The 110,970-nt window shown below is 42.8% G+C and overlaps 3 protein-coding genes and 1 long non-coding RNA gene across 4 annotated transcripts; 3 read left to right on the forward strand and 1 right to left on the reverse strand.

The window, feature by feature from the left end:
- Positions 1–2,074: 2,074 nt before the first annotated feature.
- Positions 2,075–36,525, reverse strand: si:ch73-173h19.3 (uncharacterized protein LOC563864 homolog). Its single transcript, XM_048987388.1, has 9 exons — positions 36,313–36,525; positions 35,432–35,523; positions 33,607–33,652; positions 33,232–33,483; positions 13,772–13,891; positions 13,127–13,240; positions 12,208–12,331; positions 5,921–6,113; positions 2,075–3,892 (listed from the first exon to the last, which is right to left on the reverse strand). The coding sequence occupies exons 2-9, from the start codon at positions 35,510–35,512 to the stop codon at positions 3,734–3,736; spliced, it is 1,089 nt and encodes a 362-aa protein (XP_048843345.1). The 5' UTR covers positions 35,513–35,523; positions 36,313–36,525; the 3' UTR covers positions 2,075–3,733.
- Positions 10,315–10,840, forward strand: LOC125715625 (uncharacterized). The gene is made up of 3 exons (XR_007384133.1): positions 10,315–10,344; positions 10,483–10,528; positions 10,575–10,840. It is a non-coding gene; the product is annotated as an uncharacterized LOC125715625 (long non-coding RNA).
- Positions 36,526–67,033: 30,508 nt separating the features above from the next.
- LOC125716000 (zinc finger protein 431-like) lies at positions 67,034–107,050 on the forward strand. Its single transcript, XM_048988204.1, is given in 9 exon segments — positions 67,034–67,165; positions 69,850–69,915; positions 70,064–70,181; positions 70,256–70,438; positions 70,575–70,654; positions 96,729–96,872; positions 97,085–97,190; positions 104,822–106,400; positions 106,402–107,050. Coding segments are annotated over 8 exon segments (2,556 nt in total). The 5' UTR covers positions 67,034–67,165; positions 69,850–69,879; the 3' UTR covers positions 106,712–107,050.
- LOC125716007 (histone-lysine N-methyltransferase PRDM9-like) lies at positions 91,924–95,450 on the forward strand. Its single transcript, XM_048988213.1, has 4 exons — positions 91,924–92,064; positions 94,750–94,815; positions 94,964–95,081; positions 95,156–95,450. The coding sequence occupies exons 2-4, from the start codon at positions 94,780–94,782 to the stop codon at positions 95,404–95,406; spliced, it is 405 nt and encodes a 134-aa protein (XP_048844170.1). The 5' UTR covers positions 91,924–92,064; positions 94,750–94,779; the 3' UTR covers positions 95,407–95,450.
- Positions 107,051–110,970: the final 3,920 nt, after the last annotated feature.

The following is a 110,970-nucleotide window of genomic DNA, read 5'->3' on the forward strand; positions in this document are numbered from 1 at the left end:
TGAATATAGTTTAAATTCATGGGATCATTTTTAAAGAATGTGCTCATTATATCAATTTAAATACCGTTTATAATGGCTCCTCAGTGGCTCACTCTTCTCGGCTAGAAAAAAACTTTACTATGGTGTACAGCATTGGTACAATGAAGTAATCTGTTTGTGCATAGATGGTGTGCTACTTTGCAACATATTTGCCAATGGCAACATGTTACATCATAACTTTCCAGTGGTACATGCCAAGTACTCTGCAATTTATCATCCTCTTTCATTTTGGAAACATTCACCAAGATGTCTTGTTACTAAATAGCTTATAAAAACACATTCATCCCAAAACTCAAATATAATAATCTTCTTGTATAAGATTATTTGCTAGTTGCAGAATTGTCACTCTTTCTATAAAAATGAGGCTAGTACGAAATCTGGGTGAAGAAAGATCACAGATTGTGAAACCTAAAATAGACCGGTCAAAATATCTACACGACCATTAGTTTGATACTGCGTCTAAGAATAAAATGATCAAATACAAACTCCCTAACAAATATAAATGACTATGTGGCCTAGAAGTGGATGAATATGAAAGAATTAATATCATATCTGCCTGCACAGTCTGTTCCACAGTTTTACAGCTTTGCTGTCAAGTTATAAATAATCAGGAGTTCAGCTGGTGAGTGGCTCCCTGCTGCCATGGCGACGGCAGCACACAGCTCCACGTTTGCACCCTGGGAAGGACATCGCTGACCTTTGCTTTTTGGTTGCCCCTGTCCCTCTTCTCCCTTGTGCACTGTTGTCATGTTTGGATTACATTCACATGATACATTCCGTCGAAGACTCCAACTCTATATCATTTAATCCTTAATCTAAAGGTTTTCGCACGTGTATTTATCAAATCCCTCTATCTGTCCACCCATCTTCCATAATTGCTTATATATATTTATATATGTTTATATAATATTATATAAATAATGCTATCATAAATTTATACTTAATAATCCATTATAACACAATACTGTACTAACAAAGTATAACATGGAATCACGATGCTGCATTGTGTGATATAAGAGTTTAAACAATATTTGGAATGATTACTTATTTGTTAGGTATAACGTATAATGTTTTGAGAAAAGGTACCTCCCATGACATGTAGAATGTCCCTGGTAGGAACGTTTTACTTGAGTAATTTCAAATTCCTAAATGGATATATTTCTTTACATGTGTCCACTTGAGACCAAATCTAATTCTGGGGTAATTGGTCATACACAGGAAGTAGTGTAGGCCTATAATGTTCTTCTTATTTCCTGACATTGATTGTTTTGTTAACCTAGGAATCTGTATGGCTACAACCACTAATAAATTTCCCAGAAAAAAAATGGAGAACAAATTAATGTTAATGATTGTCTCGATGAGCAAGACCTATGGCCTTCATACTCATGTCTCAAGAACACTAATTGCCATGCCTTCAGATTTTTTCTTGAAACTAATTTAAAAGAATACCATCTTAAATACCCACAAACAATTTTCTGAACAGATGATGTAACCTATATTACTATCTGGAGAGCAGCTAAAATGAATTAAGTCCATTATGTCTGACCAGTGATAGTAGATTCTGTCACAGGCTCCTGTAAAGGTTTTTTGAAGCTGGTGAAATGTGGCTTTGTCCTGATACCCCCCCCCCCCCCCCCACGCCCATGGTTACTACCTCACAGGTTGCCTGCCTTTGTGTTCTCCGCATAAAAATAAGTAGCCCCTGTGTTTACTCGCTTGGCTCAGTGAAGGATTGGTTTGGCAGCTCGAGCAAATCCCAAGACCCACAGGCTGCAGAGTGACAATTAAGTACAGCCAGGTTTGCCCAAAGACGCCATGATTTCCCTGCCGTTTGATTATGTAAGACGTTTATGTTACTAATCGACTGCTAACAAGTGGACTGCTTGTTATGGAGAAAAAGGTCCTTCTGTCTCATTACGAAGTCGTCGAACTTCAACTTTCAACGATCCTCAACGTATCCAAAACTCATTAAAGGGCCCCGTCAGTAACTCTGAGAGTCAGGGTGAAGCTCAAGGCGAAGCAGGACGACAAAAGCTTCAGTTCCACCTTTATTTTCTTACAAACTTTTTTGTGCACAAAGTAACATTTTCTGGATAGTTTTAAATAGAAAAACAATAGGATGTCAGTGTATTTTCTTATAAAAGTTTACAGTTGGACAACTTTATTTCTTCTGTGCCAGGCTTTAATAATCCATATCTTATGTGCTGTTGCATCATTTAAAAAATTTAAAAACAGCGGTTTTATTGCAAATACAACAGAGGGGGCTAGAATATTTATCTTATATTTGTGAAGAATGAAAAAAATAAAGCTGTATATTAACTGCAGCTTCATAATGTGTTCATTATACAATCATGGAACATTCCATGCACCTTCATAATGCATTTATAAGCGGCATGTAAGTATACCTTAACATCCTAACATACTTTAACAGCTATTAATATACATTAAATAACATTATATGACTATAGATTGCAATATTTATTACCATACAATGTTATTAATGTTTGTTATTAATGTATTTTAAAGCTGTTAAGGTAAGTTAAGATGTTAAGGTATACCTACATGCTGCTTATGAATGTTCTATGAATGCTTAACGAATGCATTATCAAGGTGCAGTAAATGCAAAGTGTTACATTAAAAAAACAAGAAAAAAACACAAAAAATACTGGATAATTATTTGTAGACACCAGTTCAAAGCATCAAAAACCTGGTTATTTTTTTTTACAAATTACTTAAAAACAGCATGTTACTTTTGTGTTCAAACAGAAATACTCTCTGCCTTCTTATAGAACTGTATTCAGAAATACAAGTAGATGATTTAAAATTTCCATTCGGAAAAGTGGCATAGCGTTTCAGTTCCATTCCTGTCTCACCAAGTGACTTTATCCTGTCTCTAAACTGCAGGCCACAGAGCAAGGAACAGTTTTCCTGCCAGAAATGGCTGGTTGATGCTATACTGGCACAATTCATTTGCTGTGACGGCAAACTCTGAACCTCTGACCCTCTCATTACAGCATTACATTACAACTGTTGTTAAGCACTTAATCTCCTCTTCTCCTCAAAACACTCCTCTATAGGTCAGTTACTCCACTGCTGCCTTGACCAATAAACAAATAATAAAAAACAAACAGATGTACATATAAAGGTAATGTGAGACGAAGATCATTTCTTTAATCGTTAAAAAAATCTTCTTGGTTGCTGTACAGAGCCTCAGCTGAGAATCTCACTGAGTCACTTTTGTATTATTTTTTTTTTTTTAGTGGGCCTAATTAAAACGAGGCTGGCAGCCACTACTTCATTGCCTCTTCTAAGCTGAAATAGTACAGAGAAGGAGAAATAAGAGCTGCTGTCCTGTAATATTGACCTTAAATACAGCAGCACTTCTCGAAAAACAAAGCAAGCTGTTCATATTCGGTTGATAATGGACCTAAGCCATGACCGTGCTAAGTGGCTATGATGGTCTATATCAGTGTTTGCCAACCCAGTCCTCAGGGACCACTAGCTGGGCCATGTTTTTGCTCCCTCCCAGCTCCATGCCAGACAGTCTATATTTTTGCTACTGGGTGCTGGGGGGGGAGCAAAAACATGAACTGTCTGCAGATCCCCAGTAAACGGATTGGGAAACACTGGTCTATTTGATAGAGACACGTAGGTCAATGTGATCGAGCTATACTGCTGGATCTGGTAAACAGGGCTAGAAGGAGTAAGGGCTCACGATGATGGTGAGTCTCAGCAAAGAACTGGAGCGGTAGTTCATCACATTGTGGGTCACCATCTCCAAGTCCACAATGTGTTCCCGTGGACCCGTCAGGGGCTTGGTCAGCACCAGCATGGCGCTCACATTGTTCGTGCGCTGCAGAACGAACCAGGAGAACATTACAAGGCCAAAAAGTACAAAGATAATATTAATATAGTCAGCTATAGAAACAGCAACATTGTTGTACTTTATGTATGCGTGCATATTTACACATGCTGTACATATACATACAGTGTGGTGCAAAAGGCAATCAATGAAAATTATGATCAAATGATCTTCATGCTGGCATAAAACAATGATTTAATGTCTGTCAAACATTATTAGCGAAACCTCTCCTAAAGTCATCCTAGTATTTGCATTGACAACCCAATACACATGTGTAATTGTTGACTCAACCACTAGCACACCTTGTGAGGCTAATCAGTACTTCATCACGTTAATCAATTAGTAGAGATAATTAAGTGACTTGATGGTGAAATCTGACAAATATGTGCAATGGCAGGGGCCTGAGGAGAGGTTTGTGAACTGTGAACATTCATCTATCCATCCAATATCCATTTTCCAAACCCACTGTCCTACTCAGGGTCATGGGTTGATCCAGTGCCTATCCCGGAAGCTACGGGCACAAGGCAGGGAACAACCCAGGATGGGGCACACACTCTATTCATACCTACAGATCTCCTGGCAACTTCAATTCACCTCAGCATGCTTTTGGACTGTGGGGGGAAACCACAGAATCCAGTGGAAACCCCATAACGACATGGGGAGAACATGCAAACTCCACAACTTCCAGTGGGCCGACTGATCAATACTTTTGCACTGAATTGACGCCATAAGTATGGTGTAGCTGTGTGCTCAATGCCGAACCCTACATCATAGCCTGATGTGCCCCTCACCAGAAATGTAACTACACACCCCTGATTAGTCTCCTTTTATGGGAGCAAAGAAAGCTGTACATACATTCTAGTTGCACTTATATTGCTCATTGAAACTGAAGCGCCATTTATATCCAGAGGTGGGCAGTAAGAAGCTGTTTCGGTGCTCGGCCCTAATTGTCTTAAGGTGAAGTATGCAGTGAAAAATACTATTGGACAATATTGGACACCGAATGTCACAGGACACAAAAATAGAGCAATTAGCAAGCAGCAGTGCTGTGCTGTTGAACTTGTAAATGAACTTGCTACACTGCTAGTGCCATTTTAGTTACGAACTTCAACATGCGTAGGTCACAGCGTGGGCTCATTGCAGAAGAACAGGGTAGGCCTGAGGCAGCAGTACTAACCAACCAATAAGTTCTTATTATTTTATTGTATTACTGTTGTACATAGTGCAATGTTTTGTTCTAAGGAAATATGCACTAATTACTCAGATAAGAAGTTGTACTGGATCGTATAATGTGTATTTATAAATTATATATATATATAACATATATTACCAGTCAAAAGTTTTTGCACACAATGAGATTTTCTACATTTGCACATTACTCACTTAAAATGTACTAAAACACACTCTATTTGTTTTGCTAACTTTACAGTATGTTCACCATTTGAGTAACTTTATTAGCAAGAAAATGTCAAATCTTTCATTAATCAAAATAACCTCAAGCAGTTTTAACAGCGTAAGTAGAGTAAATTTGAGGCATTATTTCTATAAGGGACATTAATACTGCTTTGTTTCATAGGATGAAACATTTATAGTTAAAAGACTAATTTGACTGTGCCATCACCACACAACCAGTGAATAGGATGTCAGACATGCATTGTTACATACTCTTTCCATATTATAAAGGAATCGTGTTTTATTTGACTTTTATTTAATTTTTATTTATAGTTGGCCACCCAACTTTCTGATGCTTAATTAGAATAACAAATCTGCAGTTATGAAATAAATGGAAACATGGCAAAAACCTGTGGTGTGCAAAAACTTTTAACTATATATTTTGGTTATATACTGCATGTATTATATATATAACTATATATATAGTATAAATATATATATATATATATATATATATATATATATATATATATATATATATAAAAGACATATAATAGCAAATGGAAAGCTATGTTCTTCCAAAGATTTACAGAGTGCACATCTGACGGGGGATAGCTGGAGTCTCACCCTCATGAAGAACTCTCTGCCCTCGTTGCCCGACTTGATCCGGAAGGTGTTGATTGCATTGGTATAGAAGGTAGTAGCCTGAATTTGAAAAATGTCTGCTGGCACAGTTCGGTCGGACAGGACGCTCATGTATTTGTAGACAATGGAAGTTGGAAGCCCATGACAGAGCGTCGGTGACTGGCAGCTGCAGCGGCTGGGAGCAAAGAAACACAAAAACAGTCCAGCTCCTGTGCGAGAATGTGAGCTGGGAGAGCTGGGAGAGCTGGGAGAGCTGGGACAGCTGCCCTAGCTCATCTTATCCCCCAGACAGTAGTTTCACTATAAAGCAAAATACTTCATAATTTTTTTTCTCTGCACAAGCAACATTTAATACACTTTATTTTGTCATGTCTGGCAACGTTCATTTCGATAAACACATTATACATTTTTTGTGCTAATTTTAAAACAGATAATCAAGAATTAAAAACACTTTATAAACAAACCGGAGAAATAAAAAGCAAAAGTATTTTTGATTGTGTATATTAAGGATTAGAAACAATGTTTCAGTTTTCAGAATTTCTTTTAGTTTCTGTTTGTTTTAGTTAGTGATTAAAGCTGTTATTATTATGCTTCAACATATTGTCACTGTTCCTAACATATACGTGACAGTTACATTTAAATATTAATAAACAAAGTGTACATTAAACATTATTCTGGTTGTCTTAAAAGATATTTTGGCATTTCCTTCTATTTGGTTTTAAAGGTTTAGATATATGGATTTAGTTTAACAGCTGAGTTAACCCGAAATTATTAAACATGCCGTCATGGCGTCAATTTTTGCAGAGGCTGCAACGATGCAATCCAATTGATGCATGTTATGGTGGAAACCCAGGGAGTCACTGTTGGACACTTGCTGTGAGGCAAGCTTTCAAACTGAATAAGCTGAATAATGTTCATATGGGGGTCACCTGAGAGCTGAAAGGCATTGACCAGCCAGAAGGGCTACAGTTAAGGCAGTTGAGAAGATCAATGCTCATGCATAGAAGGAATTTAGAGATGCAATAGAGAGCAACATTCAGGTGGCCCCAAAGATGTTTTGCCAAAATAGGCCGTGACTGACGCTCCCTTACAATGCAGGTAATGTGCCTCATTCGTGACTCCTTTAGCAGCCGCTCGTTCGACACAAAGTCAAAGCAGCGGAACCCAAGGATTCTCTGAAGAAACAATCGAAGAGGAGTCCAGTCTCTGTTTCAGCTCACTGGATAGTGTCCATGTCTCACAGCCATGCAGCAAGACAGGGAGCACCAGGACTTTAAAGACTTGGACCTTTGTCCTCTTGCAAAGATATCGGGAGCCACACACCCATTCCAGTGACCTCATGACCCCCCATACCCTCCCCAATCTGTCTGTTGACGTCACAGGAAGAGTCACTAGAGACATGAATGTCACTGCCAAGGTAGGTAAATGTCTTGACAAGGTCGACATTCTCCCCGCAGACACATTACTGATAGCTGTGCCTAAGAAGTAATTAAAGACCAGGATCTTGGTCTTTATCCTGGACACACGCAACCCCAGATATTCAGACTCCTCGCTCAGTCTCTGGACAGCCCCGTTCAGAGCCTCCATTGACTCTGCTAAGATCACAGCATCATCAGCAAAGTCAAGATCAGTAAATCTTTCTTCACCAACAGACGCCACACAGCCGCTGGACCCCATTTCCCAGCCCAACACCAAGTCCATACAAGTATTAAACAGGGTTAGGGGCAAGAACACAACCCAGGAGAACCCCAGAATCAACTGGGAAGAATGCAGAGGTTCTCCCTCCACTCTGCACAGCACTCACAGTACAGGCCGGACGCAACTTCCAGTAACTTCAGGGAGATCCGGTGACGTCATATAGGTCACTATAGGGTTTGGTGATATAAATAATATATTGACTTTTCATCCTATTAAATTTAAATGACAAAAAAATGGGAAACTTCAATACACTGTTGATAAGGAACATTGCTTGATAGCACACATTACATCACAGAAGTTAATATAATGCAAACAATCATGCGGTAATCTTGGACAGCCTATACCCAACAAGCCCACAGCAAGGTTGGTTGAGTCAATGTCAGTCAGGTTCCCTGGAATGAGTGGCAAGCAGTCAGAGACATCCCAGCAATAAACCAATGTCAGTGTTTTCTAATGCTGTGCCTTGCAACAAAAAAACCTGATTTCTGTATGATTTATTTATTAAATTTAGATTTTCGTTTGCACTTCGATCAATTTGTCGTCTGTTTCAGGGAAATCGTAAGATAAGGCTCTATTTTTGTGTAAAACTGAAGTAAAGAAATAATGACTTTGATTATACCATGGTAATTATTAATATCGACTGAAAAATTGTTACAAAAGATTTTGCCATATCATCCAGCCCAACACGATGGTAGGTAGTTAATGCTAGTTAGTAGCCAGTTAGATACTGCTGACACAACTCAGACGGCTAGAGCCTACGACTGGATGAGTAAGCAGGGCTGGTGGTCCCTATTTTTTAAAAGGGGGACCAGCTTGTGCAACTGTAGGTGATGAGAGCTTCTTAGCCTCCTAGGAAAGCCTTTGCCAGGGGACTGGAAAGGAGAGTCCAACCGCAATAATTAAACAATGCAGGAAGAAAGGAGGAACAAAGATGCAGGAAAGTTCATGGAAATATGCAAACACACCTTACATGTGCTTTGTAGACCTGCAGAAAGCTTGTGACCATGTGCCCTAACACATATTGTAGGAGATACTGCAGCATGCTGTTCGGTCTCTGTGTGAATACAGTAAGAGTTGTGTCCACATTCTTGGCACAAAACTGAAGCCGTTAAGAGTGGGTGTTGGTCCCCACCAAGGGTGCGTCTCGTCTCCACGCCTGTTTGTGATTTTCATGGACAGGATATTGAGCCACAGCTGTCTAAGGGTGTCCGGTTTGAGGGACAAGAAGTGACATCTCTGCGATTTACAGATTATGTCATGCTTTCTGCCTCATCCAACCAGGACCTCCTGTACAGTATGTACTTCACTGATTCAATGCCAGGGTTAAGTGGGGGGGATCTGATTTAGTGCCACACGATTCTGGGGAAAATATGAATCAGTTGTTTTTTCACTCAGAATCAAGATCTCGATTTTCTGTTATGAATCTTGCACAATATATTTCTCTCCAAATTATTACTTTGTATTACATATTGTCAGACAGAATAAACAATGTATAGAGATCTCATGAGAGCATGTATACTTGTAATGTGCCATTTGCGTCACTTGTATGGCACTTTAGACAAAAGTGTATGCTAAATATTTTAAATGTACCTTCATTGGCCACTTTATTAGGTATATCAAGGCATAGGGTGGACCCCATTTTGCCTTTAAACACCCATAATTGTTCATGACAGATTCAACAAGGTGCTTGTAACATTTCTCTGAGATTTTGGTCCATGTTAACATGATAGCATCATGCCAGTTGCTGCCAATTTGATGACTGTACCTTCATGATGCAAATCTCCTGTTTCATCACATCCCATAAGTGCTCTATTAGATTGAGATCTGGTGACTGTGGAGACCATTTCAGTACAGTGTCACATTCAAGGAACCAGTCTGAGATAATATGAGCTTTGTGACATGGTGTGTTATCCTGCTGGAAGTAGCCTTTAGGAGCTGGGTACACTGTGGTCATAAAGGGATGGACTTGGTCAACAACAATGCCCAGGTGGGCTGTGACATTTAAGTAAAGCGCAGTTGGTACTAAGGCACCCAAAGTGTGCCAGAGCTAAACACGCAATAGCTGAAATAATGGAGATGATCGCATTGGACAATCAGCCATGTTCCACAGCTGAGTATGAGGGATTTTGTCAGTTCATGCACTACTTAGAAGACGTCTCAAAGTACCAGCTATAATGTTTATACGTAATTCATTATTAAATCTGCCCTTTGCGGACAGCTTACTCTACAAAGAGCAAGTTGAGGGAGGCGTAAATACTAAAAATGAATTATTATTAATATTAGTTTTTCACAGAATAAAAATATGAAAGAACATTATTCCCTTAATCTATACTGACAAGCTTGGCAAGTTTCACTACCGGTGATTTGTTTCAGTGAAATTTCACAAAAATATACAGGTCATCAGTAATGGTAGAGGTGAGGAGCATGCACTGATTACAGCGCCACCACAAGACAAACCACCTCAGGGATGAGAGCCTGAGTGCAGCCATGCGGCTTGTGATACCGCAGCACCACACTAGTCCGAAGGGTAGGTAGGATTGTGATTCAGCTTAGAATGAGATCGCATTGAGGTATGAATCAAGATTGCGAATCAGCCTAGAATGAGATCGCATGGAGGTATGAATCGAGATCGCGATTCAGCCTAGGATGAGATCGCATGGAGGTATGAATCGAGATTGCGATTCAGCCTAGGATGAGATCGCATGGAGGTATGAATCGAGATCGTGATTCAGCCTAGGATGAGATCACATGGAGGTATGAATCGAGATCGCGATTCAGCCTAGGATGAGATCACATGGAGGTATGAATCGAGATTGTGATTCAGCCTAGTATGAGATCGCATTGAGGTATGAATCGAGATCGCGATTCAGCCTAGGATGAGATCGCACGGAGGTATGAATCGAGATTGCGACTCAGCCTAGGATGAGATCGCATGGAGGTATGAATCGAGATTGCGATTCAGCCTAGAATGAGATCGCATGGAGGTATGAATAGAGATTGCGATTCAGCCTAGGATGAGATGTAGCAGCGCTTGGTTTGATGCAATGGATCTCCCTGCTAAGACAAACATGACAGAATCTATGTCCTGTAAGAATGAGATCGCACGGAGGTATGAATCGAGATTGCGACTCAGCCTAGGATGAGATCACATGGAGGTATGAATCGAGATTGCGACTCAGCCTAGGATGAGATCGCATTGAGGTATGAATCAAGATTGCGAATCAGCCTAGAATGAGATCGCATGGAGGTATGAATCGAGATCGCGATTCAGCCTAGGATGAGATCGCATGGAGGTATGAATCGAGATTGCGATTCAGCCTAGGATGAGATCGCATGGAGGTATGAATCGAGATCGTGATTCAGCCTAGGATGAGATCGCATGGAGGTATGAATCGAAATCGCGATTCAGCCTAGGATGAGATCACATGGAGGTATGAAACGAGATCGCGATTCAGCCTAGGATGAGATCACATGGAGGTATGAATCGAGATTGTGATTCAGCCTAGTATGAGATCGCATTGAGGTATGAATCGAGATCGCGATTCAGCCTAGGATGAGATCGCACGGAGGTATGAATCGAGATCGCGACTCAGCCTAGGATGAGATCGCATGGAGGTATGAATCAAAATTGCGATTCAGCCTAGGATGATATCACATGGAGGTATGAATCGAGATCGCGATTCACCCTAGAATCAGATCGCATGGAGGTATAAAGCGAGATCGCGATTCAGCCTAGGATGAGATGTAGGTATGATGAAAAGAATAAGATTGCAAGCACAAGCGGCAGAGATGAGGTTTCTCCACAGCATTCTTGAATTCAGGCACGTCCTCCAGGCTGCATTGGAGAGATCATATCACCCAGGTGGCTGGGACCTAGGGATGCTCCAGCATGAGCAGTGGCCTTGGAAAGGGAGGCCCAAGCTTCCCGGCCATGCATGTCAGCCCCAGATCCTCACCATAAAAATTACTTTTATGAATGTTTTTTCTACTTTTTTTGTGGTTATTTCAAACACACATGCCTTGTATTATTTCAGGGATTTTTTATATTAAAAATAAGTCAAGAATAATCTTTGATTCGTTTCTGTTTTTTATTTATTTATTTATTTAGTACTTACTTTCTACCCACCCCCTTACTGCACAGCATTATACATTATTTACTTTTAGTAACGTAAAACTATTTGCGTCATGCTCCATTAATTAGTCTTTTGCAGGCTTCTGCCATTATGTATAGTTTTTATGTCAGACATAGTTCTTTGTAAGTATAAAAATTTGAATTTTTGTGTTACTTTGGCTCAGGAGATGGAGATTTCAGGTTTTTCTGATGCGATGTATGCTAGATTCATATAGGGGAAATTGTGATGTTAAATATACCCCAAACTGAAACTATACTGGATTCTATATGCTGATCATCTTTATAACAAAGTTTCTTCAGAGGTTAATTACAAATGACTAATTTGTATTTGATATGCAGCTGATCATAAGTTCAGTGAAATAAATGGTCTCCTGTCCTAGGCGGGCTGGTGAAGTATGTACTCGGTTCAGTTCACTTTTTAGCAAACATACAGACTTACTTTTCTGCTGTCCTGACGTAGGGCTCATGACAGGGGTTTCTGGGGTAACAGCGGTATCCACTATTGTAATTCCAGCACCTCTGATCGTCTTCACACTCGTGTCCTGTTTCACACTCGTTGATGTCTGCCCATAAATATAAAACGAGCCTGGTTAAAAACCACCAGGAATTACAGAAACGCCGACTTAAGGCCAGATAAAGATGGGTTGTAAAACGTGTCACATTGCAATAAATGTTTGCCATTAGTTTCTTCAGTAGTATAACCACTATGGCCGTTTAGCATAAAATGCACTGCAAGGGAATGTAGAATTTTATCTACTTCATCACAGTCAGCTTTTCCAGAGCAGTAACCAATAAGCAGACAACACACAAGCTTGGTAAATTCCACAATCAACATTTCTTTCCATTACTTGCCTACCTTACCTAAAATGTAATAGCAATATTGACATTTCTCTTATGGTTCAGTACTCTGTGTACATGAGCTAAAAGTCAAGACTTGAATTTAAAACATCAGTTTGAAACCCAGCTGCACAGCGGAATGTCCTACATAATTTTCATAATACGAACAAACAGAATACAGCAACAGCTTCACAAATATCATCCCAGGCAAGACTGTACTCCACTGTAAGCACTCAGCCAGAGTACGCTGGATACAAATCCCTTCCCATCCCCTCTTTTAACTTGCTAGAAAGACAAGTAGATAAGCACACAAAGGTATGTTTTAATATACGATGAGGGTGCTTGACTGATTTGACCTTCTTTCCAAGAATCTACACCTCCAAGAAAGAACTTGCCCACATTCCTGGTTGTGCGTCTAACAGTGAAGTTAATACGCGCATCGTCTTTTTTTAAAGGCCGTGCTGGGCAGAGCAGCCCTGGAATGAGAACTTCGCAGCGTTTGAGAGCCAGTCGGCCAGCACCTTGACACATTCTTGATCCCCGGTATCCTTCTGGGCATGTGCAGACGTATGTCCCGGGCTGGTTCACACACTGATACTGGCATGTGTAACTGGATAAGCTGCACTCGTCAATATCTGGACAGAAATAAAACAATAACACACTTGTGAAAGTCAATAGGCTGCGAAAGTAAACTCTGCCATCAGATAACAATAGACAAATTGGAAATCTTCACATTCCACTTTTGCTAACAAAAGAGTCTTGGCCTGTGATTCTATAGTCATAGTTTTGGCATTATAGACTAGAGGTCGACCAATCAATAAGCCAGAAGAAAGGCCGATCTTTAAGCATTTCATGCCAGTTGCCATCGGCTGATTAATCAGACTGCACGGCCGATACAGTGATGGCTGTGACTGACGTCCAGCCACATGGGTCCTCGCTTCTCAGTCCTGTAGTGTGATTTATCAGCACCTACAGCAGGGAACCTGTGTGGCTTCATGCCTGAGGTTCAGCCACAGGGTCCCTCGCTTCTCAGTGCTGTAATGTGATTACACAGCCGAAGGAGTTCAGCTCACACTGCTTTGATGTGTCATGGCTAGCTATTCAGCATCACTTGGCTCGCATCCAGGAAGTGGCATCTGCGCAGTTCTGACAGGCCGGAAACGTACCGTGGCAGGAGACCATGTTGGAAGCCAGCTCGTATCCAGGTTCGCAGATGCACAGGAAGGATCCCATGGTGTTGTAGCACTGGTGCTGGCACGGATTGCTGACCTCACATTCGTTCACATCTGAAACGAACGGTGACTGCATTGTCATTCCATCAATGACATCACAATGGCATCACAACATAAAACACTCTAATTCAACCCCCTGTCCAAATGCAGGGTGGTAGGGAGTGTGGAACCCATCCTGGGAGACAGGGGCACAAAACACAAATTTGCGCACAGATTAGAGGGGTGGAGTTAGCTCCCCAGCTGAAGGGGTGGGAGGAGTCAGGGCCACCCACGGAACCACTGCGCACCACATTCCTTCACAATAATACTGAGAAAGTTACACAACAATAACATTTTTTTACTTGAGAGGGAAGAAGTAACTTAGTAATTCAATTACTGCTCAAGTAGAAATCATGAAAAATATATAGTACCGTATATAGTATAGTAACAGGAAAAACATGTACTGTTATGATTGATTAATGATGAACGAGCATGAGATCAATACGTAACTAACGCTGGTTAATCCATCCATCCATCCATCCATCAATTTTTTGTAACCGCTTGTCCTGTTCAGGGTTGCCGTGGATCAGGATTGATTAACAATGCGAGCAGCACGCACTGTTTAATGAAGCTTTCTGAGAACGGAATGACACCTGTGCAGTCACTGTAAATACTCCCGCTTTCACTGTCAACGCCACAATGACCGACTTCGTCCCCACAAGGCCTGGCAGTGAGCAAAACGTCTCAGCCAAGATAACAGGAAGGTGCGGATGTGAGCAGCCCCGCGTCGGCCTTGGAGGGAAGCGTGTTTGTTTACCAAAGAGGATTATATCCCGCAAGACGGCACCACTGCAGCCTAAGCAAAGGTAGCGGGCCCCTGGGGAGTGGCCCTCAGCTTCCAGGGCCGCCCCGCTACGCAGATGCGCAGCCTGCCTGCCAGGTGTACTGAATGGTAATTGGGTGGCGTGGAGAACAACCCAGAACCCTCCATCAGCACTCACACGGCAGCGAAGACAAACACAGTGGCAGGACCGTCGTGCAATGAATGTAACGTGATCACAAAACAAGACAGTACCCGAATTTTTACGCTTTATAATATGGGGAGTCCCTGAGCACTTTTTTACTTGTCAGTTCTTCAACATTTAGTGCACTTTAATTACATTTACCTAGAAACAAGAATTACAACTTTTTGCTATGTATAATATTTGAAAAATTACTTACTACATGTAAATATAAATAATATGTTTGCATGGAAACGATGTAAGCGATAAGTGGCTGCTGGTGATGGAGGACAACGTGGCGGATACTGCTCCTTTAGAGGCGACAGAATGTGCCGCTTTTGCTGGTGTTCGGGCTGAACTATGGAGCAGATTTTGTGCCACCTTGAAATGCAGACACGACATTGGCATGCGGGGGAATGTTGGGTATGTTTGGGTAGAGAATCTAAGCCGACGGGACAATCAGCTCAGTAAAACCCTGTGGGAATCTCATAAAGCACAGTTCAACATTTCTGTGTTCTCTGTGGATGTTTGTTGTTTCAGGGTGCGTTCAAGTCTATCGACAGGGAAAATTCACATACTGTATACACATACCATAAGTGGGTTCGTTAGTTTACTTTGTTTTGTTTTAAATATTAAAATATGCATGCATTTTCCCAGTGCAAACCCTGGTCAGACTTTTAAGGGGCCTGGAGCCTGTCCCATGCTGGGGTTCACCCTGGATGGGAGCTGGGTCTCATTCCTCGTTGTACCTCATAAATTATTTGTATAAATGATAGCAGCATGTGTATACAATCAATGGCCGACAGACTACAGCACGCTAATAACAGTGTTAATCGCCTATGTATCTGCTCCTACTCAGGCATCCTGTAGCAGACCCCAGAAGCCTTCCAGACCCTGCACATGCCTCCTCAGGAGAATATGAAGCTAAGAAAGGCTGCTCTTCACAGGCCAGGGGGACTCGGCAAATACGGACTGGAGAGTTTCCTGCGCTCTTTGATGAAGAAATGGTATCACCTGCTCAACACATATAGGGTTCAGTCACAGACAATTAGATAGGCAGGCAGACAGACAGAGACAAAAAATATTATGCTTAATTGATCTCCATGTTGGTATTATGCATATTATGTTAGTGTCGTCTTAGTCATTAACCTCTGAAAGTCAGCCTAATATTTGCAGTAATCATCTAATATGGCTTAGTGACAATTCTGAAACGGTGAAACAGTTTTTCATTTCCTGAGAGTTTGACCTTCTCATCTAATCCAGTTCTGTAGCCAGCCATCACTGGCGTTACAATCACTGAGTAATGCTATGGTCACATTAAGGGTACCTCTCCTATAAAGGCCCATATTATAGTGGGTGCCCCATTTCTACAAAATGGAACACACAGGCTCTTTATAACTTTTTTTCTTTTAAACATAGCATTTATAGCGGCAAGATTATTCTTGGCTTTACCAAAACTTTTTTTTTTTTTAAATATGAGTATTCAGACCCCTTAAGGAGTAATATTAGGTGCAAGCACCCCTGGAAGCAAGAAACTTTGTTTTAATAAGTCTCTACCAACTTTGCAAAGCATTATGGGGCGGCCATCAAACCTTTCCAGTCTGGTGCAGATTATATGGACAATTCCAGTGTGGACTTTTGATCGCAAATCATTTACTTCCAGCCCAGCTGATCTCCGTTATGACGATCCACAAGGATGTGCTACCCGGTTCCTTATCTGAGCAACTGCTTGGGGGAAAAACTACCGGCTGCGTGATTTGTTACAGAAAAACACTCACTGATCCTCACTTCCTAGGCTGGCAGTTCAGGAGGAAGCCTGGGTTGGGCTCATTAAGGCAGGACTTATAGACTATTTAAGTTCAGTCGGGGCTCTTGTGAGAACCAGCAAACCATGGGAAACAGACTAATAAACACATCTCCCTATGTTACACAAAAGAGAGAGAGAAAAAAAAACAATTTACAGCAAGCTTTCTGAATTTTGATGTTTCCTGTTCGTCAATGAGCAAATGTTTCTCCCCGTTAAAGTGTACGGCGCCCACACAGCACAGTGTTGGGATTGTGTCATTCTGGAGGGGTTCCTGTGTACACAAATACGCATTTTTATGTGGCTCTACGTCATTTCCAAATAATGCCTGACCGTGTCATTGGTTCAGAAGTAGAACGCCGGTCAAATGAACATGGTGGCAAGGAGAAACAGAAAATAACAAAACAGCATTATATGGAAAAAGTGATGATGACCTCAAAGGGAAAGGCAACAGCAAAAGTGACGACCTTCCTCATAAACTAAGCCCAACTCGGCTAAACCGCACCTGGCTAAGCCTGCAATAAAATGACCCAAATTTACCATTTGCCCTCCATCCAGAACCAGCCTCTGCCCAGAAAACGGCTTTTTAACGCATCCGATACGGGAAGCCTGGCAAAGCAGCTCTGCTTCACCCCTAAAGTCTTACTTCTGCCCTAAAATCGACCAGTTATCTGAAATGTAATGGGCCGCACCTACCAGGGCCGCCCTGCTATCCTGATTCGCTGCCTGCCTGCCAGGTGTACTGCATGGTAATCAAGTGAGATGAAGAACAATCCGGAATCCTTCATCAGCACTCGCATGGCAGTGAAAACAAAACCGTAGGCAGAACCGTTGTGCAATGGGATCATTCTCACAAGTATGTAATGCAATCACACACAAGACAGTACCTGAATTTTTAAACTTTATAATGCTCCAAATATTTCTGGCAAAAAAGATATGCTGTTTAATTCACATGTGATTAAAATGTCATTTTGCAATTTCAGGCCTGTTTCCCGCATGCAACATGCTTCATTGTGATTGGGGCTCTTCAGGGGCTTTACCCATCGGTACATCTCAGTACTCTGATTAACATTCACGAAACCCAAAGTGGGTGTGACCCAAAGCATATGTCTTACAAACACTGCAAAGCCTGTGTATCTTTTTTGGTGAGAAAGTCACATGTTCCATAGGTCATTTGCCGACAGCCGAGCTGGACATACTGGATCTCTGCTGTGAGAAGTGCAGAGAGAGATGTGAACATGTATTTAAGAGCTGCCCAGCCTCATGGTCCTGAAAGGCATGTAGAGTCAACAAAGCACCATCGATATTGTTAACTTTACCAGAGGTTAATGTGAAGGGTCAATCCTGGAGTCCAGGTAAATATTAAACAGAGAAATCCCAGCAACTGTAATACAGACACCAGAATACAGAGGATATTGTCTAAAGTTCCCGACAAAATAATTTAGGTGCTAGTATAGCCTCAGGCAGGATCATGTGGAATTCATGCTGCTTGGAGGGATCTGGATGTCTGGAAGATTCTGAGCAGCTCTGCAGGGTTTCAACATTTCCTCACATGTACTGCAGCCCTGCAAAATCACCATATCACATCTGAAAACTCCATGTAGAAAGCAAATATGTTTTGGAGATGGGTGGCAAGGTGGCACCATGCTTAGTGTGGTTGCCTCACACCTCTGGATCCAGGACTCCATTCCGCTACGCCTGTGAAATTTGCATGTTCTCCCTGTGCGATCATAGGGTTTCCTCTCAGTCCTGTGGTTTCCCTCTATAGTCCATAAAATACGTTGGTGAGTTATAGTTACTGCCCCTACAGTCATGTGAAAAGTAAAGTAGACCATCTTTCAATGCTAAGGTTTTACAAATCAAGACATAATAAAAAATCATCTGGTCCTTAGCGGGTCTTAAAATGAATTAAATACAACATGCAGCATGGCTTAGGTTTGCAATGTTGCATCTGAACAAACCGGAAGACTTCTGGAACAATGTCCTTTGGACTGACATGCAGGGTGGTGTAGGGGTGCTGACCTGGGCGCCTTGCAATCATTGAGTCGAACAAGAACTCCTCTGTATACCAAAGTATTGTACAGTCAGATGTGAGGCCATCTGCCCAACAGCTAAAGTTTGGCCAAAACTGAGTCATGCAACAGGACAATGATCCCAAGCACACCAGCAAATCTACAAGAGAATGGTTGAAAAAGAGAAGAACCAAGGTGCTACAATCACCCAGTCAAAGTCCAGACCTCAACCCGGCCGTGGCGGGACCTTAAGAGAGCTGTGCATATATGAATGTCTGCAAGCCTCAATGAACCGAAGCAACACTGTAAAGAAGAGTTTGTCAAAATTCTTCACACTGAAAAGTTAAGTTATTGCTGCTAAAGGTGGTTTGACAGGCTGTTGAATCAGAGGATGTACTTAGTTTGTCACACATAGCTTTTCCATTTTGGCTTCATTTTTGTACAAAAAAATGGTGGAAAAACCATTGGTGGAAAAAGTGTGTGTGTGTGTGTGTTTGTGTGTGTGTGCAAGCAGGTATACCTATCCTTATGGGGACACAATGTCCCCATAACGTGATAAATATCAATTTTTTTCCCCTTATTTTCCCGGTTTCTTGGTCCCCATAAGGGAAAACTCTATTTTATAAAAATCAGTGACTGCTATGAAAAAATTAAAAATGCAAAAACTCTTGTATTTTGCTTGGTTACTTATGGTTATGGTTAGGGCAGGGTGGGGGTTAAGGTTGTCATAGTTAGTGTTAGTATTTTTCCCATAGAAGTGAATGAGCGGGCCCCATAAGGATAGGTATACCCTACGTGTGTGTGTGTGTGTGTGTGTGTGTGTGTGTGTGTGTGTGTGTGTGTGTGTGTGTGTGCTTGCTCTGCAATGGGTTGGTGCCCCACCCTGGGTTGTTCCCTGTCTTGCACCCATAGGCTCTACACCCCCATGCCCCTGCATAGGACAAGTGGGCATAGAAAATTGAAGAATATTTTGGAGACAAACAAAACCCCCCATTTACAGGTGAGTTGCCCTCCTCCTCTAGCAGGGGAGGGTATTTGATTCACACATTTGCAAGGCCCCACCTTCACCAGGTGCATCTGCACCAGCTTTGCAAATGTTAGTTTTTACACAGGCATAGCTGAGACTATCATGCACTGACAGCTCTTTTCCTTAAGTAGTTATTCCTCAAGTGGCTTGAATTTAGTATGTCAACATGAGCCATTGAGATGTAATTCATTACAGAGATGGCTGTGTAATTCTCTGCTCTGAGTATTGCTTAAATTACTGGTTACAGCCTGACAGCAAAGCAATAGAATAACAGATTCACTATATACCTGCATTTTAGAGACAGTTGTGAGTGTTTCAAATATTATTTGTAAAGACATCCAGGAGATATTTCTGTTAAACAGTTTAGAAACACATTTAGCAAACTCTTTAAGTCACAAAGAAAGCTTAAGGAAAGCAAAGTTACACTGAAATTATGGTGACCTGATAATCCATGTCAGGGAGGACACTTTGAGCCAGGACAGGATTTGTAAGCTACCATTTCAATAAAAAGGACCTGGATTTCACTTAAGCACTGAGATCTTGCTCTGTGCTGATTGGTCTCCTGTAATCATACATGTGTGTACTGTTGATGTGAAACAGCTGGATGAGTCTTTCAATCAAGGAAACAAATCAGTAAAAGCACAAGAAGAACTGAACTGTTTTGCAGGAGCCTTTCAGTTTTAAAGCAGTTTGTAAAACCTGAAGTAGCTCAAAGTTTCCTCCCTGACTTGGATTGTCTGCTCACCTTAACTGAAATGGATTTTAACAGGGAGGGGAGGGTGTTTTGTTAAAACACAAACAGCACATCCTTTTTGAAATTCTGCTTAAAAGTAACATCTTCACTACATCATATGTGTTTCAGTTCTGTATCTTCCTCCGACTATGTGTATTCTTTTCTGTTCATCACCATATAAATCCCAGACAACTGATCTTTCTCGTATAACACCTGAAACATGAAATCAAGGTACAATCGCATGGCGCTCCCCAAGGGCATGTCTGACTGCTAGAAAAATTAGTTTCTGTACTGAAAAACAGAGGACACTAAAATATCATTATTACACATCGACGGCAAATTTTATATAATTATTTTGGCAAAGGTCACAATAAGTGTCAAGGTCAGAGTGAAATCAATAAGGCTGTTTTTATACATTCCACAGCCAGGAATGTGGATCCACTACTATCAAAGCCTGGCAATTTTCCACAAGTGGTTTAAAATGTTAAAATTTGTTTTTTCGAAGCTGGTATTAAACTATTACGTAAAGATCAGCCTTTATACTGAATGCCAGAGGTTTGAATAAACAAAAACACAATGCGATTTCTGTTAAAGTACATTTAATCTCTTATACTGTCTGGCTAAATGAAAGACCAACTTCTTGGACACTGCAAATCCAAAAACCGAAAACGATGCCCAAAGCTTCACACAATCATATCAGAAAAATGCTTCACGCATTCCTAAATTAAAGGGAATCAACCCTTATATGATAATGCAATGTCAGATAAAAGAATAATGATAAGACAATCTGATTTTTAAAATTCTCTTCAAAACAATGACATTGGCTTGGTTTAGTGTTGAGATGTGCATGCATAATCTGATAAACTGTAAATCAGAACTATGATGAAATTTCTATTGTGAAACAAAGCAGATACATGCTTAAAGACAATCAATCTGTCCATCTTCCCTAGCTGCTCATCCAGGACAGGGTCACACGGGGTCTGGATCCTGTTCCAAGAACACAGGTCAATGGCAGGGGGACAGCTTTGTGGGATCGCTTGGAGAAAACGCTGGGAATCAAATCAAAACCAGTATATAGTTGTATATTGTAAGAATGTTCCTGAAATAAGAGCTGGGTAACTTTTTTTCAAGAATGAAAACCAGAGTCAATTAAAATATGACAAAGCAACGAACGCATAAAATACATATTTCATTTCTGCCACTGACAAAACAGCAGAATGCTCCAGAATTCTCAAATCTGATTCCCAATAGAACAACACATTCACTATATACCTGCATTTTATAAAAACACATAAAGTGGATAGTGATTCCAGAACAGAACCTAATGCTCTTGAAGCTCCATAACCTAGTGACCATGTGGTAAGTTAAAACCTGCCTGGAAGTGCTCGGTATAAACAGTCAACCCTGCCTGTGTAAGTGTGCTAAAACAGATGGGCTGCCTTGGCTGCAATGTACCACCTCGGGGCTCACCAGGCCTCCTTGGCTTTTGTTGGACCCCTGCATGCCTCCCTAGGCCTTCTTGGACCGCCTTAGTCCTCCATGAGCTTCACTGAACTACCAAGGGCATTGCTGGGCCTCTCTGGACCTCTGTAGACCTCCCCGGGCCTTGCTGGACTGCCGTGGGTCTCAACGGACTGCACTAAACTGCCTCGGGCCTTGCCTGGCCTCCCTGGGCCTTGCAGGGCTACCTTAGGGACTTCCAGACCTCCCTAGGCCTGATTGGACCACTTTGGGCCTCTCCAGGCTGCCTCACATTTCCCTGGCCACCCGAGTCCTTGCCAGGCTTCCTCAGGCCTCCCCATGCCTCACTTTGCTGCCTCAGGCATCACCAGGCTTCACTGGATGCCTCAGGACTTTCCAGGCTGCCTTAGGCCTGCTGCCTATCTAAAAGACAACCCTTGTGCTGGGCTGCAGGCCCAAGCTGTTCCGCCCTGCTAGTCTCTCCAGAGGCCTTCATGTAAACAAGCACACGCCTGCCCCAGGATCCATGTACATCAGGGGGAGAGAAGGCTCTAGCTACTCCATGCCGCAAAAAGCTAGCGCTGAACCTCCAGATCTCCAGGAAAAATGCAAACTCACCCAGCACACTCTGCTGGCAAGTGGCTAAAGAAATATACGGCTTTCCTTTTCCTCGAAGGCCTACAGTGTTTGTGCATATTAATTTGCAGCTCTGAGAGAATCAAAGGATTTTAATGTGTCATTAACTAGTAACTAAAATGGTTACTAATCTCCATCGGTTATTCAGAACAGAGCACGAAGTCTCACCCAGGAAGCATATCCAAGCTTCATCCATTAGCTAAACCCCCCCACTCCATACCTATCAGCTTCATCCATCAGGGTTCTCTGTTTACCACTGAGGCAGAGAGCCAATCATTCTGCGTGAAACAGCCTGCAGCTGAAGCTTATCATGTCTATTGTTTTTTTGTTGTGATCCTGGTTTCAAAGCCAAACCATTAACAGAAACAGAGATAGTAGATTGCAAACTTTCCATCTTTCTATGTGGTAAAAATGTGCATATTACCACGGCCTTGGAGTAATGCCAAAAATAATTCATAAACAGAGAAACAGCTGATAATACTAAAGATTTTAATATCTATTATGTGAAAGCCAAAGTTAAATGCAATACAAAAATCTTGTTTTAGCTGCATACTGGCTTTGGCCTGAATGAAAACTGGGTGCTCTAAATTATTCACACACGGAAGTCATACAACACAAATATGTCACAATAAACAAATGTAACATCTGCTACTCGATTATGTCATGATAAGCAAATTAACATGACCTCTTCTACACCAGTGTTTCACTCCTAATGTATGACATCTGTTACACAAATATGCAAGTAACTAAATTAATCTCTGTGTGTGGCTGCATGAATTTTATGGTTCTATTTCACAATCATGGTGGGTCTAAGTGTGCAAACTGTACTTTCATCTATAGGAATGAGTGCTATTTTAACACGGCCTACTTATAACCGTCAGGTATTTGAAAATGTACCATGGCAGGAGATTAAAATGTCTTTCAACTACACGCCTTGTTGAAAAATGTAACCTTTATTATATTTTTTCCAAAGTGTGGCACTAAGGACATTTTGCAACTCAGCAGAGGATGGTAATCTACCCTGAAGTTTATTTATCCAGCAGCAGAAAGACCTGATCATCAGCTGCTCCGGTAGCTGTGCAGAGCAGCACTGCGTGTGAAGGCGTCTCGCCCGCAGACGCATGAGGGCTTAGCAAGTTATCACCGGTCCCTGCTATGAAGTCCCACTGATAGGCTTAAAGAGCTACAGTGTGCACAGAATTCATTCCTGTTCAGAGCATGGTGCTTAAACCTCCCACATTTCTGCATGCTGACTCCGGTCATTTGGGGATATGACGTCAAAACTGGGGCACGCCGGCCTGAGGGTGAACCGGGACCTGTGACAGAAACTCTGCCTGAAGAATTCAAACATCATCCTCACAGCTAAACGCAAGCAAACACTGTATAAAAAATTGCAGGAAAATCACCCACATTACATTTTAGATCCACGCCTCATTTGACAAGTAGATTCATCCACCATTATCCCACCCATCCATCCCTAACTTCCATATCTACTTCCCCGATACAGGCTCTCAGTGTCCCTGGAGCCGATTATGGAAAATACAGGACACAGGTGAGGTTGCAGACCTGCATGGGAGGATACACTTAACCAGATAAAAAGGTTTTTCAATGTGTAACAAAATGAAAGCAATTTATATTCGATGATCTTTATCCTTCTGGCTGCCCTGCTTGGCTGTGATACTGACAAACCCAGCTTGTTCTCTGCTCTGTTCTATGTGTCATAAATCCCATTTTAATAGGAAATTAAGAGGAAATGACACATAATCCAGTGGTGATTTTGGGAAAGGCTGGCATGGTTCAGCGTCATCGTCGAGCAGTATCAGGTTTAAAGTTTGCAGGGCCGCCAGCCTTTTAACGAGACACACCCTTTGCATTATGGGTAGTACCCATGACCTGCCGTGGACCGCAAGCTATGTTCTGTTCCGGTTTGAGGAATTTACGGAAATCACTCAATGGACCCACACACAATTGCAAGAAGGAATTAAACTCTTCTCATGTAAATATTAAGAATCACTGAAACCTCGTTGACCCTCCTCTTAGGCTCAGTGGTAAATGGGACCAAGAATTAATTTAGACTTTGAAATTATGAGGAAGTAAATGGATAACTACTGGGAAGCAGCGGGCAGCTGAGGTGAAGGATTGGAAGATAGAGAGGAATTTTACAGGAGAAATAGCATTTAATTCCACCACCTGGACAAGGGCAAAATCAGAGGGATTCATCCATGGACCACTATGTCAGTAATTATTGGTATATCAGTAATATATATAGAGAGGGTGACAATTTAATTAAGAGACATTAAGTTTCCACCAGGTTTTGTAGAAATTAACACATGTTCTGTCATGACCCGCTCGACCGATCCTCCTGTGTGCCACGCCCCCCTCGTTAACCCCATGTGAATTCCCAGTGTTGACCAGCTGTTTCGAATTGACTTTATTAGTCCTGTGTATTTAAGTCCACGTCAGAGTTTGTATCTCCAGTTCTGTCATTGTATTGTTATGGTGAATTCTATCCTGTATGCCTCTCCGTCTCCCAGTAAATCTTTTTTTTGTCCCAGCCCTTTTGTCTTTCACCTGCTTCCCCACCCTGTGCGCTTCTATTCATAACAGCATGATCGAACTCAAGAAGAAACCGCCTTGGCTATAGCCAAGCAGCGGCTTCGACGCGGGGTGGCAGAAGCAAAGTTCAAACGAGAAGCCACCGCTTGTGGCTTGCCTCACGGCCCTCTGGCGGAATATCCAGAGGTACCCCAAACTCCGCCACCAGCAACAGTGAGCCAGATGGAAAAGAAGCGGAGAACCGCAGGCAGGGAAATGCGCAGGAGATCTTCCTAGGGGCTGTCTCACTCTCCGCTTCTTCCCCTGCCAGGTGTCGGGAGGACCCCCTCCGGATTCTAAACCCAGCAGTGTTCGTGCCTTGATCGTCCGCCTGCCGTTTTACTGCCCACGTCATGGGCTTACCTCTATTCCGGGGCGCACCTGGCCCTTAAAGGAGCCAGGTCAGTTTGGGATGCCATCCCGTGGGTCCCCACAATCCTTAAAGAGGCAAAACCCACTGTGAAGACACAATCCCCTGCAGCACCCTCCGTGGTTCCTGCTGCACCTGACGTGGTTCCTCTGTTGGAGGTGCCTGTGGCTCCAGCTCTGCCCCCAGAGGTCCCTGCACCTCCTGCTTCATCGCCCGAGGTCCCTGCTGTGCCTCCTGAGGTTCCTGTTCAGTCCTCCGTGGATCCAGACTCTCCTGCTCTGCCCCTGTGGCATCCATGATCCCAGTCCCTGAGAAAGTCCCTGATTGTCAGACCACCGCTCCTCCCTCCATAGTGGAGTTGAAGGAGGAACTCGAGTGGGATCCCTCGGATCTCCCTGATGACTCCACCACCACCGCAGGGCAGATCCCAGTCAGGCCCCCGCCTCTCAATCTCCCAGAAGGGGAGAGGACACCTGCACCAGGGTCTAGTCCCACCCACCCCTCCCCCGGGCTTGCCTTCAGTCCCCCTGGCTACAGCTCAGCGGTCACCTGCGGTTCCCCGGGCTCCTACTTGGCAGTTGCCTGTGGGTCCCCCCTCCGACGCCTCGTTGGGCAACGTCAAACGCCTTGTTGGTTGCCCACGGGTCCTACCGCTCTGACACATCAGTCGCCTGCGCCTGGGCCAGCTGTGGCTGCGCCTTCCTCCTCGCCCCCTCTGTTTGTCTGTCTTCCTCCTTGCCTCCTTCGGTGTCCTCTCTGGCTATGGCCTCGTGATCGCCGAGGGTCCCTCCTGCTCTGCCCTCGCGGTTGCCCATTTCCCCCTGCCCTTCGCCTCCTTGCCCCGTGCCTTTGTGTTTACTCCCCATCCCTCTGTGCCTTTGTTCCCTTCTGGTCACTTTGTACCTCGTGTGTGTGTGTGTGTGCCCCCTGGTGTTGTCCCATCGTTGTCTCCCCCCTTGGGTTCTGTGTTCCCGTTTTTGGTGCCCCTATGTCTGTCTGTGTTCCCTGTGGTTTGTCGGTCCTTGTCTGAGTTGGTGCCTTTATGCCTGCTTTGTTAGTTGGTCTTGTTCTCTGTGTCCGTTTGTTCTTGGTTTTGTTTTCCCCAGGTCCTGTCCTGGTCCCGGCTCGTCCTTCACTTCCCTGGGGGGTGTCTGGTGTGCACGCCTCTTAGGGGTCTGTCATGACCCGCTTGTCCGATCTTCTTGTGAGCCACACCCCCCTCGTTAACCCCAGGTGGATTCCCCGTGTTTACCAGCTGTTTCGAATTCATTAGTTCTGTGTTTAAGTCCACGTCAGAGTATGTTTCCCTAGTTCGGTCATTGTAATGTTGTGTATTGTTAGGCTGTTTGTTCCCTATGCCCCTTCGTGCCCTTATTAAACCCCTTTATTTTTCCCCAATCCTGCTCTCCTTCTCCAGTTCAGGCCGTGTAGATCATAAAATGTTCTGTTCATCACAAGCACAGAACGCTTAATTTTACATTCTTAACACAGGCCAGGTGTTTTTAAGCAATGAACTGTTAATTCTGCATTAAAACTAGAATACCAGAAAACATCATTAAAAACTGATTTTATGAGAAGAGGCAAGCGTCTCTGTGAAGCGTTCAAAGCAGGGTAATTTGTCTCTTCCTAAAGGAAAGAGAACCGAAGCCAAAAACATCTCGCTGGACTAACCTCAGTATAACTTGGCTTGGGACAGAGGTAGCTAGACTAGCCATGACAGCAATGGGCTGTGGACATGGGCACCCTGTTCCATGGTGTAGACACCCTGTTTTAAAGTGGTACTGCAACTCTGTGCTGGAAAATGAAGCGTGGCTGGATATCTATCAGCCCTGAAGCCTACGGCGTGTTGGGTGCAGAACCTGCTTCTGCTTGTGTGTGTGTGTGTGTGTGTAGTTTGCATCTTCTCCCCAGGCTCTTCTCACTTTATAACAAATATTATTTTATATGATAATTTCCATCCATCCATTTTCTGGATCGTGGGGGGGTCCAGAGCCTATCCCGGAAGCAATGGGCACGAGGCAGGGAACAACTCAGGATGGGGGGCCAGCCCATCGCAGGGCACACTCACACACCATTCACTCACACATGCACACCTACGGGCAATTTAGCAACTCCAATTAGCCTCAGCATGTCTTTGGACTGTGGGGGGGAAACCGGAGTACCCGGAGGAAACCCCACAATGACATGGGGAGAACATGCAACCTCCACACACATGTGACCCAGGCAGAGACTCGAACCCGGGTCTCAGACGTGTGAGGCAACAGTGCTAATCACTGCACCACCATGCCGCCCCTATATGATAATTTGTGTATATATATATATATATATATATATATATATATAGTAATAATATAATTTAATTATAACAAAACTCATAAGTCAGTCCAACTAATCCGAGCACCTGATAGTCATGGTAGGCAGCTCCCTTGATTTGCGGTAAGATGTAACTAATTGCTGTTGTCACCTTGGCAAACTGCGTGACATAGCGGGCTGAGATCTTTCTGCTGTGTCAGCCTCTTCACTCTGAAAACCTCCTTTAGCAAAAAAATGATGCGCATTTGTCAGTTGCACCAGAACCGGGACGGCGCCATGTCGCCAGGTCGGACTCTCCAAAGCTGGTCGTAGCTGCTTAGCTGTCTGCAGGATCACAGTCCGGAGTGGATTTGTCATGAAACCGCAACACAGGGTTAGAGTCTGCTGTAAGCCTCTCAGTAAGTAAGCTCCGCCTAATGACATTTGATTGGGTGTGTAAAAGCAATAAATGAGCAAGCATACGGATTAAACACGTTTAACTATAGCTAACACTATGTGCTGGCCAGTGAACGTTAGGGTAGCATAACTGTTATCCTAAAGTTAGGAGGTGAGTTTGGGAAGTTAGGAAGCTTGTGTGATACACTTTTCTTAAGTTAAGACACAAACACTGACTTAGGACCTGTTCTACTGTAACGACTTTTTTTTCCTAAATCAGGTTCTAAGCCAGGTTATCATGATTACCAAACAGCTTAGAGAGGATCTGAAAGTTAGGAGGTTTCTGTAATACGGCCCCTGATTCCAAGCTCTTGGACTGTCTGGACTGGGAACTTTTGTGATTCTTGGCCATTTCAGTGTCTTGCTTTCCCACCCCACAACAGGAACTGTGACCTTGTGAGTTTTATGCCAAATAAGCACAGGTAACGCAAAAGATTACTGGGTTTTAGATGTACGATATGTTGGTTGAGACATCGGTATTGAACTCTGTCTGATGTTCCTGATGTGATGTTCAATAAAATTTTGATCACAAAAAAATAAAAGTTAACAGCACCAGACCTAAAGACCTTTAAGAGGTAAAGTAGGCTATCCCACATTTTTGACCCCTACCCCCTTTTTATTGAATATTTTCAATTGGATAAGTTGTTGTTATCTAAGTCATACCTCTGTGCTACCTATGATACATATATCAATTGTAGGGTATAGGCACACTGTTTTTTTTTTTTTTTTTAATTGAACTTTGGATCTCATTTTCTCAAAACTTTGTTTTTGTGGGATAGCCCACGTTACCTCTCAAGGGCACATATTCCCAACACACTTTTCTGATTACCTAAAACCACATCTGCATCATACTTTTACATTCAGGAACAGGGAAAGTGCAGCATTAAGCAACAGTGAAACTTTCACTAAGATCAACATGTAACTAGCTGTGATAACAAAATGCAAATGTTATTATTCTCAAAAACAAAGATTTTTTTTCTTTTTTTTTAACATGCAGATTACTATTACAGTAAACACAAGAACCAGAATGTGAAACGATCAGTTTTCTGCAGAATTCCCCAAGACAGTATCAACATTGTTAATCTGTCTGAAATCATCTACCCCATTATTCAACACATATCTGACAGGTTTTTTAACAAACCAAAGAATTATTGTTTCTTGTATCTTAGCTGGGCGGAATGGTGGTGCAGTGGTTAGCACTGTTGCCTCACACCTCTGAGACCCGGGTTCAAGTTTCTGCCTGGGTCACACGTGTGTGGAATTTGCATGTTCTCCTCATGTCGTCGTGGGGTTTCCTCCGTGTACTCCAGTTTCCCCCCACAGTCCAAAAACATGCTGAGGCTAATTGGAGTTGCTAAATTGCCCATAGGTGTGCATGCGTGAGTGAATGGTGTGTGAGTGTGCCCATGCGATGGGCTGGCCCCCCATCCTGGGTTGTTCCCTGCCTTGTGCCCATTGCTTCCGGGATAGGCTCCGGACCCCCCGCAACCCAGTAGGATAAGCAGTTTGGAAAATGGATGGATGGATGTATCTTAGCTTGGTCATGTCCCTTTATGTCTTGACTTTGCAAAAAGGAACCACACATCTTCTCTTTGAAGAACTTGAACTGCGTATGTCCGTAAAAATGTTCTTGCTTATAAATACTGCACTTGGAGGTATTATTAACATTAAGAAGAGGCCCTGTAAAAACCATGAGATGCCACAGCCCTCTAAAATGGAGGTCTGCATGAAAGATGTTGTAGTTTGGAACAATCTCCACAAGCTGAATATAGATAAGACAGCAATGACTTTTTTAACAGAAACTAAGATGTATGAACTCTCAGTTTAATACATGACCTGTGGTTACAGCTCATCAGACTGAGTCTTTACGGTATTGACCGGCACGGCCTTTCCTCTGAGAAACGTGACTCTCTCTTTAAAGGTTTAAATGGCATATGTCTATATAACAGCAACGCTATGCCACCTCTCTGCTTAAATGCTTCCTGAAGTATCTCCAGTTTTAAAAAATACAGCTGCAAGTCTTAATACAACTAAACAGTGAAAACATTCTACCTCAGTATTCAACCCCCTACACTGACCACATGTCAAATATATTGTGCAGTTTCTCCTTGTCAGGCTTTAACTGTACTTGAGTGAATATCCCTCTCTTCTCCTTGGCGCCATTCTGTGGTTAATCTTCATAAAATGTTGGTTATCATGTACAAAATCGGAATCTTGTTATATGTATTTTCATGATTCGATTCTGCCTGATGGACACTGGTTTCATGAATGGACACTGGTTTCATGGATGGACACTGGTTTCATGAATGGACACTGGTTTCATGGATAGACACTGGTTTCATGGATGGACACTGGTTTCATGGATGGACACTGGTTTCATGAATGGACGCTAATCTCATGGATGGATGCTGGTCTCAGGGATGGATGCTGGTCTCATGGATGGATGCTGATCTCATAGATAGACCCTGATCTCAGACCTGTCTGCACACCACAAGCAGTGCTGTCACATATTACAGGTAAAGATCAGCTATTCCTGGTCATTCTCATTCTGGTCTTAGACCCACAGGGCTCAGAACCTAGATATCCAGCTCATGACAACCTCCAAAGGAGGGATCCATATATCATCCTAGTCCAGGATATAAATCCAGGCAATTAACAAAATCTCCACACTGTGCTTGGCGAAAAAATCAGCCAGTGATAATGGGTTAACCCCAGTCCTTCCCAAAATCTCATGCTCTTCACCACTGCGATATCATGCTTTATGGACATCATCATGCCCCGCTCGTCCGATCCTCCCGTGTGCCACGCCCCCTCATCTACCCCGTGTGGAATCCCCGTGTTTACCAGCTGTTTCCTGTTGCTGTTAATTAATCCTGTGTATTTCAGTCCACGTTTGAGTATGTTTCCTTGGTCCTGTCATTAACGTCGCATTGAAGCTTCATGGTCTGTGTTGCTGTTTCCTGATTAAACCCCGTATCTCCCTGCTCCTGCTTCCCCGTTCCGATCGTGACAGACATAACTTTCCCAGGAGTATTACACAGTCACCTTCTTTGAAGGGGGTCAGAGAATGGCTCAAAAGTTTCCCCAGACTGCAAAATTTTTATGATCATTTTTATAATTAATTTCTACCCGTTTATCTTCAATAACAAGGCTCATAGTGAACCTGGGGCCTATCTCAGAAAACCCAAGGCAAAAAGCAGGGGACACCCTGGATGGGATACGTGAGGACCAAGAAGAATCAAGCACACACACAGGAGGGACCATCAAACTCCCACAGAGAGCCAGCAAAGGGGGAACTGAACATGTAACCAAGACAGCCATCCTGAAACCTTCAATTCTGATTCCGTCTGGGAAATCTACGGTCTGCGAGCATTGTGACAATTCGCCTAGCAAAAGCACTCACTCACTGACTGGTGTCTTTGACTTTTTTCCCGCGCTTGTATTTCCTTCTTCCCTGTCACCGGGTTGCGCCAGCATCCAATCAGACATGCACACAGAGGGAGGTGAGGTACGGAAGACATGAAGGAAAATGCAACAGAAAGCTGCGCTTGAGCGATTCAAGGACTCGTGAAACGGAGAATCATCCATCCATCCATCCATTTTCCAAACCGCTTATCCTATTGGGTCGCGGGGGGTCCAGAGCCTATCCCGGAATCAATGGGCACGAGGCAGGGAACAACCCAGGACGGGGGGCCAGCCCATCGCAGGGCACACTCACACACCGTTCACTCACACATGCACACCTACGGGCAATTCAGCAACTCCAATTAGCCTCAGCATGTTTTTGGACTGTGGGGGGAAACCGGAGTACCCGGAGGAAACCCCCCGACGACACGGGGAGAACATGCAAACTCCGCACACATGTGACCCAGGCGGAGACTCGAACCCGGGTCCCAGAGGTGTGAGGCGACAGTGCTAACCACTGCACCACCATGCCGCCCCCAACGGAGAATCAGTTCCGGTCTTTTCTCGGCAGCTTGGTGTTTTTCTTGTTAATATCGCCTGTGGTCTCAGTGTGACGGATGACTCATTTGGAACATTGTACTCTTCTGTATGCAGCCTTTCAGCAGCAGTTGGGAGTCATAATTATTATAATATAATGTTATCTAAATTGAGTGTTGCGGGAATCTTAATCCCTGTTAAGGGTCCAAGCCCGACGAGAAAGAAAACAAAACTCGAGCCAAATCCGTGACACATTAACTTGTCAGCAGGAAAGCCTGAGATTTCAAAAGCCGATAGAAGCCAGAACAACACCAGCAGAAGCTCGGAAGGTGTCTATCAGGATGTCATCCTTTGTCTGACAACTTATAGTATCTTTCATTTTGATTACTTATTAGCATTGTCTAGGCTTGGGCGGTATGGTGGTATTACGGTATACTGTGGCATTTAGCACTCTAGACAGAAGGCATTATTTTGAATACCATAAAACATACAGACACTTTTTCTATGACACTGATTCGGAGATGCTGCATTGAGATGATGTATTGTAGCCACAGCATTAGCGGCGATTGGAGTCTCACTTAAGTAATGAAAAACAGACAAAGAAGAGCAGACACGCATAGGTTAAATTGCGCCATGAATGCTCTGTAAGTTGCCGGAGCATTGTGCAGCATACTTGAATCTTAGTGTGCACATGGTCGCAGATGAGGTAGCTTCAATGGTATCAACGAATGAAGGCTGATGTTTTTAACTCTTCAACAAGGATCTGTCTCCTCATTTCCCTAGTGCTCAACTTCGACACTGATGAGTCAGAGTTTACAGTAGCCTGCATGATTTTTAAAAAAATACTGTTAAACATCGAATACCAGGGTGAAATGTCAAGAAGGGATGATGGTATGTAAATTGGATACAGCCCAAACCTGCTGTTGTCCCCCATTTCATAGGCAACCTGAACAAACTGACATAACTTCCAGGTAAATGAGATCTGTCCCTCTTGCCAATGCTAATGAAGGCATTAGCTTCGGCATTCAAAGCATCTGGTGGCTAGACCTTGAAGACAAATCTCAAAAGTGAAAGACGGAGGCTCACCTCTGCAAAAGTTCTGCTCATCAGGAACAAAGCCGGGGTTGCAATGCATGTTTTGGACCACGTTTTGGTAAACCCGGTGCCTGGGTGGGACCGGGGGAGAATTGACACGCTCTGCAGCCTGTTCATGACTCTCCTCTCCATTGTTGACAAAGATTTGCGCATTGGGAGGAAGGCAGAGGTAGCCGCCAAAGTGGTTTGTGCACTGCATGCCGCCCTTGCAAGCGTCAGGCAGGATGGCACACTCGTCAATGTCTGCGGGGAACATGGAGAGACGGGAGGCGTTGCTTGTCATCTTTGAAGGGCAGGAGAGTGACTAACATATGCAGAATGGAAGGATGGTCCATTTGAGGGGTAAATTTCAGGTTGATATGTTACCTTTGCACACTTGCCTTTGAGGTTCAAATTCGTAGCCATCTGTGCACTGTTGATTAAAAGAATATAGTCAGTCATAGCTTAAGTCTATAAACAATCCACTGTTTTTCCAGAAATTACCAATACATTATGCAAATAACCTATAAGTATGCTGCACTTGCATCCTTTTCCTTTGAAAGTAATGTATGTGACAGTGTCCCTAACAAATACCTCTTTATTCAAGTTGTCAAATGGCTGTTTCTTAAGTAGCCAGTTCCCCAGAAGAATGGCACTTATCCTTGGCCTCCAGCATCTTTGACTAGCTGTCTCGGCCCACAATGTGTCTAATTCTGGCATTTTCCTGGGGGTTCTGTTCAGGCCTAGGCCTGTGCCCAGCCCCCCACCCCCGCCTACACTGGGAGACACCCCTAATGGGCTGCTGCGGCTGTGTCTGGAAACCTAAAAGTGTGAAGAGCCTCATCTTACCTGGGGCACCACAGCTCTCTGACTTGGGTTCATTCAGAGTTCACTGTCGATTACTCAACACTCCCTCTGTCCTATAGTGTATTTCAGGTCCATCCCATAATACACACAATGCCAGGGGACGGCATGCAGGAGGAAAGGAGCAGACGATGCTAACAAACTTCTAACATAATGTAAAGTATTGGCACACTTTGATTCCTGGACTGTTATCTATGAGTGCTGGAGGTATTTGGTACTTTCGGGACAAAGAGAGCAGTTTGAAACTGGGGATAAAGGAAAGAGAGACCCTCATTGGCTGATGGAAGTGTGAAGGAAAACCTTAGAGGAAACTGCCAGCACCCACAACGTTGTGCTGGAGAGACTGTACCTACACCCAGGCTCTGCAAAAAACCTGCATTGGCTGCATCTGTTCAATACCAGAGTTAGAAAGTTCACAGACCAAGATTTTGTTTCAACCAACCGGTTGAGTATAACCAGTGAGAGTCACAGAGAACTCAGCTGGTTGGTTGAAACAAAACCTGGGAACTCATCACTTGGCTGGGTCTTCAGAAACATATCATGCTAGCTGTAGCTTGATGAGCTCTGATATGTTGCCTGTAATGTAACCTCCTTCTCCCGCTGGGTGAGGTGTCTTCCATGATGACCATCTTCCCATCCCTCAAAACCGCTTAAAACAGCATTTCCCAATCCGGTCCTCATGGACCCACAGACAGTCCGCGTTTTTCCTCTCCCCTAGCTCCTGGTCAGTATTTGCTGCCGATTAACTCATGGGCTTCTGTGAATATATCAATGAGCTGGGAAACGGTGCCTTAAAGGATGTCCAGGACTGAGTGGAGGGATGCCAGTGAAGTGCAAATTCTAAGAATTCTTTATGTGCTTGCATGGACTCAAAGTCACTGTTACAATCCACCAAGGACTAATGAAAACGTGAGTGAATGTACCTCAGCATCCAATTTAGTAACTTTTTTGTCTGTAGTAGGATTATACCTACCTGTTCATTTATTGATTGCATTAAAAACAAATAAATTATATTTAAAAGTAAAAAAAAAAAAATTTGCCCTATATGGTGTCCAATTGTCATGTTTTGTTTTTTTAAAGGACTCAAAAATTAAATAACCTCTCAGCAAAGAATAACAACATGCTATTAGCATTCAGTTGTATATTATACAAGCGCATTTAAATGTAAGTAAACTATGTTCGTCAAGAATATGCAGTGAAGATAAGTAGCACATCTGACGCTGGAACAGTGTATTATACTTTCCGAAAATTGTGATGGATGTTTAAAGAAACACAGAGCAGATACTGGACACCCCCTTGACAAATGAATGTGTCTGTTTTAATTCATACGAATGGGAGTCGCACTTGCCGTGTAAGAGACCGGGTCTTCAGCCTCCTGGGAAAGAATGGAGTTAATGACCACGCTTAGACACAGGCATATCCTGAACATGGTGAACAGCCCTAAAACATGGAAGAAAGGCGTTATTACGGGCCTATTTATGCTCCACGTTTCAAGGCAGTCGATAAATGTAATAGCCGTTATTACATCAGAAGTTAAATCGTTGAGCAAGTGCAAACATCTCCCCATGTTTGGAGGGCATTGTTTTTGCTGGAGCGGCTCCAGCCTCGTCTTAGACAGCTGGAGGCATGCAGCGTTTTTTCGTTTGTTTTTCCCTCGGAGTGCAGTAAACGCACCAAGGGGTCTCAGGCAAACGCGCATGTTAAGCAAGCCTCACTTTACACACTGTAACGTTTATGCCAAAATTCAGTTGTTAGAAAATCAGAGCTGAGAAATTTCGCAACGCAATGCATGGCGCAACTCCATCTGCTTTTTTTTCCGTGTGAAAACACCAACTTTGGTTACATCTTCGTGTACAGAGAGGACTGAATTATCGCAAAGATTTATTGACACTGTATATTAATTACTGTCAGTATGACAGAAATTTCGGTATATCTAAAATACGCATGGAATAAGTTTAAGTTAGAGACGCATTTTGTATGGTGTTTAAGTGGGAAAATAAATTATTATATAATACAATGCAAGCAAATAAAAATAATGCAATATACATGACAGATAAAAGTTCACCAAGCGTACGCGCAAATGCACACGTTAACGGTAACTGCATTCCTACACATTACTATAGCTGAACATCTTTCCTCCGCTGTACACCTGTGCGTATTTAAAGGCTAAACGCATATTTGTTTCCAGTTCATACACACGCTACAAACTCAGCAGTCAATATCTGTTACCTGGTGTAGCTCGGTGAAAAGAGTAGATCTTAGGACAGCACCTCTAAAGAACAGCCCACAATAAAGGAAAAAATCCGCAGTTAAGTTAATCTTCAGTTGCGAGGTGATGGTATGGTAACTACTGTAATCTCCTGCAGTCCAACACCCAGAAGATTCAGAGGGAACATGCGGAATGTGGGAGGCGGCGCTCCTCGCAGGTCTCACACCACCGCGCTGTCCCATCGTTTTCCTTTAGGAAATTCCACTTGGATGCGTTCCCCTCGCAATTATTATAATTGTTATTAGACTATAGCGCCCCCTGGAAGTCATTTCAAATTCGGCATGACTTCTGTTTATAGTTTATAGTTGTTTTTGTGTCTAATTCAGCACATTTCCATGTAAAAGATTTGTTTACTGGAGGGAATGGAGGGTGCACTTACTGGTGTGTTAATATTTAATTTTGTGGGGGAAAACAGTTCACAATCACTTCTGTCCTGTAATATATCAGATTCTCCATACCATAGTGGAGATCAATGCTTCACAACTATAATAAACATCCATGTCCATCTATTTTGACATTTCTTCTGCAGCTCACATGTAGGAAAAGGGGAATTTTTGCCATCGAAGTATCAGGCCAATGGCAGTCTAAGCTGTGGGTTCCAACCTTTAAGATGAGGCATGCTTATTTATATAGCACAATTTAGATGCACGGCAATTCAAAGTGCTTTACAAAGGCAGAGAAATATATTTAAATTAAATACATTAAAATCACACTTAAAAGACAAAAATAAAATAATACATTTAAATTAAAAAAAACTAAAAACCATCGAAACTAATTATAAATGAACTGAAAAAAACTTACATTGTAGCAACGGTGTATGACTAAACTGACTTATTGGTTTAGTTTATTGAAAATCTGCAGCAAACAGTTGTGTTTGAGCCCTTGACAGCTTTAGCAGGACATCACGTCTTCAGGAAGCTTGTTCCCCAAACAAGGAGCATAGAAAGTGAACTGCAGTTTGCTTGATCTTGATTGTGCGAATCACATCAGTAAAGGAGTATGGAAGACCTTTTATGACTGACAAAATGGTATCTGTATCTGCCCTCCAGATACCTACATAAAGAAATGCAGTAGATCAACCCAAGGCCAGATTAGGAGTATTAAGTGCCCCAGTGCAACAGCGCATGCAAAATGAGAGAAAGAAATGGGACTGACAGATATTCAGAAAACTTAAAATAGGGAAACATTGTATAAGCTTTTCAGTGAGTACAATATTAAAAGAACAATATACATTTGTATTAAATATATTAGATATTTAATAGCCTGTGATGGGCTGGCCCCCCATCCTGGGTTGTTCCCTGCCTCGTGCCCATTGCTTCTGGGATAGGCTCCGGACCCCCCGCGACCCAGTAGGATCAGTGGTTTGGAAAATGGATGGATGGATGGATATTTAATAGCATTAACTTTTTAATAGACATTCATGAAGGGGACAGGGGAGCTTATGGGGGGGGGGGTCGCTCTGCTTGATGCAACTTCCGAAGTCATAGTACCCCTCGGGACATGCTTGGCTATTCCTATGGTTATTCATATGGTTAATCCGGGCCACCAAGCCCCCACCCATCAGTCTTGTAGTTGTTATGAACTGCGGGGGCACGGACCGGGGGCCGGACTCGGGAAACAAACTTAACGCGGAATTAAATACACTAGACTGATTAACATGACTAGAAACAGCTGGCAACACGGGGATTCCACATGACGAAGCGAGGGGCCGTGGCACACGGGGGGATCGGACAAGCAGGGAGTGACAGTAGCTCAGTCAAGCTTTGTTCAGTGCTGAAAGTTTCCTCATATCAAGCTTCACCTTCCGGATGCTGAATATGTCAGGGCACCTTTGTCTTATTCGCTTAGCAAAGATTCCGATTCCGGGTCCAGCCATGCAGATCTGCACAGGCCTTTGTCTCAGTCTTTTGCTCTTGAGCCCTGATGGCTATTTAGTACCCCAACGATTATCTAGCAAGTTGCTATTGGCAGAGAGCCCATTACTGGGGGTTTCACAAGCAGGACCAGTGGACCATATGCATATTGCAGATGTTTGCCTTTGGTTTGGCTGAAAATATGCATGAAATGCTACATTACAATGTATAATGTAAATTCTAGGTGAGTATCACTATTGATTCTGATACTGCTTACATGGCTTTTACTTGAAGCTGGACATTCACTGGAAGCTCAGCCTAGCTGCACTTGTGCCTACTGTAGCTGGCTCCTTCACCCTTTACAACTGTATGTCTGTGATGCACTCTATGTCGCTTTGGACAAAAGCATTTGTTAATTAAATAGAAGTAATGATGAAATATAAGATGTATGTTTGGATCAAAAGTTTATGCCAATATGGCAACTAAAATGTAAATGCCATTGGATATATACACTCAGTGACAAAAAATGATAAGCACCCAGAAGAGGAGCTGCCAGGTGTAGTCATCAGACGTAGAGGTTTCCTCGTAGACGCATTAGACAGCATTACTTTTTTAAAAGGGTGGCATTGTGGTTTTGCATGAGGCCGGCTGGTCGTATCGTGCAATTGCCTGGCATGTGGGGTATGCAGATGTCAGTCGCCTGATGCTGGAACCAATGGGCAAGTGAGGGCATCTACACACGTCATGCAAGTTCTGGTCGCCCAAGACAGACCACAGCAAGGGAGGATTGTTGTATTGTGCGCCAAGCATTACAGAACTCCATGACATCTGCCCCTGCCATCCGGACACAGGTATTGGACTCTCTACAGCTCCTTCCGTCGTCCCGCACTGTGTCTAGACGACTGGCATCAGCCAGACCATGGGTTTACCATCCCATGCATAGGCTGCCTTTAGCACCAGTGCAGAGACAGCTGCGTTTGGAGTGGTGCCATAATCGGAATGCATAGACTGATGATGAGTGGCGTCGTATCCTGTTCAGCAATGAATCTCGGTTCTGCATTACCATGGATGACCGTCGTGCGCACGTATGGCTGCGCCAAAGAGAGCGGACCAATCCTGCCAATGTTATGGAGAGACACACCAGTGTTACTCTCGGCATCATGGTGTAGGGAGCCATAGGGTATGACATCATGGTGTGGGGAGCCATAGGGTATGACATCATGGTGTGGGGAGCCGTAGGGTATGACATCATGGTGTGGGGAGCCATAGGATATGACATCATGGTGTGGGGAGCCATAGGGTATGACATCATGGTGTGGGGAGCCGTAGGGAATGACATCATGGTGTGGGGAGCCATAGGATATGACATCATGGTGTGGGGAGCCATAGGGTATGACATCATGGTGTGGGGAGCCGTAGGGTATGACATCATGGGTATGACATCATGGTGTGGGGAGCCATAGGATATGACATCATGGTGTGGGGAGCCATAGGGTATGACATCATGGTGTGGGGAGCCGTAGGGAATGACATCATGGTGTGGGGAGCCATAGAGAATGACTTCAAGTCATCTCTCTAATGTAATGGTTTGCTTCTGAGGCTTGGATACATCCAGCTTGGATATAAGTTAAGCTGTAGATATTGCAGGATGGGCCATGTTGATGGGTGGAGTTAGAATCCTGATTATCAGCAGGATATTTTGTGTCCACTGGCACACATAGTTTCCTACAAGATCCAATAAGCCAGAGATCTTTTCCAAGTCACGTGAGAGAACCTTTCTGTGATAAGGCTCAAACCAGCTCTGTAGATGCCTGGGATACGTATCTCAATTCTGGCTGTTGAGGACCTACTGCCGGTCAGCATCTGTAGATAGATCCACGAGAGAAGAGAGCGAGGCTGAGAGAGAGCTTTTCATTAAGACCAAAGAAGGTTGCTTCCAGTACTGAAGAACAACTTCAAGTCCACTCTGAGAAAGGCAAGTGGAGTATTTGTTAATGACAGGGCTGGTCTGGGATTAAAAGACAACTCCTTTAAAATGATAAACTTTGCCAACCTGGGGTAGAGGGAATCCATACATTTTCTATAACTACATATCCTATTCAGGGTCACGAGGGGTCCAGTGTCTACAGGCACAACCCAGGAGAGGGTGCCAACCCATCGCAGGCCACACTCACACACCAATGACTCACACACCAATGGCACACACCAATGACTCACACACCATTCACACCTATGGGCAAGCTGGTAGCTCCAGTCATCCTCAGCATGTTTTTGGACTATGAGGGGAAACCTGAGTACTTGGAGGAAACCCCAAAACGACACAGGGAAGACATGCAAACTCTACAAACGGAACCCTTCTCCTAGATGTGTGCGGTAATAGTGCTAACCGCTGCACCACCATACCGCCCCAAAGAGGGAAGCCCCCATAATGTATTTTTCTGCGCCACATACCCGTCAGCCCACCAGGAACATGCCTGCTATGCTAGATGGGCGATTCAGTCCCGCCCTGGTTAATAACCACTTATTCTGCAGTTTCTTAATGACAGTTCAGAAGGGTCATTGCCTGTCATTCTTAGCACAATAAACATCAAGGGTGAACTACTTCTGTATCTTTTGTCCTTTGTGCTGGCTTTACGCCAACAATGACAAAGGAAAAACAGGAGGGAGAGAGAAGATTTGGAGTTAGAGAGAGAAGCATAGAACACAAGGGAAAGTTATTAGTACAGCATAACAGTACAAGTAAAACAGTGCAAATGCTGTTTGAGCTGTAGGAATAGCCAAGTGACTCAGCGGATTACTGTGCATGTCTGCATAAGCTCTCTGCAGGGCAACAACAAGCCATGACCTTCAGATCCACTTACATGCTCTCTGTTGTATCTTACATGCTAACTACATCATTTTGTCAATTACTGCTGTCTCCTCCAGTAATGTTATACTTTAAGCCGCGTGGAAAATAGAAAAATCAGAAGGTAAAGGTGCTACTTGTTCCTTAAGGCACTTTATGACGGTGGAAATAAAGTGTAGTACATTAAATAGCCTGCAGATGGCAGAGAACACAAGCAAAATCAGTTAGCATGCTGGTGAAAAGAGTCAAATGAATAGCAAAAATATATAATTTTTATATAGTTACTTGCCCAATATGTTTTTCACACAATGCATAACACAAATGGGTAAATAAGAAGGATAAAATGTCATTTCAGAATCAAAATATGAAACAAAAACATCCAACTTATGTCTTTAATACATGTAAAATTTCTCATATAAAATTTCTCATATATATAATTTATCTTACAGCTTCTGTTTTTTTGGTGTATCCATTATGCACTATGCATATATGTCATCTTCCATAGGTCATAAATATCCAGCTGCGAACAATGAGTATTTATTTAAGTGCCACTTATCTTGTGATGTTTCTTCCAATGTTGTAGGTGCTCCATCCAGAACTGATGGCCAATCAAAATGATACGATCAGTTCTCAATGCAGTACCGTCGACATCATATATGCTACCGTTGGACACCTCTACCGAAATGAACCGAAAAAATAGGCATTCAATGCAAGTGACCAGCAATGACTCAAGCAAAAGATTTGACCTCAGTTGGCCTCTTGACACAAACGGTTGAGCTCATTGAGATACGCTTCTCTAATTATGGTGACATCTCCATTCAGAGCCCTGGCGCGCAGGCTTGGGGTGACAGCTTGGGCTGGTCGATAGAGCAGCACAGGGGAAATCGCTGTATTTACCATAATCCCAGTGGGCACTGTGGGTAGCTAAACTGCTCACAGTTGCCAGCTGAGATTACGGTAGATAGCAGCCTTGGTTAATGGGGAGGGACGGCTGGTGTTTCTGCCATGAGGGCCTCCATGGGCTACGTGTGTGTAGGGACTCCCACACTGTGGAGTGGCCAGTATGGGGTCAGTACGCCCTCAAAGATCCATCAGCTGTTACCTGCTGACACAGGCTGGTGTTTGGGCAAAAAATACCTGCAGGAAAATTTAAGGCAGATTTATGTCATTTTCTGTTTCACAGCAATTTCTCAAATGACCCGTCACGACCATCTTGTGCAAATATGAACTCGATGTATAAATTGTGAAGATCAGCTTTTTGGCTGTGTCATGCACGGTTTAGCGACTCAAATATTATTTTCAGCTGATTTTAATACAGAGTTTTACAGAATAACCTGAGCAGTATGAGTTTACGTCACTAGATTGAAGTCAGCTAAACTAAACCCATCCAACTATTGATGGTGAATTCTGAACAGGACGAGACAGGCAGATTGTGGTGTCTCTACAGGTTGGAGTGAGATGGAGAAGTTGGTGTCAGTCCAATCCATCTCCTTGTAGGAGATACACACCCATAATCAACTATACGACAACTTCTACAATTAACGCCAAACAATCTCAAAACAATAAAATGACACTTTTGTTTTTTACACGTTTTGGCGAAGGAGTTAATTTTTTCACATCATGTTTCAATTATTTCTGAAATGTCTAATTTGGCCAGAGGACGCATATACAAGCAAGTGAGGTTAATTATGTCAGTCCCATGACTGGCAATTTCGTCTTCAGCATAATTGCTGCCCTCCGTAATCAGACACAGACGACCCCCATGGGCCTTCAGCAAAACGTCTGTAACTGTGGACAGTGGATGTTCAGAACCTGATGGCCTAACCAGGGCGATGCCGGGGGAGAGGTGGGGGGGGGCGTCTTGTTGTGTCCAGCTGGTTTCTGTGGCAAGATGCACTCGGAAGTGGCTCACGGCAGGAGCTGTCACCCGGCATTGACTGGGGGCCCTCAAGCCTTTAGCCCTCAAGCCCCATCTTTCTGACCTCACAAACGCTGAAGGAAATTCCGAAAGGAGAGAAGAGAAGAAGGGAAGTGGGGCCTGTTTTTACTCACGTGCAGCATCGACTGTGCCGGCTGGCTTTTAGCCCTGAGTGGCTGGGTGATTACTGCCCTTTTAAACGAGAGAACAAATAATGGAAACCTATAAATCTATACTCTGGAGTGGGTGTGTGTGGGTTAGGAGCCGGTACCCATGTAGGGAAGCCAGCTTAAATCCCGTGGCCAGAAGCGTGAAGCCAGACGCGTGATCATATCGCTGCCGGTACCTTGTTCAAGACTCTAATCCCACAAAACTGCTCCATGGACGATGGAAAACTGGATAACCCTGCAGCCCGTGTATGATGGATAAGCTAAGACTAAAGAAAACCTCATTCAGTATCTTAAAATGTTACCTCCTGTCATGCCCATACCCACCACTGACAACATCGAGGACAGGTCTTCAGTATTTGTTCTGAAACTCCAATAACCACGATTAAGGCAACGGTCAACAGCACCGTTATACTGAAAATAAGCAGGTTGGTCCAGTTAGAAATGAAAATACTCAAAAACAGATACATATGTGTGTACATATGTACTTCTTCCGATTGAATAATATGCAAAATATCCAATAGACCCTTGAAAGAGATTAATATACCTGCAATTTATAACAAGTAGCTGGCTGGCACATTGTTATTCATTAAATGCTTCCTCACATAGTCACAAACACACTTGCCTGTGGAGCTCAGCAGTGTTCAAACTGTGAAGGCCATCTGTCAGACACACTTTACATTTGACACCCTATTTGTGTACCAAACATGTTATAAATATCTCTGCCTATATTTATCTAAAAGCTAAAAGCTAGTCATGTCATGTGTTAACTGTAACCTATAATGCCGCACTTTTAAAAGTGGGACCCCCCCACTCTAAGATATGGTCTGAGTGACGGTGGTTCGGGTGTCCAAAATGTCAGTCTTAAAAAAATGTTTGGCTTGCTTTCTTCATATTTGCCCGGCTTTGGGTATTTTCAGTATAGGTCATTGTTTTTGTGTCCTTGTTTCTGGTTATCCCTGGTTTGTTTTGGTTTGTAGACGTCTCATTTCACATATATTCCTTAGTGTATATTAATAACCCACAACTCTTCCTTTAGCTCTTAGTCCCTTGTGTGTAATTAGTAATGGTGCACACCTGTCCCTTGTCATGCTTTTGTTATCTGTGTATTTAAGTGCCTACCTTCGCTCTGTTCCTGAATCGGTCATTGTTTGCACTATGCTATATGTGCTATATGTGCTATATGCGCTATATGTGCTATATGTGCTATATGTGCTTGTGGTCCCTTTTGTTTCTTGTTCCGTTAAGTTTTGTCTATAGTAATATTGCTATTGTTACACATTTCCCCTAGTTATAAATACACTATATGGACAAAAGGGTAACACTTTACTTATAGCACTCCTATATAATGCATTCATAAAGTATTATAAAGGTATTTATAGTGTATTATAGATGAGAATTTCATAGAGCATTCATAATGCATAATAAAGATGGCTATAATGTGTTAGACCTTTTTATAAATAGTTATAACCATGCATATTGTACGTTATGCATGCATTATAGTGCATTATGAAGGTGTCTATAATGCATTATGATGACTGCTTTAAATAAAGTGTTAGTGACAAAACGTATTGGGTTACACCTCTTAATAACTGAATTCAGGTGTTTCATTCAGACCCATTGCCACAGGTGTATAAAATCAAGCACCTAGCCATGCAGTCAGGTTTACATACATTTGTGAAAGAATCGGTCATCTCGAAGAGCTCAGTGAATTCTGTGGTACTGTCATAGGATGCCACTTTTGCAATAAGTCAGTTCATGAAATGTGACGCGTGCTGGCAAAATGAGTCGGAATGCGCACAGGCTAATTATGAGCTAGAGTAAAAAATGTCAGTGTAAATTTTCGTCAAAATTGAGATTTTCCCAAAAATGAGTCCATTAAGTCATCATCTATCGATCCCAATAATCAAAATAGCAAATAAACACTCGCGGCATGACTGGGAATCCCCCCACCGATTGTTTGGTATCACCGTGCAGTGAGGCTCGCCTACTTTCTAAAAATTTGCATAGAATTTCCAATGACATCACTCTGAACCAATAGAACTCGATTTTATAAAGCCCTGTTGATGTAAACAACTTCTAATGGATGTAACTCGGTCATTTTTTGTCCGATTCCAACAAACCATTCATCATTTTGAGGGTTTTAAAAAGGAGAATTTAAAAACAATAATGACTCCATTTTGAAAATTTCCTCATTCCGACTCATTTTGCCAGCACGGGTCACAAATTTCTTCCCTGCCAGATATTCCACAGCCAACTGTAAGTGGCATTACTGTGAAGTGGAAGCATTTAAGAACAACCAAAACTCCGCCAGGACTACACAGAGTATCAAATAGGAGTCAGTGAGTGCTGAGGCGCATAGTGCGTAAAAGTCACTAATGCTCTGTTGACAGAGTGCAGAGTTCCAAACGTCCTTCGACATTAACCCCAGCACAAATACTAAAAGCCAGGAGCTTCATGGAGTGGGCTTCCTTGGTCGAGCAGCTCCATACAAACCTCACATCACCAGCGCAATACCAAACGTAGAGTGATGAATCACATTTCTCTATCTAGCAGTCTGGTGGACAAGTCTGGGTTTGGTAGATGCCAGGAGAACGGTACCAGCCTGACTGCATTGTGCCAACTGTAAAGTCTGGTGGGGGAGGGATAATGGTATGGGGCTGTTTCTCAGGGGTTGGCCCCTTAGTGCCAGTGAAGGGAACTCCTAATGCTTCAGCATACCAAGATATTTTGGACAATTCTATGCTTCCAACTTTGTGGGAACAGTTTGGTGAAGGAAGGCCCTTTTCTGTTCCAGCATGACTGCACCCCAGTGGACAAAGCAAGGTCCATAAGGGCATGATTGGATGAGTTTGGTGTGGAAGAACGTGACTGGCCCATACAGAGCCCTGACCTTAACCTCACTGAATACCTTTGACATGAACTAGAATGGAGATTCAGAGCCATCTCCAACATCAGTGCCTTACCTTACAAATGCTTTTCCGGTTGAATGGGCAAAAGCTCCTATAGACACACTTTAAAATCTTGTGGAAAGCCTGCCCAGAAGAATGGCAGCTGTTATAACTGCATAAGGGGGACTAACTCCATATTGATGCCTATGGGTTTAGAATGAGATGTTATAAAAGTTTCTGTAGGAGTAATGGCCAGCTGTCTCAGTACTTTTGTACATACTGTATGATGTATCATTGAAACCATCATCACTAAGACTGAGTTTTGGAAAGAAATTGGCAAAGCCTCACTTGATGTCAAACATATATTTAGTTCTAAATTCATTATTTTTGATTATTAGATTCAACCCACAGAATTACATAAAGAGTAGCACCAACAGTGCAATTTCATCACTGCTGGTCAATAACTGCTGAAAGGTGTTACTGAACTTGAGAAGAAGGGCCAACACACTTAGCTATGCAGCTAGGACAATTACATGTTCTGAGTTGGAGGCTATTCCAACAAAACAGGATTTCTTCATTAGCCAAATGTAAGGATTAACTAAAGCCAAATGTAAGGATTGTCCAATAGGAGTGTCACTTACCTCTCATCCTATTGGGCAGTTTTCACATCTGACTTAAGTTATCCAGCTACCTGGGAAGTCCTGTTTTGTGGAATAACCCTCCAGTCAAAGATTTTAGCATTGCACTGAGCTCTGAGCCAAATCTGGGCTGGTTACAATTGAATATTTTTCCCTAGCTTTTTTTCATGCTTTTTAAATATTTTATTGCAATATTTAAATTTTTACGAAATTGGTGACTGTTAATTTAAAACTCTAGCTTTGGGTTCTGCTTTTAATGCTTCCTACAATTAAAAAAAACATGTTATGATGCATACAAACATAATCGAATATTACAGATAGTTCCAGGATTCAAGGATTTTTTTATCATTGAAACAAAACCTTGAATCCTTCAACTACCCTTAAAGAAACTTTGTAGTTGTGTAAAGTTGTCCTCCCATATTGCTATTTTTTTCATTTTTTATTTCCTCCCAGAAAAATTACATGTGATTTGTAAGTTACCAGCAAGTAAACTTCAAATAACTGAAACACAATGGACCTTCTAGCCAAATTATAAGCAAATCTGGGCAGCTGGATATCCAAGAGAGACCGTGTCGTATTGGACGTCTGAGGATTTACACTGAGAAGCAGTGGCAGATGGGAATCATGGAATCTTCTAGAAGGCGGGCCACATGATATCCAGTAAGTCTGAAAGCAACTGTAACCTCATTTACCAAAGGTTTAAAAAAATATTTGTTTATTTTTAATGGAGATAGATATAAAGGATAAATATTTTGTTTTATGAGAAAAATGTCACCTGAGGCATACTCACATATAGTCATGCTCACAGAATGTCTTGGGACACTTGCTTAATTCAGTCAAAATGTTTTCATTTATTGGATTTATTACAAAAAATATTACTTTATTCAATTGTCTACAAAAAAATATATATATATATCACATTAAAAACAACTAGTAGTTTTAAGTTAAACATTCATTTCAAGTTAGAACTATACTTTGGGTTTCAATTTAAGACGGCTGTTCTGAGTTAAAAAGTTCATTAACAAGCAATCTCATTGGCTGCTTTATAGTAACACATGTGAAATACTGCAACATAAAATACCAAACATCTGTGTTTTGTATCTCATTGGGAGCCAGTGACTACAATGGAAATTAATAGCAAAATGGCAAGAACAACAGAAGTATAACACTTAATAAAGACAAAATATCTGTGCGGGAGATATTTGCAGATATGTTAAACATTGGTTGTCAATGGACTACTGTCATGAAACCAAAAAACTTTTGTTTCTTGTTTCGTTAAGTTCTGTCTATAATAACAACATTTTTCCAGAATTAAGCAAGCGTTCAAAGAGATTCTTTTTTTATTATATTCTCAAAAAATGAAAATCATTTTTCTTCATTTTTCTTCCCGGAGGATTGCATGGGCAGACAAGCACACCTCACACCTTACCCTGGTAACCTTTTCAGATGGAAAATGCATTAAAGTTGTCGATCAGAGCTCTGCAAAGCCGGTCAAACAGAGGCCAAGGACACGTTAAAGTGAGGCCTGCCTCTGGCAACTTTAGTGACGGGATACAGAGCCATTGGAAAGTAATGTATTTGAATTAAAACTAGCCAATACAAAAGGGACAGGAGAGTGATTATAGTTTCAGGGCCCAGTGCATCACTGCAGTGATTTACAGGTATATGAATGTACACTATGTTCCAGCATCATTAACATGATGACCCCCCCTTTTCCCAATGACTCATCATTTCACTCATCATTTCCTGTCCAACAGGTGTTGTACTGACAATGTAGTTACTGTCATCTTTTTTAAAAAATAAAACCGTTTAAAAACATTTTACTTAGCTAGTTTTTTGGTTTGCAGTGGGGGAGCCACATATGTAAGTAAATATATTAAATTATAAAATGAGTAGGAAGGAGACAGAATGGTCATGCTTCACAAAAATGTAGCAAAAAATTCCTCAATTCCATTTAAAGTGTTCCGCTTTGATGAATTAGGTCATATACTGTTTAAAATAAAGTACATTTCCAAAGCAAATAAGTAAAATGTGCATTTAGAAGCAAATAGTTTAAATTACTTTCTTGATTTTACAGGTAAATAGCTAAATATTATTATCATCTACCGGTCTTGTACTATAAATTGGAAAAAAAGGTTTTTTTTGGATGTAGATGTTTATCTAACCAAACCCATCCCCTTATAAGAACATAAGAAATTTACAAATGAGAGGAGGTCATTCGGCCCATCAAGCTTGTCTGGGGAGAACTTAACTAATAGCTCAGAATTGTTAAAATCTTATCTAGCTCTGATTTAAAGAAAACCAGGGTTTTAGCTTGTGCTACACTAGCAGGAAGACTATTCCATACTCTAACTACACGCTGTGTAAAGAAGTGTTTTCTCAAATTCAGTTTAAAATGTTCTCCTGCTAATTTCCACTTATGGCCACGAATTCTCGTATTTAAACTAATACTGAAATAGCCATTTGGCTGAACAGCATCCAGATCTGTTAGAATATTATATACCTGGATCATGTCCCCTCCTTTGTCTCCTAACCTCTCCTCATAAGACATTCCTCTAAGACCAGGAATTATTCTTGTAGCTTGCATAATTCTTGTCCTTTTTAAGGTATGGTGACCAAACCTGCACACAATATTCTAGGTGGGATCTTACCAAGGAATTGTATAATTGTAGCATCACCTAACTTGACTTAAACTCCACACACCTAGAGATGTAACCCAACATCCTATTGGCCTTTTTTATTGCTTTCCCACACAAGTGAGAGTGGGACATGGAAGCATCAACATACACACCGAGGTCTTTCTCATAATCAGCTACCTTTATTTCAGTGGAACCCATAAAATATCTGTACTTTATATTTCTGCTCCCTGCATGGATTACCTTACATTTATCTATGTTAAATTTCATCTGCCAGATATCAGCCCAGTTGCTAATTAAATCCAGATTCCGTTGTAGCCTCTCCGCTGCTAGATCAGTATCTGCTACACCATCCATCTTTGTGTTGTCTGCAAATTTAACCATTTGACTGTATGTATTGGTGTCAATATCATTCATGTAAATTAGGAACAATAATGGTCCTAAAATTGAACCGTGCGGTACCCCACTATGAACACAGGCCCACTGCGACACTGCGACAGACTACCCACTGTTTTCTGTCTGTTAACCAGTTTTCAATCTAAGCTGCTACAGTTCCTAAAATCCCTGCAGCTTTGAGCTTAAGCAAGAGCCGTTTGTGGGGAACAACATCAAAGGCCTTCTGGAAATCTAAGTAGATCACATCGTAGGCCTTTTTGTAATCAATTTCTCTTTTAGCTTCCTCAAAGAACTCAAGTAAATTGGTTAAACAGGATCTACCTCTCCTAAATCCATGTTTGCTATCCCTCAGAATGTTATTTGAATCCAGGTAATCTACCATTTTCACTTGGATTATAGCTTCCAGTACCTTTCAAGTTATGCAAGTTAAACTGATTGGCCTATAGTTTGCTGGATTACTTCTATCCCCTTTTTTGAATATGGGTGTTCTGTTAGCATGCTTCCAATCAGAAGGTACCACACCAGGATTTCTGAAATAGTAATGTTAAAGGTTGGCTAATAATATCCGTCATCTCTTTTAAAACTATAGGTAAGATGCCATCAGGGCCCTGCGATTTATTTATTTTGACCGTAGCTTGGCTTAGTAGCACATCAGCCTCAGTTATACATATATTGGTCATAGACGACGCTGTATTTGTACTGAATGGTGGCAGGTTACTTGTGTTCTCTATTGTGAACACCCATGTAAAATAATCATTAAACTCATTTACTATATCAATTTCATTTTCAATTATAAGGCCCTTACTATCCTGCAAATTACTGATTTCAACTTTTAGAGCTCTTTTGGAGTTAAAGTATTGGAAGAAACTTCCAATGTCATCTTTAGCCTCCAATGCAATCTTCCTTTCTACATTCCTCTTAGCGAGTCTAATGTTATTTTTTAACTCAACCTGAAGACTTAGATACTCCTGCTTTATTTTGAAATCATTAGTTAATTACCATTTGTGGAGGGGAACCCTTTTCCATCCATCCATCCATTTTCCAAACCGCTTTTCCTACTGGGTCGCAGGGGGTCCGGAGCCTATCCCGGAAGCTATGGGCACGAGGCAGGGAACAACCCAGGATGGGGGGCCAGCCCATCACAGGGCACACTCACACACCATTCACTCACACATGCACACCTACGAGCAATTTAGCAACTCCAACTAGCCTCAGCATGTTTTTTGGACTGTGGGGGGAAATCGAAGAACCCGGAGGAAACCCCATGACGAGATGGGGAGAACATGCAAACTCCACACACATGTGACCCAGGCGGAGACTCGAACCCGGGTCCCAGAGGTGTGAGGCAACAGTGCTAACCACTGCACCACCATGCCTCCCCGGAACCCTTTTCCTCCTGACTTTATTCTTAATTTCCATAGTAAACCATTTTGGCTGCAGTTTCCTAGATTTACTTTTGCTTATACAGTAGTATAGTATAGTATCTCACTAGGAACTCTCTTATGAGTTATTCCAGTTGTTGAATTCCACAGTATTCAGGTTACCTTTGTAACAAAAAATAAACTTGCTAGGGAAGTTGTCCTCTTAACAGTGGGTATGGAGTAACCAGCTTAAATACACAGTAAAGCCCTCATCACTAAAAGGCAGCTCTCTCATTAATTAATCACTGAAAACAGGACCTTTGGGGAATGGAGCATTTCCCACATCAAAGGTCCCCTCAAACATGCCCCAAGTCCAGGGTCTCATCGGCAACGTGGACACAAACCTCTCGGTCACATCTGCTGATTTCCCCGTAGGTAACCCCAAACGGCGGCTGCCTCTACAAGGTACACAACAAACAGGCAAATATATTACTGTCCAAGCATTTAAATTCATTCACAGTACATTCTAAAAGGCTGGATATGGTATGATATGGTATGGTATATTATGGTATATTATAGTATAGACTGGCAGCAAAAATGATTCACAGATGTAGGAAAAGTCTATATATATAATGGTCAGCTGGTTTCCTGCCTTCCTGCTTTAAATAATCCCCTTCCCTTATACAATGGTTATAGCATATCTATTGTTATATTTATCAGTGTTTTATTTCCAGATGAAAAGATACTAGTAGTAGTTTAGTAAAGCAGCAGTAACACAGTTCAGTGAGATGTGCAGTGAGCCCTGGTCATGTGTCAGGTGACACGTCATGCTGTGTGGGAGAGGTCAGCTGCTGGCGTGCGTGTGTGTGTGTTTGTGTGTGTGTGCGTGTGCGAGCGGGTATACCTATCCTTAAGGGGACACTATGTCCCCATAACGTAATAAATATCTCTTTTTTTTCCTTATGGGGACCGATTTCCTATATTTTATAATAATCGGTGACTGCTATGAAAAATCTAAAAATGCAAAAACTCTTGTATTTTGCTTGGTTACTTATGGTTATGGTTAGGGCAGGGTGGGGGTAAGGTTGTCATAGTTAGCATTAGCATTTTTCCCTTAGAAGTGAATTAGCAGGCCCCATAAGGATAGGTATACCCAACGTGTGTGTGTGTGTGTGTGTGTGTGTCTCACATCAGTGTACATGTTAATTCACAATAAAACAACAAACAGCCCAGCATGATGAATGGTGGCCTAATGAGCAGCAACACGCATATGGAAATACTCAGTTTCTGCCAAAGCAAAATTTCTTCCATTGTTTGTCTGCTGTTTATTAATATTTTAGCAATGATTAACTTTTCATGTAAAACTAACCTGAGTGTTTCAGGGTAAACATTCACACACTGTCATTTTGTTAAGCTAGTGAGAAAACATAATGTACATTTTTTTCAGATAATACTGGTGCAGCTGTAAAATGTAATGGGATTCACTGTAATCGGATTCAGGTTTTCCTTCTAAATAAATTGTGCCACGGGCTGCATGTGTATAGATTTCGCCTCAACAGCACAACAGCAAATATTTGGCTTACTAGTCTCAGTCTCTTGTTGTATGGCTGTACAATTTATTCAATTAGAACAAACCATATAACAAACCATTTTAATATAAAGCTACATGTGAAAGTTTTTTTTATTAATTGTATTAAAACAGAGATTAACTGAATTTTAACAAATAATTTATTACAGGGTTATTTAAAGTCTATGATGTATCAAATATCAACCTGAAGCTGATGTTTGGATGCATGTTTCTCAAATGTAAGAATTTGTGCTATTTATTCATTGAAATATAACCTGCAGAAATCAGAATGTGCATTATAACATTTCTTTATATCAAGATGCTACAGCCATCACACACTTATCGATTCATTTATGAAAGATGCATATTGCTTTTAGCTGATCATTTAGCAGCATGTATTCCTTCTTGGAAGAGGGACATGTGCTCAATAAACTTAGGACTGCATTACAAACACATTGTCGCGTTGCGTTTATTAACGTAGAATCATATCCTTTCAGTGTCCCTTTTGAGTAGAGATGTTCATTAAATACCTACCAAGATGAAAGGTCTAATGATTCACAGAGTAAATCAACATTAGAAATGGAAGAAATACAAGGAATGTGCCGAGGTTACATGAACACAAGGCCGTAATGCCAATCCAAATCTACAGACTGAAATTTGTGTTGTATGTTACTGTGCATACTGAAGGATGGGCCAACCTTGTGGAGAATATTATTAATTTAATGTTTATTTTGCCTCTGTACAGAAAGCCTATACAGGCAGTCCCCAGGTTAAGGTCCAACTTATGGAAAGCCCATACTTACAAATGGACAGTCATAAAGCGTATTACACTAAAACCTGGGAGTAAATACAATGCTTCATAATAAGGAACACACACACAACTCTGTGCGGCTCATGAAAGCATTGCATGGCTTCAGCGGGTCATTGGCTCAAGGTACAGTACCATACATAGTTACTTTTGTTTTTACTGTATAATCATTATTATGTACTGCATTATTATTTTTCGGGCTTATCTACAAATTCGATTTCAAAACGTAAAGAGTTTGAACTGCTTGCATATAGGAACCGGAGCAGCACATGACCTGCCTCTTTATATGAGACCTATCGCTGTCAGAGCAGTCGCAGCACAGGTCAGACGTGTGACAGGGACTATCTCAGGCCCGGTGATTGATGGCACTGGCTTCCCTTCCACTCGGGTTCTGGCTGACCTCACCCCTTGCAGCTTAAACTAATTAGCCTCTGTCTTCATGTGACCCCTTCTGACCCCTGGCATGAAAGGGGAAAAACTGAAAGATGACCACCAGCCTGCCCCCAACATCCTTCTGCTGACCGACTGCCCGAACTCAGAAACGGGTCTGCGAAAGGCGAATGAAATAAAATTGAAAACTGAAGGACACGTTTTCGCTCTAAAAACCAAATTGTAAAGGTAACTAAAAGCAGATATAAAAATATAAACTGATTCTGTACACTAAATGCAGGAATGACATGTCTGCTCAAGTATCTGACTATGTTAAAACATATTTTAAAGGTATTTAAATGTATTCCCAATCAAATGATTTAGTCCTGTTTTATCCAAATAAGCCCACATTTCTGCTTCACTTTTCGAAATGAGTGTCGTTTAACAAAAGATATATATATATATATATATATATATATATATATATATATATATATATATATATATATATATTTTTTTTTTTACAATTTTGTAAACTGCTTCACCATTCTAGAAAATTAGATTTGGTTCTGAATTAACAGAAGCCACATTTTTAAAATTTATTTTGATCCATTCTAGAGATCTTCAGCAACAAAACAATAATTGTTCTGGAAACAAACCAAGTATCTGTGATGCAGTAAAAATATTGATACATGCAAAATAAATTTCATGATCATAATCAATCTTTATGGGCTCCTGGCCCCCAGCGCGACCCTGACCAGGATGAGCGATTAGAAAATGATAATCCATCCTTCAGTTCACTTCAGCATGCACATGCATAAAATGATTTCCACAGATTTTAATATCTTTAAAACACACTTCAGGAAAACTGAAGAAGTAGCCCACCATTGCCCAAAAATGCATCCATCCATCAATCCATCAGTCCATCCATTCATTTTCCAGTTGCTTTTACTGGTCAGCTGAACACTGATTACTAAATCAAATGTTCACATCAACCTAGCCTGAAAAGTAAAAACTTGTAGTAAGAATTTGTAGTAAAATTTTCTAGTTTTGAAAAGAATCACATCTATTTTTGACCAAGTAGTGATTTACACAATAAGCATCTAGAAATATTTTTTATTCATGTGACAAAGTAGCCCTTGCTTGGTGATGACCACCTGCCACTGAATAGTACAGCATGAGCCTCCTGACCATGAAAAATTTAAGGAAGAAAGCAGCGTGTACCTGTGGCGGAGGGGGGGGGCGTGGGGCGGAGACGTCAGGCAGGGCTCCCCAGCACCTGGGCAGGTGCAGCAGGCTGGCGCTCCGTCATGCTCAGTGTGTGCTGCCTGCCTCTGCATATGCAGCCCCCATCTTGGCTGGAGTAGAGACAGCAAGGCAGGGCTGGGTGCCCACGCACCACCGACTGAACCCCCCTGCTCTCAGTCAGCGGCCCCTCCCAGCAGCCCTCCCCAGGCACGCGTCCTGTCTTTCTCTCTCCATCGCGAACAGGACGCAGGAGTGCATTGATCGCAGCCGGTGCTGTGCGTTCCGTTGATCTTCAATCTTCTGGAGCACCAAAGTATGTGTGCAAGCCCCTCCAGCTGCCTCTGAAAACGGACAGCGTGGGGTAAGGGCTGGGTGGGGGGAATGGGGGGTGAGGGGAGGGGAAAAGAGAGGAATAATCACTGCAGTCCACCCCCCTCCCTCCCCTCTGCATGTAGACCTAGTCCATTTAGGCATTATTATTCCACAGAAAAAAATATTTAATTCTAGCAGCATAATGCATTAAGATCATTATACATACATACAACCACCCCACCCCCTCCCTCATCAGTCAATTCCTTTATGGTGTTCCTTTTGATCAAAGTGCAACCAAGTTCATGATTAGTGCTTCCTTTCACTGGGTCCCTGACAGGCCTCACTGGAGAACCCCACCTCAGCAAAGAGGACCTCAGTTCATAAATGATGGACCTCACCTTAGCAATGCAGGACCTCACCTCAGCCAAGGAGTAACCCACCTCAGTGAAGGAGGACTTCACCTCAGCCAAGGAGTAACCCACCTCAGTGAAGGAGGACTTCACCTCAGCCAAGGAGTAACCCACCTCAGTGAAGGAGGACTTCACCTCAGCCAAGGAGTACCTCACCTCAGCCAAGGAGTAACCCACCTCAGTGAAGGAGGACTTCACCTCAGCCAAGGAGTAACCCACCTCAGTGAAGGAGGACAACACCTCAGCCAAGGAGTACCTCACCTCAGCCAAGGAGTAATCCACCTCAGTGAAGGAAGACTTCACCTCAGCCAAGGAGGACCTCACCTCAGCAGCAGTCAAGGATCAAGACCCATAAGACCAGGACACTTTGTGTAAATGCACAATTATATGCAAATTTAAGACACCTTCATTCCTAGTTCTTTATTTACAGAATGGAATGATGTACGGTTAACAGGCAGTTTTCTAATTTAACAGTCAATAGACAAAAAAAGTTTATGATGCTGAAAATGTTGTCTGACCCATTATGTCTCTCTATTATGGTTATGTACATGGCTTACAGCTGCTTGTGAAAATTAAACTCTGAGTACACGGAAGCTGATGTTATGGTACTGTGGCAAGATCTGAAAAGACTCAAGCATGAAGCACCCTGAAACAGGCCTCATGTGTGCCACACCCCCCTGATCATCCATGTGTGCTTCCCCGATTGTGCCCAGCTGTTTCCTGTTCATTTTGCCTTGTCTTGTGTATATCAGTCTGCGTCTGTCGGTTCCCCAGATCGGTCATTAATGTTTGTGACGTTGTCCACCGTGTCCTTGTACCGCTGCCTACAATAAACCCCGTTTGCTGGACTTCCGTGGTTCCCTGATCTGCTTCCCCGCCTGCTGCTCGCGCGCCTGGCGAGTGGACATAACACAAACAGAATAGAGAACCAAAACCAAAAGCAATAATGTGGAAGAGACCCAACAGGACCACAGGCAAATCCGCTGCTCAGTTTGTATCAAACCTAGGACTCAGAGATGAAATTAAGTGACAAGGAGCATGGATGTCATATTTCTGTTTCAAATATGTTGGCTGTTTCACTAAAGACTTCCTATTCAAAATGAAAATGGATCTGATTCCTATATTTGAAAATAGATATGAAAATAGAAATATATCCTAAAGCAATATTAGAAAATCAACATGGACAAAAAGTCGATAAATCATATTTTTAGAAAAATATGCTCAATATTCAATCATTGATATTTTTTGTCATTTACACAAAACATTTTATTTTACATAAAATGTGATGACATGCTTCTGCAAATACATGCTTCTGCAAGTAAATTTTTATATGCTTTACATATTTATTCACCCAGACTAAATTTGAATAGAGCATTAAAATTAAAATCACAACTGGTAAGCTGTGTACTAGTGCTGCATTTGTATTATAATGCAATTCAGTTGTGTTACAGAATATTGATTGTTTGTAGTCAAGTGCTCTTTTAAAAACAGATTAGAACAGCTTCAGTTTTGTGCTTTTGTGTAAGTTGCCGGATTTTTAAATAAATCTGTACACTAGCACTTTAATTAAATAACACATAAACAAAGAAATTGCATTTTTCGAAAAAGAATGTAAGGGCTAAGATGTTTGAACACCTCTAAAGGTACATTAACATTAGAATTCCTTGATTTTCTGCTTCCCTTCTAAGTCTTTGTTACTAAGTGATGTCCAGATGCCGGATCTATAATGATATGCAAATTGGATGCGTTTTGAAGAATGACCCACCCATAGATCATCCCCCTCAACTTCTTTTAGTGGCCAGAGCTGTAAATTGTCCAGTGACCTCCAGAACCCCAAGGTCACCTGGTACAGAAAGAACACGCGTCGCTGTCTCCCGGGGGGGGTCGTAGCAAGGCCCAAGGGAACCATGCAAGGGCATGGCAACCTCCCGTGTTACATAATACTTATCATGGGGTAGGCGCAGTGAGGGTACTGAGTTTTATTGTGGGGGGGTTTCATTTACAAGTAGTTTAAAGAGACTGAAAGGTATCAATACGTAACCAATATTTTGCATCCTAGAGCCCAGAATAACCTACAAATACATCTTAAACATTTCTCATTAGATAATATTCCCAAATTTACCTCTTCCTAAGGCTAGTTATGTTACATGTTACTATAATGTTTATGCATTAGAATGTATAAGAGCTTTATTCATAAATACTCAGACATTTAAAAGCAATGTTTTCATTTACATGTAAAACAGCTTAACTTAATGCAATTATTTAAATATAAATAATACAAATATAAATACATTTTTGTGGTATTTGGTTCAAGAATCAGTTGTGAGAAAATGCAGTAGGACAAATTCCACATTCAACCCAGCATGTGAAAATTAATTCAGGATTAACAGTTCTGGTTCGACCAACCTGACATCTGACACAATTATCCTCGGATGGAGCAAGCAGAGAGCAGTGTAGGATTATGGCAGGGCGGCCGAAGCCAATACAGCAGGGGTGCAGTGATGGGTGGGGCAAACACGGCTGAATCGACTCAAGTACCCCCTCCCCACCCCCCCGTCCAGCGTCAATGCTTCAGCTCCCAGGAGCTGTTCAGCTAAACTGCCTGTTTCAAACAGAGACGGCTTGCCAACGGGGATATGAAGGATCCCATGTTTTTATGCATAATCAAGCCCCTGTACATAGCAGCTGCTTTCACTGAGACTTTGCCCCCCTCCCCCTACCACTATCACCACTGGGACCAGGACTGAGGAGCAGCAGCTGAAACTTTTGTAGAAGTGAAATTCGGGGGGGCTGGGCGCTCCTAGGACACGTGCCCAGAGCATTAAACAGATTTCCAGCCTTGACAGGCACATTAGGAGGCCTGAATGCAGCGAGAGGGAGGGGTGGGTCTCTATGCAGTCAGCAGCACAAAAGAGTGGGATGCAAACCCCACCATCTGCCACCAAGCTAGTATGGCTGGGGTTTTGGGGGGGTCATAGCCCACAGCCCATCAGTGGTGCTTGACGGGGGGAGATCATAGTGCACGGCTGGTCAGTTGGGTTCAGGAGGATCATAACTCACAGTTGGTCAGTGGGGTTTAGGGGGGGTCATAGCCCATGGCCAGTCAGTGGGGCTTGAGGGGGGGGTCAAAGTGCACGGCTGGTCAGTTGGGTTCAGGAGGATCATAACTCACAGCCGGTCAGTAGGGTTTAGGGGGCTCATAGCCCACAGCAGGTCTGTGGATTTAGGGGGTCATAGCCCATGGCTAGTCAATGGGGTTTTGCATGAGGTCATAGCCCATAGCCGGTCTGTGGATTTGGGGGGGGTCATAGCCCATAGCCGGTCTGTGGATTTGGGGGGGGTCATAGCCCATAGCCGATCTGTGGATTTGGGGGGGGTCATAGCCCATAGTCGATCTGTGGTGTTTGGCGGGGGGACATCATATTCCATGGCTGGTCAGTTGGGTTCAGGAGGGTCATAGCCCATAGCCTGTCAGTGGGGCTTGGGGGGGGTCATAGCTCACGGCCAGTCAGTAGCTCTGGAGGGGGGGTTATAGCCCACAACCAGTTAGTGGGGTGTGGGGGATCATAGCCTACAGCTGATCAGTGGGGTTTGGGGGGGTCAAAGCCAACAGCCAGTGAATGGGATTTGGGGGGGGGGGGGGAAATGGGTCATAGCCCACAACCGGTTAGTGGGGTGAGGGGGGAACATAGCCTATGGCTGATCAGTGAGATTTTAGGGGGATCATAGCCCACAGTCAGTCTGTGGGTTTGGGTAGGGAGGGTCTTTGCCCAAGGCTGGTCAGTGGGATTTACAGGGATCTTGGGGGGGGGGTTGTAGCCCACAGCTGGACAGTGAGGTTTGGGGGAGGTCATAGCCCACAGGAAGAATGTAGATTTTTTTTGGGGGGGGCATAGCCCACAGCTGGTGAGTGTGGTTTGGGAGGATCATGGGAGATTTGTAGCTGTTCCGGCCTCCTCCAATGTACTTATGTCTGTCACCTTTGTGATGGAGGGTCAGTGCCTCTTGTTAATACACAGTGACACACACAGTGACACACACAGTGACACACACAGTGAGGCAGTTACATCGCCATGGTGATCATGAGTCAGTTTGAAAGGCACAGCTCTTAAAGTTCATCTTTCCATCGTCTATAACCCCTTACCCAGGACAGGGTCCCAGCCTGCAGTATGTCCTATGAAGCACAAGGCAGATCTCAGCACCCACCATGGAAACCTCATCAAATATTACTGTATCGTAGATGGAAATCTTACCTAGTTATGTAGTTGAATGAGTAATTGAATGAATGGGCAAAAGATAAAGATGAATACAAATAGTGTGGGATTAAAGGGGGGGGGGGGGCAGACCAGCCTGGGCTGTGGACTGAAGAGCTTATCTTCCGCCTCAGGAGCTCTGCATGATGAGCCCAACAGCAGCCACCGTCCCTCTGCTCTCCAGCACGTGAACAATAGATTTCCCTTCTGGGCCTCCAGAACAGCATAACAATAAAAGCAGACACGGTACAGTAAGCTTGTTTCTCAGCACCTGCAGCAGTGTCCCATGCACTACTGATGCACCTCAGTGGTCCACAAGAAGCTACATCTATGATGTGCATGAAACCTCTACAGATAATGTGGCTAGTGAGTTTATAATATGGCAGCTACTTTTTTTAAACACAACTCAAGACATTGACTGAATGAATAAATATTTTTTTTTTCTGTAGAATCCACAATCATCAGTAAACGGATCTATTTAGCAAAAATCTAATTGTACTGCCTTGGAAGAGGTTCAACGTAGGGCTATAAGAATGATCCCTGGTCTTAGAGGAATGTCTTATGAGGAGAGGTTAGCTGAGCTGAATCTGTTTAACTTCGAGCAAAGGAGACTAAGGGGGGACATGATCCAGGTGTATATATGTATGTGTTGTATATGCAAGCTAATTCCATTTAAATGTGCACTGCTTTTCCTCGAGACAATGGGCACGAAGTGGGGAACAACCCAGGATGGAAGTATCACATCAAAATCAGTAGCAGTAAGGCCAGTAACTGAGGAGAAAATGTAGTCTTTCGATCATTTAGAAGGACTAAGATTATAGAATTAGATATGATGAAGAATGTAAGAGATTGAATTGGACAAACAATACAGTTCAAAGGAAGTTTCTATTAGATAATCAGAGTTGTTAACTAGCAAGCAGAGGAACAGTGCAATGTTAGCTAGTATTGTGTGTGACTGTGAGCTTCCCAAAGTTCTGGATTATTGTGCATGTAATTGTATATGTAATTACAATTAGTAATTATTAAAGGTGAATGATTGCGATTCACGGATGACAATCAATCTATTAACCCAATTTTATTAGTTAGGTTTTAATGTCCTGGTTCTTCACTGGGCCCAAGGGCGTAACTTTGGTTTGAACATTGGAGGAGTTGAGATATCTACCCATTTAGGAGGAAACATGATTACTGAGGGGTTATGTTGGCTGGTTATGATTATTGGGAGGGTTACAAACCCCCCCCCCCACTCCCCCAATTTATACCCATGCCTCAGCCCCTCTAGGACATTCCTAGAACAGGTCCCTTGGCAGATGAGCAGGTGGCATCCTAATATGATAACCCTGTCACTTCAGCTGGCTCATCTTGATCTGAAGTAGCAGCAGCTCTATCATCCTCTCATGGAAACTGAGCCTAGCAACCCTGAGGAGGCTTTGAGGCAACCAGGTAAATCTCTCAAAGCCTCTCAATTCCTCCCTGGAACGAGCTTTCACCTCTCTGTAGCCTTTTGGTCAGTTGGTGCCCTTCATCTATTTCAGGAGACCACTGAGTGAGTAATAAAATAAAAATATGAACATATAAAATTCTGTAAAATTTGCATCAATAGCAGTTTCTGCAACACACAGTATTTCAAAGTAACTTGAATCGTGTGCTTTAAGCAGGGCAGTGCAGTAAATGGAGAAGCATGTTAACAGTGCCATGTGTAAGGAAAAGAACTGAGGGATTCTTCAGAGAATATACCGATATATTCAGCAACTACAAATGGAACAACTCTAGCAAAGAATTTGCTTCAAAATATGAAGGATATAATGGCATACTAGACAAAGCCCAATATCATCACCAAGATATGAGGCAGCATTAGACCTTTTGAGTGGGATGGCGCAAATTGTTAGACAGCGCCATCTGTTGGCAGAGTGAAATGACTGCAGGAAAAAGTACTCCTCTGTTTCTGATGTTTTTATATATTGTATTTAACCTTTATTTTTCCAGACAAGTCACTAAGAACAATTTGTTGTTTACATTGATGGCCTGGTAAAAACAAAAATTAACATTTTGAAAACAAGGGGTCAACACAAACAAATAGTACAAAAACAATACAAATACAAAATACATGATAAACATGCAATATTTTCATCAGTAATTATTCAGATATAAAACATACAACTATGAAAGAGTCTTTAAAAAGATTGTTAGCAATGTAGGTTTAATGTGCTTCAACATTCATTAACTTATTTTAGTGGTTTAAATGTTTCAAATAAGTAGATAAATATGAAATGAACTAATCATAGTAGATTACAGCTGTCACTATGTGAATGTGTTTGAATCATGCAGCAGTTATATATTTTAGATGTCTGTGCCAGCATCCTGAGATGTCTGCGCCCTGCGCCAGCATCCTGAGATGTCTGCGCCAGCATCCTGAGATGTCTGCGCCAGCATCCTGAGATGTCTGCGCCCTGTGTCAGCATCCTGAGATGTCTTGCTTGAAAAACAATCCAGGGCAATTAAAATGAGAAAAAAATGACAAAAACAACAGAAAATTTGTACAAAAATTTTGTATGATAAGATACAAAAATGTATTTCTCATCATACAAACTGTGGGTTTAAAGGCAATTTATGTACTTGTGTTACTGATTTTTGGCCAACTATTTGGAGAGACATGGAAAACAAAAATTAACAAATCAGAGTAACGAATGGCATAAATTTAATTTACTCAAAAAGTTAAGGTACTGTCAGTTGCTCTTCATAAAAGTGTATTTCAGGGTATTGTTTTTTTCCTAGAATTCTTAATTTCGTCAGAGAAACCCATATTATAATAATATTTGTTTAATAGTTTAAATTATACTTGTGATGAACAGTTTATTTCCAACAAAAATACCTTGAAATGCTTTCAAACGGCTTGATGAAATAATGGCAAACCTTTCTGAACCTTTCTGGGTGGGTGGACTTTTGGAGCTACTCCATCATCTATCTGGATTCCGTGTTCACCCTTAAGGCAATCTACTCCTTCAAACACATCAGAATTTTCAGTGAAAATATCATTTGTGCTCAATGTCATCATCCTCTGTATGAGTTCAGTAAATCCCAGTAAGGGTTTTGCCTCATTTTTTACCACTACAAATTCCACAATATATGTGTCAATCTTGTAGCACACTTCCAGGTTACATGTTCCCATTACAGGTATTTTATCTCCTGTGTAAATAGACAAGTTTACAGTGCTGGTCCTCAATACAGGCCTCTGGTCCAGTCTGTGCAACAGACTACAAGGAATTACATTTGCCTGTGCTCCAGAAGCTAATTTGAAACTAATGTATTGACATCCTATTTTTAAGTCAACTCTCCATTCGTCTGATGGTGGTTGTGTATGTACAACACCCACAAACAAAGTTTTACACTCTTTAGAGTCTTCTTCATCATCAACCACATAATTTTTTTTCGATCTACACATTTTAGCAAAATGATTAATTTTTTCACAATTCTTGCACTGTTTAAACAAAAAAAAAAGAACTGGACAAGTTTGCGGTGCATGCTCGGTGCCACATCTTTTACAATGAAATGTGTATTTTGTTTTCTTTTCACTTTTATTTTTATGCATTGGAACTTTTCGTCGCGTCTGCTTATGCTTCACGGCATCAATTTGCCTGCCATCACGTGGAGATGCTTGCGCGGTCCTATCCTCCTCTCGCATTTGCTGTATTTGTGCCTTAGTAGTCTCCGACGCGACACATCCCTGTACAGATTTTTCGAGAGTAATGTTCGCCTCCCTTAACAGTCGTTCCCTTAAAGCATCAGAGGAAATGCCACAGACTACACGGTCCCGAAAGAGTGAGTCAAATAAAATCACCGAACTCGCATGACTGTGCCCTTCGTTTTAGCTCCTTTACGTATTGGGTAATAGACATATCCCCTTGCAAACAGGTGAAATAATGTACGAACGGTACAAGTTTATTTTTTCGGGTTGCAGTACAACTCGCATTTATCCATGAGAATTTCCAAGCTATACTTGTCATCAGCATTGTGAAACGCGAAGGTATTATACACTTCCACTGCATCTTCACCAGCCACATTGAAGAACGAGCGAGGACTGTACCTTAACAGGTTTGCTAGCGCCTTCAGTAGCAGCTAGATACAATTCAAACCGCTGCCGAAATCTTATCCAATTTTCGGAAACGTTGACAATGAGTAAATCAAGTCCTGACGGCGTCTTTATCCCTTCCAATTTTTTCTTTCAGTAAGTTGTTTATTTTGTCCTATTATTTTAACAACCAACTTCTGACACCATGTTTTATGATGGGATTTTAAATAAAACAGATGACCATGGGTTCGATATTGCCTTTACTGGGGTTCTGCCATTAACACGTTTTACTCATTTCAATCATTTCAATACCACAATGCCCTTCTCGACACGCGGATTAAACTACTTATTCTAATATCATGACACTTACCTCTCCAGCCATGGAAGGATGGGGGTTGACACGTAAGTGGGGATAGGAACTGTGGAATCAGGCAAGGGGTAAGAATTTATTATATTTTTTTGTTATTTTAAAGAAGGTAAACATAACTATTTAACTACTTTTAATGGCAACTAGTGTCATACCAGGGGCGGCATGGTGGTGCAGTGGTTAGCACTGTTGCCTCACACCTCTGGGACCCGGGTTCGAGTCTCCGCCTGGGTCACATGTGTGCGGAGTTTGCATGTTCTCCCCATATCGTCGTGGGGTTTCCTCCGGGTACTCCGGTTTCCCCCCACAGTCCAAAAACATGCTGAGGCTAATTGGAGTTGCTTAATTGCCCGTAGGTGTGAATGTGTGAGTGAATGGTGTGTGAGTGTGCCCTGCGATGGGCTGGCCCCCCATCCTGGGTTGTTCCCTGCCTCGTGCCCATTGCTTCCGGGATAGGCTCCGGACCCCCCGCGACCCAATAGGATAAGCGGTTTGGAAAATGGATGGATGGATGGATAGTGTCATACCCGGCTAATACGATCTTCGTGTGTGCCACGCCCCCCTGATTATCCACGTGTTTTCCCTGATCGTACCCAGCTGTGTCTGATTATGTTTGCCCAGTCTTGTGTATTTCAGTCCGTGTCTTGCGCTGGTTCCTTGTCCGTCATTGATGTTAGTTGATGTCTGATGTTTCCTGGTCCCTTTTTCGTTAATAAATCCGTTTCCCAGTATTCCGCCTGGCTGCCTGCTCCTTTCCCGGTCGCCTGCCTGAGCGATCACCCCGTTTTTACCCTGCGATCGCAACCAGCCCGCAGCGAAACCTGACAACTAATACATCCATCAATGTGGCATCCATCAAATACATTTTAAAAACTTTAAAGAATAACGCTTTAGTTGTTTTAATAAAAACATTCTGCAGTAAATGTCAGACATCCTACACATTTAATAACTGTAGGAACTAGTGAGTGGCATTTAGCAACAAGCATGAAAAACATATTTAAAAAAACTTTAACAGAATAAAGCATTACTTATTTTAATAAACATTCTTTTTCAGTAAATGTTTACGCTTATGCGCGCACACACACACACACACACACACACACGCTAAGGTACTAACCAATTTGTTAAATATGATACAATTAAACTGTAGTAAATTGCACCCCCTGCGTGTTGCATTGATATGCCATTTATGAAATTAAGTAATTGGGTGGTTCGTTAAATATGTTGGTTGCTAGCAGCATTTTGTAACAGAATCAAATGAGACAATGGACTGTATTTCCTGGCAGGTAAGTCGTCATAAACACAAACATCTTGTTTGTTTAGGTATTTCAGATCACTGTACCAGGACATTCTCTTCAGTGTGGAGAAAGATAAATTGCTAAATGTGTACAAGAAATCATATTATGGAGTATTATTTAGCACTATATAACATAGAATACAAGTATTATGATATTATTAAAAAGTATGTCAAATATCCATGATGTAATCATTACAATATAAACATTATAATGTAATCAACACAATGTAATCAACTGAGTATGTATTTGCACCTTTTGTTAGTCTGAGATTCTGTTAGCTACTTTATGTTAGTCCTGAATCTATGAATATTCACTTTTATTAACGTATATTTTATCACAATGTTAAAGGATAAATATATTATCAACCTTTTAGTTAGACAATGTGTAAAAGACTGAAACTGCCAAGGTTTACTACTGAAGGAAGGGATTCGCCTGAGTTCACCAGAAGTTCACGGCTGAGCATTTTTAAAAAGCCAAGCGGAGCTGCTCACGCCACCATTATGTTCAGCCGAGAGACCAAACGGTAAAAGAAATGATGGACAAACTTATCACCTAGGGGTGTGGATTAAGGGAAAAAACGATTATTGTGAATGGCTGAAGGAATGATGATGCATAAGTGACGAGATATTGTTAAATTATAAGAACTTATATAAAAATTGGTGTAAAACAGTACTTGACACACTTTACGTTCCCAGCCTTGGTTGTAACTTCATTGTTGCAATAAAGACTGAATTCTGGATACTGCACAAGCGGACCTCTGACTTCTGATTTGGCGGGGAAGGAGAAAAAAACCACGACAATATCGTGCAATTTTCTTTGGTTAATAAATCCGAGGACTTAAATCCATCCATCCATTTTCCAAACCACTATCCTACTGGGTCGCGGGGGGTCCGGAGCCTATCCCGCAAGTAATGGGCACAAGGCAGGGAACAACCCAGGATGGGGGGCCAGCCCATCGCAGGACTTAATTCCTTCTTCATAAACTAGTAAACTAATGACGCGAGAAATAACCTATGTTCTTGTTCCGGGCTCATCGTCTACATGTAATCGCATAGTTTATCAGTTTTACATGGGTTAAATGCCGCGAAACAGTGATAAACGTCTTCTAAATATGCAAACGCCATTTCATATTTCTGTTGCACAATTACATGGATTAAACTACATCGTTTCCCCCTTGTAATCCAAGTAAAGAGCTGTACGCGCTCCAGACAGGGGGTGCGCACCTACACTGCCCGAGCGGAACGAGCGAATTCCAAAGGGTGGGGAGGCGCTGCCATTATTCCGTCAGGCTACAGCGGTCAGCAGACGTTACAGTCGTGGGTTTATGTTTATGGCTGAAAGCGACGCAGCATAATACCGTTAAGGGAAACCACTTTCTAGTCACTAACAGTAGGAAACATCAGCGGCACGGTAAGGCGTTTGTGGGGAATGGGTTCGTTGCTGTGACTGTTAATGTAGCTAGCTAGTTTTGCATTCCGCCGGGAGTCCTTTAGTTACGGAAAACATGCTTATATGTTTGCAGACAAAAAGAGTAGTCAAATTCTGTATTCAAGTAAAAGGAATGTTACTTCAATATTTTAATAACCGAAGTCGGCTTAAGAGTACTCAACGATCTCCTACTTCAGTGAGAGTAAATGAGTATCTAGAAAAAAGGAGTACTGGAGTAGCAAGTTGGTTTGCTAAATCAGAAAATCGACAAGCCCTCAGTTGCGGGTTTTTCCGATCAACGGTACAGGCAAAGAACCAAATCTAAATTTAAAATATTCTCTCCAAATAATCCAACAAATATAATGTGTGCAAATAAATGACCCTATGCTACGATCGATTATCTGTCCGAAGTTCCGAGGTACGTGACATCACGTCCGACAATCTTCCATTCCAGCTACACATGGCTCCCTCCACGAACACGCTGTTGTGTGTTGTCGCTTTATATTTTTGTTGATTTGGAGCGAGATTCTTTTTTTCCGAGAGGCAAACAAACAAGAAACACAAACTAGTCAGCTTCGTTAAAAGCTTTATAATATTTTAGTAGGTCCATAGCGATATATAGATTGGATTACTGTAATGCACTCCTCATTGGGAGTCCTGGCAAGAATATTCAGAGACTTCAGTATATTCAGAACAGTGCTGCCAGGATCCCGATGAGGGTGCGAAAGCATGATCACATCACCCCCATCCTGAAAACCGTTCATTGGCTCCCTGTCCCGCTCAGGATAGAGAGCAAGGTCTCCCTTCTCACCCATCAGTGCATCTATGGACATGCCCCCCTTTACTTACAAGAACTCCTCACCCCCCATACCTCCTCACGCACACTCCGCTCTGTACACACTAACATCCTCCAAGTCCCCTGAACCAAGCTCCGTAGCATGGGTGATAGGGCCTTTTCGTCTGTGGCACCAAGGCTGTGGAACACCCTCCCTGACTTTTTTGAAAGACATTTAGTTTTACTTTTTACTCTTTATAGTCTAGTCTTTGTATTTTATATTATTTATATTATTATATTTTATAGTATTTTTATTACACTACTCTTCTACTTTGTAGCACTTTGAGATTGCTAGAATATAAAGTGCAATAAAAATACAATTTATTATTATTATTATTATTATATATGTATATATTTTTTTTTTTCGAGAGGCAAACTACAAACAAACCAAAGACACTAACAAGTCTGGTAAAAATCTGATATTGCATGCTAGAATATCGTTTACAGCCACGATATGGTATTCTCTAAATAGACCACGTGCAATTACATTTATAACTATTAATACATTTAACAAAATAAACATTCTTAAAGATTTGTAAAATAGAATTACTGTTGAGCGTGTAAGCCGCCATGTTGAAGTTACATCACAGGGGAACTCGGACAAAAAATTCTGTCCGACATCAACGTCATAAGAGGCGTGTTTCCGACGGGAAGTGACGTTTTTCTTGCCGATTCGTGACGTTTTCGTCCGAGTTCCGAGTCAGAGAGAAATAATTGAACGCGCCATAAATCCTTCGCTCCTGATTGGCACACTGCAGCTGCATTGAGCACTGCACTGCCCACTGCACTTTCAGAACTGCTGTTGCACCATTGGATAGCCTGCCAAATAAAGGTTCTTGTGCTGTATCGACATGGCCAGTTTCTCTGTATTGATGCATTTATTGTCTAAGTATGTCACGATATTTTGCCATATCGATTTTTTTGAGCACCACCTTGTTCCGACTCGGAGAGAGAATAAAATGCAGGAATATTCCTTTTTTGATCATCAAAATCAACACGGAACAACTACAGCATGGATAACAAAATTTTGGGGAGGTTGCATTGGCTAACAGCCCGCGCAGATATGAACTGCATGTGGAAGGCAGGGCTAGCAGGCGGAAGATGGATGTGACTCTTCTCAGTGTAGAGAATAATAAACTGTCAAGAAAACTTGTCTTTAGCTATAAGTAACATTACAATGTCAGAATTTCTAGTGGTTCTTTGTATAAATACATGTGGGTTATTTATTATATATTTTGCCCAAAGTTATGAATACTCTGTCATTTGCATTTCCTATTTTGTTTAAATGTAAAATACAGTGCTTGGCAAAAAAGTAAAATTGTATATAAATTTTAAAAAACCTCTTGTGTGGCTAGCACTTTCTTATTGACAATAGCAGCTGTATTTAGTGTAGCGTCATCTGAATTCGGCAGTAAAATTTTAGCAGTCAAACTAACATCATTGGTGGAAAGTGAAGAAAATCATTCCCTACCACGTGAATGTTCTTGGTTGATCATTTGAATACAGACAGTGTTAGTAATTTATGATCATGATGGAAATCAGGGAGAGAATGGAGGTTCCAGTTATCCAATGAAATCGATCTTGGGTGTGGTTTGAGCTGGAATGGTTTGGGGGGCGAAAAACAATACTGATGGGATGGCTGAATACCACAGGTAACAGCCTGAAATAAGTCAACAAAAGGTGAGATGCCGGAGAGCATAAATTTCATTTTGCAGATACATTCAAGTTAGGCTGCAAAATATTCGCTGAACACAAAGTTTTTTTTTTTTTCTCTCGCCGTAGTGCGTCTCTACCCACCTCTGCATATTTGATATTTTATTACCCATTACAGGTGGGAACGTGGACTTTCTCGCTGCATAGGATGGAAAGGACTTCTGGCATGAATTTGTCAGATGAGGTAAGATATTTGGGGGAGAACTGGCAGCTAAAACCGAGGACGGCCTGTTGTATCTGGGATGGCCAGTGGGTGCAGTGGCCTTTCAGTGTCGTTGTGCCTGCTCTGTAAAGCATGAAGCACCCTCATGGAGAGCCCTATCCCCATGCAGGAGGATTATGCGGATATCCAGGTCTATTTCTCCAAGACTGAATGGATTCGGCTGCAGAGATGCGAGAAGGTGCACTACAGGAGCATGAAGAGGAACCACCAGGCCATGTTGGATATGGGTAGGCCTCGGTCTCCGGCATTAGACTTGGATGAGTACCAAGAGTGCAATAGTCTGCAACTGTATTTTCTCTAGGGTTGAATTCCATCACCCCATTGTTCATGAGAAGAAACCAATCCAGGAGGGTGATGGCGGAAAGGCTGGGCGATGATAAACACAGCGATTCAGAGGAGTTGATTCTTCACCTTCTGAGAAGGAGCCCGGGTAACATGGTGAGACAAGATGAAACTGCCAATTGGAGGACTCCTGCTGTGATGGGTGATTCCTTCAGACACAGCATCACGCATTCGTCTGTGTCGTTAAAGCATAAGGCACTTTCACACTGAAGGTCTGCGACATGGTTTGGGTTTTTAAGTCATTGGGCTGTCTTGACCAGGAACTTCTGTGTCTTCAGGCCATTTCTGTGTATCTCTTTCACAACATGCAACAGGAACTGGGACCTTTATACTAAGGCATGGCTGGTGCAAAAAGTTCGTAAGTTTAACGTCACACACAATTTTCATACGAAACTTCACTGCTATGCCAAAACAATGGAGGCTGAATGAGAAGTTTAGTTAGTTGTTGGTTTATTAGGTGGTCAGTTGTGATTAAAACGAGATACTGCCTTTTTATATTTTTCCTAATATAACCAGTAAAGAAATTTACAGACAGACCTCTATTTACAAACTTTCAGACTTATGAACGAAGACGACTGCAAGTCCGAATTGTGTTGATTGGACTCCCGTTTCCTGTCCGCAATATCAATTTTTTTTCTGTGCATTAATTCCGCCTAGTACAACATCTGGCCGCTATTCCCACTGTACAGCAGCGTAGCGTGCACACTCCCAGCATCCTAGTTCTTTGTACTTGCGGGTAACCTTAAAAAAATGAAGTAACTGAATGACGTGAATAACGATTTACGAACAGCCGTTAGAGGAGCGTCTGTATTACTTGATACATAAGTGGACTTATTTTTGTACCCCTATTGTCTGCTCAATTTTTGCTCTGCTGCTTCTGATTTTCTGCACCTCCATGTAACTTCCAAGTTTGCGCTGGTGCTTGTGGTCAACCATTCAGCAAGTTAATCACTGTAAGTGCCTCCCCGGTAGTTTGTGTTTGAGTGAATAATACCTTGTCTGGACTAGGTTCTAGAAAAGAGTTCTGGAACCGCCTCCAAGAAACTACAATCGGGCCGAGTTCCTATAGTATAAACACGACAATGGTAACTGGTTCTGGTTTTGGAAAAAATTCCAGCGATGTTGAAAGCGCCTATAGATGACGGAACACTAAGTAGGAGCATTATGGATATGCCCTGGGGTGGGCCAGTCTACCTGAAATGTTCATTTGTGTCTTGGGCATTCAAGAGTTTTCCAACCTGTATTCTGGTGGTCTGATCAGAGCAGAACCCCTGCTGTGGGGTCAGAGTTATATTTTATAAATCTTTAAAAATGTATACTTTGTTACATTTATAACTATTAATACATTTAATTGCACGTGTTCGATTTAGAGAATACCATATTCTATCTGTAAACAGTATCCTAGCATGCAATATCAGATTTTTACCAGACTTCTTAAGGTCTGTTTGTGCTCAACACAAGCTGTTGCTGGCTGTGCATTGCAACACACTGGTTAACCGGCACAGTCTCATGGTGTTTCATTTCATTTTGGTTTCAGCAGACATCTTCCTGCAGTAAAACCAGCTGCCGTACAAACCAGAAACCTTCCCAGCAGGGAGTCGGAGAGGTTAAAAAACAGGAGGGGGAATACCCGATATCTGTGGGTGAAGGGACTTTGAACGAGAGCCCCTACAAGGAATGTGTATGTGGGTCTTTTCACAAATGTCACCTGTCAATTCTGAAGTGGTTTGAATATAGGTTGTGCCAGAAAAGGACACAAATGTAGTTTGTCTGACTTGAAAATAACTTTAGTTTGCTCTCTTCTCCTACTTCTCTGTTAAGCAAATAGAACAGCCTGTATAAATTTAGGAAATGAATGGCTTATTCTGCCTTGTTTGGTTTTTATGACTGAAGGTGAAGGGCGCAGAAGTTCAGGATGTGACTGAGGTGGAGCCGACTGGTTCGCTTCCGTTACACACTGATGGGAGGAGCAAAGATTGTGTGAAACCTCCAAAACCAGGTGATTTTTAACTACCTGCATGTGGCATCAAAACTGCAATTGTTTTGGCATATTTGGAGATAATAGTTTGTGCTTCAGGTTGCCATTTCAAAACCAGTAGTGTTGGTGCTCTGTGCAGTTCAGACACGTCAGAGATTGCAGTGTGAATAGCACACTGAACATGAACTGCGTATGGAGTAAAGAAGGCTCTTAGGACTTCCGTTTATGGCGGCCACCTGAGAAGACGTGTCTCACACTGCTTTGTCTTAATTACTATAATTTGCTACTAAGAATACTGCCATTTGCAACAAAACGTGGTAGCATAGTGTTGATGTTCATAATATAATGTCGAAGTCTGGAAAAGTAAGTAAAGAAAATAGCAAAGCGACGAAGCAGCCGAAGTTAACTGTTTATCGCGTTTGCGGTGAGACACAGAAAGGTAACAAAGATATGGCGGAAGACGGGACCAGTGGTGAAGGAGTGAAGGCGGATGAAATATTAGCTGCCATAAACTCCATGAAAACTGAATTTTCATCCAGATTTGATGGAATTATGACGCCGATAGAAAGTATGAAGAAGGAAATGATCGACTGCAATGAACGAGTGTCGCAGGCGGAATTGAGGATATCAAACGCGGAGGACGGCGTTGCTCACTTGCAAGCTAAAGTAAATAAGTTGGAGTCAAAAAACAAGTCTCTGGAGGATAAACTCGGGGACTTGGAAACCAGATCCCGCTTGAATAACTTAAGAATGGTGGGCCTTCCGGAAGGTGCCGAGGGACGAGATGCATGCTCCTTTTTGGAGAAGTGGATCCCAGAGGTGTTGGATGCTGTGGCGTTACAGTCCTCAGGTATTATCGAAAGGGCGCACAGAATTGGACCCATGAAGGACTCCAAGGCGCCGCCGAGAACGCTAATAATGAGGTTTCTGAACTACAAGGATAAACAGGCGGTCATCGCAGCTGCACGGGCTAAAAAAGACATTCGGTACAAGAACCGACAAATTCGGTTTTATGCTGACTTGGCCACTGGAATACACCAGTTGAGGAAACAGTTTGACCCAATCCGCCAGGAACTGCGCGACTTGGGAATCCGACACGGAGTGGTTCACCCAGCCAGACTGTTGGTAACTTACAAAGAACAGACCCGTAGCTTTAATACACCAATTGAAGCGCGGGAGTTTATCAAGAAAATTCAGGAGGACACTGGCACGAGTTAAAATGAACGTAGAACATTCGCATAGTACAGCACTTTGAAAGTGTATTAGCGTTCAGAAGCCAGACTCTGGTACAAAAAATAAGTAAATAAATAAATAAATATACTTTCAAATATACACGTTATGATTAGGCTATGTCAGACACGTGTGATATTATATTTAAGTTAATAATAAGAAGAAATTTGTGGTATAGATTTAAAGTAAACGTGTTGCGCATGTTGCAGATGAATGTTATAAGATAGAGCAGCAGTGAGTGTTCAGTTAAAAGGATAACAAAGGGTGGTTTGACTGATCCTCACTAGGTGTGGAACAGTCTTTAGTGATACTGGAAGTCAGGGTGGTTTTAGGGGGGATCTCACGGGAGTGGGAAAGGTGTAGTTCATGTTCAATGTGTTGGATGTGGGTTCAAGCATCCAGGTTTGCCATGTTTCCCTGTATTTTTCTATTGCAAGGTAATCTATCTTTATCATTTCTTAGAGGTGTCTCAAGGAGTATCTCTTAATTTTGTTTCTTGGAACTGCAGAGGTCTACAACAACTCAGAAAAGTTAAACAAGTCATGAATAAATTAAAGGAAATGGATTCCAAAATTGTGTTTTTACAAGAAACACACCTATTAGAAAAGGATGTTATAAAGATAAGGAGGAGATGGCAGGGTAGTGTATTCTCAGCATCATTCTCATCACAGGCCAGAGGAGTTATAACCCTTGTTCATGGTACAGTCCCATTTCAAGTGAAACAAGTACTCAAAGATAAGTTTGGGAGATATTTAATAATTCAAGGTTTTCTATTATCAGAAAAATTAAATTTAGTAAGCCTGTATGGCCCAAATACAGATGATCCTAAGTTTTTTGTAGATTTGTTTCTTACTCTTTCAACATTAGCAGGATTATATATAATAGCAGGGGATTTCAACTGTACACTGGATCCCTGTATGGATAGATCCACAGGATTGGATCAGTCACATAATAAATGTAGAACAGCTATTCTTCGTTTAATCAGTGAATTTAGACTGTTGGATATTTGGAGAGAATTGAAACCACATGCTAAAGCTTATTCTTGCTACTCAAATGTATTTGACATATTCTCGAATAGACTATTTTTTAATTTCTTCAGAATTACGATCTAAAATTCATAATAGCTTCTACGATAACTTCGTGATCTCAGATCACGCCCCATGTTGTATAGAATATGTAGATAGAAGATTAACAAAAGACCTGGCTAAATGGCACTTTCAGCACAAATGGTTACAAGATGAAGAATTCGTGAAATATATAGAAAAACAGATAGAAGAGGTTTTTTTGAAATTAATACTACACAGACTTCTGCATGTACAAAATGGGAAGCATTTAAAGCTTTCCTCAGAGGACATATTATTAGTTACACAGGCTCAAAATCAAAAAAGGCACGTGAGGAGAGAATACAGTTGGAACATAAAATAAAGACTCTTCAGGAAAAAGTTTATGAGAGAAGTAATCCACAAATACAAAGTGAGTTACTAATTTTAAGGGCTGAATATGATAAACTGTCTGCATTCAGAGCCGCCTCCAGTCTTATGAGATTAAAACAATCTTTCTTTGAACAAGGAGATAAATCAGGTAAATTACTAGCATGGCAGATAAAACAATTGGAGGTAAAAACACCAATCACAACTGTTATAACAAATGGAGAGGTCGTAGTGGATCCTATAGAAATTAATGGTGCCTTTAGAGGTTACTATAAAGAATTATATGATGCAAAAAATGAGACTAATATGCTAAATTTAAATAGGTTTTTAGATGAACTATCCCTACCTCATCTCCCAGATGAACATAAAGAAGACCTGGAGATGGAAATTAACAAAGAAGAAATAGGGAAGGCTATCGATAGTATGAAGTCAGGAAAAAGAGCAGGACCAGATGGTCTCCCAATAGATGTGTATAAAAAATGTAAAAATAAACTGCTAACTCCTCTTCTGGAAATGTTTCTGGAGGCATTTCAGGAAGGTAGTTTCCCACCCTCTATGAATAGTGCTCTAATTATCTTATTGCCAAAACCAGGTAAACCCTCTAACAAATGTGAAAATATGAGACCCATAAGTTTGTTAAATTCTGACCTTAAGATAATATGTAAACTTTTGGCAAAAAGGTTACAAAAAATATTGCCAAACATTATTAATAAAGATCAAAATGGATTTATAATGGGAAGACAGGGATTCCATAATGTAAGAAGGGTATTAAACATTATTCACACTAATAAAGAGATGTCAGATACAGCACTCCTATCATTAGATGCCGAAAAGGCCTTTGATAGGGTCGAATGACCTTACCTTTTCAGTGTTTTCGAAAGATTTGGACTTGGAGATAGCTTCATAAAATGGGTTAAAGTAATATACAAAAATTCAACCGCAGAAATTTTGACTAATAGAAATATTTCAAAACCAATAAAAATTAATAAAGGTTGCCGACAGGGTTGCCCACTCTCTCTTTTGTTGTTTACGCTAGCAATTGAACCTCTTGCAATTGGAATACGTTCAAATCAGCAAATTTGTGGAATAACAATAGGACAGACAGAACACAGAATATCCTTGTATGCTGACGATGTCATTCTATTTATGTCAAAACTAAGTAAATCAGTTCCGGCTGTGCTGCAGCTAATTAAAACATTTGGTGATATCTCTGGTTATAGGGTAAACAACACAAAATCTTCTGTATTACTGCTAAATTCAAATGAAAGAAGAAATCCAATTTTAGAGGTAACTCAGTTTAATGTTGTTGAGCAGTTTAAATACTTGGGAGTACAGATTTTGCCAAGATTGGAAAATATTGTTGATGCCAACTATGAACCTTTAATGGTAGAATTTAATGAATCAATAGATAGATGGATGCCACTACCAGTATCTGTAATTGGGAGAATTAATATTTTAAAAATGAACATACTACCCAAACTACTTTATTTATTTCAAAATATACCCTTACCGCCTCCTTCAGGTTTGTTTTCAAAAGTCAAAGCCATGTTTGTCAGATTTATATGGAACAATAGGAAGGCAAGACTTCGTTTATCTTTGTTGTATTTACCATTTGACAGAGGAGGTTTAAAATGTCCAAATATATTGTGGTACTACTGGGCAGCACAACTGAGGTCTATTATGTTCTATTTTTCAGCAAATGAGTCTCCGCATTGGATAGAAATGGAATCTCATAATCTAACCCTACCTCTTCCCTCATATATATATTCGGACACAGCAAAAAATTTACGGAAAAGAACTAAAAATCCAATTGTAAGACATATGTTAAAGATATGGTATGATGTACAAAATTATTTAAAAGACTCTCATTCATTATCTCAATATAGTCCAATATGGGGGAATCAGTTCTTTGTACCAGGAAGAGAGGATGCAACGTTCAAACTATGGGAATCGAAGGGACTTAAAATGATCCAAGATCTCTATTTGACGGACTCTGATATTATGTTGTCTTTTGAGGAGTTGAAGTTTAAATTTAGTCTTAATAGGAAACATTTTTTCAAATACCTCCAGCTGAGAAGCTTCGTTAAAGTAAGTCAAGATAATGCTCTTAGTAGGCCTCCACTTTCATCTTTAGAAAAAAATTTGATAAAGGATAATCTGAGAAAAGGTATTATATCTGAATTTTATGAATTGCTAACAGCTTACTCACCTGAGAATTCACAATATAAGTTGAATGCATGGAAGAAAGATTTGCAATTAGAAGAAGATTGGAAAGAAGCTTGTACTAAAGTTCACACAATGTCTATAAATACACGGCTTAAACTTATACAGTATAAATGGGTAATGCGGATGTGTGTAACACCGGTTGAATTAAACAGATATAATAAAGACATACCAGACATATGCACAAAATGTAAGGAAGTTAGAGGAAGTTTGTTTCACTGTATTTGGCAAAAATATTCAATTATTTTGGGAAGAGGTAAAAGTCATAATTGAAAAGATAATTTTAAAACAAATTGTACTGGACCCTAAGCTTTTTCTGCTGGGATTATACCCAGAGAAACATAATTATAGTAGAAGTGAACAAGCATTTATAGACCTCAGTGTGCTTTATGCCAAGAAATGTATAGCTCTGTTATGGACTAAGATGCACAGACCAAGTACTAATCAGTGGATAAGACAGATGTTGTCGAGTCTTCCATTAGAAAAGATAATGTACATATTAAAGGCCAAACAGTATGTCCATCCATCCATCCATCATCTCCCGCTTAATCCGGGGTCGGGTCGCGGGGGCAGCAGCCTCAGCAGGGAGACCCAGACTTCCCTCTCCCCGGCCACTTCGTCCAGCTCCTCTGGGGGGATCCCGAGGCGTTCCCAGGCCAGCCGAGAGACATAGTCTCTCCAGCGTGTCCTGGGTCTTCCCCGGGGTCTCCTCCCAGTGGGACATGCCCGGAATACCTCCCCAGGGAGGTGTCCCGGAGGCATCCTGATCAGATGCCCGAGCCACCTCATCTGGCTCCTCTCGATGCGGAGGAGCAGCGGCTCTACTCTGAGTCCCTCCCGAATGACTGAGCTCCTCACCCTATCTCTAAGGGAGAGCCCAGCCACCCTGCGGAGGAAATTCATTTCGGCCGCTTGTACCCGCGATCTCGTTCTTTCGGTCACTACCCAAAGCTCATGACCATAGGTGAGTGTAGGAACGTAGATCGACTGGTAAATCGAGAGCTTCGCCTTTTGGCTCAGCTCTCTCTTCACCATGACAGACCGATGCAGCGCCCGCATGACTGCTGACGCCGCACCGATCCGCCTGTCGATCTCCCGCTCCATCGTTCCCCCACTCGTGAACAAGATCCCGAGATACTTAAACTCCTCCACTTGGGGGAGGACCCCATCCCCAACCGGGAGAGAGCATTCTACCCTTTTCCGGCTGAGAACCATGGTCTCGGATTTGGAGGTGCTGATTCTCATCCCAGCCGCTTCGCACTCGGCTGAGAACTGCTCCAGTGAGAGCTGAAGGTCACGGCTCGATGAGGCCAACAGAACCACATCATCCGCGAAAAGCAGAGACCCAATCCTGAGGTCACCGAACCGGACGCCCTCAACGCCCTGGCTGCACCTAGAAATTCTGTCCATAAAAACTATGAACAGAATCGGTGACAAAGGGCAGCCCTGACGGAGTCCAACCCTCACCGGAAACGAGTCCGACTTATTGCCGCCCATGCGGACCAAACTCTGGCACCGGTCATACAGGGACCGAACCGCCCTTAAAAGGGAGCCCGGTACCCCATACTCCCGGAGCACTCCCCACAGGACCCCCGAGGGACACGGTCGAATGCCTTCTCCAAGTCCACAAAACACATGTAGACTGGTCGGGCAAACTCCCATGAACCCTCCAGAACCCTGCTGAGAGTATAGAGCTGGTCCACTGTTCCACGGCCAGGGCGAAAACCACACTGCTCCTCCTGAATCCGAGGTTCGACAATCCGGCGGACCCTCCTTTCCAGGACCCCCGAATAGACCTTGCCAGGGAGGCTGAGGAGTGTGATCCCCCTGTAGTTGGAGCGCACCCTCCGGTCCCCCTTCTTAAAGAGGGGGACCACCACCCCGGTCTGCCAATCCAGAGGCACTGCCCCCGATGTCCACGCGATGCTGCAGATGCGTGTCAGCCAGGACAGCCCCGCAGCATCCAGAGCCTTGAGGAACTCTGGGCGAATCTCGTCTACCCCCGGGGCCCGGCCACTGAGGAGCTTTTTGACCACCTCAGCGACCTCCACCCCCGAGATAGGCGAGTCCACCCCCAAGTCCCCACACTCTGCTTCCATATCGGAAGGCGTGTCGGTGGGATTGAGGAGATCTTCGAAGTACTCCCCCCACCGACCCAAAACGTCCCGAGCTGAGGTCAGCAGCGCACCATCCCCACCATAAATAGTGTTGATGCTGCACCGCTTTCCCGCCCGGAGCCGCCGGATGGTGGACCAGAATCTCCTCTAAGTCGTCCGGAAGTCGTTCTCCATGGCCTCACCAAACTCCTCCCACACCCTAGTTTTTGCCTCAGCGACCGCCAAAGCCGCATCCCGCTTGGCCTGCCGGTAGCCGTCAGCTGCGTCTGGAGTCCCACAGGCCAGAAAGGCCCGATAAGACGGCATCCCTTACCACCGGTGTCCACAAGCGGGTTCGGGGAGTGCCGCCGCGACAGGCACCGACCACCTTACGGCCGCAGCTCCGGTCAGCCGCCTCCACAATGGAGGCACGGAACATGGCCCATTCGGACTCAATGTCCCCCGCCTCCCCCGGGATATGGGAGAAGTTCTGCTGGAGGTAGGAGTTGAAACTCTCCCTGACAGGGGATTCCGCCAGACGTTCCCAGCAGACCCTCACTATACGCTTGGGCCTGCCAGGCCTGGCCGGCTTCCTCCCCCACCAGCGGAGCCAACCCACCACCAGGTAGTGATCGGTTGACAGCTCCGCCCCTCTCTTCACCCGAGTATCCAAAACATGCGGCCGCAAGTCCGACGACACGACTACAAAGTCGATCATCGAACTGCGAGGTGAATCCGACTATATCTAGCCGGAACTTCACAACTTCGCGCACCAGCTCAGGCTCTTTCCCCATCAGAGAGGTGACATTCCATGTCCCTAGAGCTAGCTTCTGCAGCCGAGGATCGGACCGCCAAGGTCCCCGCCTTTGGCCGCTGCCCAGATCACCTTGCACCCGACCCCTATGGCCCCTTCCATGGGTGGCTGCGCCCGACCAGGCCCCATGGGTGTAGGCCTGGCCACCAGGCGCTCGCCATCGAGCCCCACCCCCAGGCCTGGCTCCGGGGGGGGCCCCGGTGACCCGCGTCCGGGCAAGGGAAAACGTGGTTCCAAAATTTTCTTCATCATACGGGGTCTTTTGAGCCGCACTTCGTCTGGTTCCTCACCCAGGACCTGTTTGCCTTGGGTGACCCTACCAGGGGCATAAAGCCCCAGACAACATAGCTCCTGGGATCATTGTAACACGCAAACCCCTCCACCACGATAAGGTGTCGACTCCAGGAGTGGCCAAACAGTATGTATTTGAACTTAATATAGTTAATGAAAGGACTCCATATACTTTCCAAACAGTATGTATTTGAAAGTATATGGAGTCCTTTCATTAACTATATTAAAGATTTGGATTTAATGGATAAAGAAGTGGATGACTAATCTTTACGGACAAAAGCAGTTCCGACCTCATAGATTGATAAAATCTTTAACATATTTGTTTCATTTAGTACTCAGTAGGATTATAAAAGCCAACTTTGAATAGATTACCATGGGCTGAAACAGGAGTAACATTCTTGTTTAGTGTTGTTTTGTTTTTCTCTTTTTTTTTTTATCCCTCTAGAGTAAATGCAGCAATCTTATGTTTGTATGATATTTGGAAAACTGCACAATTGTAAAAGGCTGTATTTCAAAGTGTTTAAAAAATGAAAATAAAATAAAAAAATATTGTGGGGAAAAAAGAAAAAAAAAAGAAGGCTCTTAGATGATACGTCTGCCTTATTCACTGTTTTTCCTGACTTTTTCTGTGATAGATTCTTTGTTGTCATTGTAAGCACAATGAGATGTAGTTTGGAATGCACCAGGAGATGCACAGCATACTTACAATGAAATAGATTTTCAGGCATAAATAGAATCGGAGAATTATGTGTGTATATGTGTTTGTGTTAATACTTTGCTCAAAAGAATTAAAGGAACACTTTGAAAACACATCAGATATCAATGGGGAAAAAATCATGCTGGACATCTATACTGATGTAGACTGGGTAATGTGTTAAGAATGAAAGGATGCCACATTGTTTGATGGAAATGAAATTATCAACCTACAGAGGGCTGAATTCAAAGACACCCCGAAAATCAAAGTGAAAAATGATGCGGCAGGCTAGCCCATTTTGCTGAAATTTTATTACATCAGAATCATACTCGGTAGTTTGTATGGCCCCCACGTGGTTGTATGCATGCCTGACAATGTCGGGGCTTGGTCCTAATGAGACCACGGATGGTGTCCTGGGGATCTCCTCTCAGATCTGGACCACGGTATCACTGAGCTTCTGGACAGTCTGAGGTGGCATCAGATGGACGAAACATAATGTCCCAGAGGTGTTCTAATAGATTTAGGTCAGGCGAGCGTGGGGGGCAGTCAATGGTATCAATTCCTTCATCCTCCAGGAACTGCCTACATGCGCTCTTGCCACATGAGGCCGGGCATTGTCGTGCACCAGGAGGAGCCCAGGACCCACTGCACCAGCATAGGCTCTGACAGTGGGTTCAAGGATTTCATCCTGATACCTAATGGCAGTCAAGGTGCCGTTGTGTAGCCTGTAGAGGTCTGTGCAGCCCTCCATGGATATGCCTCCCCAGATCATCACTGACCCACCACCAAACCGGTCATGCTGAACAATGTTACAGGCAGCATAATGTTCTCCATGGCTTCTCCAGACCCTTTCATGTCTGTCACATGTGCTCCGGGTGAACTTGCGCTCATCTGTGAAAAGTAAAGGGTGCCAGTGGCAGACCTGCAAATTCTGGTATTCTATGGCAAATGCCAATCGAGCTCCATGGTGCTGGGCAGTGAGAACAGGGCCCACTAAAAGAGGTAGGGCCCTCAAGCCATCCTCATGAAGTCTGTTTCTGATTGGTCAGAAACATTCACACCAGTGGCCTGCTGGAGGTCATTTTCTAGAGCTCCAGCAGTGTTCATCCTGTTCCTCCTTGCACAAAGGAGCAGATACCGGTCCTGCTGATGGGTTAAGGACCTTCTACAGCCCTGTCCAGCTCTCCTTGAGTATCTGCCTGTTTCCTGGAATCTCCGCTATGCCCTTGAGACTGTGCTGGGAGACACAGCAAACCTTCTGGCAATGGCACGTATTGATGCGCCATCCTGGAGGAGTTGGACTACCTGTGTAACCTCTGTAGGGTCCAGGTATCGCCTCATGCTACCAGTAGTGACACTGACCGTAACCAAATGCAAAACTAGTGAAAAAACCGTCAGAAAAGATGAGGAGGGAAAAATACCATTGGCCTCCACCTGTTAAACCATTCCTGTTTTGGGGGATCGTCTCATTGTTGCCCCTCTAGTTCACCTGTTGATAATTTCATTAACAGCAAAGCAGCTGGAACTGATTAACAACCCCCTCCGCTACTCAACTGACCAGATCAATATCCCAGAAGTTTAACTGACTTGAAGCTGTACTCTGATTAAAGGGTGTTCCTTAAATTTTTTTTGGAGCAGTGTGTGTATATGTATATATGTGTGTGTGTATATATATGTGTGTGTGTGTGTGTATATATATATGTATGTAGTTATATTACACACACACAAAATAAGGTGCTGTTAATTTGGTGTTTGAGCAATTCAGAGGTAGTTTGTCACGTGGTCTGAAATATGGAGATTGCACATAGGTTATTGCATCAGAATGTTCGACAATAGTGCTGTTAGTTCACAAGTGTGATGGATGTGGGGTAAAAAGTGTTCCTCAGCCGGGTTGTGTAAGCGTACAGGGTTCTGTAGTATTCACGGTAGATGGTGTAAAATGTATGTGTCCAAGTTGGAATGGGTCTTTCATTATTTTTCCAGCTCTGTGGCCGCAGTGGGTGCGATGGATTTCTTCCAGCGAAGGAAGCTGGGTGCCAGTGATCCACTGGGCTGTCCTGATTATGCGCTGTAGGGTCTTCCTGTTCTCTGAGGTGCATCCAGAGTACCACACAATGATACAGTATGTTATCACTGACTCTATGGTGCACCTATAGAAGTTCACCAAGAGCTGTTGTAGAAGTTGTGCTTTCTTCAGTCTCTGCAAGAAGTGGGGGCTCTGAAGTTCTTTTTTTGCCATGACTGATGTATTTATGGTGCATGACAGGTCACAGCTGATCTGAACCCTGATTTAATCGAAGGCTCTGAACCACCTGCACCTTCTCACCACCGATGCTGATGGGGTGGTGGCCCTGCGCTTCCTTCTCCTGAAGTCCAGAATCAGTTCTTTAGTCTTTTTTCAGTTCAGGGCGAGGTTGTTGTCCTGGCTCCAGCACATCAGGTTCTCATCCTCTTCCCTGTAGGCTGACTCGTTGTTTGAGATCACACCTATCACATTTCTATCGTCTGCAAACTTAATTATGATGTTAGAATCATGAGTGGGTCTGCAGTCATGTGTGAAGAGGAAGTAGAGGAGGGGGCTGAGCACACAGCTCTGAGGTGCTCCAGTTTTGAGAGTGATGGTCTCTTGGTCCGAAAGTCCAAGACCCAGTCGCACAGGTGTGTGTTCAGTTCAAGGTTGTGCAGTTTGATGGCCAGCTTGGTGGGGAGGATAGCTGAGCTGTAGTCAATAAATAGCATCCACACGTAGCTGTCCCACAACAAGGTGTGATAGGGCAGTGTGAAGGGCCAATGTAATGGTGTCCTCATCTGACCTGTAGGCAAACTGGTGTTGGTCCAGGGAGAAGTGTTATTCTTTATATGTGCTAAGACCAGCTGCTCAAAGCACTTCATGACAATGGGAGTCAGGGCCACTGGATGGTAGTCATTCAGGGTCCTAATTGCTGCCTGTTTAGGGACAGGGATGATGGTGGCAGACTTGAGGCAGGTGGACACCGTGGCCTGTTTCAGGGAGATGTTAAACAGGCTGCTGAAGCCCGCTGTCAGCTGAAGTGCGCAGTGTTTCAGCACTCGTCCAGGCACAATGTCGGGTGCCTGGACATCGACGTGCCTGAGGGCCGTTCTGACCTTATGGGCTGAACACCAAGGTATCCAGGGTGGCCTCCTGCACGATCAGCCTGGTGTGATGGTGGTTGGTGTCCATGTCAAACCGTGCGAAAAACTGGTTCAGATTGTTGGGGAGGGATGAGGTCGCTGTGCTGGTTTGATGGGTGTTGCTGCTTTTGTAGTCAGGAATGAATCTGATTCACTGTCACATACGCTGGGGGTCAGACTTGTTATTGAAGTGCTCCTCAATTTTATCTTTGTAGGAGAGCTTCACCTCTTTGCCTCTCCTCAGGTTGGGCCTGACTGCTGAGTAGACTTCTTGGTTGCCGGTGTGAAAAGCCTTATCACTTGATTTCAGCAGCTTTTGAATGTCTCTGTTCATCCATAGTTTACATTCGGGGAAAGTGCGAATGTCCTTGAAAGTGGTAAGTGTCCATGCAGAAGTTTATGTAGAAAACAACAGAGGATGCTTATACATTCAGGTCGGTGTGGTTGTCCTGTGTGGATTCCAATTTGAACAAATCCCAATCTGTGTTATGACCAGACTACTGACTCCTTCGGGCCAGACTCTGATGGTCTGTACAGTGGGCTTTGTTCTGGCAATGAGGGGTTTGTATGTGGGGGATGGGGGGGTCTGGAACAAAGAGGTGTGATCAGACTGACCGATGTGGGGGGAGGGGACACTTTGTAAGCGTTTTCTATGTTACATTATACGTGATCCAGCATATTGTTTCCTCTGGTTGGAAAACCAATAGCGATTTAGTCTCCCGCAATGATAAACATGGTGTTTGGGTGGGTGTTTTGCAGTCCGTTTGTTGTATCACGCAGCTTAGCGAGTGCTAGCTTTGCATTAGCTTGAGGGGGGATATAAACACCGGTGAGAAACCCTGCGATGAATTCCCTCGGTAAATGAAACGGTCTGCACTTCAGTGTAATACATTCCAGATCTGGTGAGCAGTATCATTCTGTAATGTCCGCGGAAGTACACCAGGCGTTACTTAAGTAGATGCACACGCTGCAGCCTTTGTCATTTCTGGGGTCAGTAGTCCAATCCGCCCGGTAAACAGTCCGGGCATCTCGTTCGATAGCCAAGTCAGCATGTTAGCATTGAGCCAGGTTTCCATGAAAACTGAAGTGCAACTGTTCAGGTTTTGCGACAAAATCAGCCCGTCTATATTGTTAACTATAGACTGGGTGTTTGTGATGAACAGGCTGAGTAGGGGCACTTTGTTCGGCGAGTTCCTTAGCCTGACATGAATGCCAGCTCTCTTACGCCGCTTCTGCTTTCTCTCCCGACTCCGCCTGTGCTGACTCTTTGTCTGGGTGGTGATGCGGGCGGGCAGACAGGCAGGCAGGCACCGATGTACTGAGTAGCTCCTCCGTGACGTTGGGAGCTGGAGGTGGGATGAAACCTTTTAAGACAATATAAAGAATTTCCTCTGGACTGTGTTGCTGGTCCTGCCTTAACTGCAAACAGTGGCTCACTGTGACTAAAAGTAAACTAACACACACAAAATAAGTGGAAAAAGTGGCATCTATATGGGGAGCTCCGGGCTGCTGCATCCGTGCACGCTGCCATCTTGCGTTTCCATATTAACCCTGTTCCATCTCTGTACTGACTGATGTCTCCATCTTTCCCCCAGCAAGGAGAGCGTATGAATCTGCCCAAACCTTCGCTTGTTCTCAGGATCCATCCTCCTACACTGCAGACATTGTCCTGCACAGACATATCAAAATACCTCACCCCAAGGACTATGTCAGACAGCTGAGGACTGGATCTGTCAACACAACCCAGGATTCACAAACTTCTGCTGGCCCCAGTGCCGCTCAGCCCAGTAAAGACACACTCAGTACCCTGGAAGAAGCCAGTAAAGACGCACTGACAGCACAGCAGGGTTCCCAGGGTAAGAAGACTTTCAATATAAACAGAGACTGTAAAACACACAGGCAGACTCGAACAGAGAAGTCCCATCGGTGTTCTGAGTGTGGGAAGAGCTTCAGTCATTTAGGAAATCTAAAGACACACCAACGGATTCACACAGGGGAGAGGCCCTACCAGTGCTCCCAGTGTGGGAAGAGCTTCAGTCATTTAGGAAACCTAAAGGTGCACCAGAAGACTCACACAGGGGAGAGGCCCTACCAGTGCTCCCAGTGTGGGAAGAGCTTCAGTCATTTAGGAGCCCTAAAGACACACCAGAAGACTCACACAGGAGAGAGGCCCCACCAGTGCTCCCAGTGTGGGAAGAGCTTCAGTCAGTTAGGAAACCTAAAGGTGCACCAGAAGACTCACACAGGGGAGAGGCCCCACCAGTGCTCCCAGTGTGGGAAGAGCTTCAGTCATTTAGGAGCCCTAAAGACACACCAGAAGACTCACACAGGAGAGAGGCCCCACCAGTGCTCCCAGTGTGGGAAGAGCTTTAGTACCTTAGGAGCCCTAAGGAGTCACCAGAAGACTCACACGGGAGAGAGGCCCCACCAGTGCTCCCAGTGTGGGAAGAGCTTCAGTCACTTAGGAAACCTAAAGGTGCACCAGAAGACTCACACAGGAGAGAGGCCCTACCAGTGCTCCCAGTGTGGGAAGAGCTTCAGTCATTTAGGAGCCCTAAAGAGACACCAGAAGACTCACACAGGGGAGAGGCCCTACCAGTGCTCCCAGTGTGGGAAGAGCTTCAGTCATTTAGTAGCCCTAAAGAGACACCAGATGACTCACACCGGAGAGAGGCCCCACCAGTGCTCCCAGTGTGGGAAGAGCTTCAGTCATTTAGGAGCCCTAAAGACACACCAGAATACTCACACAGGAGAGAGGCCCTACCAGTGCTCCCAGTGTGGGAAGAGCTTCAATCGTTTAGGAACCCTAAAGAGACACCAGAAGACTCACACAGGAGAGGGGCCCTACCAGTGCTCCCAGTGTGGGAAGAGCTTCAATCGTTTAGGAGCCCTAAAGAGACACCAGAAGACTCACACAGGGGAGAGGCCCCATCAGTGCTCCCAGTGTGGGAAGAGCTTCAGTCACTTAGGAAACCTAAAGGTGCACCAGAAGACTCACACTGGAGAGAGGCCCTACCAGTGCTCCCAGTGTGGGAAGAGCTTTCGTCAGTTAGGAAACCTAAAGGGACACCAGAAGACTCACACTGGAGAGAGGCCTTACCAGTGCTCCCAGTGTGGGAAGAGCTTTAGTCAGTTAGGAAACCTAAAGGGACACCAGAAGACTCACACAGGGGAGAGGCCCCACCAGTGCTCCCAGTGTGGGAAGAGCTTCAGTCAGTTAGGAAATCTAAAGACACACCAACGGATTCACACAGGAGAGAGGCCCCACCAGTGCTCCCAGTGTGGGAAGAGCTTCAGTCACTTAGGAAACCTAAAGGTGCACCAGAAGACTCACACAGGAGAGAGGCCCTACCAGTGCTCCCAGTGTGGGAAGAGCTTCAATCGGTTAGGAAACCTAAAGGTGCACCAGAAGACTCACACAGGAGAGATGCTCCCAGTAGATGTCTTATGTTTTTATAAGTATGGACATAAATAATTCACATATTTTGCCCATTTTTAATTGTTCTTTGCATATACTTTCTGTTATTCTAAGTACCAGAGTTGAGGTTGGATTGTTCCATTACGACTTTTTTGTTTTGAAAATTTGAACCAGACTACTGTTACACAGCATCCCTCATCAACATTCCAAAAGCAATATGTTTTCTTTTATACTCATTTAGGGAATTTCAGGTAATAACCAGTCCCACACCTCATCCTGAAAATTTTGACAAAGATGCAGTCAAAGAATAACACTTAGACACTTAGAAGTGTCTAAGAAGTCTGTTCTTCACAAAGCTACAGTCCTTATACTGCTCATTAACTCTCTGGAGTGACGGTATCATCGGCGATGCTGCAAGTATTTCTCATGTATTTTAGTTCATAACTCGCTGAAATTTTATTGTAGAAACATGAAAAATGCTGACAATCCATAATCTGTCTTCTTTTCAAAACAGCCATTGTCGGAAATATTAGCTTTTAAAATTAGGTTAAATCTGCAAAAAAGTAAACCATGTCACCTTTGTTTTACCTGCATCGTGGGCGTGTAGTGCCACCCTCACTTGAAGATCGCTATTCACATTCTAAATAGCCGTATTACCGGACATTCAAATGGAATGAAATGTGTGACCATGCCCCAGTCAGTGAAAGTGTGTTCCCTACCCATAGACCTCAGAGGATTAAACCATCCATCCATCTTCTGAAACCACTTATTCAGGGCTGCAGGGGGTCCGGAGCCTATCCTGGAAACTACAGGTGTAAGGCAGGGAACCACCTAGGATGGAGTGCCAACCCATCACGGCGCAAACACACACCAATCATTCGCACTGCACACCTATGAGCAAATTGGCAACTCCAATTAGCCTCAGCATGTTTTTGGACTATGGAGGGAAACCAGAGCATGCAGAGGAAACCCCATGACAATACTGGGAGAACATGCAAGCTCCACACACATCAGCCCTGGCGGACTCATTAAACCATTTTCGTAATTCATTTGAGGGGTACGCATTACTTGGATTTTTGAAGAGAGTTTCTTTTACTTTCGGGGAAACTGGAAAGTGAATGTAATCGATGCGCCATCTATTTCAATTGAATTCCTATTTGTGCATGGAACAGACTGTCAATGAATATGAGCCACAATGATTTATTTGAGATGTTACCACTGAGTATGTCACATCCATTCACCAGAAGAGATGGTAAAATAAGAGCAGGTGGTGTAGTTGAATTAGTGATTCTTTTACCATCAACAAGACTGCAGGTGGGATGACTTTAAACTAAACGATCAAATTGCTTATGTGTACAAAAAATATATCAGAATCAAATATGTTACATTGTAAATATTGCTGCTCTCATCTAGGAAATGGGCAACTAAGCAGACCCCAGCTTCAAACCATTCACTTATATAGAAGGACTTGTATCTATGCAAAATGTACCTGTTATAAATGGAAGTTGTATAGGGGGTAAACTTGTGGTAATGAAACTTATTGGTGAAAAGAAGATAGCTTTCAGTTTCAGCCAATTAATTTTAAGTGTTTCATGAATCGCCTGAAAATCAATGGCTTGTAGGCCCCCATTTCTGGTTTCTCTAGAACGTTCAGTGCACACCCTATCCCTCCATATAAAATGAAAGTGCAATTGAGTGACAGCTGTCTGTACAGTCTGTCGCTACCAAAAATGTGACGTCTACCAAAAATATTACCTCTGGTACTGCACATGTACACCACCTCCATGCATATGTACACAAGATGACATTTTCTGGCAAACCCTGGACAGACAAATATGAATTCAATTCTGCATTTATTCAACGAAACGGATGTCTGGAAGCACCACACCAATTTCATTTGTTTTCCAGTTCCCCCAAAAGTACCATTGTTAGAAAATACATTATTTACGGCAGTATTTTTTCATCATTTGGATATTTGCGATGTTATGCACCACCATATGGGATATGGAAGTTATTTTATTTGTATCCCACAGCAGGCAATCCACAAATATGTACCTGTCATGGACTCGTGGCATGGTGCAGGCAGGAAAAGGCGACGATCCACTTTGTGGCTCCAAGACAATGGTTTTATTAGAGAAACTGAACACACTGGGGTAAACAATGACACCAAGAGGACAACAAGGGGTCAAAACAATCTGGGGAAAACTACAGGACTAAGAAACTAAATAACACAAGCAGGGAAACAGAACTAACCAGGAATAAACTGTAAGATACGGAAAGGAAATAAATTCAGGGGATGGGATGGGGGCAGGGGCACTTGCACATAATACAATCACTGACTAACAAACTGAGTCAGGCCAAGCACTTACATACACACAGGGAATCAGAGCAAACAAAGGTCAGGTATAACTCATAATCAGATCAACCAATCAAAAAGGAACATGGGTTAACAGGAAACAGTTGGGGTATACAATTAGCTAGCACAAAAACTGCTTTAGAAGATATGGGATATAACAGAGCCCCGACTACACTAGGGAAAATTAAGAACAAAATCAAACGGGATACAAACAGGGCAAACCTATGAGAGAAAAATGTCACAAAACACCAGGGAGATGATGTGTCCGTTTTCTGTTCCGAGATCGTCCCTCACTATTCTTGGGCATCACCCTAAACGCTGCACCGCTTCAATATAATAACCTCCAATCGGTTTTGGATTACTGCTGGTTGTGTATGCATTAAGCCAGTTCATCTTTCTTTCAGGAGAATCCGTCAATGCACCCATTAATGCACACACCAAATGTTTTAAGTTTGTCATAGGAATCTACATGTCAGATGAAGTTGTACCCTTTAGAGAAGTAGTTGCTTCTCCTGAATGTCTCGATCGTTTCTCCGTCAGAATAATCCCCGTTCACATAAAATCCTCGCAATGAAGCATTTTCTGCATAGTGTTGTAAGGAGTAACTTTGCTTTGCAATCATAACACAGCATTCTCTCACCAGTAGCGCATGCGCATAGAGTCGCGGCATCAAACATGGCCGCCAGCCGACAAACTGTAGCAGCGAGACTACAGTGAAGATCCTATAACACACTGTTTAGCCGCAGAACCTGTGTATGGGAACCACACAGCCAGCAACGCTTCCTGGTAGAAAGTACATTAACTCTATTAATCTGTCTTATCTGTAATAGTATAAATAATCTATTTCTAATTTAATAAAAGTCCATCTTTTTCAACACCGCATTCCTGATTTGTTTCTTTACAATTATCGAAATTTAGCTACAGTTGGCTAATAAATGGAATAAAGTACTATAACTTAAACGGTGTATGACAGAATAGCATACATTTTTAAACCAATAGAGTTTAAGGAATAATTAAGACAATTTAGTTGTATTTTGTTAGTTTCTTTTAAATAAGTTGGACCGGATTATGTAATTACATTTAATAACCGTAGGAAGTATAGTGAGCAGCATTTAGCAACAAGCAAAAACATTAAAACTAAAAAAACAAGCTTTTTCAGTAAATATTTGTTTGCGCGCGCGAGCACAACACGCACAGCAAAACCCTCACCCCCTGCGTGTTGCACTGATATGGCATTTATGAAATTAAGTAATTATTATGTAGTTCGTTCAATGTGTTGGTTGCTAACAGCATTTTGTGACAGAATCAAATGAGACAATGGACTGTATTTCCTGGCAGGTAAGCCATCATAAACACAAATATTTTATGTATTTAGGTATTTCAGATCACTGTACCAGGACATTCTCTTCATTGTGGAGAAAAATTAATTACTAAATATGTATAAGAAATCATATTGTGTAATTTTCTTTGGTTAATAAAGCCAAGGACTTAATTCCATCCATCCATCCATTTTCCAAACCGCTATCCTACAGGGTCGCGGGGGGTCCGGAGCCTATCCCGCAAGTAATGGGCACAAGGCAGGGAACAACCCAGGATGGGGGGCCAGCCCATCACTGGACTTAATTCCTTGATCATAAATTAGTAAACTAATGACGCGAGAAATAAATAACCTATGTTCTCGTCCCGGGTCATTGTTTACATGTAATCGCATAGTTTATCAGTTTTACATGGGTTAAATGCCGCGAAACAGTGATAAACGTCTTCTAAATGTGCATACGCCATTTAATATTTCTGTTGCACAATTAGATGGATTGAACTACATCGTTTCCCCCTTGTAATCCAAGTAAAGAGCTGTACGCGCTCCAGACAGGGGGTGCGCACCTACACTGCCCTCCAATTAGGATGCGGCGCGCGGAGCGAGCGAATTCCAAAGGATGGGGAGGCGCCGCCATAATTCCGTCAGGCTGCAGCGGTCAGCAGACGTTACAGTCGTGGGCTTATGTTTATGGCTGAAAGCGACGCAGCATAATACCGTTAAGGGAAACCACTTTCTAGTCACTAACAGTAGGAAACATCAGCGGCACGGTAAGGCGTTTGTGGGGAATGGGTTCGTTGCTGTGACTGTTAATGTAGCTAGCTAGTTTCGCATTCCGCCGGGAGTCCTTTAGTTACGGAAAACATGCTTATATGTTTGCAGACAAAAAGAGTAGTCAAATTCTGTATTCAAGTAAAAAGAATGTTACTTCAATATTGTAATAACCGAAGTCGGCTTAAGAGTACTCAACGATCTCCTTCTTGAGTGAGAGTAAATGAGTATCTAGAAAAAAAGAGTACTGGAGTAGCAAGTTGGTTTGCTAAATCAGAAAATCGACAAGCCCTCAGTGGCGGGTTTTTCCGAACAACGGTACAGGCAAAGAACCAAATCTAAATTTAAAATATTCTCTCCAAATAATCCAACAAATATAATGTGTGCAAATAAATGACCCTATGCTACGATCGATTATCTCTCCGAAGTTCCGAGGTACGGGACATCACGTCCGATAATCTTCCATTCCAGCTACACATGGCTCCCTCCACGAACACGCTGTTGTGTGTTGTCGCTTTATATTTTTGTTGATTTGGAGCGAGATTCTTTTTTTCCGAGAGACAAACAAACAAGAAACACAAACTAGTCAAGCTGCATTAAAAGCTTTATAATATTTTAGTAGGTCCATAGCGATATATATAGGTTGGATTACTGTAATGCACTCCTCATTGGGATTCCTGGCAAGAAAATTCAGAGACTTCAGTATATTCAGAACAGTGCTGCCAGGATCCTGATGAGGGTGCGAAAGCATGATCACATCACCCCCATCCTGAAAACGCTTCATTGGCTCCCTGTCCCGCTCAGGATAGAGTACAAGGTCTCCCTTCTCACCCATCAGTGCATCTATGGACATGCCCCCCTTTACTTACAAGAACTCCTCACCCCCCATACCTCCTCACGCACACTCCGCTCTGTACACACTAACATCCTCCAAGTCCCCAGAACCAAGCTCCGTAGCATGGGTGATAGGGCCTTTTCGCCTGTGGCACCAAGGCTGTGGAACACCCTCCCTGACTTTTTTGAAAGACATTTAGTTTTGCTTTTTACTCTTTATAGTCTAGTCTTTGTATTTTATATTGTTTATATTATTATTATATTTTATAGTATTTTTATTACACTACTCTTCTACTTTTGTAGCACTTTGAGATTGCTGGAATATAAAGTGCAATACAAATACAATTTATTATTTTTATTATATATGTATATATTTTTTTTTTTCGAGAGGCAAACTACAAACAAACCAAAGACACTAACAAGTCTGGTAAAAATCTGATATTGCATGCTAGAATATCGTTTACAGCCATTATATGGTATTCTCTAAATAGACCACGTGCAATTACATTTATAACCATTAATACATTTAACAAAATAAACATTCTTAAAGATTTGTAAAATAGAATTACTGTTGAGCGTGTAAGCCGCCATGTTGAAGTTACGTCACATGGGAACTCGGACAAAAAATTCTGTCCGACATCAACGTCATAAGAGGCGTGTTTCCGACGGGAAGTGACGTTTTTCTTGCCGATTCGTGACGTTTTCGTCCGAGTTCCGAGTCAGAGAGAAATAATTGAACACGCCATAAATCCTACGCTCCTGATTGGCACACTGCAGCTGCATTGAGCACTGCACTGCCCACTGCACTTTCAGAACTGCTGTTGCACCATTGGATAGCCTGCCAAATAAAAGTTCTTGTGCTGTATCGACATGGCCAGTTTCTCTGTATTGATGCATTTATTGTCTAAGTATGTCACGATATTTTGCCATATCGATTTTTTTTGAGCACCACCTTGTTCCGACTCGGGGAGAGAATAAAATGCAGGAATATTCCTTTTTTGATCATCAAAATCAACACGGAACAACTACAGCATGGATAACAAAATTTTGGGGAGGTTGCATTGGCTAACAGCCCGTGCAGATATGAACTGCATGTGGAAGGCAGGGCTAGCAGGCGGAAGATGGATGTGACTCTTCTCAGTGTAGAGAATAATAAACTGTCAAGAAAACTTGTCTTTAGCTATAAGTAACATTACAATGTCAGAATTTCTAGTGGTTCTTTGTATAAATACATGTGGGTTATTTATTATATATTTTGCCCAAAGTTATGAATACTCTGTCATTTGCATTTCCTATTTTGTTTAAATGTAAAATAAATACAGTGCTTGGCAAAATTAAAATTGTATATAAATTTTAAAAAACCTCTTGTGTGGCTAGCACTTTCTTATTGACAATAGCAGCTGTATTTAGTGTAGCATCATCTAAATTCGGCAGTAAAATTTTAGCAGTCAAACTAACATCATTGGTGGAAAGTGAAGAAAATCATTCCCTACCACGTGAATGTTCTTGGTTGATCATTTGAATACAGACAGTGTTAGTAATTTATGATCATGATGGAAATCAGGGAGAGAATGGAGGTTCCAGTTATCCAATGAAATCGATCTTGGGTGTGGTTTGAGCTGGAATGGTTTGGGGGGCGAAAAACAATACTGATGGGATGGCTGAATACTACAGGTAACAGCCTGAAATAAGTCAACAAAAGGTGAGATGCCGGAGAGCATGAATTTCATTTTGCAGATACATTCAAGTTAGGCTGCAAAATATTCGCTGAACACAAAGTTTTTTTTTTCTCTCGCCGTAGTGCGTCTCTACCCACCTCTGCATATTTGATATTTTATTACCCATTACAGGTGGGAACGTGGACTTTCTCGCCGCATAGGATGGAAAGGACTTCGGGCATGAATTTGTCAGATGAGGTAAGATATTTGGGGGAGAACTGGCAGCTAAAACCGAGGACGGCCTGTTGTATCTGGGATGGCCAGTGGGTGCAGTGGCCTTTCAGTGTCATTGTGCCTGCTCTGTAAAGCATGAAGCAGCCTCATGGAGAGCCCTATCCCCATGCAGGAGGATTATGCGGATATCCGGGCCTATTTCTCCAAGACTGAATGGATTCGGCTGCAGAGATGCGAGAAGGTGCACTACAGGAACATGAAGAGGAACCACCAGGCCATGTTGGATATGGGTAGGCCTCGGTCTCCGGCATTAGACTTGGACGAGTACCAAGAGTGCAATAGTCTGCAACTGTATTTTCTCTAGGGTTGAATTCCATCACCCCATTGTTCATGAGAAGAAACCAATCCAGGAGGGTGATGGCGGAAAGGCTGGGCGATGATAAACACAGCGATTCAGAGGAGTTGATTCTTCACCTTCTGAGAAGGAGCCCGGGTAACATGGTGAGACAAGATGAAACTGCCAATTGGAGGACTCCTGCTGTGATGGGTGATTCCTTCAGACACAGCATCACGCATTCGTCTGTGTCGTTAAAGCATAAGGCACTTTCACACTGAAGGTCTGCGACATGGTTTGGGTTTTTAAGTCATTGGGCTGTCTTGACCAGGAACTTTTGTGCCTTCAGGCCATTTCTGTGTATCTCTTTCACAACATGCAGCAGGAACTGGGACCTTTATACTAAGGCATGGCTGGTGCAAAAAGTTCGTAAGTTTAACGTCACACACAATTTTCATACGAAACTTCACTGCTATGCCAAAACAATGGAGGCTGAATGAGAAGTTTAGTTAGTTGTTGCTTTATTAGGTGGTCAGTCGTGATTAAAACGAGATACTGCCTTTTTATATTTTTCCTAATATAACCAGTAAAGAAATTTACAGACAGACCTCTACTTACAAACTTTCAGACTTGTATACGAAGACGACTGCAAGTCCGAATTGTGTTGATTGGACTCCCGTTTCCTGTCTGCAACATCAATTTTTTTTTCTGTGCATTAATTCCGCCTAGTACAACATCTGGCCGCTATTCCCACTGTACAGCAGCGTAGCGTGCACACTCCCAGCATCCTAGTTCTTTGTACTTGCGGGTAACCTTAAAAAAATGAAGTAACTGAATGACGTGAATAACGATTTACGAACAGCCGTTAGAGGAGCGTCTGTATTACTTGATACATAAGTGGACTTATTTTTGTACCCCTATTGTCTGCTCAATTTTTGCTCTGCTGCTTCTGATTTTCTGCACTTCCATGTAACTTCCAAGTTTGCGCTGGTGCTTGTGGTCAACCATTCAGCAAGTTAATCACTGTAAGTGCCTCCCCGGTAGTTTGTGTTTGAGTGAATAATACCTTGTCTGGACTAGGTTCTAGAAAAGAGTTCTGGAACCGCCTCCAAGAAACTACAATCGGGCCGAGTTCCTATAGTATAAACACGACAATGGTAACTGGTTTTGGAAAAAATTCCAGCGATGTTGAAAGCGCCTATAGATGACGGAACACTAAGTAGGAGCATTATGGATATGCCCTGGGGTGGGCCAGTCTACCTGAAATGTTCATTTGTGTCTTGGGCATTCAAGAGTTTTCCAACCTGTATTCTGGTGGTCTGATCAGAGCAGAACCCCTGCTGTGCGGTCAGAGTTATATTTTATAAATCTTTAAAAATGTATACTTTGTTACATTTATAACTATTAATACATTTAATTGCACGTGTTCGATTTAGAGAATACCATATTCTATCTGTAAACAGTATCCTAGCATGCAATATCAGATTTTTACCAGACTTCTTAAGGTCTGTTTGTGCTCAACACAAGCTGTTGCTGGCTGTGCATTGCAACACACTGGTTAACCGGCACAGTCTCATGGTGTTTCATTTCATTTTGGTTTCAGCAGACATCTTCCTGCAGTAAAACCAGCTGCCGTACAAACCAGAAACCTTCCCAGCAGGGAGTCGGAGAGGTTAAAAAACAGGAGGGGGAATACCCGATATCTGTGGGTGAAGGGACTGCGAATGAGAGCCCCTACAAGGAATGTGTATGTGGGTCTTTTCACAAATGTCACCTGTCCATTCTGAAGTGGTTTAAATATAGGTTATGCCAGAAAAGGACACAAATGTAGTTTGTCTGACTTGAAAATAACTTTAGTTTGCTCTCTTCTCCTACTTCTCTGTTAAGCAAATAGAACAGCCTGTATAAATTTAGGAAATGAATGGCTTATTCTGCCTTGTTTGGTTTTTATGACTGAAGGTGAAGGGCGCAGAAGTTCAGGATGTGACTGAGGTGGAGCCGACTGGTTCGCTTCCGTTACACACTGATGGGAGGAGCAAAGATTGTGTGAAACCTCCAAAACCAGGTGATTTTTAACTACCTGCATGTGGCATCAAAACTGCAATTGTTTTGGCATATTTGGAGATAATAGTTTGTGCTTCAGGTTGCCATTTCAAAACCAGTAGTGTTGGTGCTCTGTGCAGTTCAGACACGTCAGAGATTGCAGTGTGAATAGCACACTGAACATGAACTGCGTATGGAGTAAAGAAGGCTCTTAGGACTTCCGTTTATGGCGGCCACCTGAGAAGACGTGTCTCACACTGCTTTGTCTTAATTACTATAATTTGCTACTAAGAATACTGCCATTTGCAACAAAACGTGGTAGCATAGTGTTGATGTTCATAATATAATGTCGAAGTCTGGCAAAGTAAGTAAAGAAAATAGCAAAGCGACGAAGCAGCCGAAGTTAACTGTTTATCGCGTTTGCGGTGAGACACAGAAAGGTAACGAAGATATGGCGGAGGACGGGACCAGTGGTGAAGGAGTGAAGGCGGATGAAATATTAGCTGCCATAAAACTGAATTTTCATCCAGATTTGATGGAATTATGACGGCGATAGAAAGTATGAAGAAGGAAATGATCGACTGCAATGAACGAGTGTCGCAGGCGGAATTGAGGATATCAAACGCGGAGGACGGCATTGCTCACTTGCAAACTAAAGTAAATAAGTTGGAGTCAAAAAACAAGTCTCTGGAGGATAAACTCGGGGACTTGGAAACCAGACCCCGCTTGAATAACTTAAGAATGGTGGGCCTTCCGGAAGGTGCCGAGGGATGAGATGCATGCTCCTTTTTGGAGAAGTGGATCCCAGAGGTGTTGGATGCTGTGACGTTACAGTCCTCAGGTATTATCGAAAGGGCGCACAGAATTGGACCCATGAAGGACTCCAAGGCGCCGCCAAGAACGCTAATAATGAGGTTTCTGAACTACAAGGATAAACAGGCGGTCATCGCAGCTGCACGGGCTAAAAAAGACATTCGGTACAAGAACCGACAAATTCGGTTTTATGCTGACTTGGCCACTGGAATACACCAGTTGAGGAAACAGTTTGACCCAATCCGCCAGGAACTGCGCGACTTGGGAATCCGACACGGAGTGGTTCACCCAGCCAGACTGGTGGTAACTTACAAAGAACAGACCCGTAGCTTTAATACACCAATTGAAGCGCGGGAGTTTATCAAGAAAATTCAGGAGGACACTGGCGCGAGTTAAAATGAACGTAGAACATTCGCATAGTATAGCACTTTGAAAGTGTATTAGCGTTCAGAAGCCAGACTCTGGTGCAAAAAATAAGTAAATAAATAAATAGATATACTTTCAAATATACACGTTATGATTAGGCTATGTCAGACACGTGTGATATTATATTTAAGTTAATAATAAGAAGAAATTTGTGGTATAGATTTAAAGTAAACGTGTTGCGCATGTTGCAGATGAATGTTATAAGATAGAGCAGCAGTGAGTGTTCAGTTAAAAGGATAACAAAGGGTGGTTTGACTGATCCTCACTAGGTGTGGAACAGTCTTTAGTGATACTGGAAGTCAGGGTGGTTTTAGGGGGGATCTCACGGGAGTGGGAAAGGTGTAGTTCATGTTCAATGTGTTGGATGTGGGTTCAAGCATCCAGGTTTGCCATGTTTCCCTGTATTTTTCTATTGCAAGGTAATCTATCTTTATCATTTCTTAGAGGTGTCTCAAGGAGTATCTCTTAATTTTGTTTCTTGGAACTGCAGAGGTCTACAACAACTCAGAAAAGTTAAACAAGTCATGAATAAATTAAAGGAAATGGATTCCAAAATTGTGTTTTTACAAGAAACACACCTATTAGAAAAGGATGTTATAAAGATAAGGAGGAGATGGCAGGGTAGTGTATTCTCAGCATCATTCTCATCACAGGCCAGAGGAGTTATAACCCTTGTTCATGGTACAGTCCCATTTCAAGTGAAACAAGTACTCAAAGATAAGTTTGGGAGATATTTAATAATTCAAGGTTTTCTATTATCAGAAAAATTAAATTTAGTAAGCCTGTATGGCCCAAATACAGATGATCCTAAGTTTTTTGTAGATTTGTTTCTTACTCTTTCAACATTAGCAGGATTATACATAATAGCAGGGGATTTCAACTGTACACTGGATCCCTGTATGGATAGATCCACAGGATTGGATCAGTCACATAATAAATGTAGAACAGCTATTCTTCGTTTAATCAGTGAATTTAGACTGTTGGATATTTGGAGAGAACTGAAACCACATGCTAAAGCTTATTCTTGCTACTCAAATGTATTTGACATATTCTCGAATAGACTATTTTTTAATTTCTTCAGAATTACGATCTAAAATTCATAATAGCTTCTACGATAACTTCGTGATCTCAGATCACGCCCCATGTTGTATAGAATATGTAGATAGAAGATTAACAAAAGACCTGGCTAAATGGCACTTTCAGCACAAATGGTTACAAGATGAAGAATTCGTGAAATATATAGAAAAACAGATAGAAGAGGTTTTTTGAAATTAATACTACACAGACTTCTGCATGTACAAAATGGGAAGCATTTAAAGCTTTCCTCAGAGGACATATTATTAGTTACACAGGCTCAAAATCAAAAAAGGCACGTGAGGAGAGAATACAGTTGGAACATAAAATAAAGACTCTTCAGGAAAAAGTTTATGAGAGAAGTAATCCACAAATACAAAGTGAGTTACTAATTTTAAGGGCTGAATATGATAAACTGTCTGCATTCAGAGCCGCCTCCAGTCTTATGAGATTAAAACAATCTTTCTTTGAACAAGGAGATAAATCAGGTAAATTACTAGCATGGCAGATAAAACAATTGGAGGTAAAAACACCAATCACAACTGTTATAACAAATGGAGAGGTCGTAGTGGATCCTATAGAAATTAATGGTGCCTTTAGAGGTTACTATAAAGAATTATATGATGCAAAAAATGAGACTAATATGCTAAATTTAAATAGGTTTTTAGATGAACTATCCCTACCTCATCTCCCAGATGAACATAAAGAAGACCTGGAGATGGAAATTAACAAAGAAGAAATAGGGAAGGCTATCGATAGTATGAAGTCAGGAAAAAGAGCAGGACCAGATGGTCTCCCAATAGATGTGTATAAAAAATGTAAAAATAAACTGCTAACTCCTCTTCTGGAAATGTTTCTGGAGGCATTTCAGGAAGGTAGTTTCCCACCCTCTATGAATAGTGCTCTAATTATCTTATTGCCAAAACCAGGTAAACCCTCTAACAAATGTGAAAATATGAGACCCATAAGTTTGTTAAATTCTGACCTTAAGATAATATGTAAACTTTTGGCAAAAAGGTTACAAAAAATATTGCCAAACATTATTAATAAAGATCAAAATGGATTTATAATGGGAAGACAGGGATTCCATAATGTAAGAAGGGTATTAAACATTATTCACACTAATAAAGAGATGTCAGATACAGCACTCCTATCATTAGATGCCGAAAAGGCCTTTGATAGGGTCGAATGACCTTACCTTTTCAGTGTTTTCGAAAGATTTGGACTTGGAGATAGCTTCATAAAATGGGTTAAAGTAATATACAAAAATTCAACCGCAGAAATTTTGACTAATAGAAATATTTCAAAACCAATAAAAATTAATAAAGGTTGCCGACAGGGTTGCCCACTCTCTCCTTTGTTGTTTACGCTAGCAATTGAACCTCTTGCAATTGGAATACGTTCAAATCAGCAAATTTGTGGAATAACAATAGGACAGACAGAACACAGAATATCCTTGTATGCTGACGATGTCATTCTATTCATGTCAAAACAGTAAATCAGTTCCGGCTGTGCTGCAGCTAATTAAAACATTTGGTGATATCTCTGGTTATAGGGTAAACAACACAAAATCTTCTGTATTACTGCTAAATTCAAATGAAAGAAGAAATCCAATTTTAGAGGTAACTCAGTTTAATGTTGTTGAGCAGTTTAAATACTTGGGAGTACAGATTTTGCCAAGATTGGAAAATATTGTTGATGCCAACTATGAACCTTTAATGGTAGAATTTAATGAATCAATAGATAGATGGATGCCACTACCAGTATCTGTAATTGGGAGAATTAATATTTTAAAAATGAACATACTACCCAAACTACTTTATTTATTTCAAAATATACCCTTACCGCCTCCTTCAGGTTTGTTTTCAAAAGTCAAAGCCATGTTTGTCAGATTTATATGGAACAATAGGAAGGCAAGACTTCGTTTATCTTTGTTGTATTTACCATTTGACAGAGGAGGTTTAAAATGTCCAAATATATTGTGGTACTACTGGGCAGCACAACTGAGGTCTATTATGTTCTATTTTTCAGCAAATGAGTCTCCGCATTGGATAGAAATGGAATCTCATAATCTAACCCTACCTCTTCCTTCATATATATATTCGGACACAGCAAAAAATTTACGGAAAAGAACTAAAAATCCAATTGTAAGACATATGTTAAACATATGGTATGATGTACAAAATTATTTAAAAGACTCTCATTCATTATCTCAATATAGTCCAATATGGGGGAATCAGTTCTTTGTACCAGGAAGAGCGGATGCAACGTTCAAACTGTGGGAATCGAAGGGACTTAAAATGATCCAAGATCTCTATTTGACGGACTCTGATATTATGTTGTCTTTTGAGGAGTTGAAGTTTAAATTTAGTCTTAATAGGAAACATTTTTTCAAATACCTCCAGCTGAGAAGCTTCGTTAAAGTAAGTCAAGATAATGCTCTTAGTAGGCCTCCACTTTCATCTTTAGAAAAAAATTTGATAAAGGATAATCTGAGAAAAGGTATTATATCTGAATTTTATGAATTGCTAACAGCTTACTCACCTGAGAATTCACAATATAAGTTGAATGCATGGAAGAAAGATTTGCAATTAGAAGACGATTGGAAAGAAGCTTGTACTAAAGTTCACACAATGTCTATAAATACACGGCTTAAACTTATACAGTATAAATGGGTAATGCGGATGTATGTAACACCGGTTGAATTAAACAGATATAATAAAGACATACCAGACATATGCACAAAATGTAAGGAAGTTAGAGGAAGTTTGTTTCACTGTATTTGGCAATGCAAAAATATTCAATTATTTTGGGAAGAGGTAAAAGTCATAATTGAAAAGATAATTTTAAAACAAATTGTACTGGACCTAAGCTTTTTCTGCTGGGATTATACCCAGAGAAACATAATTATAGTAGAAGTGAACAAGCATTTATAGACCTCAGTGTGCTTTATGCCAAAAAATGTATAGCTCTGTTATGGACTAAGATGCACAGACCAAGTACTAATCAGTGGATAAGACAGATGTTGTCGAGTCTTCCATTAGAAAAGATAACGTACATATTAAAGGCCAAACAGTATGTCCATCCATCCATCCATCCATCCATCATCTCCCGCTTAATCCGGGGTCGGGTCGCGGGGGCAGCAGCCTCAGCAGGGAGACCCAGACTTCCCTCTCCCCGGCCACTTCGTCCAGCTCCTCTGGGGGGATCCCGAGGCGTTCCCAGGCCAGCCGAGAGACATAGTCTCTCCAGCGTGTCCTGGGTCTTCCCCGGGGTCTCCTCCCAGTGGGACATGCCTGGAATACCTCCCCAGGGAGGCGTCCCGGAGGCATCCTGATCAGATGCCCGAGCCACCTCATCTGGCTCCTCTCGATGCGGAGGAGCAGCGGCTCTACTCTGAGTCCCTCCCGAATGACTGAGCTCCTCACCCTATCTCTAAGGGAGAGCCCAGCCACCCTGCGGAGGAAACTCATTTCGGCCGCTTGTACCCGTGATCTCGTTCTTTCGGTCACTACCCAAAGCTCATGACCATAGGTGAGGGTAGGAACGTAGATCGACTGGTAAATCGAGAGCTTCGCCTTTTGGCTCAGCTCTCTCTTCACCATGACAGACCGATGCAGCGCCCGCATGACTGCTGACGCCGCACCGTTCCGCCTGTCGACCTCCCGCTCCATCGTTCCCCCACTCGTGAACAAGATCCCGAGATACTTAAACTCCTCCACTTGGGGGAGGACCCCATCCCCAACCCGGAGAGAGCATTCTACCCTTTTCCGGCTGAGAACCATGGTCTCGGATTTGGAGGTGCTGATTCTCATCCCAGCCGCTTCGCACTCAGCTGCGAACTGCTCCAGTGAGAGCTGAAGGTCACGGCTCGAGGCCAACAGAACCACATCATCCGCGAAAAGCAGAGACCCAATCCTGAGGTCACCGAACCGGACGCCCTCAACGCCCTGGCTGCGCCTAGAAATTCTGTCCATAAAAACTATGAACAGAATCGGGGCCCGGCCACCGAGGAGCTTTTTGACCACCTCAGCGACCTCCACCCCCGAGATAGGCGAGTCCACCCCCAAGTCCCCACACTCTGCTTCCATATCGGAAGGTGTGTCGGTGGGATTGAGGAGGTCTTCGAAGTACTCCCCCCACCGACCCAAAACGTCCCGAGCTGAGGTCAGCAGCGCACCATCCCCACCATAAATAGTGTTGATGCTGCACCGCTTTCCCGCCCGGAGCCGCCGGATGGTGGACCAGAATCTCCTCAAAGCCGTCCGGAAGTCATTCTCCATGGCCTCGCCAAACTCCTCCCACACCCGAGTTTTTGCCTCAGCGACCGCCAAAGCCGCATCCCGCTTGGCCTGCCGGTAGCCGTCAGCTGCGGCTGGAGTTCCACAGGCCAGAAAGGCCCGATAAGACTCCTTCTTCAGCTTGACGGCATCCCTTACCACCGGTGTCCACCAGCGGGTTCGGGGATTGCCGCCGCGACAGGCACCGACCACCTTACGGCCGCAGCTTCGGTCAGCTGCCTCCACAATGGAGGCACGGAACATGGCCCATTCGGACTCAATGTCCCCCGCCTCCCCCGGGATATGGGAGAAGTTCTGCTGGAGGTAGGAGTGAAACGGTCTGCACTTCAGTGTAATACATTCCAGATCTGGTGAGCAGTATCATTCTGTAATGTCCGCGGAAGTACACCAGGCGTTACTTATGTAGATGCACACGCTGCAGCCTTTGTCATTTCTGGGGTCAGTAGTCCAATCCGCCCGGTAAACAGTCCGGGCAGCTCGTTCGATAGCCAAGTCAGCATGTTAGCATTGAGCCAGGTTTCCATGAAAACTGAAGTGCAACTGTTCAGGTTTTGCGACAAAATCAGCCCGTCTATATTGTTAACTATAGACTGGGTGTTCGTGATGAACAGGCTGAGTAGAGGCACTTTGTTCGGCAAGTTCCTTAGCCTGACATGAATGCCAGCTCTCTTACCCCGCTTCTGCTTTCTCTCCCGACTCCGCCTGTGCTGACTCTTTGTCCGGGTGGTGATGCGGGCAGACAGGCAGGCAGGCACCGATGTACTGAGTAGCTCCTCCGTGACGTTGGGAGCTGGAGGTGGGATGAAACCTTTTAAGACAATATAAAGAATTTCCTCTGGACTGTGTTGCTGGTCCTGCCTTAACTGCAAACAGTGGCTCACTGTGACTAAAAGTAAACTAACACACACAAAATAAGTGGAAAAAGTGGCATCTATATGGGGAGCTCCGGGCTGCTGCATCCGTGCACGCTGCCATCTTGCGTTTCCATATTAACCCTGTTCCATCTCTGTACTGACTGATGTCTCCATCTTTCCCCCAGCAAGGAGAGCGTATGAATCTGCCCAAACCTTCGCTTGTTCTCAGGATCCATCCTCCTACACTGCAGACATTGCCCTGCACAGACATATCAAAATACCTCACCCCAAGGACTATGTCAGACAGCTGAGGACTGGATCTGTCAACACAACCCAGGATTCACAAACTTCTGCTGGCCCCAGTGCCGCTCAGCCCAGTAAAGACACACTCAGTACCCTGGAAGAAGCCAGTAAAGACGCACTGACAGCACAGCAGGGTTCCCAGGGTAAGAAGACTTTCAATATAAACAGAGACTGTAAAACACACAGGCGGACTCGAACAGAGAAGTCCCATCGGTGTTCTGAGTGTGGGAAGAGCTTCAGTCATTTAGGAAATCTAAAGACACACCAACGGATTCACACAGGGGAGAGGCCCTACCAGTGCTCCCAGTGTGGGAAGAGCTTCAGTCATTTAGGAAACCTAAAGGTGCACCAGAAGACTCACACAGGGGAGAGGCCCCACCAGTGCTCCCAGTGTGGGAAGAGCTTCAGTCATTTAGGAGCCCTAAAAACACACCAGATGACTCACACAGGAGAGAAGCCCCACCAGTGCTCCCAGTGTGGGAAGAGCTTCAATCAGTTAGGAAACCTAAAGGTGCACCAGAAGACTCACACAGGGGAGAGGCCCCACCAGTGCTCCCAGTGTGGGAAGAGCTTCAGTCATTTAGGAGCCTTAAAGACACACCAGAAGACTCACACAGGAGAGAGGCCCCACCAGTGCTCCCAGTGTGGGAAGAGCTTCAGAGTGTTAGGAATCCTAAAGAGCCACCAGCGTATTCACACAGGAGAGAGGCCTCACCAGTGCTCCCAGTGTGGGAAGAGCTTCAGTCAGTTAGGACACCTAAAGAGCCACCAGCGTATTCACACAGGAGAGAGGCCCCACCAGTGCTCCCAGTGTGGGAAGAGCTTCAGTCATTTAGTAACCCTAAAGAGACACCAGAAGACTCACACAGGAGAGAGGCCCCACCAGTGCTCCCAGTGTGGGAAGAGCTTCAGTCACTTAGGAGCCCTAAAGATACACCAGAAGACTCACACAGGAGAGAGGCCCTACCAGTGCTCCCAGTGTGGGAAGAGCTTCAAACGTTTAGGAGCCCTAAAGAGACACCAGGTGACTCACACAGGGGAGAAGCCCTACCAGTGCTCCCAGTGTGGGAAGAGCTTCAGTCACTTAGGAAGCCTAAAGGTGCACCAGAGGACTCACACAGGAGAGAGGCCCTACCAGTGCTCCCAGTGTGAGAAGAGCTTCAATCGTTTAGGAGCCCTAAAGATACACCAGACGACTCACACAGGAGAGAGGCCCCACCAGTGCTCCCAGTGTGGGAAGAGCTTCAGTCACTTAGGAGCCCTAAGGATACACCAGAGGACTCACACAGGAGAGAGGCCCTACCAGTGCTCCCAGTGTGGGAAGAGCTTCAATCGTTTAGGAGCCCTAAAGAGACACCAGATGACTCACACAGGAGAGAGGCCCTACCAGTGCTCCCAGTGTGGGAAGAGCTTCAGTGATTTAAGAAACCTAAAGACACACCAGCGGATTCACACAGGGGAGACCCTACCAGGGCTCCCAGTGTGGAAAAAGATTCAGTGAGTTAGGACCCCTAAAGAAGCACCAGCGGATTCACACAGGAGAGAGGCCCTACCAGTGCTCCCAGTGTGGGAAGAGCTTCAATCAGTTAGGACACCTAAAGAGCCACCAGCGTATTCACACAGGAGAGAGGCCCTACCAGTGCTCCCAGTGTGGGAAGATCTTCAATCGTTTAGGAGCCCTAAAGAGACACCAGAAGACTCTCACAGGGGAGAGGCCCTATCTGTGCTCCCAGTGTGGGAAGAGCTTCAGTCATTCAGGAACCCTAAAGTAGCACCAGCAGATTCAACACAGGAGAGATGCTCACAGTAGATGTCTTATATTTTTATATGTATGGACATAAATAATTCACATATTTTGGCCATTTTTAATTGTATTTGCATATATTTTCTATTATTCTAAGTACCAGAGTTGAGGTTGGATTGTTCCATTACGACTTTTTTGTTTTGAAAATTTGAACCAGACTAGTGTTACACAGCATTCTTCATCAACATTCCAAAAGCAATATGTTTTCTTTTATACTCATTTAGGGAATTTCAGGTGATAACCAGTCCCACACCTCATCCTGAAAATTTTGGCAAAGACGCAGTCAAAGAATAAATGATTAGAAGTGTCTAAGAAGTCTGTTCTTCACAAAGCTACAGTCCTTATACTGCTCATTAACTCTCTGGAGTGACGGCATCATCGGCGATGCCGCAAATATCCATCCATCCATCCATTTTCCAAACCACTTATCCTACTGGGTCGCGGGGGGTCCGTAGCCTATCCCGGAAGCAACGGGCACGAGGCAGGGAACAACCCAGGATGGGGGGCCAGCCCATCGCAGGGCACATTGCTGCAAATATTTCTCATGTATTTTAGTTCATAACTCGCTGAAATTTTATTGTAGAAACATGAAAAACGCTGACAATCCATAATCTCTCTTCTTTTCAAAACAGCCATTGTCGGAAATATTAGCTTTTAAAATTAGGTTAAATCTGCAAAAAAGTAAACCATGTCACCTTTGTTTTACCTGCATCGTGGGCGTGTAGTGCCACCCTCACTTGAAGATCGCTATTCACATTCTAAATAGCCGTATTACCGGACATTCAAATGGAATGAAATGTGTGACCATGCCCCAGTCAGTGAAAGTGTGTTCCCTACCCATAGACCTCAGAGGATTAAACCATCCATCCATCTTCTGAAACCACTTATTCAGGGCTGCAGGGGGTCCGGAGCCTATCCTGGAAACTACAGGTGTAAGGCAGGGAACCACCTAGGATGGAGTGCCAACCCATCACGGCGCAAACACACACCAATCATTCGCACTGCACACCTATGAGCAAATTGGCAACTCCAATTAGCCTCAGCATGTTTTTGGACTATGGAGGGAAACCAGAGCATGCAGAGGAAACCCCATGACAATACTGGGAGAACATGCAAGCTCCACACACATCAGCCCTGGCGGACTCATTAAACCATTTTCGTAATTCATTTGAGGGGTACGCATTACTTGGATTTTTGAAGAGAGTTTCTTTTACTTTCGGGGAAACTGGAAAGTGAATGTAATCGATGCACCATCTATTTCAATTGAATTCCTATTTGTGCATGGAACAGAATGTCAATGAATATGAGCCACAATGATTTATTTGAGATGTTACCACTGAGTATGTCACATCCATTCACCAGAAGAGATGGTAAAATAAGAGCAGGTGGTGTAGTTGAATTAGTGATTCTTTTACCATCAACAAGACTGCAGGTGGGATGGCTTTAAACTAAACGATTAAATTGCTTATGTGTACAAAAAATATATCAGAATCAAATATGTTACATTGTAAATATTGCTGCTCTCATCTAGGAAATGGGCAACTAAGCAGACCCCAGCTTCAAACCATTCACTTATATAGAAGGACTTGTATCTATGCAAAATGTACCTGTTATAAATGGAAGTTGTATAGGGGGTAAACTTGTGGTAATGAAACTTATTGGTGAAAAGAAGATAGCTTTTAGTTTCAGCCAATTAATTTTAAGTGTTTCATGAATCGCCTGAAAATCAATGGCTTATAGGCCCCCATTTCTGGTTTCTCTAGAACGTTCAGTGCACACCCTATCCCTCCATATAAAATGAAAGTGCAATTGAGTGACAGCTGTCTGTACAGTCTGTCGCTACCAAAAATGTGACATCAACCAAAAATATTACCTCTGGTACTGCACATGTACACCACCTCCATGCATATGTACACAAGATGACATTTTCTGGCAAACCCTGGACAGACAAATATGAATTCAATTCTGCATTTATTCAACGAAACGGATGTCTGGAAGCACCACACAAATTTCATTTGTTTTCCAGTTCCCCCAAAAGTACCATTGTTAGAAAATACATTATTTACGGCAGTATTTTTTCATCATTTGGATATTTGCGATGTTATGCACCACCATATGGGATATGGAAGTTATTTTATTTGTATCCCACAGCAGGCAATCCACAAATATGTACCTGTCATGGACTCGTGGCATGGTGCAGGCAGGAAAAGGCGACGATCCACTTTGTGGCTCCAAGACAATGGTTTTATTAGAGAAACTGAACACACTGGGGTAAACAATGACACCAAGAGGACAACAAGGGGTCAAAACAATCTGGGGAAAACTACAGGACTAAGAAACTAAATAACACAAGCAGGGAAACAGAACTAACCAGGAATAAACTGTAAGATACGGAAAGGAAATAAATTCAGGGGATGGGATGGGGGCAGGGGCACTTGCACATAATACAATCACTGACTAACAAACTGAGTCAGGCCAAGCACTTACATACACACAGGGAATCAGAGCAAACAAAGGTCAGGTATAACTCATAATCAGATCAACCAATCAAAAAGGAACATGGGTTAACAGGAAACAGTTGGGGTATACAATTAGCTAGCACAAAAACTGCTTTAGAAGATATGGGATATAACAGAGCCCCGACTACACTAGGGAAAATTAAGAACAAAATCAAACGGGATACAAACAGGGCAAACCTATGAGAGAAAAATGTCACAAAACACCAGGGAGATGATGTGTCCGTTTTCTGTTCCGAGATCGTCCCTCACTATTCTTGGGCATCACCCTAAACGCTGCACCGCTTCAATATAATAACCTCCAATCGGTTTTGGATTACTGCTGGTTGTGTATGCATTAAGCCAGTTCATCTTTCTTTCAGGAGAATCCGTCAATGCACCCATTAATGCACACACCAAATGTTTTAAGTTTGTCATAGGAATCTACATGTCAGATGAAGTTGTACCCTTTAGAGAAGTAGTTGCTTCTCCTGAATGTCTCGATCGTTTCTCCGTCAGAATAATCCCCGTTCACATAAAATCCTCGCAATGAAGCATTTTCTGCATAGTGTTGTAAGGAGTAACTTTGCTTTGCAATCATAACACAGCATTCTCTCACCAGTAGCGCATGCGCATAGAGTCGCGGCATCAAACATGGCCGCCAGCCGACAAACTGTAGCAGCGAGACTACAGTGAAGATCCTATAACACACTGTTTAGCCGCAGAACCTGTGTATGGGAACCACACAGCCAGCAACGCTTCCTGGTAGAAAGTACATTAACTCTATTAATCTGTCTTATCTGTAATAGTATAAATAATCTATTTCTAATTTAATAAAAGTCCATCTTTTTCAACACCGCATTCCTGATTTGTTTCTTTACAATTATCGAAATTTAGCTACAGTTGGCTAATAAATGGAATAAAGTACTATAACTTAAACGGTGTATGACAGAATAGCATACATTTTTAAACCAATAGAGTTTAAGGAATAATTAAGACAATTTAGTTGTATTTTGTTAGTTTCTTTTAAATAAGTTGGACCGGATTATGTAATTACATTTAATAACCGTAGGAAGTATAGTGAGCAGCATTTAGCAACAAGCAAAAACATTAAAACTAAAAAAACAAGCTTTTTCAGTAAATATTTGTTTGCGCGCGCGAGCACAACACGCACAGCAAAACCCTCACCCCCTGCGTGTTGCACTGATATGGCATTTATGAAATTAAGTAATTATTATGTAGTTCGTTCAATGTGTTGGTTGCTAACAGCATTTTGTGACAGAATCAAATGAGACAATGGACTGTATTTCCTGGCAGGTAAGCCATCATAAACACAAATATTTTATGTATTTAGGTATTTCAGATCACTGTACCAGGACATTCTCTTCATTGTGGAGAAAAATTAATTACTAAATATGTATAAGAAATCATATTGTGTAATTTTCTTTGGTTAATAAAGCCAAGGACTTAATTCCATCCATCCATCCATTTTCCAAACCGCTATCCTACAGGGTCGCGGGGGGTCCGGAGCCTATCCCGCAAGTAATGGGCACAAGGCAGGGAACAACCCAGGATGGGGGGCCAGCCCATCACTGGACTTAATTCCTTGATCATAAATTAGTAAACTAATGACGCGAGAAATAAATAACCTATGTTCTCGTCCAGGGTCATTGTTTACATGTAATCGCATAGTTTATCAGTTTTACATGGGTTAAATGCCGCGAAACAGTGA

This window comes from Brienomyrus brachyistius, chromosome 20, assembly GCF_023856365.1.
Source record: "Brienomyrus brachyistius isolate T26 chromosome 20, BBRACH_0.4, whole genome shotgun sequence".
NCBI classification, from domain to species: Eukaryota; Metazoa; Chordata; class Actinopteri; order Osteoglossiformes; family Mormyridae; genus Brienomyrus; species Brienomyrus brachyistius.

Bases quoted from the DNA above. Each gene is read 5' to 3' on its own strand.
- LOC125716007 (XM_048988213.1), top strand. From the start codon at position 94,780: ATGGAAAGGACTTCGGGCATGAATTTGTCAGATGAG. The intron at 94,816-94,963 runs GTAAGATATTTG...ATCCCCATGCAG, and splicing joins GCATGAATTTGTCAGATGAG to GAGGATTATGCGGATATCCG. The intron at 95,082-95,155 runs GTAGGCCTCGGT...TATTTTCTCTAG, and splicing joins CCAGGCCATGTTGGATATGG to GGTTGAATTCCATCACCCCA.
- si:ch73-173h19.3 (XM_048987388.1), bottom strand. From the start codon at position 35,512: ATGTTCAGGATATGCCTGTGTCTAAGCGTGGTCATTAACTCCATTCTT. The intron at 33,484-33,606 runs GTAACATATCAA...TGTTCCCCGCAG, and splicing joins TCAAAGGCAAGTGTGCAAAG to ACATTGACGAGTGTGCCATC. The intron at 3,893-5,920 runs GTGAGACTCCAG...TTCGTTCTGCAG, and splicing joins GCAGAGAGTTCTTCATGAGG to CGCACGAACAATGTGAGCGC.